The sequence below is a fragment of the Myotis myotis genome, unplaced genomic scaffold (genome assembly GCF_014108235.1).
Source record: "Myotis myotis isolate mMyoMyo1 unplaced genomic scaffold, mMyoMyo1.p scaffold_m19_p_3, whole genome shotgun sequence".
In the NCBI taxonomy this organism is placed as follows: Eukaryota; Metazoa; Chordata; class Mammalia; order Chiroptera; family Vespertilionidae; genus Myotis; species Myotis myotis.
In genome coordinates this window covers 207,268,810-207,405,118 of record NW_023416335.1, presented here as the reverse complement: position 1 = coordinate 207,405,118, position 136,309 = coordinate 207,268,810, and the positions used below count along the sequence as shown (strand labels likewise).

Here is a 136,309-nt window from a genome sequence, read left to right as displayed (position 1 = left end):
TCAGAGGCTTGAGTGGGTTTGAGTCAGAGCTTTGCTACTTCCCTGCCGTGTGGCTGTCGGCAGGTTGTCCATCTGTTCGGCCTCAGCTCATCCTCTGTAGGGCGGGGTGAGCCCTCCCACCCTCCCAGAGATGATGGACAGGAGAGCCCTGTGTGGAGTCAGCCAACCCTTTATAGCTCAGGGGCGTGGGGAGGGCCCGCTGACTGACACCCTCACACCCTCCACTTCACACGCCGGCGGGGCTGACCAAGGGGCCGCAGGCACTGGTGGGAGGGCTCTGGGAGCAGCTGGGACCCCTGGCCAGAGCCAGGCGTGGTCTCTGCCTTGCTGTGGGGTCTTGGTAAGTCCCTCCCTCCTCTGGCCTCACTTAGCCTGTGCTGTGTCACAAACCACCCCAAACCCAGACAAGGGTTTCTTCTGAAGCTTCAAGCTTTTTGGGGGGCTGGGGGGCTGCTTGTCCGGGTTCCTCGGCTCATCCAGCAGCGATGCCAGCTGGGACGCCAGCTCAGCCCTGAGGACCAGACGGCCTTGCCCACGTCGGGGCTGGGCTGGCTGTCAGCCAGGGGCCTCGGTTCTCCCCAGGGGCCTCCCCTCCGACACAGGAAGCCTCATGGTGTCTTGGGGAGCAACCTCCGAGGGTGAAGAGGTCTCTGAGCCTCGCCTAGAACTTGGGTAGCATCACCTCCACTGTGTTCTGTTGGCCAACCCAGGTCACAGGCCACCCCAGGTTCAAAGGGTGGAGCTTTGTCAAGTCCCATTGCAGAGGGCACGGCACCGCGAAGGACTGTGGCCGTAGCTTGGGAGCCTGTCCCAGAGCCTTTGGGTTGGAGGGTTACTTCCAGCTCCAACTCCCTTCTGCGTGCCCACTGTGCCCAGCGCTTGGTGCATAAGGAAGCAGAGGGCACCCTCTTCGTCTCAGGAATCTTCTATGCAAAGGTGCCCGCGACCTTCGGAAACACAGGGAACCAGCAGGCAAGCTCACCGCCGTGCCGCTCTGGGCTGCCTGGTGAGCAGCCACATTTCACCAGCACGCGGCCCGCGTGGCTGCTGGGGGGTAAACCCTGGGGCCTCCCGGGCGCTTCAGCACCTTCATAAACGAGCCTGAGGCGTCTTTCCTGGCGAAAGCCCGGGGGGGGGGGCGGGGGGGGCGGGGGGGCGGGGAGTAGGACCAGGACTAGGCCTCAGAGAAGAACATGAAGCCTAGAACTAAGGGTCTGGCTTGAACCAAGGAGACAACCGTCAGCTTCCCCTTCACTCCCATCCTCCCTCAGGCAGGGGCTAGGGAGCAGCAGGGAGCAGCCTCCTTTCCCCCTCCCCCATCCAGGTCTCCCAGCGTGCTCCTCCAAGGCCTGCAGGGGCCACTCAGCAAGACAGAAGCTCAGCTGCCCAGCTGCCCAGCTGCCGGTGCTCCCAGAAGGGCCCCTTCTGCCAGGTGCAAGCACCGTGTCTCCCAGGGACCCTGGTTATCGCCAGGGGCCTCTTCAGATGTGCCTCCCCCGCCCTGCAGGCTCTGGGAGTACCTCGCCGGGGCTCAAACTCTCCCCTCTGCTTCGTTCTCAGTGACGCTTTGGCACGGGGTGGGGGTGGGGGGGCAAGGAGCAGCAGTGACAAAGGATGGCCTCGGACCTTCTCAGAGGTCGTCCAGGGGACCCACGAGGGCAGGGGGGAAAGAGGTACACTGGTGCCCCTAAGAGGGCCTCCGTCCAGAGTGAGGCGGGGGCACCTCAAGGTCCCGCCCAAACCCTCCCTGGTCCCCAGTTGGCCACTTGCTCAGACACCGCTGGCTGCGACTCCTGCCCGAGGCCCCTCTCTCTGTGAACATGGAGTGACCTGGGGCACAGGAGAGGCTTTGACAAGAGCCCACAGCAAGGACTTCTGGGATGCCGAGCTGAGGTGCCAGTGTGGGCTCTGGGCGGGCACGGGGAAGGGGCCGCGGGGTTCGGAGAGGCAGCACCCGCTGCAGGGAGGCTGGGTTCCGCTGCAAACCCCTGCTCGGCTCTGCTCCCTCCTGGCTCCTGGCTCCTGGCTGACTCACCTCCCTGCTCCCACCTGTTCCCCTTCCACAGCCTCCCACCTGCCTCCCCACCCCTGCTCTGCCCTCCCTCCCTCACTCCAGGCTCCTGGCGGCGCCGAAAGGGGGGGATCGCGGTGTCTGGGGGTGTAAGAACCTCAGCTACCACGGCGCTTGGGACGATGGACACCGGCTGGCTGAAGGGGCCCCTTCCTCACCTCTCCCCTTCGTCCCCGCCCTGGCCTCTCTCTCCGTTCAGTCACAGCCGGGGCAGGGGTGGGAGGCAGGGAGAGAAGGAAGGGGAAGGAGGGGGGAGGAAGGGAGGAAAGGGTGGGGCAGGGAGAGGAAGAGGGTGTGGTCTAACTAAGCTGAAAACCTCGCCCTTATCTGCGTATAATCCCCATTCAGGCCCAGTGACTGTAGGTTCACCTTTGCTTCCTTTCCGCCCGCCGGCGTCTGAAGCACTTCTTTTCCTTTTGAACGCAAATTGCTTAAAGGAAAATAGGAGGCATAGCTGGTGTGGTTCAGTGGATAGAGCGGCAGCCTGAGGACTGAAGGATCCCGGGTTCGATTCTGGTCAAGGGCAAGTACCTCAGCTGCAGGCCAGGTGTGTGCAGGAGGCAACCAATTGATATGTCTCTCTCACATCGATGTTTCTCTCTCTCTGTCTCTCCCCCTCCCTTCCACTCTCTATAAAAATAGATGGAGCCCTAACCGGTGTGGCTCAGTGGATAGAGCGTAGGCCTGCGGACTGAAGGGTCCCAGGTTCGATTCCGGCCAGGGCATGTACCTTGGTTGCGGGCACATCCCCAGTGGGGGGGTGTGCAGGAGGCAGCTGATCGATGTTTCTGACTCTCTATCCCTCTCCCTTCCTCTCTGTAAAAATTCAATAAAATATATTTTAAAAAATTTGATGGAAAAATATCCTCAAGTGAAGACTAACAAGGAGAAGGAGAAGGAGAAGGAGAAGGAGAAGGAGAAGGAGAAGGAGAAGGAGAAGAAAGAAAAAGAAAAATAGGAAAGAACCTAGAAGACATTCAGCTCAGCGGTTCACTGGCCAGACGCCTCACACAGTTCATCCTTGGATCGCAGGCGTGATCCGGGCCTGCCTCTCGCTGTTCTCCCTGGGTCCTGGCTTCTCTTGGCATTGAGGATTCCACATATTTTCCACTCCCCTGGGCCCCAGCCCTGCCCACCCACCGCCCACAGAACCGGCCACGGAATTTCTGGGGTCCATTGCAGGATGAAAATATGCGTCTCTTGTTCAAAAGTTGGGAAAACTGCCATTAAAAGCACTGAAGTATAAAGCGCGTCCTTCCTTCAGATCGCCGCCTCTGCGGCTGCGCTTCGCCACGTCGCCCCCTCGGACCTCACCTGCAGAACACAAGTTCAAAGAGACCACTAGGAACTGACTCCCAACAGAGTCAATAAAAATTAGTTTTTAAAAAGGATTTCAAGACAGGCCACGGAGCGTTAAGCCAAGCCCAGGTCCCTCCCAGGAAGCTGGCCCTCTGATGAGCTGTGGGCCTATCTTCCCCTCGTGTCTCGATCCTGCCAGGGCCGTGGTTAACATACTTGTGCAGTGTTTTGGTTTTTTTTGGTCAGTTTTAAATATATATATATATTGATTTCAGAGGATGAGAGGGAGATAGAAACATCAATGATGAAAGAGAATCATTGGTCGGCTGCCTCCTGCACACCCGACACTGGGGATCGAGCCCACAACCCGGGCATGTGCCCTGACTGGGAATCGAACCGTGACCTCCTGGTTCATAGGTCGATGCTCAACCACTGAGCCACACCGGCCGGGCTGTTGTTTTACTTCTTTTCTTCTCGTGGCTGTTGGCTCGGGCTGAGTACTGACAGATTCCGGGCTACATTTGCCAGACTCTGTCCAAGTGCAGCCCCACCATCTTCCTGTGGGACAGTGTAGACTTGGGTCCAAGGGTTGGAAAGGGGAGAAGTTTCAAAACCCAGCTCCCCTCCGCGGCCTCTCAAGGGCGCCCGCTGAGGGGTGAATGCAGATGGAGAGGAGTGGCTGGCAGTGGGCACAGCGATGGCACCAGGGCACGGGGCCAAGAGCGCGGGCGTTTGTCTGCAGAGTTATACAGAGGAAAGCTCACGGGTGTGAGTCAGGGGTCCTGGGTTTGCATTCTGCTGCTACCACTGACGAACTGTGTGACTTTGGGCAGGCTGATGTGTGTCTCTGAGTCTGTTTCCTCGTCTGTTAAAAGGGCCGTTCATATCTATCTCACGTGCTTGTCCTGTGGCGTCAACTAGACTTCATATGTGATCAGGCGTGGCATGGTGTCTGTCGGCCACCTTATTGGACCCAAATGCATGTGCGTGTCCATCCAGAAAGGATTCTGACGGGCTTACCCTAGAGACACGTTTGGAAGCTGGCCTCGGAGCTCCCTGGCAGCCGTGGGAAAAGGGAAACTTGCTAGACCACCCAGCTCTCAGGGATGAGGACTGGGTTCTGACTCACTGTGTGATCCTGGGTAAGCGGTCCCTGCTCTGAACCTCATTTCCCCATCCTTAAAGCTAGACACTGAAATGTCGGACGACGATTGGGAGGATGCCCGAGTCCCTGTGGCCCCTCGTACAGTGACTGACGCCCTCCAGGGCCTCCTCCTCACTCCATGCACTCACTGCCTCGAACCTGGGATAAGATCCCTGCCCGCGCCCCAGTGGGAAGCCCCCAGCCAGAGGCATTGGCCTGGGCTGCCATCAGCTCAGCCGTTACAGATTTCACAGGGCTTCCGTGCTGTTCATTCAGCCCTCCGTTCAGTGAGTGCTAGCTGAGCACCTACGGTGAGCAAGGAGGAGGGAGAATCAGGCCCTGAACCAAACAGGGCCTCAGCCCTTCCATCGTGGGCCGTGGGTGCTGAGGCCTCTGGTGGGCCCGTGGGCAACCCCTGTCGCTCCTCGCTCCAGCTGGACAGCAGACCGGCTCCCTGGTTACAGTCACCATGGCTGTCCACTGCAGCTGCAGGTGCCATGGCAACGGGGCAGCTAGGCAAGAGCCCCTGCTGGGAGGAAGCTACTGCCGGCTTCCCAGGTGCCCAGCGGGAAGGAGGCCAACAGGGGCTCCTCGGACAGAGGACAGGCCCAGGGAGGGGGTGGCATGTCACACTGAGGGCAGGGGCAGAGCCCCATCCAGATCCAGGCTCCTGACTCCCTGCGTGTCACTAGGTCGCCTCCTCCTGGATGTGGCCCCTGGAATGAGGCTCTGGAGCCCACTCCTGCCCCTGGTGCTTCCCTGCCCAGCAGAGCGGAGGCTCCATTCACTGTCCTCCCCACTCAGCTCCAGGACCTCTGAGCCTGTCTGAGACCCTCCCTCCTCCCTGCCTGGGCCTCCCTGTCAACACCTGTCCAGGGGGCAGGAGCGGGTCGGGGAGTGGTGACGGAATGGAAGGGGATTCATACACTGATGTGGGAACAGGTGACACAGATGGGGGAGGGGAGAGACTCGGGGAGACTGAGACGGACAGTGATGGGGTTAGAGAAAGATGGAGAGAGACCGTGGCTGAGCGAGGGCGCCCACAGAACAGAGATCGCAGGCGGAGGGAGGCAGAGGGAGACAGCTCCCCAGAGAAGGGCTCTGTGGAGTTGGAGGATGTCCCTGAGGAGAGCGGGGTGTGGGGGGGGGGGGGGTTGGGGGGCGGGGAGCTCCATGGAAAAGCCAGAGGGGCCAGGACAGCCTTGGGCATGGTAGGATGGGAAGCTGGCTGAGCAGAGCAGACAGGGTGGCAGCTGGATGGACGACATTTGGCCTCCATGCAGCCTTGGGCTCCTCTGGGGCCTCTAAAGGAAGCTGGGCGGGGCAGCAGGCACAGGGGGGCAGCAGGCACAGGGGGGCAGCAGGCACGGGGGTGGCAGCAGGCACGGGGGGGGGCAGCTTTCTGGGCTCAGAAATGAGACAGGTGGGACCAGAGATGCGGCCAGCGAGCCTCAGCAGGTGTGGGAGCGGGAGGAGGGCGGGGGGGCATGGGGACCGTTCAGTGACAGGGAAGTGGCAGGCATGGCCTGGCTCCCGTGGGAAGGAGGCAGCAGAGGGCCGCCCTGGAGCCCGCAGGGGCAGCCGGGCCTGGTTGTCCTGCATGTGGCGCTTCCCTCTCCGGGCTCCACCTGTAGGAGTGACGGGGAATCACCAGGGGCCGCGAGATGGGCACCACGCCAGGCGCAGACCCTGGGCTCTCTCCTGGGAAGCAGGGCCTCACTTGCCGCCTGGAGAAGGGGTCTGCGGGAGGCGGTGGGCGGGGAAGGCAGGCCTGGAGCACGCCCTCTGTCCTCCTGGCGCCTCCTCACGCCCAGCTGTCTGTCAGCCTCGGGGAAGCAGGTCACAGGGTCACAGGCAGACCCTCTGAGACCTGACCCCTCTCCTGGAATTTATAGACGGAGACCGAGGTCTGAAAGGGGAAGGGACGTGCCCGTGGTCCTGAGGAACTCGATGCCCATTCCAGGCCGGGGCATCCCAGACCTGACCCTTCCTCACCTCGGGTCCATCTGTGCAGGGGCGGGGGGGGGAGGGGGGCACGGGGGCGCGCAGGGTTCGCCCGGCTAATGCGACAGGTCTGGGCGCAGAGCAGGTGCTCAGCAAACAGCCGCACTGGCTGCGCGTGGAGGTCCGCTCACGTGGCTGCTGTGGGAGGAGCCATTGGGTGTCAGCCTGGCTCTTCCATGGCTGCTGAGCGGCTTTGGACGAGCACCTTGGCCTCTCTGAACCTGGGTCTGTTCTTCTATAAAATGGGGAAGCCCAGCTCCCACTCACAGGGGCCTGGGAGGAGGGAGGGAGGTAACACATGCACGTCCCCCCCAGGCCCCCTCTGCAGCTGCTGTCCTCTATCTCAGCTGTGCCCCTCTGCCTCGAACCCACCGCCAGCACCCACACCGTGCCTCTCCCGCATGATGGAGGGCCTGGCCCCGAAGAGACCGAGGCCACCTCTCCAGCTGGCAGGGAAGTGACTCCCGCTCACTTCAGGCCCCCAAAATAGAATCCTATTTTCGCCTCCAGCTCCTCCGTGGAGGCCCGGCGCCGTGAGAGGGTGTGCTGGGCTGCGGAGGGCCTGCACCTGTCCCCCATTCTTCCAGGCATTGACCTTGGGCCTCTCCTGCTTCCTGGTTACCGCCTCCGGTCCTGGGCACCAGGACCTCCATCAAGGCTGGGCTGCCCGCCCCGCCCTGGCTTGGCTCCAATTCCAATGCCAGCTGCGGGTCTCACTGCCTCCTGGACATGGCTTCTCCCATGGGGCCGGCACCCTCATGTGAATCAGGGTCCCCAAATTCTTCGCCGTGTTATTCAAATGCTGTCCCCTGGACCTTCAAGCCCATTCCTATCCCCACAGCCCCGTCCCAAAGAGAACGGAAGGGGGCAGGAGGAGGGAGACAGGGCTGCTGGGTGAGGGGTGCAGCCTCCAGCTTCTTCACTCGCCCCGACAGCTGCGCACGGCTTCCCACCTCAGTGCCTTTGCGCCTGTGGACCCCCTGCCTGGCAGGCTCTCCTCCACCGCCAGCTGGGATTGGGATCCAGACGGCCTGGGTCCAGAGGGCACCCCTTAAGTGCTCTGTGGTCACTGTGGGGGGACATCCAAGTGGGGGGGGGGCAGGCATAGAGCATGGCCCTAACGAAGGAGGGGCCGAAGGTGTGGGTTTCTGGAGACACTAAGGGACTTCACTCTTTCCTGTTTTGCAGATAAGGGACAGGCACAGAGACAGGAAGTAACTTCCCAAGATGATCCGGTAGTGAGCGAGGAGGCAGGAATCCAGGCCCGGAGGCCCCCGCACCCAGGGCCACCCGGGGCCACACCTACACCCTCCCAGCTGGCCTCTGGGCAGGGACTCCAGCCCACAGCCCGCTGGTCGGCGCCGGGGCTGCCTGGGCGCTGGAGGCCGAGTCCCTCCACCACAGCAGCTGTCGCTGGACTCGATAAAGGTGGGAGTGGGGACCGTTCCCGGCTTCGTACCTCCTCCTGCCGCACTCCGCTCCCGGCGAGGTCCCGGCCAGACAAGCGGACTTCGCACTCCCCTCTGCAGGCCTGCGCGCTCCCAGGGCGCCCCGTCCCACAGCGCCGCCCCGTGGCGGCTTCGGGGACTGAAGGCTGTGGCCCCCGGCGGTTCCCTTGGCCTCGAGGCTTGAGCTCTGTTCTGCCCTCTCTCCGCGTCTACCTTGCAAATGCTCTGCCTGTACATTTGCACACATCGCATCTGTATCACGAGTGTTACTGGTCGGGGGGGACTCATTTTATTTAAAATATTTCTGGCTGGTTTGCATGTTTTTACGGTAAGTGTGTATGGCCTGGGTCATTTTAAAGACCCAGTTAAAGCAAGTGAAGCAAAACAAAACCCAAGTAACCTTCTCACGAGAAGAGGGAACATCTACAAGGGCATTCTAGGAAGCAGGGTGGTGGGAGGGAGCGCGAGTCGCGTGGTTTCCCTACGGCTCAGCGCCCTCCTCTGTAAAATGTGCCTACTGGAGCCGGCCTCCTGGGGTCCCTGGAGAGCTGGGTGGGGTGAGATGGGTGAAGGCCCTGGCGCAGCCTTGGGGGCACAGTGGGTGTTCCATGCACAGGGACACTCAAAACAAAACACGATTGTTTGGGGGAATTTAGGGGCCGGGATAGAGTGTGGGATTCAGAACAGACCTGCAGCTGGTGGGTGGGAGGCTTCTGGGAAGGGGATGTGTGTGTGCCAGGCCTCGGGGGACGAGGAGAATGTGGAGATGGGGTTAAAGAACGGCATTTGGCTGGTGGCTGGCGTGGCTCAGTGGTTGAGCACCAACCCATGAACCAGGAGGCCACGGTTCAGTTCCTGGTCAGGGCACGTGTGCCTGGGTTGTGGACGTGGTCCCCAGTGTGGAGCGTGCAGGAGGCAGCCGGTCAATAATTCTCTCTCATCATTGATGTTTCTATTTCTCTCTCCCTCTCCCTTCCTCTCTGAAATCAATAAAAATATATTTTAAAAAGAAAAGAAAGAATGGCATTTGGCTGAGAGATGTGGGTGAGGTGGATGGGGCTTGTGCAGGTCTGAGGATGAGGACAGGGCTAGGGAAGGGGTAAAAATAAAAGGAGGATAAAGGCTAACAGAGAAGTCATGCAAATATATGCAAAAGACCATGCAAATGAGCCCAGCTGGTGGCCAGTGGGAAGTGGACCCAGCTGGTGATTTTGTTCCCAGAGCGTGGTCCAGAACCACCTGTGACAGAACCACCTAGAAAGCTCATGCCGGTCCCTGCTGCTTCCATCCTCGGGGCTGCAGCCAGGAGCCCACAGGTGAGGCTCCCAGGTGGTTACCTACGTCCGCACTCAGGCACCGAGCAGGCACATGGCGATGCATTATAATTATAACACATTATAACATGCAACATAAGCATTCAAACAAAACAGTAAGGTCCCCACCCTCTCATTCTCCACTCCCCTGGACCCAGAGGCAGCCGCCAGCGACAGCTCCTGCGCATCCTTCTGGAAGCTTCTCTGCCCACTCCCAGACAATTCCCGCTGACCTCTCAGGGTTAGCGTCACGGAGTCTCAGGGTGGTGTCCCAGGGTCACTCACAAACCAAACTGTCACTCATTCGTGTCTTGTTTCACTCAAAATTCACAAGGAGCCCGCTGAATGCCAGGCCCATGCCAGGCACAGAGGACACCTGGCCCAGGCCCGGCCCCAGGAGCCATTCACAAAAGGCAGCATTTCCCAGTGGTTAGTGCCCGGCTCTGCAGTCCAGATGCCTGAGTTCAGCAAGAACCCCTCTCTCGGAGCCTCCCGGTGGCAATGGTGCCTGGTCTCAGGTAACAGTGAGAGCAGAGCAATCTCTTCAATAAAGGCTGGTTCCTTCCAGAAGCGAGGGCCTTGCCTAGTGCAGAGGGAAGGGGAGCGGGAAGATCTCTCCCACAGAGGATGGCCAGGCGCGGCCGACAGGTGTGAGCTGAGAGAGGGAACGGGGACTTGTTACTCCAGGCTGGGGTTTGGGGTTCTCTGGGCCTGGGAGGGCGGCTGAGAGTCCACACCCCTGGGCCTGGTGTTCAGGACCCCCAGGGGGTAGGAGACCCCAGCAGCAGCTCTATGCTCACTCTGGGTCTCACTGAATCGGCCTTTATGTTCAAGGCCTGCCTCCTCCAGGCAGCCTTCCGGAGTCTTCCAGCCAGAAAGGTGTTCCTGTCCCTGCCCTGAGGTGCTCAATTCATTCCCTTAACATTCGTCCAGGTTGGGTGTGTGCCCAGCCTGGGGGCACCTTGCCTGCGTTGGGCCTTGTCTCCCCACCAAAGAGGAGGCTCGGTGGGCGATGGCTCCAGCAGAGTGGGTGCCAACTGATCCCACAGAAGGAGGGCGCCGGCCTCGCCCTCGAGCCGTGGGAGGGAGACAGGGGACCTTCCAGTGCCAGCTGCCCTCATTCTCACCCTCTGGCACCTTTGTCGTCACAGCTGTGAGCCCTTAGACTGCTCGGACTTTAAAACAATTCATTCTTAAATCAACTCACTCTTTTAATTAAATGAATTTTATTCGTTTGTTTTTGTATAGCAAAGGTGGAAATCTACTGAAGAACTAGTACAGACGCCCATGTGTGTGTGTGTGTGTGGGGGGGGGGATAAGTCCCAGAATTGAATTTCTTTTAAAAGGAAACTTCTCTCCCTGCCATAACTGGAAACCAGTGGTAACTTGCCAGGTAAGAAGGCGAAGGGGGAACTCCCACAGGGAAGCCGGCAGGTGTGTCTGTCCCGCCAGGTGCAGCGGTGAGCATTGGAGGCTGTCCCCTCGCCCGCACTACATGGAGACCTTCGTCCTCGCGGGGACCATCAGCGCGGTGACCGCGCACTGAGGAGGCGAACACTGGAGGTGGGGCTTGGTGCTCTGCCCCAGGGCCTGGGGGTGGGGGGTGGGGGGGCTTCTCCTGCTCCTGGGAGGTGCACGGAGGAGAGGGAGGGAGGGAGGGAGGCCCAGCACACACACACACACACACACACACACACACACACACACACACACACACACACCCACCCGGGACCAGGGACCGGGCCTGAGCTGGGTGCCTTACCACCACCTCAGCTAATCCTCAAGACAGGTGTGTGCGCGCCAATTTCCCCCGGAGAAAAGGGGGCACCGAGAGGTCAAGGGGCAGCTGCTAAGCGCCGGGAACCCCCCTGTCGGGTTCCAAAGCCTGGCTGTTTCCAGCACATGACGCAGCCTGGCCTGGCCCCGCCAAGGCAGCGCGCTCACGTGACCCGCCTCCCAGGTGCAGGGCTCGTTTCCCGTTTTCCCGGTTCCCGATTGTAATGAATGTGTTCAGGGCACTTCTCGGGGCCATCGGCTCAGACCCGAGAGGCCCCAGCGGCCGGGATCCATCTTCTTCCTCCTCCTGCCCCCGCCTCTGCCCATCGCTTAGCACCAAGGAGCGCCCCCGCCCCGCCTGATCCCTACCGAGCGCCCCGGCCGCGACCGGTCGGCTGCAGCGCCCGCGGCGGCCACAGGGGGGCAGCAGGCGAACGCCCTCCCCGCCGCCCGCCGCCGGAGTTCTAGCCCCGCGGGCACCCGCGGAGGCGGCGGGGGGAGGGGGGACCTGTGCCTGGGTGTGGCCTGGCGCCACCCCACGCTGGGACCCCGGGTAGGTCGTCTCGCTCCTGCAGCCTCCGTTTCCCCACCTATCAGCTGAGCGAGGCCAGGCCGCCTGCCGGAGCCTTTGACCCCGGCAACCCCTGCGCGGGCTGCAGTAGCAAATGGACAGGGCCTTTTCCCTGGCGTCCCTCGCAGAGCACAGAGCGGGTCCTGACGGGTCTGACAGCCTCTCAGGCTGGAGAGGAGGTGAGTCCCCTGCAGTCACACCTGACCCCTGACCCCGTGCACAGGTATGGGACCTGAGCCCCCAAAGGGGAGGGGCTGGCCCAGCTCTCCCCCTGAGCACAGGCCCCGCTGAGCCTCTGTCCGACCAGCGGCCTTTCCAAGGGCCTCCCTCCAGGTTTAAGGACTCAGCAGCAGCGCCCCCGCTCCCCCCACCTTGATTTGGAAAATTCAGCTGAACAGGGATTGGCAGTCCGCTCTGCACAAGCCGGGAAGAGAGAGGCGCCGGAGGTCGGGTGGGAGGGCCTGGACTCAGGGAGGGTCTGCGCCAGCACAAGACCCCTCCGTCCCCTCAGGCCCCAAGAGGAGATGAAGACACCGAGAGGCAGGGCCAGGACTTGAGCCGGCCTCTCCAGGCCTGTCTGCACCACTGAGCTGTCCCTTCACATCGCTGGGCAGGAAAGGGGGCGCAGAGAGGGTATTTGCTGAGCTCCCGCTCTGGCCGGAGTGCTCGCCTCACTGGGTGCTCCAGCCACCCTGAGGCAGCACCACCAGGCGCCCCTTACGGGTGAGGATCGAGCAAGCCGACTGGGATTTGAACCCACACCTGGCCCTGAGCCTGGGGTCTGACCTACCTCCTGGGCAGGGGCCTGCAGGCTGTTTTCCCATGGGCCCCAAGGAGAGCAGGTTTCTAGGGTGGCCTGTGCCTCAGTTTCCCCTGCCCTACCCACCCAGAGCACAAAAAAGTGTTGAAGAGAGGCTCCCAGCGACTGGTGTTGGGGGAGAGCAGCGGAGGCCAGGCTTCCCGGATGCCCCAGGCTGGGGTGAGAGGGGAGGACACAACCAGGGCCACCAGGGGCTGTCGTTGTCATGGTGATGGTGCCTCCCTCCTCCTCCACCACCCTGCACTCCGACCCAGGCAGTGGCCTCCAGGGACTGCCGTAGTAGGAGAAGTATGTCAGCAGGAGGGCCAGAGATTCCTTCCCTCTTCACCATCATCATCATCATCACCATCAGCCACCTCAAAGAAGTTCAAAGCATTTCCTCCTCTGGCCCAGGTGCAGCCGGCTCTGTGGAAGCAGGAGCTGGGTGAGGAGCCCCTGGGGCCCCCTGATGGGGGACGGGGAGCAGGCGGCGCTGTGACATCGCATGAATTCTCCGAGAAGGAGGCCTCTCCTCTGAGCTTTAAGAAATAGGCGTATGGTTCCACTCCCATGGAACCTGTGGTGCCTGGAGCAGTGAAATTCGTAGAGACAGGAAGCAGAGGAGTGGCTGCCCTGGCTCGGGAGGGGAGGGTGGGAAGTTAGTGTTTAGTGGGCAGAGTTTCCATTTGGGAAGATGAGGGTGGTGACGGTTGCACAATGTGAATGTATTTTAGTGCCACAGACCGTACACTTAGAAATGGCTGGCCCTGGAGCGCTGGCCTGTGGACTGAAGGGTCCTGGGTCAAGGGCACATACCCAGGTTGCAGGCTCAATCCCAGCAGGGGGCGTGCAGGCGGCAGCCAATCAATGATTCTCGCTCATCCTTGATGTTTCTATCTCTCCCTCTCCCTTCCCCTGACTTCTTCCTCATAGTCACCCATTATCCCAACCCCTCAGCCCCTCCCCGAGACCCCAACCTCCCCACAGTCACACTGGACAAGGCACTTCAGACTCCGGGGGCCTGGTCCCAGCTGACCTCTCCCATCACCCCTGACGGTTGCTGGGCTCCTCCATGTGCCAGACCCTGGACTTGCCCCGTGGGTACCCGTGCCCACCTTCAGGAGCAGCCAGCCTTACAGGAGCCTCTGCTCCCAGAAGTCCCTGCCCTGCTCATTCCTTCCTTTGCCTTTGCCCCTTCCTCCTCCAGGCCCTTTTCCATCCTCCACAGTGACCTTGCTTCCTCCTCTGAGTGCCTCCTGTGCTCGCTGGGGCACCTTCCACAGGCAGGGTCCCCTCTCCACAAACTCCAGCCCTTCCTGGCGCCAGCACACAGTAGGGGCTCAGGTGCCAGCACACAGTAGGGGCTCAGGCGCCAGCACACAGTAGAAGCTCAGGTGCCAGCACACAGTAGAGGCTCGGGCGCCAGCACACAGTAGGGGCTCAGGCGCCAGCACACAGTAGGGGCTCAGGTGGAATCTACCTTGCTGAGAGATTGGTGTGAAGCAGCCTTCACACTGTTCTTTTCATGGCAGCCATCAACCCACCGGCATCACAGTCAGGAAGCTGAGAGAATTCCCTTCTCTTGGCTCAGCAGGAGCAAGTGGGGCTGGTGGGGAGTGACCTCAGGCCAGCGGCTCCCCTCTCTGGGCTTTGGTGACAACCTTCTAGGAAATGTGGCTCCTGGGAAGCTGGTCCCAGGGGACAGGCTCTGTCAGAGAGCAGCAAGGGCAGGAGAGGGAGTCATCAGGGGCCATGACCTGTGGGTGGGGCCGCCGGTGACAGGGCCCAGGCCATCATCCTCACAGCGGAGCTTTCTGGGCGCCCACACTCACACACGCCCAGAGCCATGCTCCTGCCGGCCTCTGGAATGTCAGGGCGGGGCCAGAGCTTCGTCACCATCACCGCCATCAGCTCCACCACCATCCTTTGGTCACACTGTTCTCTGCTGTCATCCCAGCTGCTTCATTCCGCATCACAGTCAAGGAGTTCAGAGAATTTCCTCTCTGCTGGGCACCTCTGGCCCAAGGCCCGCCTGCTCTCTGCATGCACCGGCTGGACCCTGGGAACGGGGCTGGAGGGAAGCCCCTGCTCTTTGTCCCTCTGAGCTCCTCAGGGGAGCGAGGGAGGGAAGGAACCCCACTTCACTGAGCACCTGCTGTGTATCAGGCACCGGGCTTTATCCCCCAGGCTTCAAGGCATCTTTCCCCGTCTTTAGTTGCTGTTGTTTTGTGTGTGTTTTTTGTTAATCCTCACCCGAGGATATTTTCCCATTGATTTCTAGGGAGAGTGGAAGAGAGGGAAAGACAGAGAGAAACATAGATGTGAGAGGAACACATTGATCGGTCCCTCCTGCACCAGCCCTGACCAGGGCCTGGGCCGGGGAAGAGCCTACAACTGAGGTACGTGCCCTTGACCGGAATTGAATTGGTCTGCAGGCCCACGCTCTATCCACTGAGCCAAACTGGCTAGGGCTCTTTCCCCATCTTACAAAGGGGGAAACTGAGGCCCAGAGCGGGCATGAGGGCAGCAGGTGAGACAACTCGAAGTGTTCTCACCTCCGTGTGCTCATCGCTCTGCCTCTGGGGAAACAGCGAAAAGCAACTGTCTGCGCTCTGAGCCCAGGTCCCCGTTCCCCTGCCTGGTGGGTGGGTGACCGCTGCCCGGGAGGCAGCTGCAGTGGTTAAGGGCCGATTCGGGAGCCTCCCTGCCAGCTCGGCCTCCTATCAGCCCTGTGACCTGAGCAAATCAGTGACCTCTCAATGCCAGGGTTCTCCAGCCACTGGAGGGGGTGCTGAGTACCAGCTCCCGGCTGGCATGAGGCTGACCAGGCAGGATGTGCAAAGCACTAGTACCCGGCCAGACACTCAGCAGGCGCTCCATGACTGCCAGCTAACAGGGTGAGCATTTCCTGCCGGGCCAACGCCTCCTCCTCCGTCAGTGCCTCCCGACCATCCTCCCGGGCCTCCCTGCCTCCCCTCCACCTGCCAGGGGAGGGCCAACCTCCCTGCACGCCTCACCCCAGACCACGCCCTCCTGAGAGCAGGGCCCGGGCGTCCTACCCGCCCCTCCCTGCCTCTGAGGCTGCCCAGGGCTGGCCCTGACAGGCCCTCGGGTCTGCTGATGGTTGGATGAGCCCAGTGAACATCCATTTCCTCCTCCCACTGCTGCGGCCTCACCGCCCAGGACTCCCTGGAATCTCCCCTGACCTCCTGCTGCTCCGTCTCACAGCTCAGATGTGCCCTGCCATCCGAGGTCCTCCCAGCCCTCTTCCCTCTGCCCTTCAAGCCCCCCGCCCCCACAAACCTCTTCACCACCCTGCACACCTCCTGGTCTCAGCCGTGCCCTCCGGGAGCCTGGAGTCCTGGCATCCCCTACCCACTGGCTGTGTGATGCAAGGCAAGGCCCTGCCCTCTCTGAGCCCCTGAACATCAGCTGTAAAAGGAGGAAGAGAGCCCACCCCTTAATGGATTGCTCTGAGGAGTAAAGACAGAGGGTGGGAGCTCCATAAACTGTGAACTGTGAAGGCCGGTGCACCTGGGAGAACCCATTAGCGGCAGATGCTGGCAGGAAGGGGAGTGGAGTTCGGAAGAGCTGGGGTGGGGGCGGGAGGGAGTCCCCGTGGTCGGTGAGAAACCCCTCCCCTCTCAGAACTGAGCTGAAGGTCCCAGCAAAGGGAGGGAGGCTGTCCTTTGGCCTTGGGATCAGAAGCCTGGGGTCAGCTCAGTTTAGCTCGTCCCGCCTGCCCTGAGGCCCTGCTCTGGGCTGAGACCTGCGCCAGGCACCGGGACCAGGTGCCTCTACAGTTTCCGTCCCAGACAGGTGGGAGCAAACCCTTCACCTCTGCCCAGTGTGAACCCGGAGGCAGCATGGCTGCTGGGGGGTGGGGGTGGGGGTGAGGTCCTGGGGCGCCAGAGGAAAGGGCCCAGAACTGGATAAGGGAGCAGCAGCTGCTCAGAGTAAAGCTGAAACCGGAGGCATCACTGTCTCCCCCAGAGTCTCTGCTAAGGTCTCGAAAGCTTCAGAGGCAAATCCAGTCTTGAAAGAAACTGCACAATTCAATCAGAAAACCATCCTGTGAGTTTAGTCAGAGAATCACTTCATTGAATTTCTTTCCAAATCCAGGCCTATTCTAAACGCCAGGCGTCCCACTGCCTGCTGCACTTAAAGTAAACTCCCACGTAACCCAGTGAACGGGCCGGTGAGTCAAGTCCCTGGTAAATCCCGCCGGAGTCATGCCTGCCCCATGACCGCTCATTCAGTCGGCTTATCCTTGATTTTCTTTCTTCCCTTCTTTTCTTTTCTTTTCTTCTCTTCTCTTCTCTTCTCTTCTCTTCTCTTCTCTTCTCTTCTCTTCTCTTTCTTTCTTTTCATAAAGTGTAATTCAGGCAAACATTAGTCAAATGACCAGCAAGTTCAGGAAGAATGGCTGGTGCCCATTAAATGAGAAATCTGTCCCGCCTGCTGGCCAGCGGAGGGTGGCATTGTGTGGTGACAGGGCCGGTGGGAAGGCCATGATCCATGAGTGTGACCTGGTCCTTGGCTGCCCCCTCCGCCCCAGCCTGTGCCCTCAGTGTGTCATCCTCCAGCTCTGAGCCTCAGTGTCCACATCTGGAAAATGGGTAGGCAGCTGTGATGATTAATCAGGAAACCGAGGAGGGTGCCCTTCTCGAGGACACCTCCCCCCCACCCCCACTCCCCTTCACCCTGAGCCCTGCAGGAGAGGAACCTGCAACTCTGTAATACGGACCCTTCAACTTTTAATTCAGTGTAATTTTTTGGAATAGACATAGTTTCACGAGGATCAGTATTCAAAAGTTACCAGGCTCAGGGTAGAGTCAAAGTCTCCCTCCAAGCCTTAGCCCAGCCACCCATTTCCCCTCCCGGGGGAGATGACCATCACCAGGATCTTACACGCCGGCCAGGGACACTCACAGAATAGAAATAGAAAAAGATGATGCTTTAACATAAAGAGCCACAAACTAGATACTCTCTCTGAACCTTGTTTTTTCCACTGAGCAATGGGTCTTTCCCCATTTGTACAGAAAGAGCTTCCTCATTCATTTATCCGGCTTCCCTATGGTCCATTGGATGAAATTTCTAGGATCTATTTTACCTGCCCCTATTGACGGACATAAGCACCCCCCCTCCCCCCAGTTCTCATTCTGATAGAAATGAGTATAGGCCTCCTTAGCGGAAGGTGCTGTTTCCCCAGAGCGTTGCCATTAGTGTGTTACCAAAATGTAGCATCTTTCCTAACGTGGCAGGTTGGGGGCAGAGGGGGGATCCAAGTGTAGTTTCCATTTGCATTTTTGAAATGTTGACGGAGGCTACGGTGACTGGAAAGGGGCCCAGGCCCCAGCGGGTCTGCCTAGGGTCGTGGTCGGCAAACTGCGGCTCGCGAGCCACATGCGGCTCTTTGGCCCCTCGAGTGTGGCTCTTCCACATAATACCACGTGCGGATGCGCACGTACAGGGCGATTGAAACCTCGTGGCCCATGCGCAGAAGTCGGTTTTCGGCCTGGGCGAGTCTATTTTGAAGAAGTGCTGTTGATGTTTGGCTCTGTTGAACAATGAGTTTGCCGACCACTGGCCTAGGGCCCGGGTATTTGTGGAGGTTCTTGACTTCGCTCAGGAAACATTTCACAACATGGGTCCGGGTGACTTGTAGAGGATGTTTGTGAAAGCTGGGACAGTGGAACAGGAAAGGCTGGGAAATGAGCCTCGGCCGGCCTGCCCTGGCTCACTGGGAAGTCAAAGAGAAGGGGGCCTGGGGGACAGGCTCAGGGCGTTGCCCGGGATGAGCTGCTGCTGCCCATTGCTGCCCTGGCTGCAAGCCTCCTGGGGTCCCTTAGAGGTGGGGAGATGCATGCCTGTGCGGAAGAGGAGGGGAAGGCCGGGGCTGCTCCTGGGAGAGAGTTCTAGCAGGACCTTGGCTTGGAGGGGCTTTTGAAGGCTGGGCATTTAGGGGAGGAGCTCGATAGAATACTCATGAGCTTTATTCTGTTAACTTCACATCTGTCCTTGGCTGGGTTGGCAAATGGCACTTAATAGGATTTCTGTTATCTGTCTCACTAAGTAGGGCGATTTAAGCTATTTCTTGTTACGCTATTTCTTGTTTAAGCTATTTCTTGGGTCTGGCGTTTTGTTGGTGGTGGTGGTGATTTCAGCTATTTACCCTCTGGTTGGGGAGGAGTTCAAATCATTTACTCTTAAGTGTCCCTGGTTTAGGGAAGATAGGATTTTACTAGATGGCTGCAAACTGCTATTTAACAAAATGCCTCAGGTTCCCTATTCCGTGTGTCCTGGCTTACTGGCCTGTCTCACTACCACCTTTACCTGAGTTTCAAAGACCTTTGCATATCCTTTTCTGTGAACAGTCTGTTCATATTCTCAGTCATTTCTATACTAGAGGCCTGGTGCATGACATTCATGCATGGGGGGGGGGTTCCCTCTGCCTGCCCTGTGCCCATGGGGAGCAGGCCTAAGCCGGCAGTCGGACATCCCCCAATGGGTCCTTAGTGCTGCCACAGAAGCGGGAGAGGCTCCCACCAACGCCGCGGCTCTCGCCAGCTGTAAACCTGGCTTCTGGCTGAGCAGCACTCCCCCTGTGGGAGCGCACTGACTACCAGGGAGCAGCTCCTGAGTTGAGCGTCTGCCCCCTGGTGGTCAGTGTGCGTCATAATGACTTGTCATTCTGCCGTTGGGTCGATTTGCATATTAGGGTTTTATTATATAGGACTAGAGGCCTGTTGCACAAAGAGATTCGTGCAATAGGCCTTCCTTTCCCCTGGCTGCTGGCACCAGTTTGTCTCCGGCACCCGGGGCCCAGGCCTTCTCTCTGGCTGAGTTCTGGCTGGAGCCGGCCCCGGACACGTCAGGCCTCACTGCTCTGCCAGCCCTGGGCCATCAGGCTTCGCTCCACCGCTTGGAGCCTACGTATACAAATTAACCGCCATCTTTGTTGGCGGTTATTTGCATATCATGCTGATTAGCCAATGGGAGGCATAGCGAAGGTATGGTCAATTATCATGTTTGTCTATTATTAGATAGGATTATATTGTTGGTATTTTTCTTATTGGTTTCTAGGGGCTCTTTATATATTAAAGGCATGCTTTACAAATATTGTTATTCAGAGAAATTCTATGCACATAGAAGCAAACACATATATATTATCATGGGCACTCTGAACTAGTGTTTGCTGCAGGTTCACTCAGTGGTCCAGTGTCTGAGGGGGCCCCCTCCAGTCAGGATCTGAGGGTTAGAGCTGAGGACCTGGACTGGTGGCCTCCTCCTTTCTGGGGTAGGAGCCCATGTCCTCCAGGTCTGTCTCCATCGGTTTTTCTTAGGCCTTTGAGGGCAGGGACCATACCTGGGAACAGCATCCAGGCCTCTCGGGCCCCTTGAACCCTCATCCTCAGACTCCCAGTCCAGACTCCTCATTATAATACGTCTGCATATTCTCAGCATGCGATGGGCCAGGCCACACCCTCTCTCTCTTCCTCCTTCCCCAGGGCAGACATTTGTGAGAGCCTGTCCAGGTGAGGAATGGAGTCTTTGGCTACAGCTCAAATCACACCTCAGGCCTTATTCACACGGTGGGCTCATTCCTCTGCCTTTACTCCTCGTGGCAAACTCCTACACGTACTGAAGGCCACGTTCCAGGGCTGCTCCCTCAGGGAAGACTTCTGTGCCTCCCCCCTCCTTCTCTCTGCGGTCCCGGTCACCTCGTCTGTCTCTATAGTGACCAGAGGAAGAACTAGGTTTTCCCATCTGTCTGTCCTCCAGGATCTCTGAACATGAATTACCAAGTGACTCATCAGGTCCCTACACCATCTGGGGCCTTAGCTTCCTCATTTGGAAAAGGAAGGTCAAGATGTAAAGCCAGACACAAAGGGCTGTTGAGAGGATTCGATGCAATGAGTCAGTTCATGTAAAACACTTAGCATAGTGCGGGGCACACAGCAGGGGCTGATATGCGGCAGCTATTAATTAGGACTAACCCTGTGACCTTGGGCACATCACTTTTCTCTCTCTCTCTTTATTTTAAATATATTTCTTATTGATTTCAGAGAGGAAGGGAGAGGGAGAGAGAGATAGAAACATCAACGATGAGAGACAATCATGGATTGGCTGCCTCCTGCACGCCCCACACTGGGGATCAAGCCCGAAACTCGGGCATGTGCCCTGACTGGGAATCAAACCGTGACCTCCTGGTTCATAGGTCGACGCTCAACCACTGAGCCTCGTCGGCTGGGCTACTTCTCTTCTTCTCGCCTGTTTCCTTCTTCATAAACCGAAGGGTGAAACAGACCCAGCCCACGATCATCAGTGGATGCTAAAACCACGGGGTGAAACAGGGGTGGAATGTTGATGGGGAGCTTTGAAAGAGAAGGATGAGGCTTGCCCCTAGAGCCACTGATCCCCTTGGCATCACTCAGACATGGAACAACCCATGTCTGTGGCTCCTGCTCTGAGGCCGCGGGAGCACAGCGTCATCCATGAGGGAGTCTTGATAGAATAATTTAATCCAAATCCAGCCTACCGCTTCTAGGGTCTGAGTCTAAGTGCCAGTTTCTGGGACATTTGGGGGATAATGGAGCCTGATAGAGGACACAACAGGGATGCAGTCCTACGACCGAGACTGTGGGAAACTCAGCCTGGGATAGTATCCAGCACGAAAAGGAAGGAAGCACTGATACATGCTACCACATGGCTGCATGAAGCCAGACACAGAGGACACATACTGGTATTTTATGATTCCATTTATATGAAATGTCCAGAATAGGCAAAAGGCAAAAGTGGATTAGTGGGCGCTGGGGGCTGGGGGAGGGCAGAAGTGGAGAGTAACTCCTAGTAGGAATTTATCACTCTTTTTTGGGTGATAAACGTGTTAGGGAATTAGATAGTGGTAATGGTTGTAAAACCTTGTGAATCTACGAAAAGCCCCAGAATGGTACACTTTAAAATGGTGAATTTTACTCACCACCCTCTCCTCACCCCTGACCACCCCGTCTTCCTCTCCACCACATCCCTCATCGCCCCTCACCACCCCAGCGCGTGCCCCAACACCCACTCCTCACTCTCGCACCACACACACCACTCCCCTGTAAAAACAAAAAAAGGTGAAAGAGAGAGGAATTAAAAAAATATATCAATCAGGTATAATATGTGGGCCTTATATGGGTCCTGATTTAAACAAACCAATTATAAAAAGACATTTTGGAGACAAATTAGGGAAATTTGAACATGGACTACATATGAAGTGATTTAATGAAAGAAATGATGTTACTTTTGCTATGTGTAAAAATGGTATTGTGTGTGTGTGTTTTTTTGTTTGTTAACAAAGTCCTTAGCTATTAAGAGACAATTACTGAGGTATGTATAGGTGAAATGATATGGTCTCTGGAATTTCCTTTTTAAAAATGTATGTGGGGTGATGAATAAAACAAGAATGGAAAATGTTGACGCATTTTGAAAATTAGTGATAGGTATATACTATATTTTCTTTACTTTTTACTATTATTTAAATGTCCAGCCTGGCTGGTGTGGCTCAGTTGGTTGGAGTGTCATCCTGTGTACCGGAAGGTCCAGGGTTCAATTCCTGCTCAGGGCACATACCAAGGTGGTGGATTTTATCCCTGCTCAGGGCGAGTGTGGGAGCAATTGGTCAATGTATCTTTCTCACATCGATGTTTCTCTCTTTCTCCCTTCCTCTCTAAAACCAAATTTTCAGAAACATTAAAAAATAAATAAAATGCCCATAATAAAAGATAAAGCAATAAGAGATTAACTTTATTTTCTGGCTGGCATGGCTCAGTGGTTGGGTGTTGACCTATGAACCAGGAGGTCAGGATTCAATTCCCCATCAGGGCACCTGCTGGGGTTGCAGATTCCATCCTCAGTGGGGGGCATGCAGGAGGCAGCCGATCAATGATTCTCTCTCATCATTGATGTTTCTATCTCCCTCTCCTTCTCCCTTCCTCTCTGAAATCAATAAAAATATATTTTTTGAAAATTGTACACTTGAAATCTATATTCTTTTATTAACCAATGTCACCCCAATAAATGCAATAAAAATTTCAAATAAATTGTTTTGCTTTTAAATACAACTGTAACCCTGCTGTCACCACACATTTATATCCTGCTTTTATCCTCTTAATATTTTAACAGACTTCCTCATATTATTCTAAGCTGTTTGTAAACACAGCTTTTAAAAGGTTGCATAATATTCCATTGTGTGTGCTGTTCACCACACTCCCCCACCCTCAGTCCCCTCCCATCAGATGTTGGACTCTTAGACTAATTCCCAATTTGCCATTAAGAAGACCTCCGCAATGAACACCTATTCTGAATTACTTCCTTAGGATCAATTTCCAGAAAGGGAATTCTAGGTTCCAATGGCGAGCACATTTGTAAAGCTCGTGGCTAGGTGGGACCTAACGGCCTTTTCAAAGAAGTGGTGCCCTTTATTTTATCTTATTTTAAAAATATTTTTATTGATTTCAGAGAGTAAGGGAGAGGGAGGGAGAGAGAAACATCAATGATGAGAGAGAATCATTGATGAGAGGCCTCCTGCATGTCCCCCACCGGGGATGGAGCAAGCAACCCGGGCATGTGCCCTGACCGGGAATCGAACCATTGAACCCTGATCTCCTGGTTCACGGAGCGACGCTCAACCACTTTATTGTTGCTCGCCCTTTATTTTTCCACCACCAGCAGGCTGGCTTTTTCAATGCAGAACTTGGCTAAATAGTCACAATCTCGGGTCATCCAGAGATGGAACGGGTTTCCTAACAGTAGGTGTCTGGTGCCAGGGCAACCTTCCCCACCCCCCGAGGGCTGGGACCACACCTCGGGGCTCTCACCCCCGGTTTCCTGAGCGGGAGGGGGGAGTTCAGGTCCGAGAGAAGCACCCAGAGTGAGACCCAGCCGGGACGCCACCAGGAGAATCCGAGCCCCCCGTCCCTCCATCATCACTCCTCACCCCAGGTGACCTGAGCCTGCAACTTTGCAACCTGGGGGCTGGGGGGGGGGCGGATTCTTGCTCTTTCGCGGCTCCTCGAAGGGACCCCGGCTCTGGAAGAGGGGGGCTGCCCTAGGAGGAGGTTCCCTTTGGCAGGCGCGGCTGATGGTCCGGGGCCGGCCCAGGTGGGGCGTGCGCACCGGGTAAGTGTCCCAGCACCTCACCCGGCAAGCATGAGAACCACGAACCCCCCTAGGGCCAGGAAGGCGGGGCGGGGCCTGGTCTGGGGGCGGGGCTTGCGGTGATGTCATCGCCCCGCCCCTCGGCGGGTTTCCTCCCCCAGCGCGCGGCGTCCCGGCGGAGTCCTCACCGGGAGGGACAGGTGTGCGCTTCTCGCCTCGGAGGCCGACTGCGAGTGCCAGGTGAGCATCGGCAGGAGCCCCGCTGGGGTCTGGGCGGAGGGTCCAGGGTGAGGGTCCCCCCTCCACGGAGAGCGGGGCCCTGATCCAGGCAGACTGGTCGCGGAGACGGAGCTGCGTGGGTCTGGGGGGGAGGTGCTGGTGGCTCCCCAAACTCCTACCGTGTCTCCTGGTTCTAGTCCTGAGAGCACAGGCTTTGGAGGGATTTGAAGGATGAGAAGAGAAAGAGGAAGGAAAGAGCAGGTTTACAAACATCCCAACCACACATGTGTGTATGATTTGTCCCTGACACCTTTTCGTCGTTGTAAAAGTGACGGGCACTGATGGGCTATTTGGCAAAATGGAGAAAAGCAGGAACGAGAGCATGCGGGTCCTAACACACAAAAAGGCCCGCTGTGGGTGTTCGGTGTATTCCAGCCTTTTCTCTGCACCATCATTTCAGTATACGTCGATCATACTTTATTTACAACTTTTGGGTCTTGCTTTTCCCCTCTTAATAGGGTGTCATAAGCATTATCTCGTGTTGTTCTTAGTCATTTGTGTATGTGTAATTATTATTTTTAATGGCCGCCTAATGTTAATTTGAGGGATGGGTACCATCCTAAACGCTCGGAGGAGGGACTGGGGGGTCCTAGGAAAACATGGGCTCGGGGTCACACGGGGCCCTGCCTCCGCCCTCGGGGTCTTGGGAGAGATCTTTGCTCTCTCAGCCTTGGCTTCACATCTGGGAAATGGCCCCGTGAAGCTACTTCCCCAGGTGTTGTGAGGATTAAGCGAGCTAATTTATATAGAAAGTCCTCCCCTGCCCCCCACGATTCTGGCAGGAAAAAAGCCCAAATGTTTGTGATCTCTGTCTTCTCCTTGGTTACCCTGACTTCTCACGATCGGTTCTGGGTTCGGGTCTCCTTCAGCAGACGCCCTCCACCCGGGCAGGTGCCAGGCCCCCAGCTCTGTTCCCTGTCGCCAGATTAGTGATAACTGCATCTGCATCCAGGCGCAGGGCTCTGGGCTATGGCTTTGGGGACATTATCTCTTCTCATCTCCTGAGGTGGGTGTTAGTGCCACGCCCACTTCTAAGATGAAACTGAGGTTTAGGAAGGTTCTGCAAACTCGCCGCCACAGGGCCCAGAAGTAGCGGACGGAGGGTTTGAACCCAGCAGGTTGAAGCAGTTCTCTCTGCTTCTCAAATGAGAACTCACGGCAGGGATCCTCAAACGCTAATGCAAACTTCAGCGGCGCATCCTGTCTGTAAAGAGCATTTTTGAGCATGCATTTTATAATCACATGTGTATATAGTTGTTATTGCTTAGGTAGGGATGTTTAGCTGTGCTAATATGTGCATTATAAAACATACATCAAAATGGGATATTTGGAAGGCTAAGATTAACAGCTAAATGAGAATATAAATTCTGATTTCCCCCACACCCAGTGGCTCACTCAGGGGACTTCCTGGGTACAGGTATCCGCTTTGGAGACAGCTCTGTCAGGGTCTCAGAATCCCTGGGGTGCTTCCCGAGTGAGTGAGCAGACTCACGGTGTCCTGAAGGTCCAGGGGACACACGGAGTGGGGGCCTCAGATGCCCGAGCAGGTCCCAGTTGGCACACACGGAGGGAGGCCAAGGCGGCCTGGGGCACAGTGCCCAAGGCAGGGAGCGGCTCCTGGGGGTCTGGAAGGGTGAACTGGAGCCCTCAGAGCCTTTATGAACATTAGGTCAGATTCTCTTGAACTCGCCCAGGCTCGGGTTTCCAACAGGTAAAACAGGTGGGGTGATCTCCAGCTCAGAGGATTGCTGTAGAATTGAACAGCCCCAGTGGTCAGTGCCTGGGGCGGCGCCTGGCACGCTGTCCGATAAATGCTAGTTTGCTCGTTCTCTCCCGCTTCCCTTCCACGTGAAACCTCAGAGCTGTTCTGAGCAAAACCCGTGGATCGGTCCCATGTTCAGGTGCTAGAGATGGAAACCTGCTGCCTTCTCCTTCCTCTTCAGCCTTCTCCCCCCGCCCCCACCAGGGTCCCATTCGACTGCTCTCCCCAGAGTGGCCCCTCACCCCCAAATGTCTGAGGTTCCTACCATAGAGTGTCCATTCAGGCTGTTCCTCCCCAGCCTTCCACCCTCCAAATCTGCCCACCTTCAAGCCCCGCCTCCTCCTACCCTCCTCAGGGGCAACTCCCAAATTTCTCTAAAGCAGGGGCTTGAGGGCCTGGCTGGTGTGGTTCAGTGGTTGAGCATTGACCTATGACCCAAGAGGTCTTGGTTCAATTCTGGTCAGGGTACATGCCCAGGTTACAGGCTTGATCCCCAGTGAGGGGCATGCAGGAGGCAGCCGATCCGTGATTCTCTCTCATCATTGATGTTTCTCTTTCTCTCCCTTCTTCTCTAAAATCAATAAAAATATATTTAAGAAGGGGCTTGGGGCAGTCTGGTTAGAGGCGGGCTCAGGGACCTGTCCGGATGCTGTATTTGTGTAGCGCTTCCTGTAAGGTTAAGAAGACCTTGGTTAGCCCGCCGGCATGGCTCAGTGGTTGAGCGTTGACCTATGAACCAGGAGGTCACGGTTCGATTCCTGGTCAGGGTAGATGCCTAGGCAGTGGGCTTGATCCCCAGTGTGGGGCGTGCCGATCAATGATTCTCTCTCATCATTGATATTTCTCTCTCTCTCTCCCTCACCCTTCCTCTCTGAAATCAATAATATACTTTTAAAAAAGAAGAAGACCCTGGTTATGGGCCTCATGGAATACCCAGGGGGAGGGGGAGGGGTTGGCTTGCCGCCCCTTGGTGCCTCCCTGGCCCCAGGTTACATGGATCCTCGTGGCACTCGCTGTCTGGCATGTTCTCTTTAGCATCGCTAGTCCTCTAGTCCATATGACATCACTAGTCCATCCCTGTGTGTGTACGTGCACAAGCTCAGCTTCCCCAGTGGCTCCTCACCTCCTGGCAAGCAGGGCCCTGGTGGACCGCTCAGGCCCCTGGTGGACCGCTCAGGCCCCTGGTGGACCGCCCAGGCCCCTGGTGGACTGCTCAGGCCCCTGGTGGACCGCTCAGGCCCCTGGTGGACCGCCCAGGCCCCTGGTGGACTGCTCAGGCCCCTGGTGGACCGCTCAGGCCCCTGGTGGACCGCTCAGGCCCCTAAGGAGCTGGCATCAGGAGATGTTTGTGGACAGACGCGTGATGTGGCGGGAGGTAATGGATTGCACCAGCTATGCCGCGTGGAGAAGTGTTGTGGGAATTGGGATTATTAGCCATGGCAGTCACCTTAATTCCGTGGCCCAGCTAATGAGTGGTTGTGTCCTGGGAATGGCATTCCTCGGATTCCCACAGGATGGAAGGAGCACGTTTGAGAGAGAATTGGCAGTGGTATAAACAGGGAGGCTGTGCCAGCAGCGGGCCCACTGTGAGACCCAGTGGTGGGGTGGGGAGGAGCCACAGGCCTGTCCCTGAGGGACTGAAAGTGCCAAGCCCTGACCCCACCCGCACAGTCACACACCGGAGGCAGAATTTGTTAATTGCACCATTATTGTGGGGCACCCATTGCCAATTGGACACCCACAGGAGCACTTATAGGAGGGCTTTGTGCCTTATGAAGGGCTTTCATGCCTTATGAAGGGCATGAAAATTAAAAAAACCCGCAAACCCACAACTTCGTGTTTTCAGCCTATAAGTGCTATAAAGAAAACAGGGCAGGAGCACCCAGCAGCAGGGAATAGAGGGGAAGGGAGCCCATTTAAGATTGTGTGGTCAGCCCTGGCCTGTGTAGCTCAGTGGTTGGAGCATTGGCCTGCACACTGAAGGGTCATTGGTTTGATTCCCCGTCAAGGGCACATACCTCGGTTGCAAGTTGAATCCTGGCCCTGGTCAGGGTGTGGAAGGCAACCAGTTGGTGTTTCTCTCCCTCCCTCCCTCTCTCCCTCCCATTCCCTCTCATCCTTCCACTCTCTCTAAAAATCAGTGGAAAAAATATCCTCAGGGGAGGATTAACAACAACAAAAAAAGATTATGTGGTCAGCCCTGGTCCGTAACTTAGTTGGTTAGAGCAGTGGTCAGCAAACTCATTAGTCAACAGAGCCAAATATCAACAGTACTTCTTCAAAACAGACTCGCCCAGGCCGAAAACCAGCTTCTGCGCATGGGCCACGAGGTTTCAATCGCACTGTACGTGCGCGCCCGCACGTGGTATTTTGTGGAAGAGCCACACTCAAGGGGCCAAAGAGCCGCATGTGGCTCACGAGCCGCAGTTTGCCAACCACTGGGTTAGAGCATCATCCCTGATACCACAGGGTTGGGGGTTTGATCCCCAGACAGGGCTCAGACAAGAATCAACCAATGAATTCATAGATAGGTGGGACAACAAACTGATGGTTCTCTTCTCTCTCTCTCTCTCCCTCTCTCCCTTCCTCTCTCTCAAAATAAAGGAAGGAAAGAAGGAAGGAAGGAAGATTGTGTGGTCAGGGAAGGCCTCTGAGGGGAGGTAATTCCAGGCACAAGGAGCAGCAAGTGCAAAGGCCCTGGGGTATGATGAAGTGGAAGGAGACTGGGAGGAAGCAAGGTTCGAGAGGAGGTCTGAGGGGCAGGTGGGAGCCAGACCACCGCAGGCCTGGGAAGGAACATGGACTTCACACGAAGGCGAGAGGGAGCCACTGGGGTGTTTCAGTAGCGGAGGAACTTGATCTCACCAATCAACAGACCTCTGTAGCGTCCACATGAAAGGTACACACGTGAGAGGTGGCTGGTTCGGAATACAGCTGGGAGGCAGAGCGGAGGGGAAGTGCCCATGTTCTGAACATGGGGGTGATGGGGGAGAGGACCCCTTCCCACTGAGCCCAGATGTGTGTGACCTCCGGATCTTCCTCACCGGAGTACCCCAGATGTGGAACGTATAGACGTTCCCCGGCCAGTACAGCCCTTAGTGGACAGATAGGGAGACTGACAAAAGAGCTGTAGAGGGAATGCAGTGGCTGAGCTGGCGCTCCGACTGGACCTGTGGCCCCGGTCCAGGCCTCCTGCTCCCCTGCCGCCTCTCTGCTGAAGACGGAGGACGAGGGAGGACCCCTGCCGGGGAATGGCCTTGCAGGCAGAGGCGGGTGGGACGTCAGGGAAGGGTCTGGGGGCACAGAGCTGAGGCCTCGCTGGGCAAGGCGGGTGCACAGGGCAGCGTCTTCAGGCTGGCAGGTCTGGGAGCATCTCTCAGAGCGGAGCCTGTGAGAAGAGGAAGAGGGAAGACCCCAGGGGCCTCCCAGAGCCATGAGGACGGGGAACACAGGGTGGGCGAGGCCACTGGCTCCCCCGGGCCACATAGGTCTGTATGCCTTCACCCCACCCCACCTAGAAGGGGCTGGTGGGGGCCCCTCCAGGGGAGGGTAAAGCAGGAAAGGAAGACGCTGGAGACGAAGACTGTGATGCTAGAAGGTGGAGCGGGCGGCCCAGCTTTCACTCCGTCCGCCCCTCAGATAGTGATAGTGTCAACATCTGCTCTTCCTCGGGGCTTCCTCTGGGCTAAGCAGTTAGTGGGTGACCATCTGTGTTCTCCCCATTTACAAGTGAGGCCCCGAGAGTTTAAGGAACTTTCCTAGGGTCACACAGTTAAACGTGGCAGTCAGCATTTGAAGGCAGCTTCTTTAAAAAAAGCAAAAAACAAAACATATATATATTATTGATCTCAGAGAGAAAGGGAAAAGGAGAGGGAGAGAGAGAGAGAGAGAGAAACAGCAATGATGAGAGAGAATCATTGATCGGCTGCCTCCTGATTGAGCCCGCCACCTGGGCACATGCCCCCGACCGGAATCGAACCCGGAACTCTTCCTTCCGCAGGCCAACGCTCTATCCACTGAGCCACACCGGCTAGGGCTGAAGGCAGCTTCTTAACCACTGTGGGCTCCCACCTCTGGCTCCCACTGTGACCTTGAGCAAGGCCCCCTGGCCTCAGTCTCCCTGCCTGTGAAGTGGGGGCGGTGGAGTGGAGGAGCCTCAGGGGCCCTGTAGCTCTGGGCGAGAGCCAGACTTGCTTCTCTAGTGGAGGGGCTCAGGAGTCTGATGGACGGGGGTGGGGACTGGTCTCAGAACTGTGTTCTCCTCCACGTGCTGGGTGACATGGTGAAGGGTGTGGGGTCTGCCAGGCCACTGCCTCCGCTGAGGGTGGATGTGAGGGTTGCATGAGTTAATGCAGAGGGCCTGGCACACAGTAGTTGCTCAATAAAATGATAGCTCTTAATGTCTTTTCCGAGAGAGGAGAGGATGTCCCTTCACATTTCATCCATTCACTCGCCCGGCAAATATTGGTTGAGTACCCGCTGTGTGCTAGACACTGTCTTTGATGCTGGTGACAGCGGTGCCCCCGATAGCATTAACTCCCTGCCTTCATGCAACTTATTTTCTAGAGGGAGACTCAGACCTGCCCCCCTCTCCCCCAAAAAAGTCAAATGAGTACCATATAGAACATGTTAGTGTGATAAGGGCCAGGAAAAATAAGGCAGAGAAGGGGAGAGGCAGTGCCCTTGGGGGCTTCTCCGTGAAGGTGACTGGAGAGCCAGACCTGAGGGAGATGAGGGAATGAGCAGGAGGAATCTGAGGGAAAGCACACCAGGCAGTGGGAACAGCCAGGGCTAAGGCCTGAGGCTGGAGGACAACCTCAGGGGATGGATGGTGTAGGACCAGATGTGCAGTAAGATTCTAAACGACGGTGCCCACAGTTAAGACTCGGGTTGCAGATCCCTTTGGGAGGACTGAAATCTTTCTCCCCATCACTGGCTTCATCGGTGATGTCCTTAGTATCTTATAGCGATTCCGGGGCTGTCCTCAAGGCCCCAGCCCAGTGCTCTGGGGTGCCAAGGAATCAGGTATATATTTTTATTTATTTATTTATTTTTGTTAATCCTCCCCTGAGGATATTGTTCCATTGACTTTTTTTTTATTTTTTAGAGAGAGTGGAAGGGAGAGAGAGAGAAACATTGATGTGAGAGAGACATCAATTGGTTGTCTCCTGGACGCACCCCGACCAGGGCCAGGGAACCTGCAACCAAGGTACATGTCCTTGACCGTAATCGAACCTGGGACCCTTCAGTCTGCAGGCCGATGCTCTACCCACTGAGCCAAACAGGCCAGGGCAGGGATCAGGTATAAATTTCAGATGGTAAAGGTGTGGAGGGACTGCCACTCCTGGCCCTGGGCAGAGCAGCTGAACCCCAGGGTGGGGCCCACAGTGAGCTGGGATTTCACTGGCACCTCTTGTTCCAGGCCCGCTTGCATCTGGGTGGTGGGTGGGTGTGTAGGGTGGGGGCCAGGGGGACTCAAGCTGGCTACACCCTTGGGTTGATTCCCAGAAGGAATCACTGAGAATCTAGTCTGGAGAGGAGCCAGGCACAGAGGCTGCTGGAACTCAGTAAGTGAGATTTCTTTGTCTTAATTCCTCAGCTAGCTTTTGTGTCTCCTTAGAGCTGAGCTCAAAGCTCTTTGGAAGGATCGTTGGTCTTTGAGGGAAGTAGGAAGGAGGAATAACTTGGGTTCACAACACAGCTAATTAGGGGAGGGGTTTGGGGAGGTTTAAAAAAATTTTTTTAATTTTTTACAGAGGGAGGAAGAGAGAGAGAAACATATTTTCAAGAAACATCAGTCGGTGACTGAGGATCAAACCAAACCTGCAACCTAGGTATGTGCCCTGACCACTGGGAATCAAACCCAGGACCTCCCGGTGCACAGGACTATGCACCAACCATTGGGCCACACCAGCCAGGGCGAGGAGCTTTTTCCAAGGGAGACAGTGGGTGGGGACCACAGGAGAGAGGGGAGGAGCAGGCCTTTGAGGGGGGGAGTGAGTGTTAAGACTGGTTGGCCAGGGGAACCCACCAGGATCTTCCACCCAGAGGGTGGTGGTGGTTGAGTTCTGAGCATGTGACAAGACAGGGAGCAGCCGCTGGTGGTTGATGTGTGCCCCTGGGCAAGCAGTCTAGGAGCCTCCGATTCCCTCTCCTTAAAGAAGCTCTGCTGCCTGCGAGGATTAAATGAGATAACCGCCTCTCCCTGTGCCAGGTGCTCAGCATCAGGAGGTGCCGGAGAAGGGCTAGTCCCATCCAGACAGGGAGGGCCGATTACTGGGAGGCAGGACCCCGGTGGGAAGGTTGGGGTGGTGAGGGTGGGGGTGCAGGGGTGCACTCCACCTCGGCTCAGCGTGCCAGGGTCTCTCTGCCTAGGGCCCCGGCCTGGGCACCCTGTCTCACTTTGGGAGAATGTGCAGCTGTGGGGCGGGCCGGCATCCCTGACACTGGACATGGAGGCCCAGGAGTTGGTGTCAGTGAGATTGGGGTGAGAATAGGTGACAACGGGAAGGGCCCTGGTGGCTGGCCTCCAGGACAGGGCCACACTGGACCGCCAGGGGATGAAGCGAGTCATGAATACGGGTAAAGCAAGCTGATGTGAGGAAACAAGATGGGACCCTTGGGCTGTCACCAAGGAAGGTGGCTGCTGCCCAGGCCAGCCGAGAGTGGCCAGCATCCTGGGCTGTTTGGACCCAGAGTTGCCTGTTCTCCCAGGCTTCAAGAAAAAGAGGGAACAGGGACTTGTAATATGAAATCTTTCCATTTTAAAACATTGGGAATCAATTAACAAAATGAAAGAAATAACCCAAACCACCAGGCAGGCCAAGCAAAACCCACTACCTTGGCTGGTGACCCCTGTGTCCCGCCCCACCCCCCGCCGCCCCCCGTTCTGGCAAAGGTGGCCCTGAGGGCAGGCAGGCAGGTCCCAGTTGCCTGCTGCAGACCTCTCCTGGGAGGCTCGTCCTCACTCTCCTGCTCTTGGAAATGAGCTCATAATAGACTCAGCTTCCCAGGGACCTTGGGGAGAACAGAGCCCTCCTGCTGTGCTGTGTGGTCCCAGGCAAAACCCTTCCCCTCTCTGGGCCAGCTTCCTGTTCTGCGGCAGACAGACGGGCCTGTGGGGTTCCCACAAGTCTGGACAGTGTGTGACTAAATCCCTCGGGCTCTAAGGATGCAGTTATTATGGAAGTGACTCTTCCCAGGAACCACGCTTCCGGGGTTGGCCACTGCACTCTGCATGTGGTGTGTCAGTCACAATTGTGCGTGTGCAGGGATGTGTCATCATTCGGAGCTTTGCGTGGCCCAATGTAAATACCATTATTTTAATAACTCTGCCCTGGGACCTTTCATGGCTGCCCTGGAAGCCCTAGGAAGCCTAAATAATTCTCCCAGCGACCCGGGAGAATTATTATCGGGGTCCCTCCCGATTTGCAGATATGGAAGCCTAAGCCCAAAACACAGGACCCTGACTCCAGCGACCGCGCAAAGCAGCGTGTGGGGTCCCTCCTTAAATGATGGGAAACGGAGTCTGCTGTGCCCATCACAGTTCGAGCTGCTGGGAGAGGGCAGAGGGAGAAGAACAAGGTCTTTGCCTTTGACTTTTTCTTGGAGGGGAGAGAGTAGCTGAGCCCTGGCTCCCTCTCTGGCCCTTTAGTCAGAATCCTTCTATCTCTCTTTTAAAATATGTTTTTATTGATTTCAGAGAGGAAGGGAGAGGGAGACAGAAACATCAATGATGAGGGAATCATTGATGGGCTGCCTCCTGCATCCCCCCTCCTGGGGATCCAGCCCACAACCCACGCCTGTGCCCTGACTGGGAATCGAACTGTGATCTCCTGGTTCCTAGGTCGAGGCTCAACCACTGAGCCACACCGGCCCCACTTGTTGTCCTGTCCAATCTTTCTCCCCACAATCAATCTGGCCTGTGGTCTCTGCAGCACTCAGAGCCGGAAGTCGAGTGAACCCGAACTCTCTAAGCAGTAAAGCGTGAATCCACTGGCCTTCGGAGGGGCCGGTTATGCTGTGAGAGCGCGCCCAGCGGGGGGCCGGGCAGCGGTAAGACGATGTGGGAGAACACCCCAGCTTTTTGTGCGCCCCCCTCCTCCCCAACCCACCCCACCTCGATTTTGGGGAGGTCGGTGCCTGTGTGTGCTCCCCGGTCCCACCCGGGAGACCCCGCTCCTGCAAGGTGCTCCTCGCGTGGTTGGGGGGCCGTGCTTTCCCGCTGTGGCCCCCCAGCGTCCCCGGGAGCGGAGGGCGCGGGCCCTTTAAATCCTCCGGGGCGGCGGCGGGCCGGGGATGACATCAGCGGGCGGGCCCGGGCTCAATGGGAGCCGGCGGGCGCGCGCGAGGCGGGAGCGCGAGCCGGCGGCGGGGGCGGCGGGCTGGAGCGCCCGGAGGAGGCGGCGGCGGCGGCGGCGGCGAGAGCCCGAGCCTGAGCCCGGCCAGGGCGAGCGGAGCGCGGCGGCGGGCGGAGAGGCTGGCGGAGAGGCTGGCGGCCGGGCTGCCCCGCGAATCCTCCCGCATCCGGCCCGGCGGGCCGCTCCCGCTCGCGGCAGCCCCCCGAGCAGCGGCCCGGCACCGGCGCCTTCCCGGCGGGGTAAATATTGGGGGGCCCGGGGCTCGCGGAGGGGCGCAAACCCGGGGGGAAACGGGGCTCCCTCCGCCTCTTTGTTTTTGCGCGAGCGGGAGGGGAGGGCGACACCCGCGCGTGGCGCTCGGGAACCGGGGGGAGGGGGCCGCCGGGCGCCGCCCGCTCGGCCCGCGAGGACAAAGGCGCCGCTGAGGCCGAGGGGAGGAGGAGGAGGGTGACTATTATTTTGCTGGCTCGTGGGGGGATGGGGAGAGGCCCCCCCCAGTCCAGCCCGGCCCCCCTCCCCCAGCGTGGACCCCTTCAGGTCACAGCCACCCGTCAGCGGCCACCCCAGGCTGTGATTTGGGGACTTGGAGGGAGGGGGTCCGGGTCTGGGGTGCTGGGGGCACCCGATACTGTTCATTCGAGCTTCTCCGTCAAACCCTGGGCTTCTGTCTGTCTGGCCGGACAATCAGCAGCGCCTCCCCCGTGTGCCCCGGCTCGGGGCTTCGGACCTGGGGGGTCAGCAAGGCTGCTCCCGGCGGTGGGATGGGGCGCCGGGGGCCCTGAGATGGAGGGGATGTGGTCACCCCGCCACCGAGTCTGTTCCTTTGTGGAGAGGAAGAAAGGGGTGGGGGTTATTTATCAGCTCGGATTCTCCCGTTTCTGCCTGCGAGAAGCCCGTGTTTTGCAAGTCTCTGTGGAACCTAAAACTCCGTGTGCGCCGGGGCGGCTCCCGAGAGAGGATTCCCAGGCTCCATCGCACCCGAACTCGCAGTGGGGTGGGCCCCCTCCCAACTTCGCCTTAGTTTTCCTGCGTATTTTGGCGCAGCCTCCCTGGGGGTGAAAGATCTGGGGAGAGGGGAGGGGATCAGAGTTTCCAAGTTGCACCCCCAGCCAAATGTGTGTGGGGCTCTTTTGCCGTCTGTCTAGCATGTCCCTCCAGTTTTTATTTTAATGGTCCAGAGACAAGGGCCCTGGCTGGGGGCCGGGTGGGGCGGGGGGGCGGACAGGGAGTAGGAAAACTGTCCCTGTGGTGTGGCTGGTAGTTGTCTCATTGTAACTAGCTGAAACTCTGGAGCCTTCCTGTCTGCCTTTTTTTTTTTTTTAAATACGTTTATTGCCCCCTCCCCCGCCCCCAGGGGAGAAGCAGCACAGAACTGGAGAGCCTCCCCATTCCTGACTCAATCCTTTCTCCTCTCCTGGGGAAGCTGGGGGGCGGGGGGGGGGGGGGGGGGGGCGCCGCTGGGACAGTCCAGGCTCTGGCTGGGGTCTGGGCGGCGGCACAGAGCAGGGTCGATGGTTTGCACCTTCTCGTCTCCCTTTCCCTGCCGGCAGCCCCCTGAGTGGGGAGGGTTGGGGGGTCATGTGCGTATATTTATGTAAGACACCCAGACGGAGGGCATGGGTATTTATATAACCTGGCGTGGGTATTTATGTAATATAGGATGCGGGTGTATTTATGTTCCTTTTCCGAACCTGCGGCTTTCCCGGCTGCCATGTGTGGTCTCTGAATTGGCGTTGGTGGAGCACAGACGCGGGGAGGGGGGGCCCTGTGTGTGGAGGCCCGCACCCCCTCCCCCAGCAGGGCTCCTGGCGACTGCCTGCTTTCCTTCTTTCTTGGAGCGTACACACGGGACGGTGTGGATGCGTGGCGTGTGGGTTTCCTGCAGATGTGGATGGAGCGTGTGAGCTGGCAGCCTGGCACCTCAGCTGGGACCGGCCAGGCGTGTGCACAGAGGCCCGTGGTTAAGAGCCGAGTTTGGCCAGCTCTGGGTGGAGGTGTTTCCTGTGGCCACTGGGGAAGGGCTGGTGGTGGCTCCCTGGGAGCCAGGTGCCGGGGCTGGATGTCTCCCGGGCAGGAGTTCTTGGCACCTTACCTTGCCCCTGCCGGGGGGGGGGGGGGGGGGGGGGGGGGCGCCGGCTTTGGAGAAGGCTAGCACTTGGCCTGGGGAAGGGGCAGAACCTCTGTGCCTGGCACAGCTGCCGGTCCTGGCATGAATTAAGTCCTGTTTATGGGGGTGCGAGGCCGCCAGGTGGGGAGGCAAGAGCCCTGTGTTGGTGGTGGGTGAGACGGCTGCACTAACTTGCTGCTGTGGGCTGGGTGGACAGGGCATGGCCTCTCTGGGCCTGAGTTCCTGGGCTGCAGATGAAGGCCCCTCTGTTTTGTTTTTGTTGTTTTTTTTTTTTGAGAGAGAGAGAGAGAGAGGAAGGGAGGGAGAGACAGACAAACATTGATGAGAGAGAGAACTTAGAATGGAACTCACAGCCCGGGCATGTGCCCTGACCGGGAATTGAACCAGCAACCTTTCAGTGTGCTGGACGGTGCTCAACCAGCTGGCCACAGCAGCCAGGCTGAAAGCCCCTCTTGACAGTCTTGTATGCTGGCTCTCTTGTAGACACAGCGAGATCTGGGGGTCCCCTACTCCTCTCCCAGTATCATAGTCTACCATTTCCTCTCCCCCCACAGCAGAAACCGCCTCCCAGCCGTGGGGTTTCCTCCTGCCCTGGCCAGGGCCCAAGCGCTCCAGGCCAGAGCAGGGGGTGTCCACCAGGGACCCTGAAGTCCCACAGGCTTGGACACCCGGGTTGGGACACAGGATATAGGCAAGCTGTTAATCAGTACCCCTCCCCTCTCCCAGCTGCCCCCCCCCCCCCACACACACACACACACACGCCACAGAAGCTCAGACTGGAGGCCCAAAACCTGGCTCTGGTCCCTCCACTTGTTCAGTTGCCCTCTTAGAAGACCCTCCTGAGGGTCCTGGTCCGGAAGAAGTCCAGTCCCAAACAGCCCATCCAGAGAAATGGGTGCGGAGTGGCCTGTGTGGGAGGTCCCCGGTGTTGTGAGGTGGCGAGAAGGAGACCATAGAGGAAGAGGTCCCTTCTGCGGGCACACTGCCGACTGGCAAGGTCCGGCCTCTGGGAATACCAGGCCAGCTGTGGAGGCCTGGCCTCTGGTTCTTGGCTTGGGAAGCCTGGGGTGGGGATGGGGCCAGGACAGCTGTGATTTCTGAGCCCTGCAGGGGCTGAGGAGCTTAGGGACCCTCTGTTCCACACGTCTTCCCTGGAGGTTGGAACTTGCTGGTGGTTGCCATGGTAGCACCACCTGGACGATCAGCTCCTGCATCTCCCTTCCCCTTCACCCCCTTTGTCCTTGGTTTTCCCTTTAGGGTCTTGGCTCATGACTGGCCTACCCCAGAGGGGCTCCCATTGGAGGGTCCCTGAATGAGGGTCCCCCAACGTTTGCTCCCGGGCCTTGTCTCCAATTCCACCCTTTGCCTGGCCCAGCTGACACCTCTGCCAAGCCTGCCTCCGCCATTGCCCACACCTGGAGGCTCTCGGGCCACCTGACACCTGGCTGCCCTCAGGCCAAGAGAGGCCAGATCACCTTGCTGGGCAGTGGGAGGGAGAACGCTGGCCTCCCAGTTCCTGGGGCTTGGCCTGCTCCCTGAGCCCAGTGCTTCTGCTTCCCTCCACAGTGCCAGTGAACCATGGAGCTCCGAGTGGGGAATAAGTACCGCCTGGGCCGGAAGATCGGGAGTGGGTCCTTCGGAGACATCTACCTGGGTAAGTGTCCCCGGCTCCAGCTCAGGGCTCTGGAGCCCCCGCCCCCCCTGGACAGCTGTGGGGATGAGGAGGGAAGATGCCGGGATTTCGGGCTCTGAAGTCGGAACTTGGTTCTGGGGCTGCATGTTTTAGTCATTTTTGTCCCTAGGACAGCCGTGGGCAAACTACGGCCCGCGGGCCGGATCCGGCCCGTTTGAAATGAATAAAACTAAAAAGAAAAAAGACCGTACCCTTTTATGTAATGATATTTACTTTGAATTTATATTAGTTCACACAAACACTCCATCCATGCTTTTGTTCCGGCCCTCCGGTCCAGTTTAAGAACCCATTGTGGCCCTCGAGTCAAAAAGTTTGCCCACCCCGCTAGGACCACCCCAGATGGGGTTGGCAGCAGCATGTTGGGGTGAGGCAGGGGGGTTCCCGCTGCTGCAGGCTGGGCAGAGAAGGGTACTTTTAGCTCTGCTCCCTGCTGTGGGTGCCCTGGGCCTCTAGCTGGGCCTGGGAAAGCCCAGCCTGGGTGAGCACCCCGTGCCTTGTCTCCTGGGAGTAGGATGTGGTGGACAGAGAGGCCTGGGCCGCTGCTGGCTCCGGCGAGGCCCCTCCCTGGGGTCCGGCCGCCGGGAATTCAGCGCAGGCTGGGAATGACGCAAGCTCCCCACTAATCTGAGGGGGCTGGGGAGGGCGGGGGGCAGGGGTCGTAGCTTCTAGGCTCTCGCTCTCCGGATGTGCTTCCTGCTGAAAGTCTGAGTTTTGTTGTTTTAAGCAAATCACTGACGTCTGGCCCGGTCTTGCCCGGGAGTAAAGAGGCAGAGCCGAGAGCCTTCAAAAGCCACTTCCAGCCACCCCAGGGGCCCAGTCTGGAGTCGGGGCCCTCCTGGCGGTTGCTGGCCTGCAGAGGAGGTGTTCTGTGGGGAATTGTGAACTGGAGCTGCTAGAGCAGCGGTTCTCAACCTGTGGGTCGTGACCCCTTTGGGGGTCGAACGACCCTTTCACAGGGGTCGCCTAAGACCATCGGAAAACACCTATATAATTACATATCGTTTTTGTGATTCATCACTATGCTTTAATTATGTTCAATTTGTAACAATGAAGTTGGGGGTCACCACGACATGAGGAACTGTATTAAAGGGTCGCGGCATTAGGAAGGTTGAGAACCACGGTGCTAGAGCGAGGCGGCCAGCGCCTGTCTCTCCTCACTCCCGGCGGTGTCCTTGGGAAAGGAGGAGACGGCCTGTCGGTGTGCTGGGCTCTTGGATTCAGAGCTGGGGTGAGGAGGTCCCCGCCCTCATGGGTATGAAGTCTGCTAACCAGGGAGCCACCCCTCCCTGTCAGAGGGCCGGGGAGGGGCGTGCACACGGTGTCAGCGCATGCTTCGCATGCCTCGTGCTGAACAGCGCGATCTGTCACGGCAGTTCTGGCGTGGCACTGTGCTGTCCCCATGCCCACGTGGAGAAGCAGGAGCTTCGTGGCCAAGTGGCCCCCACGGTGCCTTTATGCCCACAGCCCCCACCTGAGGATCGGAGCACGGAAGACAGAACGTGGGAGGGAGACACCAGACAGCTCGGGTGCCAGGCCTGCTTTGTGCGGCTGCTCTGGGCTTGTGTCCCCACCAGACACTGTGTGTGATGCTGCCACCTGGCTGGCCACAGGCTGTCAGGAGCAGAAATGGCACGACGAGTGGTATGGGGAAGCATCGTTACGGCAGTGTCAGCCGGGCGTACGGGAGCTCACCCTCCTCTCAGCACTGCTGGGCGCAGAGGGAGGAAGGCGCAGTGCAGCGCGCAGTTGTTGTAAAGGTTTTACTCTGACGCCAAGCTCCTCTGGGGCAGGAGGCCTTGGTCTGTTTCCACCCTCTGTCCCTAGAGCCCAGCATGTGGTTTGCCCAAAGTGGGTGTTTAGTGAAGCTTCCCGAACGGATGGAGGAGGAAGTGGCTGGCACGGGCGCAGGCACGGGAAGCGGCCTCACGTAGCCGGGGAGAAGGAGTTGGGACGTGGGGCCAGGTCCAGGTTCAGGCCCCCGGTCTCCTCCTTTGCTGTGTGACAGGATGTCACTTTTTCTCTCTGAGCCTCAGCGTTCTCACCTGTGAAAGGGGTACCCGTACCCTTACTGTTTGTGAAATTGGGCTGGGTATAAAGGACTCTTACCACCAGGCTCTGGGGCTCAGGACTGAAGCCTGGAACCGCTGGCTTGAGGGCAAAGGGCACCGAGAGGCAGCTTTTGGCACAGACGCACACCTGCTCCCAGACAGCCCCCGGTCCAGAGCCTTCTTTTTCCCAAAGGGAAACTGAGGCCCAGAGAGGGGGAGGGGCAGGCCAGGGTCACTCAGAAAGCCAGTGCCCCTGGTTCACGTGCAGGACCAACCTGGGGGCAGGACTTGCTGTTTATCTAGTAGTCACCTAGTTTGTTTTATTTCTTTTTACTTTTTTGTGCTTTATCCAGTTCATTTTAAACCCTAGGGCCAGATTTCCTCCTGCTGTACAGGCTCTGGAGTAAATCCTACCAGGGCTTGGGTGCTGGCATTTCTTTTACTAGCTGTGTGCCCTTGAGCAAGTGATGATCTCTGACAGCCTTGGCTTTCCCATCTGTAAAATGGGCGCAAGGCCTCCAAAGCGGTGAGAAGTAATGAGATAGATCACAGCGTGCGATACACCTGCGCATGCTCGGCCCAGCAGTAGTGCTTTTTTGTGTGTCCCCCAACCCTCGGTCTTAGTTGGAATTTGCTACTGTCCTCTTGGGTCTTCTTGGGCCAAGGGGGAGGGAGGGAGCCCCTTCTCCTTGGCTGTCCGGTCTTCGCTGGGTACATGGGGCCCCAGTCTGACACTGTGTTCTGCCAACTCCTTCCTGGGCCCCTGTCTTGCTGGTGTGAGGACAGTGGTGATTGTAGGGCCTCCCCGGCTGGCCTTGCTGATTCCCTTTGTTCAAAGCTCTGGCCACATTCTTGCCGCCAGGGCCTGACTCCAGATGGCCTCTGCAGGTGGGGCTGGGCGTGGCCTCCAGGCCCTGCTTCCCAGGATCCCCGAAGGCGAACGGACGCACTGTGGATGCACACACTGTGGATGCGGCTGCGAGGCCCCCAGCCCCTCTTCGGTCCGTTTCCCCCACACACGGCAACATCGTAAGGAGAACAGCGGGAGAGTGGGGCCGGCTTTGTTAGGGCCTCAAGTTGGCTGCATGGGGTCCAGAGCTGGCCAAGCCCATGCCCACTCTGCCAGCCACTGGCCATGTGCCCTTGGGAGCGCGACACCTTTTAGTCTCTGGTCCTTGGTTCTAAATGGGAGGGCTTGGTGCTCCCACCAGGTGGCTATGGAGGGACTTCGCCCTCCGCGTCTGGTCCAGTTGGCTCCTGTTTGTGTCCGCGTGTCTGTGGGTATCCGAGCTCCCCAGTGTGAGGCCAGCCCTTCCAGCTAGCACTTCCCAGACCCTCTAGCGCTGGCCAGGGCCAAGCCCTTCTCTGTGACCAAGTTTGTTTTCCAGGCCAGACTGTCCCCCCATAGGCCCCTGTTTCTAGCTGGTGGCACCTCTGTTGCCCCTCCCCGGGTGACAGTTAGCCTTGGCTCCTCCCACAGAGGTGAGCTGAGCTGCAGGCAGGACTGCCTCGCTGGTCCAGGGCTCGGTATGTGTCTGTTGCATGAATGAATGAGGTGCTAAGGAATTGGAATAGAGAACAAAGCAGGGGCTTTGGAGCTCAGTTTCATTTATTTCAGAGAGAGGAAGGGAGAGGGAGAGAGAGAGAAACATCAGTGATGAGAATCGTCAATCAGCTTCCTCCTGTAAACCCCCGTGGGGATCGAGCCTGCCACCTGGGCATGTGCCCTGACCGGGAATCCACCCCTGACCTCCTGGTTCATAGATCGACGCTCAACCACTGAGCCACACTGGCCGGGCTTGGGGCTTAGTTTCAAATCCTGGCTCTGTTGCAACCAGTTCTGTCTGACCTCGGGCCAGTTAGTTAACAGCTGTTGTGAGAGTTAAGGGAGAGAGAAAACATGGGCAGCGTCCAGATAGAACATGGAGGCAGCACACGGGTCCAGGGGCGGGACCCTTGGGGAAGCAGCTGGGACAGGTTTCCAGCACTTGGTGGGGTCGGAAGATTGCCTAACCGTTGGGCCCTGTCCCAGAGGAGTTGTGTGGCGTTTAGTCATTGACCTTTGGCATCTCTGCTTCTACAAGCAGTAGTGCTTGCAGGATGCTGTAAGAGTTCAGAGGCATAAAGAGCTCCTCTCCCCTCCACCTCCCCACCTCGGGGCAGGCACTCCCCCAGCACCTCTCCTCCCTGCTGGAGGCCCTGCCCCCGCCTGGGAGGGGCCACTGTCAGCTCTTGTCTCTACCAGGGCAGGAGCCTTGGGTCCCTCGGGCCAGCCCTCACACTCATGGGTCTCCCTGAGGGGAGAAGGGGATTTGTCCCATGGGGGACATGTGACAAGGTCTGGGGACATTCTGAAGGTTGTTCTTCAAGGAAGGGGGTACTCCTGTCCCTCGTGGGTAGAGGCCAGGGATGCTGCTGGACACCCTCCACTGCCCGGGACAGAGGCTGACGGCAGCTCGAAGGCCGAGAGACCCTGTGAGCAGGCATCTGTGCTTGGCTCCTGGAGTCTCAGGCTAAGGGCCAGGGTCTTTGCTGGGCATTGAGACCTGATTCTGCCCTGCTCTCTTTCATTGTCACCCTCAGCTGCAGTTCAGGGTTCTGCACCCCCCGCCGCCCCCCACCCTCCACCCCCGTCGGGCCTTTGCACGTGCTGTGGTCGCTGTCCAGCACAGCCCTGACCAGGCGTTGGGACCCTTGCAGCTTCTGTCCAGGGACGCTCCTTTCCCCACCAAAGGCCTGTTCCCTCTTTCCTTCCTTCCATGCCCCACACATGGTCAGGGCATCTCGGGCTCATCTCTGAAGCCCAGGGGTTGGTCCTGGTCACCAAACCCAATGTTCCTCGAGCACTTTACAGTGCGCCAGGCACAGCTAAGCCTGCTGGCACCTCAGACAGCATAATGAGCTGGGTACGGTCAACCCCAGTTTACAGGTGGGGTGCCTGGGGCGCAGAGGGGTAAAGCGACTCGCCAGGGTCCCCTGGTCAGGAGGTGGCAGAATCAGGATTTGGGCTTGGAGCCCGCACTGGTTTTGTTGTTAATCCTCACCCGACTGTATTCTTTCCACTGATTTTTTTTTTTTTTTTTAAGAGAGAGTGGAAAGGAGGGAGAAAGACAGAGAGAGAGAGAGAGAGAGGAGCACCGATGTGAGAGAAACACATCTATTGGTTGCCTCCCACAAGGGCCAGGGTCCAGGGATCAAGCCTGCAACCAAGGTACATTCCCTGGACCGTCATTGAACCTGTGACCCTTCGGCCCCAGGGCCGACGCTCTCACCACTGAGCCAAGCCGGCCGGCGCGGGAGCCCGCACTCTTAACTGCTGTGCTCTCCTGCTCTTGCGCGGGCGGGGAGAGGGCATGGCCAGCCTGGTGGACGGCACCGAGCCCAGCCCCCCTCCCTGCCGCATCCTCACGATCCCCGGAAACGTGTGCGCTCCCCCAGCGGGGAAGGTTGATGTGTCAAAAGCACTTCATAGTTTGCAAGGCACTTTCTCTCCATTGCTCATGGGCTTAGTAATCTGTGTATTTATTTTTTACTTTAACTTCATTTTATGTGGCTCAGAAGTGAAAACACACAAGCCCAAAAGCCAAGACACAGGAACATGCGAAGTGAAAGAAGCCAGTCACAAAAGACCGCATATGGTATGATTCCGTTTCTAAGAAATGTCCAGAACCGCCCATCCCCGGAGACCGAGTTAATTAGAGGTTGCCTGGAGCTGGGGGTTGGGCGGGGGGTGGGGGGGTGGGGGGGGTGCAGAGCTGACTACTCAGGGGTAAGAGTGTTTTGGGGATGATGAAAATGGTCTAAAATTGGCTGTGGGGTTGGTTGCACAATCCTGCGAACATTCTAAAAGCCACTGAATCGTACACTTCAAAGGAGTAATTGTACAGTGTGCGAGTTACATCTCAACAAAGGTGCGGGGGGGGGGGGGGGGGGGGGCGAAATGACAGCGCATAACATAGTATCCAGTGCAGTGTCTCCCCTGGCTCTCATGTTTTTTTCAGTGTTTCTTTATATAGATCCAACCAAACATAGACACATATTATTTCCGTGCCTTTTTTTTGTACTGAAAAGAGGGCATAGGATACATAGTGTTCTGTACTTGGCTTTTTCACTTCCTGTATCTCTGAGATCTTTCTACTTCTGCACAGAGAGAGCTTCCTCATTCTTTCTCCGCTGGCGTCGGGGTATATGGATGGCCCGTTCTCTACATCACCGGGCCCCAGAATGACGGGCTTTTCAGTTGTCTGCAGGCTTTTGCTGTTACAGACGGCCTGCAGTGGGCAGCCTGGCCCGGGCCTCGTATTGCACCGGGCGGGGGTGACCAGTCATCTCCAAGTGGGAGCTGGGTGGTGGCACGTCGCCCCCTGCAGGGACCTACGCTTCGCCTGGACCACCGGGGGAGGGGTGCCCACTGCCCCACAGCCTCACAACGGACATCCTGTTGTCTTCTGGGGGGGCTCTTGCCAATTGTAGTGGAAAATGGTCTTTTAGGAGCATTTTCATTTGTATTTTTCTCACAAGGAGGTAGATAGGACATCTTTTCCTATGAGTTAGCCGTTTTTACATTCACGATTTCTTTCTCTGTGGCGTGTCTGTTCAGATCCTTTACCCTATTTGCTGTTGAGTCTTTGGGCTTTTTCCTGCCGATCTCTCGGAGCTGGTTAGACTGTGTTAGCCACGTAATGTCAGCTCCTCGCCGCTGAGAAGGGTTACGAGTGTGTGTTTCTTAGGACTTTGTTTCTGGTATTTTTGCCATGGAGAAGCGATTCCTTTTTTGGAGGTGAGGAAGCCACTTTTTTATGGCTTCCGGATTTTAAGTCGGGGATAAAAAGCCCTGCCTACCCCCAAATTAAAAGACAGTTCTCCTGCCCTGGCTGGGAGGCTTAATTGGTTGAGCGTCGTCCCATGCACCAAAAGGTTGCAGGTTGGTTTCCTGGTCTGGGGACCCACCAGGTTATGAGTTCTATCCCTTCTCAGGGCGTGTATGGGGGACAACTGATTGATGTTTCTCTCCCTCTAAAAAAAAAACAAGCAATAAAAACATAGCCTCAGGTGAGGTTTAAAAAAAGAAGGCACTTCCCCCTTCTAACATCCCCCCCCATTGTTTTATTTTTTTATTAACTTTTGAGTAAATACAAAAGAACACGTATACGATGTGTGCATGGTGTCAGGCACCCTTCCCACCACCCCGTTGGAGGAGGACCCGCCTGTCCCCTTGTGCAGACCCCTGGCAGCCCTTCCTCCCTGTCCTCCCTCTCCCCTCGCAGAGGAAACTGCTGTTGATATTTTTAAAAATATTTTTTTAATTGATTTCAGAGAGGAAGGGAGAGGGAGAGAGAGATACAGACATCAGTGATGAGAGAGAATCATTAATCGGCTGCCTCCTGCACGCCCCACACTGGGGATCAAGCCCACAACACCAATGAACCTTAAACCTGGTTCCAAAGTGGCTGGGCCAGCTTACACCTGGTGGGCAGGTGCCCCACCAGGAATTGAACCATGATTTCCTGGTTTGTAGGTTGATGCTCAACTGGTGTTGCGTTTTTTTGAAATTTAGACAAAATGTGCTTGCCTCTTGTCTCTCCCTTCTTCCTTTTAAAACATAATTGAGGCGAAATTCACATGACATAAAAGTAACCTTTTAAAAAATATCCTCACAGGAGGTTATGTTTATTGATTTGAGAGGGAGGGAGGGAGGGAGGGGGAGAGAGAGAGAGAGAGAGAGAGAGAGAGAGAGAGAGAGAGAGAGAGAGAGAGAAGGAAACATTGATATAAGAGAGAAGCATCTATTGGTTGCCTCCCCTATGCACCCGGACCTAATGGACTGAGGATGGAACCTGCTGCAACCTGTGGTGTCCTGGAGGAGGCAACCGAGTCAGCGGCCAGAGCCAAAGTAACCATTTTAAAGTACACCATTCAGTGGCCATTGATACATTCCCAGTGTTGTGCAGCCGGCTCTGATACATTCCTATCGCCCCAAAAGGAACCCCTGTGCCCATTAACCAGGTGTACTCCCTGTGCCCCCTCCCCCGCCCCTGGCATCCACCCATCTACTTTCTTTCTCTAGAGACTGACCTGTTCCGGATATTTCGTGTAATGGAACCGTACAGTATTTTGTCCTCTGTGTCGGGCTTACTCACTTAACACGTTTTTAAGGTTCACTGGTGGTGTGGCATGCGTTAGGACGTCAACCCTTTACGGCTGAGTGATATTCCACTGCGTGCGTAGACAGCTGTTTTTTGTCCGCACGTCCGTCAGTGGCACTTGGGTTGTGGGCGCCTTTGGCACTGTGCACGGAGCCTCCTTGCTCTCCGGTACTCGGTGCTAAGATGCCTGCAGCGGCATCTCCTCGCCCCCGCCCGTGGCGTCCATGTATGACTGCGTCACCATCGAGCCGCTCTCCAGCTGGTGGGCGTTCGGGTCGTCCTTGCTGTGTTCATTCTTGCCACGTCCTCCCGGTGCTCGTGTTTCTGAAGGGCATGCACTTGGGGTTGGTTTGCTTGGTCATGCGTGTTTCACTTTACTAGATAAATGCCAGCTGGTTCCAGAGGGGCTGGGCCAGCTTACACCCACCTTTTAAAAATGTATGTATGTAGGTATTTATTTATCCTCATCCTAGGATATGCTTATTTTAAAAAATTAAATCTTTATTGTTGAACATATTACACATGTCCCCCCCTTTTCCTGATTGATCCCTTCTAGCCCGCTTTTATTTATATATATATATATATATGTTTTTATTGATTTCAGAGAGGAAGGGAGAGGGAGAAAGATGGAAACATCAATCATGAGAGAGAATCATTGATTGGCTGCCTCCTGCACGCCCCCTGCTGGGGGTTGAACCCAAAGCCTGGGCGTGTGCCCTTGACCTGAGTTGAACCGTGACCTCCTGGTTCATAGGTTGACACTCAACCCCTGAGCCACGCCGGCCGGGCCACCCCAACTTTTTTTTTTTTTAATAGAAACTTTTGGTCCACTCGGGATTCCTCCTGGAATGCGCCGTGAGTTGGGGTGACTCTCCCGTGGCTAGCCAGGTGTGCCGGGATGTTGATTGCAGAGCCCCATCCTGTCCCCTGCTTTGGGGTGCCAGCCGGGTCCTCCTGAATTCCCCCGGTGGCCGTGCCCGCTAGACTTCCTGCTTTGTCTGTCTGTGCTGACACCGAGCTGTGTTAGTTACAGCAGCTGTGGTCACGGCTGGCCGGACAAGGAGGCTGCCTCTCAGCCCAGCCCCCAGCCCAGGGGTGGGCAAACTTTTTGACTCGAGGGCCACAATGGGTTCTTAAACTGGACCGGAGGGCCGGAACAAAAGCATGGATGGAGTGTTTGTGTGAACTAATATAAATTCAAAGTAAACATCATTACATAAAAGGGTATGGTCTTCTATTTTTTTAGTTTTATTCATTTCAAACGGGCCGGGCCGTAGTTTGCCCACAGCTGCCCCAGCCCTTCCACAGGGCCCGCCCATCATCATCGCTGGGGAAGTGCAGCCTCGCCCACCCCATTCTCCTCCACAGCCTGATACCCCACTGGCCTTACCCTCCAGGATAAGGTTCCCCTCACGTGGTCTGTGAGCCTTTTGTAGCCCCTCCTGTCCCCCCTTGAACCCGGACTCTGCAGCACGGCCCGTGGTTCTCTGAATCGGCCCTCATTCCCCACCCCTTCCCCTGGTGCGGCTGTAGTTATGCCCCCATCCCCAAGCTGGCTTGGGTGCCCCTCTGTGCCCCACAGCTCCCTCCACTTCCCTCGGATACAGTGCTGAGCCCTCTGCCGCCCCAAGGGCACTGGGCCAGCCGCTCAGGCGCAGGCGCAGGCACAGTTGGTGCTGGTGTAGAGCCGCCCGCCCCGCCGAGGGGGACCCTGACCCTTGCTTCCCACACCCCGGCAGGTGCCAACATCGCTTCTGGTGAAGAAGTTGCCATCAAGCTCGAATGTGTGAAAACAAAGCACCCCCAGCTGCACATCGAAAGCAAGTTCTACAAGATGATGCAGGGAGGAGGTGAGGGCCGGGAGGGCGGGGAGGGCTGGGTGGGGGAGGAGAGGAGGGGCGGCTGCAGGCTGGTCTGGGGCCAGGAAGGACCTCCCTGAGAGCCCCACTTCCTGGCCCCCCAGTGGGAATCCCGTCCATCAAGTGGTGCGGGGCCGAGGGCGACTACAACGTGATGGTGATGGAGCTGCTGGGGCCCAGCCTCGAGGACCTCTTCAACTTCTGCTCCCGCAAGTTCAGCCTCAAGACGGTGCTGCTCCTGGCCGACCAGATGGTGAGTCCGCCGCCCGCCCAGCCTCTGCTTCCCCATCGTGCCAGTGGTCGCAGGGTGCCAGCCGGAGGATGCCGGAGCAGGAGGCAGGAACGGGGACGTGGCACAGGCCTGGTTCCGAGACTGGGACCTTAACCGTCGGCTGTAAAATGGGGAGGTGGTGTCTAATGCAGATGCCCGGGCTCAGCTTCAGACCTGCTCTGTTCGGCTCCAGAGTGGGGCCCGGGACTCTGCCAGCAGGCGATACAAAGCCTGTGATCTCCTAGGTCCTGTCCCAGGGAGGTGACTGCAGGTGAGCTAAGCCTCTCCAAGCCTCAGTCACCTCAGGTGAGAAGCTCCCCTCTGCTGGGTTGTCTGGGGTCAAGCAGGACGCAGTGCCAGGATCAGAGGGGGCGCCCACTGCCCAGCATCCTGAGTTCCTAAAGCCCTTTATAAACTCGAGGGGAGAAAACTTTCTCAAAATATAAAAAGAGCCGAAACCGGTTTGGCTCAGTGGATAGAGCGTCGGCTTGCAGATTGAAAGGTCCCAGGTTCGATTCCGGTCAAGGGCATGTACCTGGGTTGCGGGCACATCCCCCAGTGGGAGATGTGCAGGAGGCAGCTGATCGATGTTCCTCTCTCATCGATGTTTCTAACTCTCTATCTCTCTCCCTTTCTCTCTGTGAAAAATCAATAAAATATATTAAAAAATATATATATATAAAAAGAGCCTGGCCGGTGTGGCTCTGTGGTTCAGCATCACCTAGGAAGCAGGAAGTCACAGTTCGATTCCCGGTCCGGGCACATGCCCGGGTTGTGGGCTCGATCCCCAGTGTGGGGCGTGCAGGAGGCAGCCGATCAGTGATTCTCTCTCACCACTGATGTTTCTCTTCCTCTCCCTCCCTCTCTGAAATCAGTAAAAACATATAAAATATTACCTGCGATTTTCGGCTAAAGGTGTGTGTGCGAGGAGGGTGGCCAGTCTCTTAGGATATGAGATTCAGAGGTTTAGGAAATACTTGGCCACGCCGAGAAGGCCTTTGATGTACAGAAGGCGGAGGCCCCAGCAGGGACTGGCCTGCCAGAGGACATTCTGTGTGCATATGTGTTAAGTCAGGGTGTTGTTTTTTTTAAATAAATTGTTTAAAGAAGGGCCTGTGTGTCTGCCCAACTTTGGTGAACTTTGGAGACCAGGGGACAGAGCCTGTCCTTTGAGCGTCACCTCTGTCACCCTTGCCAAGGTCAGGCTTTATTGGAGCGCCCTCTCCCCCTCCCCTTCAGTCTGTCGCCAGAACAGCCTTCCAGATGCCTCTGACTCTGGCTCCCGGGTCCGAGGAGGGCGTAGAGCCAGGCAGGAGAGGCTTCCGTGGGGCCTGGATGCCTTTCCGGCTTCATTTCCATGTCTTGCCTTTAGCTTTCCTTCTGCCTTGCTCTCCTCTCGGGCTCGCAGCAGACTTGGTGAACAACTCCTTCAGAGCTGCTTTCTTCTTTTTTTTTTTTTTAAAATGTATTTTATTGATATTTTAGACAGGAAGGGAGAGGGATAGAGAGTCAGAAACATCGATGAGAGAGAAACATCGATCAGCTGCCTCCTGCACGCCCCCAACTGGGGATGTGCCCACAACCAAAGTACATGCCCTTGACCGGAATCGAACCTGGGACCCTTGAGTCCGCAGGCTGACGCTCCATCCACTGAGCCAAACCCGTTAGGGCCAGAGCTGCTTTCTAATGGCACTTCCCCTGGGAAGCCCTCCCAGACCTGCTTCTTGAAATCCTCTTACAAGCCTCTTTTTCCCTCGCCCAGGGCAAGGGCCATGTATGTGTTTTCCATCTGGGCAGCCCCGCCCTCGGCCCGGGCCCGCCCCCAGCACGTGGGGAAGGCCTCTCTGGGGGCTGCCTGCTGAGAGACTGCCATCCCCTCTCGTCCCCCAGATCAGCCGTATTGAGTACATCCACTCCAAGAACTTCATCCACCGGGACGTCAAGCCCGACAACTTCCTCATGGGGCTGGGCAAGAAGGGCAACCTGGTGTACATCATCGACTTCGGCCTGGCCAAGAAGTACCGGGACGCCCGCACCCACCAGCACATCCCCTACCGGGAAAACAAGAACTTAACTGGCACTGCCCGCTACGCCTCCATCAACACCCACCTGGGCATCGGTGAGTGGTCAGGGCCGGGGGCCTCGTGCACCATCGTGCACCCAGGAGCTGCTGGCCCGGATCCTGGCGCCCTGCGGCCTGGATGTTCCCCCGACTCCCACAGAGTCAGGTCCTCCCCTTTCGGAGAAGAACCGCGGCCCCCCAGCAGGTTCTCCTGCCCGACTGCGCCCCCAGCCTTTAATTTATAGGCTGGGAAACGAGGCTCACGTGACGACACGGGTTGCCTAAGGTGTTGGCTCAGCAGGTGCCAAAGCCGGATTTGACCCCAGCTGTGTCTGATGCCACAGCTTGTGCCCTGTCCACAGGGTGGGCCAGGCGAGGAGGCCCTGGTTTTCGGGTGAATGGATGCCTGCCCTGGATAAACTAGCCCCCCCACCCCCACCACCCCTCCACCACCACCAAAGAAAAGTAGGCCCAGATTGAGTTTAGAAGGCTCAGCCTCAGGTCCCTTCTCTGGAGGAGGAGCCAGAGATGGCCTGTTTGCCACAGGGTTGCAGCAAGCTGGGGCGGGGGGTGGGGCCCGGGGTGCACAGGGCAGGCTGTTCCCCCTCAGTCAAGGAGCATGTCCTGGCCCCGGCGACCAGGAGCGAGGATGTGTTAGGCGCCTGCGTACTAATGTGTCGGTGCTCCCTGCCCTCGCCTGCCCCTCTGTGCAGAGCAAAGCCGTCGGGATGACCTGGAGAGCCTGGGCTACGTGCTCATGTACTTCAACCTGGGCTCCCTGCCCTGGCAGGGCCTCAAGGCAGCCACCAAGCGCCAGAAGTACGAGCGGATCAGCGAGAAGAAGATGTCCACACCCATTGAGGTCCTCTGCAAAGGCTACCCCTGTGAGTAGCCCGGGGGACCCCTGAGGCCCTCCCAAGGGGGAGATGAGGCCACCCAGAGTCCTGTCAGGGCTGCGGTTGCCCCCGGCACCAGAACATGAACCGCGAGCTCTGTCCCGGCTCGGGCGGACGGGAGGCCTGGCTGTGAAGCACTCATCATCCCCCGACCAGCTCCTGCCTCACCTCCCAGGGCTTGAGCATTAGGGAAAAGGGGTCCCTCCCTGAACTCTCCACGCCTGACGCTTTGGTCACCAAACGTGTGGGGTTCTTCCCCCACCTCGCAGTTCTCTGGGACCCCAGTTGGGTGTCCTATCATTTACCTTGACCCTGACACTGTCTCCCTGGAGGTAGGGTCAGACCCCACGGGCCGAGGGCTCAGTCCCACAACTGTGGCCACCAACGGACACCCCCGGCCAGCCCGACTGTGCCTCTGACCCACACCCAGGCTCCCGCGACTCCCTCCCCGAGTGTGATTAACGTGCCAGCGCGGCTCCCAGGTCTCAGGGAAACACACTTAGCAGTTCATGGAAGGGTGTGATGAAGGGCAGGTGGACGGGCAGGTGAAGAGAGGCACAGGGCGAGACCTGGGCAGGTCCCGGAGGCAGGAGCTTCCCTCCCCGTGGCGTGGGGGGTGTCACCCACCTGGAAGGTCTCCAAACCCAATGAAGGCTTCCTGGTGCAGGCACCATCAGAGACCCCATTTCTAGCCCTTCCCTTCTCTGGAGAAGTTGGGAGGGGGCTGGGGCTGGAAGTTCCAAGCTCCTCACCGTGGCTTGTCTTGCTGGTGCCCAGCCCCCACCAGGAGCCCACCCAGCGTCACCTCAATGGGACAAGATGCTGCCGGTGCTCCGACCACTTAGATTTACAAGGTTTTAGGGGCCCCGTGTCAAGGACAGGGTCAAAGACCAAATGCTAGGACAGGGCTGTTCTTATCACTTGGGAAGTAACAAGGGTGTGAGGAGCTCTGCGCCAGGAACAGGGCCAGGGGCCAGTGTGTATGCTTTCTGTTCTGACAAAGGCCCCTCGCGCCCCCAGTTTCAGGGAGGACGTGGAAGTCCTCCCCCCGTGGCTCAGGTCACGCTGGGCGTCCCCCTCAGGCTCCTGGCTGTCCTTTGAGTCCGTGGCAGCTGCTGATCTGCCACCTCCTAACCCAGTGTGGGTGACAGGAGCTGTGCACGAGGCGCAGCGCCCGCTCACCGAGGGGCCACCCCTTCGTTGCGCACAGGTGCGCCATCCTCGTCCTCAGAGGCCCGCTCACGGGCAGGTTCGGGGGCCATCACCGTAGGGAGAGCCATAGTCCCTGCTGTCTTTGTCTTGCCCCTCCTAGATGGAAAGCGTAGGGACGGTGGGGGGCTAGGGTAGCTGCTGGGGCCCTGGGCGCGTGGGGCTCACCGTGGCCTCTTCTGTCCCCGTCACCCGCCAGCTGAGTTCTCCACATACCTCAACTTCTGCCGCTCCCTGCGGTTCGACGACAAGCCCGACTACTCCTACCTGCGCCAGCTCTTCCGCAACCTCTTCCACCGGCAGGGCTTCTCCTACGACTACGTCTTCGACTGGAACATGCTCAAATTCGTGAGTCACCCGGCGGCCGCGGCGGGCTCGGGGGACTGGTCGGGGAAGGCCCTGACGCACAAGGCCAAGGTGACCCTGTGGTGGGCGGGGCTCCCGGAGGACAGGAGCTATGAGCTGGACCCCGCGAGTGACGTCACCGGGGTCCTCGAGCCCCCGCGCTCCCCCCGCTCCTGTCTCGTCAATGCCGACAGCTTGGACCGCTACGGTCGGCAGGGCCCGCGCGGAGCATTGCCTCCCGCCAGACCCAGGAGGACCTGGCTGGGCCTCCGGTCCCTCCTAGGCCCCCGCGGCCGGGCGTGGATGGCGCTGGCCGGCCCCCCTACCGTCATGATTGCTGCCTACACCGTCCTGCTCTTGTTGTTCTGCACGGCCCAGGCGGCCGCCTTCACTGCAGCCCCTCTGGCCAGCCTGGACCCCTTCAGTGTGGTCTCCCTCTTCCTGGTCACGGGCCCCTGGGCCTTGCTAGGCGGCTGCTTGGTCTCCCTCTGTTGATGGCCTGGCGGGGGAGGGTGGGGAGTCGTCAGTGTGCCTGGAGCTGTGGCATCAGAAATCGTATGACTTGTTTCACGTCTCTTCTGGAAAAGGGGGCTCCCTCGAGCCAGGCTCAGCCCCGTGACAGCGAGGCTATTGCGCCGCCCTGCCCCCACCCCCCTCCCAGTGCCGGGCCCGCGTACTCACGCACATACTGGTAAGGACCCTCCGAGGCCTGGCCCTTCCAAGATTGACCACTCGGCCGGGCGAGCGCCAGAGGCTGAGCCCCTGCTGTGCTTTCTCTGTCCCTTCTAGGTGCCCGGCACCCCTGGGCACCCGGGGCCCTGCAGGTAGGCCGGTGGAGGAGGTGGAGGAGCCGCCCCCCCAAAACTACTGGCCTATGGTCTGGACTCCAGGGCCCCAGTTCTGACAGCACCAGGTGCCCAAGCCCATCGGGGCCAGGCCCGAGGAGGTGTCCCTTGGCGGGCGGGGGGGGGGGGGGGGGAGCCTGTCAGTGGGGGGCGTGGCGGAGAAGGACCTGCCCAGGGATTCTTGGGGATGACTTAGCGGCCTGATGGACAGAGCCGGGAGGAGGGTGACGCTCCCTGCCCTGGAGGGCCTGGGGCTGGGCACCAGGAGCAGCTCCGCCAGGCCCGTCAGCGGCCTCTGTACCGAACCTGAGCGCATTAAACGTCCCCACCTGCACCCTCTTCGCTCGAGTTGCCTCTCCTTTCCCCACGGCCTCAGCGGCTCTGGCAGGCGCTCGGACCAAGGCCTGTTCTGGATGGGGGGCAGCGTGTGGTCTTGTGCCTCCTCTCTGGGCCTCAGACAGGGGGGCCTGGAACTGCTCCCTAAGGTGTGGGGTGGAGGCTGAGCAGAGACCAGGGTTTCCACAGGCCCAGGGGCCCCAGGGGAGAGGTTGGAGGTGGCAGTGGGCACCTTTCACCTGGACCTTCCAGCTGGGAGTGTGGCCGAGGGCCCGGGCCAGCTCTCCTCGCCATGGCACCTCTGGGGACTCGGATGTGCGACCCTCGCTCACCATGTGGGAAGTCAGCCTAGAGCCTGGGTCTGGGAGGGGCTCGGCCCTTCTGTCAGTTCAGCTCCAAACACAGGTGTTGCATTGTCATTCAGTACGGCAGCCACTGGCTACGTTTTCATTGATTAAAATTAATCGGAGCTGAACATGTCACATGTCAGTCGCACTTGCCACATTTCAAGTTCTCGGGAGCCGCAGGTAGCTGGCTAGTAGCCGCCATGTCTGGCGAGGCCGGCGTGGACATGTCCATCACAGGAAGCTGTGGACGGTAGATGGCTCCTCAGAGCCTCCCATTGCATCGTCCACCGCCAAGATTTCGTCTCGTGGGGCTGTGAGCTCACTCCCTCCCAGGCTGGCACTCTGGCCCCTCCCGGGGTCCCCTTTGAAGAGGCCCCGGAGTCAAGCTGAACGGAGGTGCAGCAGCTTTCTCCAACACTGACCTCTGGCGTGAAGGCCAGCGACCGGAGGCGTGGGCACCTTGAGCCCCACCACTGTGCTGAGCTCACCCACTCGCCGCCCCCTGGCAGAAGCGCCTGCAGACAGGCGCCGGGGACCTATCATGCCTTTCAGCGGAAACCAGGACCCCTGGCACAGCGCCCCCTGCGGGAAGCCTGCAGCACCGGCCAGCAGATGGGTGCCATGCTGGGCACTGGGCCAGATTGGTCAGCAGGAGGATCCGCCCCTGACTGAGAGCCTCCCTCCTTGGAGCAGCCACCCCCTAGCGTCCAGTGTGAGGCCTGGAGTCTGCAGACCCGGGAGCCTGGTTGCAGCGTTCAGCCACTGTCCAAGGCCAACCGGCTGCCAGGGAGAAACTTGACCGGGCCCAGGAAGGTCCGCGCAGCGCAGGCGGTGACTGGATGTTACCTTGTCTTTTCTTGTGGGCAAATAAAAGCCAAGAGACCTCCCTGGCATGCGTTTCTCGAGGCGTAACTTGGCTCGGATGGAAACATGGAGAGGAGCTCGGCCTCGGGGCTGGCCTTGGCCCAGGCCGCTACGGCCACAAAGGCAGGGGCTGTGCGCCTCTGAGCCCATCACAGAGTCCCCACCCGGGGAGTGAGTGTCTACCTCCAGCAGGAGGTTCCTGAGTGGGTGCTGCAGCTCTCGCCGCGTGGATTTCTGTGGTTCTGGCTGAGCTGCTCTCTGCAGCCTGTAATGAGGGGGTGGGAGCCAGGGGGAGACTGGGGGACTGGAGGTCAGGAGCGGGAGCCCTGGTAGTTCCAGGCCTGCCTGCCTGGACAGGCTGTGGGGGGGAGGACAGGATGTTCGCTTCTAGAATGTCCTGCTAAGCCCTCTGGGGGTGCCGAGAGCAGAGCAGGGCTAGTTCACAGCCAGCTCTGCCGTGAGCCGTGTGGCGCCAGGCAGGTCAGGAGGCCACTCTGGGCCTCGTTCCTTACTAGGCTTCAGGGACCATTTTGATCCGCAGCCACTACCTCCCAGAGTTGCTTAAAGGCAAGGGCCTCCCCGTTTCCCAAAGACAGTAGGGCCTTCTCGGCCAGTTCCCTGAGAGACACGGGGCTTACAAGTGCCCGCACCCCGTGCCCATGAGCAGGCCCCAACTCAGCCCACAGCTCTCTCCTCCACAGATGCGGCCCCCCTCTCGCCAGCCCCCCGCCCTTCCCTGTGGACGACCCCAGGACCAACTAGGTAACGCGGCCAGATGCCGCTCCCATGGGGTGCTCCTCGCTGTGGGCTTCCCCTCTCCTCTGCACTGGGGCGGCCAGTGGCCGCACGGCAGGGCCCCTGGGGCTCACACACGCCTCTGCCTGGCCTGCCTGCTCGGTGTCTTCCTCCTCCACGGGGCATCTGGCCCCTTCCTTCTCCGGCTCCCCTGAGCGCCCATGTGAAGGCAGGCAGCATCTGTGTGGTGGTGGCCCCCTTGGCACCTGCCAGGGGTTCGAGTCCTGGCCTGGCCTCGGCAGCCTTGTAACTCCCTCTCTGGCCTCTGAGCATCTGCCCTGCTGTGCTGGGAAGCCTCGAGGAGCCGAGGGCTCTCTACATGGAGGGTCCAGGTTGGGAGGACCAGGGAGGCCCTAGGACGTTAGCCCTCCCGGCCTGACTGGCCCTCTGAGACCAGGGCAGAGTGACCCGAGGGTCCCCCCCCACCCCCCATCCAGCTTCCTCCTTCCTCTGGGCAGGTTGTGGTTCTGTTGCTCTGTGCTGTGGGATCATGGGTCGTTGCCAGGCCTCTCAGGCTTCCTGCTGTGGGGAGGAGGTTGGACCAGAGGCTTTCTGCGATGCCCCTGCCCCAAGATGCCCTGCGGGGGTGCTGGACCCCAGAGCACCCTGACCTTGCAGGGCTGACCAGGCCTCCTCTTGCCTCCCGCACAGGGTGCCGCCCGGAATCCCGAGGACGTGGACCGGGAGCGGCGAGAGCACGAGCGCGAGGAGAGGATGGGGCAGCTCCGGGGGTCTGCGACCCGGGCCCTGCCCCCAGGCCCGCCTACTGGGACCCCTGCCAACCGGCTCCGCAGTGCTGCCGAGCCTGTGGCCTCCACCCCAGCCTCCCGCATCCAGCAAGCTGGTGAGCAGGGACCTGGGGCAGTGAGCTGGGCCCAAGGTGGGGGCCAGGGCAGTCAGGCCCCTGGACACTGAAGTTGGCTTCCCCCTGCCTCGCCCTCCAGGCAATACTTCTCCCAGAGCGATCTCACGGGTCGACAGAGAGAGGAAGGTGAGCATGAGGCTACACAGGGGCGCTCCGGCCAACGTTTCGTCCTCCGACCTCACTGGGCGGCAAGAGGTCTCCCGGATTTCAGCCTCACAGGTGAGCTGCCCTCGCCCCAGTCCTGCCGTGCCGCCCAGCTGAGCCAGGGCCCCAGGTTCCTCCCTGTCCCCTAAGTCTGACAACCTTGGAGCAAGCCCCGTTTGTCAAGCAGGGACCTGGCCTCATTTAATCCTCCAACATCTGATTGGCGCCATTGAGCGAAGTCAGGATAACCTGCTGCAGCCAGCAAGTGGGAGAGCGGGGATCCAGCTCTCGCTGCCAGGGGCCCAGCCTGGGTGGGCAGCAGGGGAGCTCGCGGGGGGGCGGCTCACAGCCCCCGCATGTCCCATTTAGCACAGGATAGAGGGCTGGGATCCTGTGCGGTGGCCCCTCTTAGGGGGCATGTTTGGGCCAGGAAAGTTGGGGAAGGGGAATCCTGGTTGACCAAGGGGGGTGTCCTGGCAGAGGTGGGAGGAGACCTGCTCCGGCCCACAGTGGAGGGGTCTCAGCAGGTCAGGCCAGGAGCTGGCGTCCGGTGGCCAGGCTCGGTTGTGCATGGCCTGGAGGTCACACACCCTTCCCTCGGCTCTTGGGCCTTGGCGGGTGGGGTGCAGCTCCGTGGGGAGATGTGCCCCGAGGCCGCAGCTCATCCCTTCCCCTCTCTCTGCCTTCCCTCCCAAGACAAGCGTGCCATTTGACCACCTCGGGAAGTGAGGGGGAGCTCCACCGGACCAGTATTTGCTTAGGTGAGTTGACAGCCGGTGCAGACACAGCCCCACCCGTTCTGGAACCACCTGTCGCCGCGGGAGCAGACCAGTGTGTATTGTGGGGGGGCAGGGGAGCTGTAGATGGTACCAGGGACCCAGAACCAAGGGCCTTCGAGGGAGTTGAAAACCTCTGGGCAGGCCTGGTCCACATCCGTTAATGTCTGCTGGAAACCCCTTTCTCTGTCCTCCACACCGCCTTTGCTTTAACATAATTTGGCGTCAGCAAAGACCCTTGGCCTCCATAAGCCCAGGAGTGAGCCTCCTGGGACTCCCATGGCTGCCTGAGGCCTTGAGTGGTGGATAGCAGCTCCCACTGTGGGTCGGGCTTGGGGAAGGGGAGGTGTGGGTCTGAGCCTGGGGAGCGTGTGCACGACAGGCTGGGCCGGGCCTCACAACGAGGAAGTCATTGCACAGACTGAGCTGGGACCCAACGCCAGGGGCCAGCCTGTCCGTGGCCCGTTGTGGCTGGGGTGGCTGCTCACTAGAGGCCAGAGGGGAGAGAGTGTGTCCTTCCTGTGGAAATGGAGCACCTACTGTGTGCCCCAGACGGGGGACCGAGTGCAAAGACTCGGGACAAGGAGACAGGAGGTGAGGGGCGTCTGGCAGATGGGTGGCCAGAGGCAAATGCACCTCTAATCTTTCTCTCGTTTTTTAGTGTCTTCACTGTATTTTCTTTTAAAAAACAACGAAAAGATGGGGAAAAACCACTCAAAAGAACAAAAACAGCAAAAACCCAGCACAAAAGCGACGATGGATTTTGTTTCTTTAATTTTTTATTTAAAATTTTTTTTTTGCCAACGGCAAGAAGATGAGATGCTCTCAGCACCAAGGATTCTTGTCCCTTTGCATTTCCCGCTGCCCACCGCCATCAGGCTGCCAAAGGCTTCCCCAGACACCAGGCCACCCGTGCCAGACGCCCACTGAGGCCAGGAGAGGGACAGCTCAGCCTTGCGGGCCATGAGGAGGTGGCCCAGGAGCCTGGGGACTGGTTTGTTTGGGTGGAGACAGTCTCACCAGGTGTCCTTGAGCCTCAGAACCACAGAGGGCTCACAGCCCCGCTGCCGGGGCGATGGAGGCTGGCTTTCCGTGTGGGCTTTTCCCAGTGTCCCCCTGAGTGTTTGGACCGTCCTTTGCCTTTGCAAGGGGACTTCAGTTGTGGATGCTAAGGTGATGGGGGCCGAGCTTCCTCCTGTGCCTGTGTGTGCGTATGTGACCTGCATCTCCCAGGACAGCAGGACCTGCCCACCTGCCCGGCGGAGTTTCTGTTCTCATCCCCCAACCAGGACACGGGGTGGGTAGCGACCTGCGTGCGTCCCAAGGAGGGCACAGGGTGTCCTTGCCACCACCAGCCCCTCACCACCCTGCGGCAGCCCCGGCCCCAGCCCCTGGAGACTCCTTCCAGAAAGCACCTGGCCCCTGGGGTGTGGGTGAATTTCCTGGTCCTGACACCCCCGGGGGCCACCCCCCTGCACCCGGCCTCTCCAGCGAGGAGCCTGGGTCAGGGCTGGGCGCGGACTCACCCACCCCTCCTAGTTAACCTGTTTTTGTTTTTGTTTGTTTTCTCCATGTGTGTATTTCCTAATTTATTTACCTCTGTTTCCCTTTCTTTCTTTTTCTTTTCTTTTTTTTTTTTTAATCAAAGAGCAAAGCTTTTTATAACTTTGTAATTTAAAAAACTGAAAAAAAAAATACTGAAGAACTTTGGGGGGAATTTTGTACTTTTTTCCTGTGTAAATATTGGACTTTTTTGAGCTTTATTGTGGTTGTTAATTTGAAGTAATAAAGTAGAAAAGGATAAAGTGACCTGGGCAGCCCACAGTCCACCTCTTTGCCCCGGGGGTTTCTCCTCAGCAGACCTGGGAGCGAGTATGGGCGGGGTGGAACTAAGGCTTCGAGGACCCAATACAGACCGCCTGGGAGCAAGTTCTGACCCCCGAGAGTGGGGCTGGGGCCTGAGAGTGCATCCTAACCAGCTCCAGGGGGTGCCCAAGGCCCAGGGCGCCGAAGAGAAAGGTTCAGACAGCTCTTCCCAACATTGTCTTATCCGCACACGAGTCCTGAGTTAGGTCTGCGCATCTCCGCCTTCAGATGGGGAAGTCAGAGATGAAGTCAGCTGCCCAAGCTCACAGCTCTGGCAGCAGATCCAGGATCTGAGCCCCACCCCTGGCCAAGGAGCCCTGCCAGGGAGGGCACTGGGGTTGGGGGTCAGTGGCGACTGAACCACAGGGGACCTTGGTGGTGCCTTCATCGGAGCCTTGATAACGGGGCAGCCCTCAGCCCAGCCTGCCTTTGTCTCACCAGCTTATGAAATAATTTGTCTATCAGTCTGCATCTATCCACACGGTTTACTTTCCTACTTCTCCTTAACCCAAGAGCTGCTGTTGCACAGCCTCCATCCACGGACAAGAGCAGAGCTGCTTGACCCCTTGACCCAACGGGTCAGCCTGGGAGGTGCTGGGGGGCTCAGAGGTTCCCTGGAGCATTTTGAAGCCCTGGGCGTAGCTGGAAACCCCTAGCGTTAGGGTCCCTCCCAGTGCTGGTGATTCAGGACACTAAGGGGGTCCAGGCCGCCCGTCACTACCTGAGCCAAATTCAGCAGAGATAGGATTGAATCACATACGAGCCTTTATTCCGATAGTGCGGACAGTATGGGAGAGCAGCTTGTGCATCTTGGAGGCAACCAATCTATGTGTTTCTCTCACATGGATGTTTCTCTGTCTTTCCCTCTCTCTTCCACTCTCCCTAAAAATCAATGGAAAAATAACCTTAGGTGAGGATTAACATCAACAAAAAGCCTGAAAAAAGGTCAGCATTCCTGAGGCAAACTCCTGGAGGGGGGTCAGGGTCCAGACACAGCAACCAAATCAAAGCACTCGCTGCATTTGTTCTCAAATGTATTTTCTGAGCAATGGACCCATCTGGGCCCCAGGGCACCCCTTATCTTTCTACAGCTGTGTTTCTTCTTGCAGCACCCCTTCCAGTTCCCAGGGTCTGTAAGAAAACCTCTCACCTATAGTGAATAATCATTAAACCTCTGGGCCTCTTCCTGTTACGTCCCCTTCCCCCTTTCCCTGGCATCTGAATACGCTGCGGCCCCACACCCTGGCCCCCTGAGGACCTCTCTGGGTGGGCATCCGACATCAAACACTTAAGGGTAAAATGACCAACTATGGGCCCTTCGGGGAAGATATGAGCTAATCTTTTTAAAAATATATTTTATAGTGAAAATCTTAGTTCCTGCGTGGCTCAGTGGTTGAGCTTCAACTTATAAACCAGGAGATCATGGGTCCAGTTCCCGGCACATGCCCTGGTTATGGCTGGATGCCCAGTGTGGTGTGTGCAGGATGCAGCTGATCCATGATTCTTTCTCATCATTGATGTTTCTGTCTACCCTGTCTCTCCCGTCGTCTCTGAAATCAATAAAAAAATATTTTTAAAGAAAATCTTAGTTCCTTATAACACTACTGTGCTTATTTGCTCCATCTGACAGCATATGTAAGTTTTAATTTTAATATTACTACTAAAAAGTACTCTTACGGAGTAAAGAACATTTTTTATTAAAAAAAAAAAAAAGTTTATTTGGGCTAAACTGACAGCATTGCCAAGGAAGCAAGATCTCAAATCTTGCTCCGAAGAATCACAGTTTTGCAGTTTATTTTATACGTTTGGAATTAGGGAAGGATTATGTAAGGAAGATTACTCGAAAGTGGGAGAAAGCAAGGCAGGGATTGGATTACAGGAGGGTTATTAAGGTGACGTGATCTCTTGGGGTGGTTACGCTTCTGAGAGATCTTGTCCTGGGATAGCTGTCTACTGCTGTGGTCACCAGCTTCTCATCCTAGGGCAGCGGTTCTCAACCTGTGGGTCGCGACCCCTTTGGGGGTCGAACGACCCTTTCACAGGGGTTCGCCTAAGACCATCGGAAAACACATATATAATTACATATTGTTTTTGTGATTAATCACTATGCTTTAATTATGTTCAATTTGTAACAATGAAAATACATCCTGTATATCAGATATTTACATAACGATTCATAACAGTAGCAACATTACAGTTATGAAGCAGCAACAAAAGTAATTTTATGGTTGGGGGTCACCACAACGTGAGGAACTGCATTAAAGGGTCGCGGCATTAGGAAGGTTGAGAACCACTGTCCTAGAGGAACCTTTGATGTCCCTTGTTGGAGGAGGCAAGGGTAGGTGTCCCTTCATGGTTAGGTGCCTGGCAAAGCCCCTTCCAATGAGATGGGAGAGTGTCCCTTTAGTTGATGTCCTGATTTGAAGCGGGGAGCCAGTGGGGCCCCAAGTACCAGCACCGGGTCCGGGTCCTCGGGGTGGGTCTGCACAGGCTCTTCAAAACCCTGCCAGAAACGCCAAGGAAATGTCAATGTAAGAAACATCCAGTTTGTAGAGAATTTTTATGAGTTTATTTGAGCCAAACGGATGACATTGCCGAGAAGCAAGACCTGAAATGCTCCCTGAAGAACGTCCAGGGTTTTTGTCCGTGGGGCGGATCTCCCGGACGCTGCTGCCAGAGTGCAGTGCCCGGAGGGACTTGGAATCACCCTTTTCTTTGGTTTTCACTGATGTTAATAATGGGTTCGTGCTCCCCCTTTTTGGCTTAATTTTATTTTTTGGAGATTCCATGTATGAAAATGAAGCAATAAAGAGTTAGAATCACTGCATCCTTGCCCCCCACTGTGTCCCCACCCACCCTCCCCCCGGGTGCTGGTTTATGCTTCCTGTTTCTCACTCAGGGAGCTGATGCACATGGGAGGGTGGCAGCTGACAGCTCGGAGGAAGTAACATTTCAGCTGAGGTCAGAGGGTGACCAGGACGTGTCAACCATGCAATCAATTTATTTTTCATAACAACGCCAGGTAATCGCCAGGGAATTTTGCCCAGTCTGGAAGGGCAAACATGCCACTTAGTGAGTCATTTTCACTTCATGCAGCAAACATGGGCTGGGTTGTGTGGGTGCCGCGCCGGGCTGAGGTGGGGCAGAGTACAGCGGTGAGAACTGAGGCGCACGGGGTCGGAGACCAAAGGTCCACTTGACCCCTCTGACCTTGGGCGTTGTCTGGGTCTCCGTTTTCTCCTCTGTGCAGAGGGGTTGATCGTATCTGCTTTAGATACTTGTGGCTGAGTTCATTAAGAGCTCACTGCACCACGCCCTGGTCCCAGCCCTGAGCTCAAACTCCTGAGGCAGGTGTGTTACGATGCCCATTTTATAGATGAGGACACTGAGGCACAGAGAAGACTGCCTGGCTCCACAGCCCATGGCACGCTCAGTCGTGGTAACACATTCCTTTTTCTTTTCAATCCTCACTCAGGATAAGCTTTTATTGATTTAAGAGCGAGAGGAAGGGCCCACCCGTGTGGCTCAGTAGTTGAGCGTCAACCTATGAACCAGGAGGTCACAGTTCCATTCCCGGTCAGGGCACATGCCTGGGTTATGATGTCAATCCCCAGTGGGGGGCATGCAGGAGGCAGCCGATCAATGATTCTCTCTCATCATTGATGTTTCTCTCTGAAATCAATAAAGATATATATATATTTTTTAAAAAAGAGCGAGCCCTAACCGGTTTGGCTCAGTGGGATAGAGCATCAGCCTGCGGACTCAAGGGTCCCGGGTTCGATTCCAGTCAAGGGCATGTACCTTGTTGTGGGCACATCCTCAGTGGGGAGGGTGCAGGAGGCGGCTGATCGATGTTTCTCTCTCATCAATGTTTCTAACTCTCTATCCCTCTCCCTTCCTCTCTGTAAAAAATCAATAAAAAATATATTTTAAAAAAAGAGCGAGAGGAAGGGAGAGAGAAACATTGATATGAGAAACATCGATTGGCTGCTCCCCCCCCCACACACACACACCCTGACTTGCGGTCGAACCCACAACCTTTTGGTGTATGGGACAACACTCCAACCAGTTGAGTCACCTGGCCAGGGCTACATATTTAAAAAAATTTTTTTCAGTTACAGTTGACATTCATTATATTAGCTTCAGGTGCATAACATAGTGACTAGGCCTTTGTATGGCTTACAGTGTGATCACCGTGGTAAGTCTAGCAGACGCCTGACACCGTATAGTTACTACAGTGTTATGGACTATGTTCCCTGTGCTATCCTTCCCATCCCCAGGAAATACAAAACTGCCAATTTGTATTTCTTTACCGTTTCACCTTTTGTAACTACCTATTTCTTTTTTAAAAAATTATTTCTATTGATTTCAGAGAGGAAGAGAGAGAAACATCAATGATGAGCCCTGACCGGGAATCAAACCATGACCTGGTTCATAGGTCGACACAACCACTGAGTCACACGGGCTGGGCAGTAACTACATATTTCAAACACGTGGTGTGATCTTGGCTTCCAGGGGCTCCCAGCCTAGCCAGGGAAAACTCAGACTAGCAAATGGCTCATCCCAAACCAGAATCCAGTATGAACTGGGACAAAGGAGGGAGGGAATGTGTCAGGAGTCAGCAAGGAATGTGTTTCAAAGATCCTTGAGCCTGGCCAGGTGGCTAAGGTGGTTGAGCTCGTCCTATGAACCAGGAGGTCACAGTTTGATTCCAGGCCAGGGCACATGCCCGGGTTGCAAGCTTGATCCCCAGTGTGTGGTGTGCAGGAGGCAGCCACTCATCATTGATGATTCTATCCCTCTCCCTTCCTCTCTGAAATCAATTTTTTTAAAAATTTCTTGTTTAAAAAAAAAAAGAAGGGAGACAGAGGGAACCAATTGGCAGGGAGAGGAGGCCTGGGCTGGGCCACCTCCCTGGGGTCGGTCCGCCGGTAGGAGGAGGCTGAAGAGCCCTGGAGGAGGGGTATCAATGAGTGGACAGCGGAAGGTTCGGAGGAGGAGGGGGGGGAGACACAGGGAGAACTTGGTCCGGGACCAAAGGAGGGCTAAGCTCCCAAGGAACTTGGTTTAGTCACTTCCCCTGTGCTTCTCACTTGTCGCTGGGCTGCTCTCACCCCTCTCATTTCTACCTGTGTGTTGATGCACGCCCCCCTCCCCCGCCACCCCCTCCCCACCCAGAGGCTCCCATGGGACTTGGTCAGGCAGACCCCCAGGCCAGTGGCAATGGGACCACTGCTTTAGCGAAGGGGAGCGCCTTTTGCTCCAATATTTCCTCCCCTCCCCCCCCTTTCAGAAACAGGTATGGGAATAGCAGCTAAGAGTGCTGAGCCCCCACGTCACCCCTCTTTCCCAGACCCTGCAATACGGGCGGCCCCAGGAACACATCCAGTCGCTCGGAGGAGCGAACACACTCCGAGTTCCAGCTCCACCGCCGATCCCCAGACGCCCTCCGTTCTCCAGCCACACACGCTGGGGCCCTGTGTCCCTGCCCACACGTGGTCTGGTCGGTGAGGGAGAAGAGGTCTGGTGTGCAGGATAAATGCTGCCACGGTGACACCGAGCCACCTTCTCCTCCTCCTCTTCCTCTGGCCGGCTCCCTGCCACCCCTTTTCTCCCCCTAACCTTGAGGCACCACCAGCATCTCTGTCCTCCCACCTGTCCTGTGTGAGGCCACAGCCCATCGCCCGCAGAGGCTCAGGACGCTGCACACCCACAGCTTGGTTCCGCTGAGGCTGCGCGGCCCATGCAGGAGATGGGGTGGGAGAGCCGTCAGCCAGCAGTTCCCGGAGGGGAGCAGAGGGCCCAGCCCTGGGCGCTGCCCCTTTAAAGAGGCCCCTCTGCCCTGCTACCCTAGGGAACCCCCAGCACAGATCCCTACAGCCAGTAGCTGGGGCTCCTGCAGGCCCCTGGGAGAATCTCAGCTAATTATGCCTCCCAAGGCCTTTCATCCCAGCATCTTCAAAGCACCTGTGATTAAGGCGGGGCCCCTTTGAAGTCACCCACCAGGTTTACCAAATCACTGCAGCTGGAGCTGGGGACACCCTGGCCTTTGGCTTCCTCCTGCCCGCCCCCCCCCCCCCTCATTAAAGACTCTGAGAAAGCCCTGGCCCTGCCTCCCCAGCTCCCCAAGTGCCTCCAACCTGAGGTGGACCTGCCTTTCCGGGGGCCAGTGCTCCAGCACAGTGGCTGCAAACTGGCCGGTGTCGCCCCGTTGGTTGGGTGTCAGCCTGTGCACCAGAAGGATGCCGGTTCGATTCCCGGTCAGGCCTGGCACATGCCCAGATTGCGGGCTCAATCCCTTGATGTTTCTCTCACCTGGAAGCTTCTCTCTCTCCCTCTCATTTATCTCTAAAATTCATTACAAATAAAATAAAAGCATCTGAGACATGTTCCTAATGACTCCAAGGAAACGGGCAGTACCTAAATCCTTGTCTTTGGCCTGTTTTCATTTGCTTGCCGGTTTCGGCGAGGTAAGTTGGAAGCGGAACTCATCTCACCTGGGTTGGAGGTGCAAGTGTGTGTGCGGCTGAGACAGGCAGGAAAAGGAAGCTCCCTCTCTCTGTCTCTCCAGCTCCGGCTCCTCTACAGCAGCCTGTACACCATCGCCAGCCACATCCCAGTTCACACACGCCCCCCCCTACCCCCCCCCCCCCCCAGCGGCATCGCTGGGAAGGGCCTTGATCTGCTTGCTGAGGGCCCCTGGTGCCCGAGTGTCACCTCCCCACCGAAGGACCGTGTGAACTCAGAAGCATTTTCTCTTGCTGCCTGGTTTACCTAGTCCCTGTGGGGACTGGTGTGGGTCCTGGTTCATTTAACGAACACCCGGGAGGGTGCCCCATGTGCTGGACTGCTCAAGGTGTGACATTAGCCAAGGAATGATGCCTCTCTGTGCCTCAGTTTCCTCATCTGCCAAATGACAGCCACTGCTGCTTGCTGAAATAATAACGAGGTCAGTGCACTGCCTGCACATAGTAGGTGCTCTATAAATGGTAGAGAAGGAGAGACACTAACGCCAGCCCCTGTGTGTCAGGCTCTGGGCCTGCAAAGATGATTCGGACCTAGCCCTGTTTGCCCTGCATGAGGGCCCATCCTCCAGACAGTTTCTGTGAGTTTTAAATCACAGACACACACACACACACACACACACACACACACACACACACGCAGACTGAGAGGAAGAGTGTCCCAGTGACCACATGTGAGACCTCAAATCCAGCTCTGCCTGGCACTTCCTAATGAAGCGAGTCCTTCAATTATTTTGTTTAATGCCGTTTAAACTGGGTTTTTGTCCATTGAAACCAAAAGGGTCTAATTCAGGTAAGAAGTTAGCTGGGCCCTGAGCAGTCCATTCCATAAATAGCAGCGTGATTATCCGCTGTGTGCACAGAGCTGACATCTTTACACATATTGATGGGGGACCCGAGGCTCCGAGCGCAAAGCCACAGGCCTGAGTGTTCTGCTGGGAGGTGATGGAGCTGGGCCTCGGCTCTGCTCGCCACCCACACGCCGCCCCGGGCCCGCTCCCTCAGATCCGTGGGGACCAGGGGGAGACACAGAGGCTGCAGGGAAATGGATCTGGGGAGCTCTGGGCTCCCCGCCACGCAGCAGCTGGCACTGCTGAGGCCTCTGCTCTACCCTCTGCACTCCCCTGCCAGGTGCTGGGGTGCACTTCGGAAGCCAAGAGAATTCAACCTGGCCCCTGCCCTTGAGAGGTCCTCGGGACGGTGTGGAGACAGGCACTTCCAGATGGACTGTGATACACAAGAAGAAAACAGAAGGGAATAACAAGTCATTTCTTGCCCGGGCCAGTGTGCTCAGTGGTTAGAGTGTCGGCCCTCACACCAAAGGGTCTCAGGTTCAATCCCCAGTCAAGGCCACTTACCTGGGTTGCTGGTTTCCATCCCTGGCCCCGGTCAGAGCGCATTTGGGAGACAAGCGATGTGTCTCTCTCACATCCATGTTTCTCTTTCTCTATCTCTCCCCCTCCCTCTCTCCCCTCCACTCTCTCCAAAAATCAGTGGAAAGATACTCTCCCGTGAAGATTAACAACTACAAAAAAATCATTTTAAATAAGTTTTAAAGAAAGTTATTTTTTTTTCTATTTTGTAAAAAGAGATTATTTTTTCTTATTTCGAAAATATTGAATACTTCTGCAAACACATTTTGGAAAATACATAGAAACAAAGGGTGCTGCCCCGGCCGGTGTGGCTCAGTGGATAGAGCATCAGCCTGTGGACTGAAGGGCCCCGGGTTCCATTCCAATTAAGGGCACATGCCCAGGTTGTGGGCTTGATCCCTGGTGTGGGGCGTGCAGGAGGCGGCCGATCAATGATTCTCAACACTGATGTTTCTATCTCTGTCTCCCTTCTCCCTTGCTCTCTGAAATCAATAAAAATATATATTTTAAAAAAAGAAACAAAGGGATCAGAAATGAGATAATCAATATTCATAATCCTGTCACAAGAACCCACAGTTAACATTTTGTTACATTTCTTTCCAATTTTTCTTCTAAGCTTTTTTTTTTTTTTTAAACAGACTTCAGAACAGGCTGTCATTGCAAATTTATTACAGCTTTTTTTTTACTCACTGTTATTCTTAATCATTTCCCCATGTCATTTGAAATGTGTAAAGATGCTATTTTAATATCTACACAATATGCCATTGTGTGGACCTACCATAATTTACTTAACTATTCTTTGATGAGTTTCAGATTATTTTCCTTTCTTTTAAAAATTTTTATTAGGGAGAAACTAATTGAAACAGAGTGGGAGACAGCTGGGACAGGGTGCGTGCAGGGCAACCAATCGATGAGTCTCTCTCACCCGGATGTCTCTGTCTCTCCGTCTCCCTTCCACTCTCTCTAAAGATCAATGGAAAAATATCCTCGAGTGAGGATTAACAAAACAGTGGGATCGGTGGGGATCCGGAAGGCACCAAAAGATATCTGATTTGGTCTTTGAAGGAAGAATAGCTGTTTGCTGGAGGTGAAAAGGTGACAGTAGCCAGTGGTGGGTGTAGAGGTGGGTGGTGAGCTGGGAAAGGGTTATAATTGTCCAGAAGGAGGGGGGCCTGGACCAGGGCCGGTCCCAGGCTTGGAGGGGAGAGGGGGCCAAAGTGGGCAGCAACGTTGAGCCTGGGTGGATGTGCAGTTGCACTGGGGAGGGTGTAGAAAGAGGGGGTAGATGTTTATTTTCATTTTGGAAAGCCTGGAGGAGAGATCAGGAAAGGCAGGAGCAGCCAACCAGGAGTCCCAGTGCCACCTGTTGACCTGCCATGTCACTGGGGCCAGGTGACTGTCTTTGAGCCCATCCCTGGCAATACAAGCCTAAAAATACTCACCATCTGCCTCCGCCCCACCCGCCCGCGCCTCTGTAAGTTGAGACCCAAGAGTGCTCTAGATGAGCAGGCTCAGACCTGAATCTGGGTGCAGTTTGGCCTGACCGCTCAGGAGGGGACGGTGATGTCAGACGGACGGTGATGTCAGACTCTGCAGGCTTGTAAGCTTTCTGTGCTGAGCACAGAGTCCCAAACAGTGATACCGGAGACAAGGACTTTGCCCTGGAGGGGTTCAAGTGTAAAACAGGAGAGCTGGAAGTCATAAACAAATGGTTATCAAGCAAATGACTGTAAGATAAGCCTTGTTGGTGTTGGGGTAGCCCTGAGCAACTTCTCACCTGGGTCTGGGAAGGATCCTCCCCTCCCCTCCCCTCCCCTCCCCTCCCCTCCCCTCCCCTCCCCCCCCCCCCCCCCCCCCCCCCCCCTCCCCCCCCCTCCCCTCCCCTCCCCTTTTTTCTTTTTTTTTTTTTTTTTCTTTTCTTTTCTTTTTTTTTTTTTTTTTAATATATTTTATTTACAGAGAGGAAGGGAGAGAGATAGAGAGCTAGAAACATCGATGAGAGAGAAACATCGATCAGCTGCCTCCTGCACATCTCCCACTGGGGATGTGCCCGAAACCCAGGTACATGCCCTTGACCGGAATCGAACCTGGGACCTTTCAGTCCGCAGGCCTACGCTCTATCCACTGAGCCAAATCGGTTTTGGCTCTTTTTTTTTCTTTTCTTTCTTTCTTTCTTTCTTTCTTTCATTTCTAATTGATTTCAGAGAGGGAGAGAGAGATAGAATCATCAATGATGAGAGAGAATCATTGATTGGCTGCCTCCTGCACGCCCCCACTGGGGATCAAGCCCACAACTGGGCATGTGCCCTGACCTGGAATCGAACTGTGACCTTCTGGTTCATAGGTGGGTGCTCAACCACCTAGCCATGCAGGCTGGGCAGGAATTTTTCCGTAGGACTCTTTCTAGAGCAGCGGTTCTCAACCTGTGGGTCGCCAACCTGTGGGTCGAGACCCCTTTGGGGGTCAAACGACCCTTTCACAGGGGTCGCCTAAGACCATCGGAAAACACATATATAATTACATATTATTTTTGTGATTAATCACTACGCTTTAATTATGTTCAATTTGTAACAATGAAAATACATCCTGCATATCAGATATTTACATTACGATTCATAACAGTAGCAAAATTACAGTTATGAAGTAGCAACGAAAATAATGTTATGGTTGGGGGTCACCACAACATGAGGAACTGTATTAAAGGGTCGCGGCATTAGGAAGGTTGAGAACCGCTGATCTAGAGGGTCTTTGGGCATGCTACAAAGACTTGTTGAGCATGTTCTCTATGCCAGCTCTGTACTGGGATTATATCAGGAAACAAAAAGGACAAAAATCTTAGTCCTCATAGAATTTATGTTTGACCAGCTGAAGACAAATGAAAAACAGGCAAACTACATGTTATGGTAGAAATTAAATGATATGGGGCGGGGGGAAATAGGGCAGCTGAGGGGTTCGGCAATTTCACTACGGTGGTCAGGGCAGGCCTGAAGGAGGGGTGAACATTTGAGCAAACCCTGGAGAGGGTGAGGGAGGCACCATTTGGATATCTGAGGGAACAGCGATCCCTGCAGAGGGAACAGCCAGGGCAAAGGACTGGAGGCTGAGTGTGCCTGGTTTGTTTGAGGAACAGCAAGGGGCCAGTGTGGAGGGAAAGGAGAGGATAAATGTGGTCAGACATGCTTGGGTCGGTAGAATGTCGGATCAAGCAAGACTTTGTAGAGATGGGTGAGGACTTGGGCTTTTACTCAGAGTGAAATGGGAACCAAGAGAAGGTTTTGAGCTAAGAAGTGCCATGTGCCGACTTAGGTAAAAGAATCCCTCGGCTCCTATATTGGCGTAGATTAGGCAGGAGGCAAGGCTGGAGAAAGAGAAACGGGCTAGGAGAACAGTGCCGTGATCCTGGTCAGTTTGGGTTGCTGTAGCGGAGTACCACTGACTCGTGGTGTATGGACAACAGGAATTCACTTCTCACTGTTTTGCAGGTTGCAAGTCTGAGGTCAGCATGGTTGGGTTCTGTTGAGATTGCTCTTCTGGGTGGCAGACCGCTGACTGGTATCCTGTATGATTGAAAGAGGGGTTCTACGAAAAGCAACCTCACAAGGTGATTTGGTCATAAGTTCCTAACGGGGCAGGTCCTGGTGGGTGGTCAGGAGGCAGGCATATAACTTCTTTAGTAAAAGGTTTACCTTGGCCTAGCCGGTTTGGCTCAGTGGATAGAGCGCCGGACTGAGGACTGAAGGGTCCCGGGTTCGATTCCGGTCAAGGGCATGTACCTTGGTTGCGGGCACATCCTCGGTGGGGTGTGTGTAGGAAGCAGCTGGTCGATGTTTCTCATTGATGTTTCTGACTCTCTATCCCTCTCCCTTCCTCTCTGTAAAAAATCAATAAAATGTATTATTTTTTAAAAAAGGTTTACCTTGGCCTTAGCAAGCCCCCTCCGTTGTTTTTGTGCATCTAGGTTAACACACCTTTGAAATAAGCCTCTTGACCCTCAAGAGAACACATACTCTTAACTCTCTGGAAGTCCGATCCCTGCTTTACTCTCTCCCACCTTCATGGAATCTTCCTTACGTTCCCCCCCTTAATTTCAAATGTGTAAAAGAAATCGCAAAACTGTGACTCTTTAAAGTGTTGGAGATCTTGCTTCCTGGCAATTGTTATCAGTTTTGGCTCAAATAAACTCATAAAAATTCTCTGCCCGGTCGGTATGGCTCAGTGGTTGAGCATCAACCTATGAACCAGGAGGTCACGGTTTGATTCCCAGTCAGGGCACATGCCTGGGGTGTGGGCTCCATCCCCAGTGGGGGGCGTGCAGGAGGCAGCCGATCAATGATTCTCTCTCATCATTGATGTTTCTATCTCTCTCTCCCTCTCCCTTCCTCTCTGAAATCAATAAAAATATATTTAAAAAATTCTCTACATGTTTGGACACCTTACTTGGCAGAAAGAAGGCTAGAGGGCTCTTTGGAGTCACTTTTGTAGAGACTCTAATCCCATTCATGATGTCTCCACCTTCTGACCTAACCCCCTCTCCAAGCCCCCTCCCCCCTCCTGATACCATCACATTGTGGGTTAGGATTTCGGCATTCAAATTTTTTTGGGGGGGGGGGGACACAAACATTCAGTCTCTAGCAAGAATATTGCAATAATCCTGGGCAGAAACTGAATGAGGTTGGTAGCCGTGGAGATGGGGTGGAAGGGGTCGGAAGCTAGGGATTTAAAGATGACTCCAGGAGTTTTGGCCTGGGCCCTGGAAGGGTGGAGACCCAATGCCGGTTGTAGGGAGCCTGTGAGGGAGCAGGTTTCGGCCGTGCCTGGGAGGAGAGATGGGCTCTGTGGGCATGCTGACTTTGAGATGCCTATTGGAGCTTGGCAGGAGGTGATGAGCTAACAGTTCGGGGGAGGAGTCTGGGCTGGGGATATAAATAAATTTGCGGATCTTGAGCAACATCCACACCAGAAACAGCAATGGGCTAGGCTAGGCTCAGCGGCTTGACGAGTCTGAAAACCTTTGCTAGCGAGGCTGCCTAGAGCCAGGCGGGGCCCCTGGGCGGTGCGGGAAGAAAAAGGCTCTTTCTCTGCTTTGCAGTTTCCTGGGGCGCGACGGCACGCAGCACTTGGGTTTGCACTCATTTCAGTCCTACACGCACCCTTCACTCGACAACTAGCCATTGCAGGGTGCTTATCTCCAAAACAGGCTTAAGTGGAGGTCATGAGGGTTAAGAGAAGGGAAACACTAGACCAGTGGCTCTCAACCTCTGGCCCTTTAAATACAGTTCCTCATGCTGTGACCCCCAACCATAAAGTTTCGTTGCTACTTCATAACTGTCATGTTGCTACTGTTATAAATCGCAATGTCAGTATCTGATATGCAGGATGGTCTTAGGCGACCCCTGTGAAAGGGTCGTTCGACCACCAAAGGGGTCGTGACCCACAGGTTGAGAACCGCTGCACTAGACAGAGATGTCTGTAACAGAGCCTGGAGCCCCAAACCTGTCTGTCCTACACCCCCAGAGCCTCTGTGGCGGGCAGGGTTGGGGGGTCGGATGGAGGCGATCTCGGCTGTTTTGCTCGCTAGCCGCGGGAGAACCTGGGCTGACCCCATCCCTGGGCGGGGCGGCGAGGGGGAGGTTGGAGGCGCGGCCCCCTTAAGGCGGCGCGGTGATCTCAGCCCCGCGCTCGCCGCCCCGCCCTCCCCGGAGGCGCGCTCAGCGCGCATGCGCACCGCGGCGGCACTTCGCGGTGCCCGGGACGCTCCGGCCGCGGCGACCAGACTCCCGGGCTGCGGTGCCGCCCGCCCGCGCCCCGCCCGCGCTGTGCGTCGCCCGCCAGCCCACGCCGCTGCCGCCATGGGCTCCTGAGGTACCCGCTGGCAGGTCTCGGGCCGGAGGGCCTGAGGGGGTCGGCTGTGGGCTCCGGGGGGCGGGGGCCGCTGGGTTTGGGGGAGGCCCGTGCAGGGGGCACCCCGCGGGTCGCGTTGGTTGACCGCGGATCCTCGGCCCGAAGGCGGCGGCCTGGCCGAGAAGGCAGGAAGCTCCCGCCGCCTCGCACGTCCTGACCTGCGCCCCCTGCCCTCCCCGCGGGGTCGTGGACCGCCCGTGGGTGTGCCCTGGCCCCCTCTTCGCCAACGTGGCGGCGCCGGCGCCCGGAGTGTAATCGGACCTGCCGTGGGGGTGGCCGGGGGAGCCGGCAGGCGGATGGGCAGCCTCTTTGCCAGTGGGATTGTGTGCCCGGTGGGTGTGCTGGCGCCGGGCACCGCCTAGTGAGTGGGGGAGGCATCCGTGCTCGTCGGGGCTGTGACCCGGGAAGGTGCTTGGCCTGCAAGGCCCTTGGGGATGCTTGCATGGAGGGCGGACCGGCCTTGCATACCGGTCAGCTGCTTGGAGGGGCACCCGCGGAAACCGGGGACTCCAAGGAGATTGGCCTTGAAAGAGGCCATGGAGACTGGGTTAGGGTGTGTGTACCCGTCCTGTGGGTTGTACATTTCCTCCCTGGTGCGCTGCCTGGGTCTAGAGCTGGTGGACTCCAGGCCGTGGCAAGGCATTGAGGTTGTGGGTGAACATGAGTATCTGTTCCCAATTCACATCTCCCCTGGGGTTGTGCAAAGCCAGACACACACACCCAGGTCACCCTGTCGCAAAGCAAGTGCTTGCACGCCTAATACCTGTGTGTGAGCTGACGGCCATGCATTATTTATCTGATTGCCTGGTGCTTTATGTAAGGCAAGCAGCAGCAATCTGTGCCCTGGAGGCCCTCGGTCTGCGAGTCAGCCAGGCCAACAAGCTCACCTGCACCTGCAGAACAGGCACAGGCTCAGAGGTGAGGCGTGTTTGCAGTGCCCCTTCCCATCTCCCCTGTCTGCTTGCTCCATGGGCCCTGAGGCTCTGCACGGCAGGACATCCTGTCGAAGGGCCCTGTGTGTATCAGAATTGGGGCCGTGGGGCGGGAGGGCCCTAGCGGCCAGGCCCGAGTGCCCATTTTGTCAGGCCTTGGACGCAAACACATATTGTCCCCTGGGTACAGGTCCTCTCAGGTCAGGGAGGGAATCGAACTCAGGAACAAGGAATAACAAGGATGTGACCTATATAAAACAACAAAGGGTGTACAAAGTGATTTTTGTGCTGGGAGAGGGGCAGTGCGGCCTGCAGAAAGGACATGACTGACATAAGGGGACAGCTGAGCTGAAGCCTGAAGAGTGACTAGCATGTATTTTCATGCTTTCTACATGCATTTTCCCCGTTCATTCTCTCAGCACTTGTGTGCCTACGGAACTTGTTATAGCTATTTGGCAAGTGGGGAAACGGAGACGCAGAGGGAGTACACGACCTGCTTGTCCACGGTACGTGGCAGGCCTGGATGGAGTCATCCTTGAACCAGGACCTTTCTCTTGCTGCCAGACCTTGCTGCCTTGTAACTTACTGAGCATCTGCTAGGTGCCTGGCACAGTGCTAGGGGCACAGGGGTCTGAAGATCAAGGAGACCCGGTGCCCAGCCATTAGCAGCTCTAAGCCTGTTGGGGAGACGGACATAAATAGTGACCCCAATCCAGGCGTGAGGCCCTGGTAGGCAGCGTGGATGGAGAAGGCAGCGTGAATTCCCCGCCGAGAACCACAAGCACCCCGGGGCTCCTGTGTGCAGCCCTGGGGGTTCTGGATGTGTGGGGAGCTGCCCCCGCCTGGGGGTGGGTGGCACAGGGACCCCCTTCTGCAGCTCTCCGGGTGGCTCGGCTTCACGGCAGAGTGGGGCCCGGTGATCCTTGCCCTAGTTTACTCCTGATGGCCGAGTTCTCCGCAGCTCAGGCGTTTGTCTGGAGGCTGCTTTCTCCCCTTGGCCTTTGAGGTTTTGCTCCTGGTTTCTGGCGGGCCAGCCCAGCTCTCTCCCCAGAAGGGCTCAGTTCTATTTCAAGTCCCTGCTGTGCTCGTTTCTCCCCGTCAATTCCCCGGAGTGGAAACAGCCTTGGTGAGGCAGAGTGCGGCTCTTTATTGTTGTGCAACCCAGTTACAGTGAATGTCCTTCTGGCTCTGCGGGGCCTTGAGGCGGGATTTGCTGTGTGAGTTGTGGAAGGCCAGCAGTTGGGCCCTGGGAGAGAGCTCTGTGTGGGGTCTACGGTAGGACCTTCACAGGCAGTGAATACTCACTGAAGACCTACTGTGTGCCTGGCACGGTGCTAGGCCTGGAAGAGAGGCCTGAGGCGTGCGTCGTGCCTTCTAAAAGGCTGTGGTTGGCTAGGGGATCCAGAGTGCAACAAATATGTGCAAGACAGTGCTCTTCTTGCGGGAGAAACAGGGCCCCACAGGGACCAGAGGACAATAGGAACAACAGCTTGTTTATGAAACACTTACTGTGTGCCAGGCGCAGTTCAAAGCGCTTTCATAAAATAGCGCACTTCATCTTCCCACCCCCCAGGGAGCTGGAGCAGGTACCGTCACACTTTGCAGAGGAGGCAGCCTAGGACGTTAGGGCTGGGCTGGTTGGTGGAGCTGAGCTTCGAGCTAGAGGGTCTGACCTCAGAGCCTGTGCTCTTTCCCCACCAACCCTGGAGGGTCCCCGAAGTCTTCCTAGAAACTGGATGTCCTGTGCCTTGAGGCTCCTACAGAAAGGGGCGTTCTAGGCAGAGGAACGGAGATGTGGAGGCTGAAATACCTCGCCTCCCAGACCCGGCTGTGGGGCTCGGCATGCAGGCCTCTGAAGGCCCCGCTAAGGCGTTTGAACGTGACCCAGGTGTGGTCATCGGGAGCCCTAAACGTTCCCTGAAGGAGGTGACGGCCTCAGCCGTGTGTGACAGGACCGTGTGATCATCTCCCTCCTCCTTCCTGTGTTCCCACAGAGAACTCCAAGAAGACACGGCCTCCCTCGCTTTTGCCTTCCCTCGGCTCACTGGCATTCTTTTTCGTTTTTGCTGCCTTTTCCCTTCTCTACTGCCCTAGAACCAAGTCCTTTCTGGGCCTCACGGGTTCTCACCGACGGCTCACACTGCAGAACTGGATTGGCGTGGGCAGCGCCCTTTCCCATTTGGGAGCTGCGGTGGGCGTCCAGCGTCCCCGTGCCCACGCTCACCAGCACTCTAAATACAGGCAGAGAGTGGGGACAGAGTGGGAACTGGAGCCCACGCGGATTCGCCGAGAAGGTGCCTGCTCGACCTGCCTGCGGTGCTGGGTCTGGCTGCCTGCATTTACGCACGGCTCTAGGCGCTGTGTGTCGGGGCCGGGAGGCTGGGGGTCTTTGCACTAGGTCAGTACTGAAGCACAGTTGAGGGGTCCACATTGGGTGGTGTGTGGGAGCTGATGGGTATGGGATGAGAGGGGAGGAGTTGGGGAATTCTTCTGAATTGGGTGCCTTTGGAAGGGAGGCCAAGAATTTGGGAGGGGAACAAAAATGGTCACTGGCAGCACAGGAGAAAGGACACCCCCGGGCATTGGCAAGAGAGGGACGTAAGGAGCTGAGAATGGGAGGTGGAGTTCAAACCCTCTCGCTCTTAATATCCCCGTGGCCTAGGGCGTGTTGCTTACCAGCTTCCAATTCCCATTCATTAAAAATTGGGAGGCCCTACTGGCTAGGTGCTCAGTTGGCTCAAGTCTTGTCCCAATACACCCGGTTTGTGGGCCGATACCCCTCAGGACACATGCAAGAATCAACCAATGAACACATGGGTGGTGGGTGGCGCAAAGGATTGCTGTTTTTCTCGCTCTCTCTTCTCTCCCCCACGTCTCTCTTTAAATCAATTTTTAAAAAGATGGGAGTAATCATGGTGCAGCCGTCATGCGACTGTCATGATCCACTGTCTGCATGGAGCTCAGCACGGTTCCTGGATATAGAATGTGCTCAGTAAACACTGGCTTTTATTACTACTCTGTGGGCTATTGACTTACTCAGGAAAGAAGCATTGATGCCTGTGTGCCTGCCATGTGCAGGCAGCCGCCCTCACGGAGCGGAGTCCACCGGAGCATTTGCGTTGTCACGGATGCACTGAGAGAATGTCAGGATGGTCTCGCCTGGGCGGGCACTTCTCTAAGGAGGTGGTGTTCATTTTTTTTTTTTTAATATATTTTATTGATTTTTTTTACAGAGAGGAAGGGAGAGGGATAGAGAGTCAGAAACATCGATGAGCGAGAAACATCGATCAGCTGCCTCCTGCACATCCCCCAATGGGGAAGTGCCCGCAACCCAGGTACATGCCCTTGACCGGAATCGAACCCGGGACCCTTCAGTCCGCAGGCCGACGCTCTGTCCACTGAGCCAAACCGGTTTCGGCGAGGTGGTGTTCATTTTTATTTACTTACTTTTAAAAATATTTTTTTATTGATTTCAGAGAGGAAGAAAGAGGGAGAGAGAGAGAGAGAGAAACATCAATGATGAGAGAATCATTGATGGGCTGCCTCCTGCATGCCCCCTACTGGGGATCGGGCCCACAACCAGAGCATATGCCCTTGATGGGAATCAAACCTGGGACCCTTCAGTCCACAGGCTGATGCTCTATCCACGGAGTCAAACTGGCCAGGGCAGGAGGGGACATTTAAGCTGTCACCATGTGTAAGGGGACGAAGCGGGTTCCGGGCAGAATGAAGAGCATGTGCAAAGCAAAGGCCTGAGTTCTTGTCCACAAAATGGTTTGACACTGGGGCTCGACACCTAGTAGGCCCCCAGTAAATGTTAATTGAATGTGATCTTCTCAGCCTCAAGAAGGACAGGAAGAAGAAAGTGGGAGGGGGCCATGGAGAGAAGAATTGGATGGCCCAGCCCGAGTGGCTCAGTGGTTGAGCGTTGACCTATGAACCAGGAGGTCACAGTTCGATTCCCGGTCAGAGCACATGCCCGGGTTTTGGGCTCAATCCCCGGTGGGGGGCATGCAGGAGGCAGCAGATGGGTGATTCTCTCTCATTGTTGATGTTTGTATCTCTCTCCCTCTCCCTTCCTCTCTGAAATCAATAAAAAAATATTTTTTAAAAGAGGATTGGATTGTCGCCAAGTTTCGAGTTTTCTCAGGTTCCCTCCCCATCATCTCTGCCTCTGCGAGTGAGAAGCAGCGCAGCTCTGGGACCCTGCTTGGCCTAAGGACAGGGGAGCAGGGCCCTGTGCAGAGTCATTGAGATGCAGGAATTAGGCAGGCGTCACACCCCTGCAACATTTGTTCGCATTCCTGGTGCTGTTTTAGCGCCGCTGAAACCCTACGCTTGGGCAGAACATAGAAGGATGACATGGAGCCTCTGGGTGGTTGTTTTCTAGTCTTAGTTTAATGATGGCGCAGTGTCTGGCACAATGCCTTGCACGGAGTAGGAGCTGAAACAGTTTTTGACTAAACAAATGAAACAGTTGGATGGGTAATGTCATTGCCACTCTGGGGGAAGGTGGTAGGATTCTTGAGAAGTGACAGCTGTTAAGGCCAATCAGAATAGGATTGCTTATTAGAAATGAGTTTATATCAGGAGCCCATGGGGCACATTAAACAGCCGTGGGTCTGCCCTACGTCGGGCGCAGTCCGATAGCCTGGGAGGTCTCAGGCCTGGGCTGCGAGGCAGGAAGCCCCACAGTCACCTCCTTTTCCTCTTCTGGGCGGAAAGCGGAGAGGGAAGATCCCACCCAGAAAACCTTTGTGCCTGACGCGCGTCACTTCCAGCCCTACCGTGCTTAAAAAAGCTCGTGCGCTTACACTGAGTGAATATTTCTTGGAAAGTTTGCATTGCTGATCTTGGTGGTTCAGCCTTTGGAAAACAACAGGCTTCTCTGGTTTTGAAAATAGTACTTGTTGATTATAGTAAACTTGGAACACAGAAAAGATTGGGGATAAGACTAAAAATCATCCCGTATTTCATAACCAAGAAATAATCACTGTTGAAGTGTGGGCACGCTTTCTTTCTAGGCACACTCCTGCATTGCCTCATCGTTCACAGCGCACCAGGTCATACGCATTTGCCCATGGAACTCAGGCGTTAGCCACAGACAAAAGAGTGAGACAAGTTCTAAAATAGCGCCCAGTGCTTCATCTCAAATTTGAGGGGTGGGGAGAGCACTGAGTGGAGAGTCAGAACCAGATGATGGCCTGAGCTGAGTCACTTGCTCAGCAGTGAGTCTCTAATGGGGCTATTCGTACCCTCTCTGCCCACCTTCTGGGTGCCACAAGGTCCCAGGTTAGAAACCCCCCAAGGGGAGGGGCCTGCTTTGGAGGGAGAGGAGGTCTTCACAGTTGCATGAGATGGAAGAGGTGTGTGTGTGTGTGTGTGTGTGTGTGTGTGTGTGTGTGTGTGAAAGAAAGAGAGAGAGAGCGAGACAGACAGACAGACTTCTTTTCCGACCTGCAATCTGTTTGGTGACCCCTGAACACTCTAGTCCAGCTGTGGGCAAACTACGGCCCGCGGGCCGGATCTGGCCCGTTTGAAATGAATAAAACTAAAAAAAAAGAAGACCGTACCCTTTTATGTAATGATGTTTACTTTGAATTTATATTAGTTCACACAAACACTCCATCCATGCTTTTGTTCCGGCCCTCCGGCCCAGTTTAAGAACCCATTGTGGCCCTCGAGTCAAAAAGTTTGCCCACCCCTGCTCTAGTTGCCTTGCTGGGGAGCCTTGCTCTTGAACCTTGTGCCTGCGGCCGCGGGTGGTCCCAGGATGGCTGTTCCCCACCCCCACCCAGCAAAGGGGTGGAGTGAGAGCTCTGGCAGTTACTCTATCTGCCCCTGAAAGGGATTTTCACTTCAGAGAGCTTTCCACCCTGGGAGACATGCATGTAGTTTGACACCTTTATTTGTCTCCTGCTCCAGCCCCTGTGGACAGCCTGCACCCGGGGAGGCCCTGCCCCGCTGGCAGGTGGCTAAGAACCTTCACTCCGCTGGGCTGTGCTGGTCCCCAAAGCCCTCTGGGTCACCATTTACAGAAAAGCTTTGAGGGAAAATAACCCCAAGGCTGCTGCTGCCACTGCTGGCAGGGCCTCCGGGCGTCCGCCTCTAGCACCCGAGTTTTTTTATTCCACACAGAATGCACAGAGAATCTGGGATTCCATTGCAGTCATTTTGGGTGCCTGCAAGGCACAGTGATAGGTGTTGGTGAAGGGATATGTGTGAGGATATTAATATTAATTAATATTGATATACTAGTTAATACGAAGGTTACTATCTTCTCTAGACTGTGTAGGACTTTGCAGTTTGCACATGACAGTTCACCTATATTGTTCATTTAATTCTCCCAGCAGCCCTGGGACCTTGGAATTATTGCGCCTGTTTTGTAGATGGATAGACTGAGGCTCAGAGGGGTGAATTTGCCTGAGATCCTTTGGAAGGAAGCACTCATGTTTTCAATATCGAATCCTGTGCCCTTGCTGCTCTGAGCACCCAGCAGATGGAATTGTGGCTTAGCCGTGGAAAGCGCTATACTTAGAGGATCAGTCGAAGCTGTGGGGGCCCCAGGAGGCAGCAGTCTGCTCTGCCTGAAGGTGGGCTGAAGAGACAGGTTCCCTGGGGCAGGGCCATGGGGCTGGCTGAGGGACAGTGGAGTGGCAGGTGGAGAAGGGAAGGGCCTTCCAGGTCGTGGGCCTCCTCCAGTGCGCACAGGGACAGGAGACACAGGGCGGAGTGCGCTCTCCTGGGGTGCTTGGGGTCACAGCTTCACCTCCATGAAGAGGAGGTGCATCTCCACACGAGTTTGTCCATGATTTAAGCAAAGAGGATGTGTGGAAATCTGGATTTACCAGAACAGCACGTACTAGTATTTGCTTTACCAAGAAAGGCTGGTGTATTGTATGTGCGTTAGAAACAACTGAATAGCAATAACCTCGGTGCATTTATGTGCGATGTGACTTCCAGGAGTCCCTGGCCCTCTCAGTCGGAACATTGCAGGGCTGGGAAGCGGGGAGGTTGGCCAGGTTCTTCCTCTCCAGTGCTGCCTGTGGTCTGCCCGGAGGTATCTCGCACTCACCTGGGGGCGGACAACCATTTCTTTCATTCACAGTTGTCAGGAGTTGGGCCGGATTTGTGGACGTGGGAGGCTGCTGCGCTTATCCTGCGGTCCTCCCTCACACGGAGGTCTCTAGGTAGCCAGCGCCCCGCCTCTGTCCTTCACCAGCTGCCTCCTTGCAGACCTAGGGTGAGGCGGCCATTGCTCTCGGGCGCACCTTGTGTAACGCCCGTGATGCACGCTGAGTGTCATGCAGTGTGAGGGTGCCATGCGGGAAAGTGGCAAGAGGTGCTCAGCTCTCATTTGGTGGCCAGGCTGGAACACTTGACCCCCTGACGCTCTCTACTCCCAGCCCCTCCTGCCTGCCTTGAGTGCACACTCTGGCCTGCCTGCTGCTCCCCCGGGCGCTGGCACCTTCACCGAGGGAGACCAGTTACGGCTGGGTGTTGTGTCCATCTGCCGTGGGAGCAGGGCATCAGAGTCCCTCTGTGCTGGGAAGGCTGAGGAGCTGAGAGGGTCGGGGCTGTCACTTACTGGTGAGGAAATGCAAGTTCATGGATCAGGGTACCAGACGAGTATGGGCTGACCCAGGTTCCGAACCATCTCCTGACCCGGCGCTCTGTTTGCTGACAAAGGGTTTTTTTCTGCCATTTCTTCCTCTGGGCATCCTTAAAACTATACACTGTCAGCATTTCTCCCAATAATTTGTCTTATTTCTTAGATGAGTGATTTAAGTGCATCCTGCCTTTCTGGCGACATTTTCAAAATTACAGCTACTTGTATGCATTCACCCAGCAGCTCCCTTCTAGGAATTTATCCTACAGATGTGTTAACACATGTGCACAGTGACTTATTTGCAAGGTTTGTCATTGCTGCCTCACTTGTAGCAGCAGAAGGCAACCTAATGTCCATCAACGGGGGTCCTGTGACAAATGGTAGTCTGTCCGAACCGGGGGATACTCTGCAGCCATAAAAATAAGATGGAGCCCGGCCAGTGTTGCTCATTGGTTGAGCGTTGACCTATGAACCAGGAGGTCACTGTTTGATTCCCAGTCAGGACACATGCCTGGGTTTCGGGCTCCATCCCCAGTAGGGGGCATGCAGGAGGCAGCCGATCGATGATTCTCTCTCATCATTGATGTTCATCTCTCTCTCTCTCCCTTTCTCTCTGAAATCAATAAAAATATATTAAAAAAAATAAGATGGAGACTCCACGCACAGGTATGGGACAGCCACCAGAATAGATTGCTGTGAAAGGAGCAGGTACAGGGCCCGCGACGGGGGTGCCTCCATCTGTGTAACTGGAAAGGGCATTTGCTGATGTTGGTACACACGGTCTCGGGATTCACAAAAAGTGACTGTGGTGCCTCTGGGATGGCGGCTGGTACCGGGAGACTGCTCACTGCAGATGCTTCGTACCTTTTGAGTTCCAAATTGTGACTATGAGATGTTTTAAAAAAAAATTAAAATTATATAAACAAGAGCCATAAGAAATGTATCCTCACCTACTGCCCAGTTCAGGAAAGTCAAGGCTCAGTCAGCCTTGCTCAGGCCCCTGAGCGCCATCTAATAAAATACGTGTGCTTGGGTCTCACAAAGGGAAGGGACTGGGTGTGAGCGTTTGCACGTTTCTTGGTTGATACGACACCAGTCCCAGCCCTGGAAATGAAGCCACACCCGTCTGGCCCCTTCGAAACACTGCTGTTGGCTGGCTTGTCATTTTATTTTACTTGTTTTTGATTCCTCATCTGAGGATATGTTTTCATCGATTGGTTGACTTCCATCTGCACCCTGACCAAAGATGGAGCCTGCAACCTTTTGGTGTACAGGACGACGCTCCAACCAACTGAGCCACACCCGCCAGGGCAGCTGGCCTGTCATTTTAAAGCTCTGAAACCTCCCACTGATTGCAGAACCCAGGCCCTCTTGAGCCACACGCTCCTGGTCGCCCTTTCCTCCAAGTACCTCGACTTCCCATCCCTATGCCTTTGCTCAAATCCTATCTGCCTTTCAAGGCCCAGCTCAGTTTCCACCTCCGCATGGCCCTCTGACCTCCCCCGCCTCTTTATCTGTTCCTCTCCGCTGACACTTAAGCTGTTTTACATTGTGTCCTGGTGTCTGATTCTTCACTGGGCTGCGGGCTCCTCTAGGGCCAAGGCCAGGTCATGCTCACAGCCCCTGATTGGTTAGATGTTTGCCTAGCTGCCTTCTTCCTGGTGGGATTGGAAGCTGTGGGGGCAGGGCCTCTTCCATACCCATGAACCCCACTGGTGCCTGGCACAGGCGGGCCCAGCCTCACAGCAGGAATAACAACAGCCTCGTGGCCGAGCGCCCAGTGTGCATTCTTTCCACGCGTTCTCATGGGGACCCGTGAGGTACAGCTGCTGTGACCCCTCTTGTGGATGGAGAAGCAGGGCAAACATCTTGTCAGGTCACACAGTGAGAAGTAGGCTCTGGATAGAGGTCTGGCTGCCTCCAAAACGATGTTTCATCAGTTTACCACCTTCCTCAAATCACGAGTAACATCGATACCCTTGGCCCATTCTCATTGCCTGTCCCACCGGCCAAGGGACCCTTGTATTGTTACTCTAGTGTGTCCCCCCCCCCCCCACTAGACTGAACCCCTTAAAAGGTTAGTCATGTCTGAGATACCCTTTGGACTTAGCACAGAGAAGTTGCTTACAGGTATGTGTTTATACTTTTTAAAAAATAGATTTTAAAGAAAGGGAGAGAGAGATATCAGTGTAAGAGAACATTGATCAGTTGCTTCCCACATGCACCCCAACTGGGGACCGAACCTACAACCTGGGCATGTGCCCTGACCAGGAATCAAACCCGCCACCTTTTGGTGCACAGGATGATGCTCCAACCAACCGAGCCACACCGGCCAAGGCTGTATTTATATTTTTAAACTTTTCAAGGTTTGGCCTCGGCTGGTGTGACTCAATTGGTTGAGCATCGGTCCGTGCACCGAAGGGTTGCTGGTTAAATTCCTGGTCAGGGCACATGCCCCGGTTTCATTGAGGTCTGGCTCCCTCTCCCTCTCCCTCTTCCTCTCCCTCTCAATCAATAAAAAATCTAGCCGAAACCAGTTTGGCTCAGTGGATAGAGCGTCGGCCTGCGGACTGAAAGGTCCCGGGTTCGATTCCGGTCAGGGGCATGTGCCTGGGTTGCGGGCATATCCCCAGTAGGAGATGTGCAGGAGGCAGCTGATCAATGTTTCTCTCTCATCGATGTTTCTAACTCTCTATCTCTCTCTCCCTTCCTCTCTGTAAAAAATCAATAAAATATATTTAAAAAAAAAAAAAATCTAAAGAGAACCCCCAGCTTTTCAAGGCGTGACTTACTATGGTCTGTGGTAAAGCACACTAATCTTAGATGTACAGTGCGGTGGCTTTTTATGTCTGTGAATGCCTGTGCAAGCCACTGTCCAGATCCAGCTGCAGAACACTGGCAGCACCCGGAAGGCTCCCTGGGCCTCCACCTGGTCACCCACCCTCCCGAGGTAACACTCCTCACACCTCCTCACTGTTGGCTGGTTTGACCTTCCCGTAAATGGAATCCTAGAGAAACATTCTAGTGAGGTTCATCCGGGTGGTGGGTAGCAGTTCTTGTTCCTTTTCATGGCTGCGTAGGAGTCCACTGTTCAGTCCACTTTCCTGTGGATGGGTATTTGGGTTGTGCCCAGCCTTTTGCTGTTATAAACGGGGCTGCTATGGGATTTCTTGTTGTTGTCTGTGGGGCACATGTGGACTCAGTGGGTATACATACACTCAGGGTGGAAGGCTGGCTCCCCACTCAGTACCTACTGTGTGAGTGAAATTCAGGCTGGAATTCCTCACCGAGGTGCCCTGGGCAGCAGCCAGGCTTCTTGCTGACGGGGTCCCAGGGGTTGGGCAGGTTCAGGGGACTTTGCTTAGACGACTTGCTCCCACGGGGCAATGCGACTCTTTAGGTCTAGGGTTCGCCACCTGAAGGGGACCCATTTTGCTCAGTGCTGGATGGGTTTAGCTGGTTGGAAAGGTGGTCACACTTACAGGGGTGCAAAACCCAGCTAAAGAGGCTTGAGCGTTGGCCCATCTCCTCCCCGTCTGGGAGAAAAGTGGGGTGACCACCGTTTGGCCCGGTATATATTTTTTAAACAGACTTAATTACAAGGCTGAATGAAGTGAGCCCTCGTGGAAGTGTGCCCCAGTTGAAGGTTTTTGGATTACTTCGTTGTTCACTTTATCCTGTCGCCCCCTCTCCCCTTCCCCCAAAGAGTGAAGGATTAGATGATTTTTCATTTCTGGTTGACAGATTCATGGGAACTCGGCCCCAGGAGAAGGGGAGAGACGTGGAGTCCCAGAGTGGCTTCTGCTTGTCTGTTGATGGAAGGGGAGTGGGACTGAGAGATGGGACCCTCCCCCTCCTGAGGGCATGTGGTTCTTTCTCCAAAGGCTTACCAGGCCGAACTGGGGGTTGTTGACCTGCTCTAATGTGGATCAGCCTTCCCCCAAAGGCAGCCGCACAGAAGTTCCCAGAGGCACGCAGTCCTGGAGGCAGGAGGCGCAGGGGGCGGCTGAGGGGGCAGCAGCGTGCGGGCTCAGACTCACAGCGCCCAAGCCCCGCTCCGCCGCTGAGCTCTGTTAAGATGGACGCGTCTCCGTATCTGTTAGTTACAAGAACACTAATCCCTCTCAGGCTGTGTTAATATTCTGGAGACGTGTGTGCAAGTGTGCTGCCAGCGAAGCTCGGCCAGGGGGTGTGTGGCAACTGCCCGAGCGAGCACTTCATGGCTGGAGCTCAAAAGGGTTTGGATCTGAGGCTGATGAATGAAAATATGACCTCAGAAGGTTTAAAAAAAGAGCAGACGGCCAGACAGGGCTAGCCTGGGTCTCAGATTGTTGGGAATGTGTGCTCTCGGCCTGACAGGGATGCAGTGACTGAAACAGGAGCGTGGTCCTCCGAGGGGACAGCGTGCCCGGCCTGCTCTCAGTGCTCTCCCCCGTTCACTGTTCACTCCTTACCGCTCTCTCGGAGGCAGTGTGGCCGCAACCCCACTTCACAGCAGAGGAAGCTGAAGCGAGAGGGTTACATAACTTGCCCAAGGACACAAAGCAGCTAAGCCGCGGAGCTGAAAGTCAAGTCTAGGTGGTTTGGCCCTGAGCCCACGGCTGTGACGACCCTTGGGAATCTGTGGATTTGGCGGTACAGCAAGGGCAAAGTGACAGACCCCACTTAGCAGGGGCCTGTGGGCAAAGGACTTCCGCCCTCCAGGCCCCTGTTTCCTCATCTGTAAGTCAGTGTATTAATTCCCTCCCGCTGCTGTAACAAAGTGCAGAAACTCAGTGACGTAAAATGCAAATTTATCATCTTCCCGTTTTGAGCTCAGAAGTCAAAATGTATTTCACTGAAGTCCAGGTGTCGGCAGGCTGTGCGCTCTGGGGGCTCCGGGGGAATCTGTCTCCTGCCTTGTCCAGCTCCAAGAGGCCCCTGGTATTCTCCGGCTTGTGGCCCTCTCCTCCTACTTCAGGGCAAACAGTGTAGCCTCTTCCAGTCTCTCCTCCTGCTTCCATTGTCACACCGTCTTCTCTACACTTCACCCTCCTACCTCCTTCTTTAAAAACAGTAATTCATGTATTGGTTTTAGAGAGAGAGATTTGTTGTTTCACTTATTTGTTCATTCATTGGTTGATTCTTGTATGTGCCCTGACTGGGGACTGAACCCATAACCTTGGCTTTAATCAACTGAGCTACCCGGCCAGAGCCTGCCTCCTCCTTATAAGGACACTAGTGATTCTATTTGCCTCCCCAGATAATCCGAGATCATCTTTCTTGTAATCGCATCTGCAAAGTCCCTTTTGTCATGTAAAGTAAAAACCTCCCAGGTTGGGAGTGAGCATGTGTGGAGGCCATTATTCTGACTTCCCTACAGGAAACGGGAGGGGGTGGGGGGATGGGGGCAACAGCCAGGTGTCCCCACAACACGAAGTGAAGATGACTCAATACAGTACAGGTGAGACGGTGAGATGCTCCCTGACATACCTAAGTCCCAGGCAGGTGGCCTAGTTCAGTGAGTACTACCCGTAGCTTCGTAGCTTTTCTGGAAAAGGTAGGAATCTCAGAAGGGGAGTCCCCTCAAAGGCGTCTTTCCTGGAGGAGGATGGGGCAGGGCCTGTGTAGGGGAGCTGTTTCTGCCTCTCAGTTGTTCTCTAGGTGTCCTGGCTCATCAGGCCTTGCCAGGGCCTGGTTGAATTTTGCTCAAGGCCCCTCACTTCCCTGTCCTCCATTCTGTGCTCTCCCGTGCCCCTCTGGTGACTGGTTCAGCTCCCTGACCACCGATAGAGGACATTCATGAACTGGCACGCCTCCTTTTCTTGTGAACTGGCTTTGCCCAACCCTGATCCCCTGACCCCTGACCCCTAACCCCTGCAGCCTGGCTTTCTGGACCTGAGATGAGCTCCGTCCAGCATGTGGCTGGTGGCCTTGCAGGGCCCTGTGTCCTGCGTTCCCGTGGCTTCCAGACCCACTTGACTCGGCCATCAGGAGGGCTCCGTCACTCAGGCCGCACTGCCCTCCGTGGGGCTGGCTAACAGCACCTGGCATGCCATGCCCTGTTCGAGTGTCCGTTGACGTGTTGTCTCGTGCCTCTGTCCATGCTGTTTCCTCTGTCCCCAAACTGATCACGCAGCACATACCTTACCGCATGGCACCCGGTCCCGGCCCTCGTGGAGCCTGACTCACAGAGTGTTAATGGCTAAGTCTGCTCACAGCTGTGGTCAGTGCTACGCAAGACGGGGAGACGTGCCACGTACAAACTGTAATAGATCACAGCAGGTGATAACTGTCCAGGCAGATGCGGATACAAATGGGGGGTGGTGAGGAGAGAACGTTCCATTCCCCGAGGTGGACATGGAGGTGGTGGAGGTTCATCACAGAGGTTTAGAATGAAAAATGGAAGGAACTGCAAAGGGCGAATGTTTCCTCATCCAGTCAAAGCATATTGAGTGCTAACTCTGTCCCGGCTCTGAGCTAGGTTCTGGCCAGAGGTGCACATGAGACATGACCCCTGACCTCCGGAAGGCCGCAGGCTAGTTGGGGAGAAGACAGGGGAGAGTAAACTGCCTGCAGAGGTTCCTCCATCAGTGTTTCTGCCCCGGGGGCTTCTTGTCCTCTTTGACTGGAAGCTTCCTTTTTTTAGAAACAACCAGAAAATTGCTAGACCCTTGTTAAAAGCATCACTAGCCCTGGCTGGCTTGGCTCTGTGGATAGAGTGACGGCCTGCGGACCGAAGGGTCCCGGGTTCGATTCCGGTCAAGGGCATGTACCTCGGTTGCAGGCTCCTCCCCGGCCCAGGCCCTGGTCAGGGCACATTCAGGAGGCAACCAATGATGTGTTTCTTTCACATCAATGTTTCTCTCTGTCTTTCCCTCTCTTCCACTCTCTCTAAAAATTAATGAAAAGTACCCTCAGGTGAGGATTAACCAACCAACCAACGAAACAAACAAACAGAAAACAACCAAAAAACCCATGTCTGTCTCCTTCCTGTTGCTCCCATCAGATGGACCAGGTGTGTCCTGATGGAACACGTAGAACAAGTCCCTTTGCCCTCCTGGCGTGGCCTCCACGTTGGAAGATGTGTGTGAGATGGTGTGACTCAGCCTCCATCCTCTGCCCTCACTCAGCCCAGCCCTCCCTCCAGCCCACTGTCCACATTCTTCAGCCGAGCTCTGGAAGGGTCGGTGGGGAGGGGGCCGAGTGACGGAAGCCTGTGTGTGCAGCAGGTGGCTCCACGGCAAGCATTCCTTCACTCACTGACGGACCGATTCTTCTCTTCTAAACCCCTACTGTGTGCCTGGCACCACCCTGGTCCTAGAGATGGAAAACTCGGGCGTGGGGAGGCAGGAACCCTGTCAGAACTGACCTGTTAGTCCCAGGAGTGAGCACAATCTGCTGGGCGGGCGTGGGCCGGCCCTTGGGTGGGGCGGTGATGTTACGGTGACTCGGGAGTGAAGAGTTGGCGTTCTCCACGGGGACGGGGCAGAGGGGAGGGCACGTTGGTGCCGCGTGGGGGCTACGTGCGCAGGGACCAGTGTTGCTGTCTCAGGGAAGAGGCAGGAGGTGGGACCGAACTGCCAGGGCCCTGGGCTCTGCAGCGGAGTCTGGCCTGCAGCCCCGTCAGGTCCTCATGTTCTCAGAGGCTCTCAGGGCAGGGGAGGGGGCATGGTCACTTTTGAAAACAAGTGAAAAAACAAACCATGCTGATCCCTGCATGCTTGAGCAGCAGCCTCCCTGCGGCCCTGAGGATGGCCCGGCCCACGTCCCTTCCCCTTCACCTTCACCTTCACCTTCACCTTCACCTTCACCTTCACCTCTCTGGAATCCAGGACACTTGAAATCCCAGCGCTTCTTCCTAAGTCTGCAGCAGGCTAATTTTGTGGCAAAAATGTGACCTGAATTGATGTGAGACTAATTATGGTCTTTAAAAATATCTCACCTTTCTCTGTGGAAATACGATGTGTTTGATTTTGGGATGCTGCCCAGAACCCTGTGAGGGTGTCACCATATACACACCATATACAGCACCACGCAGTCCTTTCTAAAATCTGAAAAACTGAATTCCTAAACTCACTTGGCCCAAGGGCCCTGGCGACAGCCACCCGGTGCACCCAAGAAACACATTCAGAGACAGCCGGGTACCTGCCCGGGCCCAGTCGGGTGGCAGTGCCGATTCCGGCCCCGTGTCCCTGACTCAGCATGGGACAGAGTACAGACTGTGGCCTGGCCTCCTCACAGCCGTTGGGGTGGTGTGCACATAAGGACAAGGGTGTGGAGCGACCTGGCTGGCAGATGGGCCTCCAGGGAGAGGCCCTGCCCGTTCTGCCTGCCTGCCCCGCAGACTGGGACAGAGGCAGACATGTCGCGGAGCAGAGGGGAGCGTGCCAGCCTCCAGCTTTTCCCATGGCTGACAGCCCTGCTCTCCAAACTTGGCTCACACACCCCTACCAGTGAACAAACTTATACTGAGGTGCCTGTAACTGTCTGCACGTATTCCGTTACTGTTACATTGTGTGCGTAATAAAACCTACCCCAAAAATAGAAACCGAAGGATGAGCTGAAGATGAAATCATTAAAAACATTTTAAGTGATTTTGTTGGTGGTACAAAAAGCCTTCTGTCTTCATGTGCTTGATTATTTTTGGAAATTGTGCTTTCGTGCTCTGCGAGCGCAGTTGGCAGGTCTGGCTCTTACGTTCATTTGGGTTAGAGACTTGGTTTTAATGGCTGCCCAGCCTGGGAAAGATCCCTGCCGGGGACACGCAGCCGCACACAGGAAACGCATCACTGGCTTTCTTTCTAAATCGGGTTACTCATTTTTCCATCCTGTCCACCGCGCGTGCAGAGGATTTGTTGAAATTTGGCTGGTACATTTCCACCCTCCCTGATGCCAGATGTCTTTGTAAACTAAATGGAAGGTATTTTATTTTTATTTTAAAGTTCTTAACACAGGAGTGAGTCCCAAAACCACTCAAATGCTTTGGAAAGTTTTAAGCAGATTAGAAAATTATGTTAGGTAGGTTTATAGGACTTCAGATAGGAGAGTTTTTGTAATACTGTTTTTGGTAACAAAATCCCACTACAGTAGAAACATTCCTGAATAGCACTAGCCTGGGTTTGTTTCAAGAGCAGTGCCTTTCTCATTCATTGTGGTAAATTGTGATAACATATTAAACACGCTTAAAAATATTTTGAAAACATCACTGAGAAGCACATCTCTGACAATCAGTGGTTGTAGAAAGAAAAGGCAAATTTGGAGCAGTTTTTTTTGTAAAAGAAAGCTGTGTTAAACTCATTTATTAGGTTTGACAAGTGTTTTTTTCATTGTTTTTCTAATAAGATAACCAGTCAGTCTCCGATACAGATGATTTCCTGAGTTACTGCCCGTCCCGTCACAAGCTTTGTGGAAAACTGCTGTTCTACTGTCTGAAGTTTTTATTGTGGACATTTTCAAATGCACAAAAGTAGAGCAAATACTATAATGAATTTCTGTCAGTCACTTCATTCAAAGTTAGCAACATTTGCAATCTTTTTAAAAAAAATATTTTTATTGACTTCAGAGAAGAAGGGGGGGGAGAGAGAGAGAGAGAGAGAGAGAGAGAGAGAGAGAGAGAGAGAGACGGCGAGAGAGAGAGAAAGAAACATCAATGATGAGAGATAATCATTGATTCATTGATTAGCTGCCTCCTGCACATCCCACACTGGGGATCGAGCCCGCAACCAGGGCATGTGCCCTGCATCTATCTTTCCCCTTTTATTTATTTATTTTTATTTATTTGTTTTAATCTCTCCCCTTTTAAAGAGTAAATCCCAGACTTCGTGTTATTTTTCACCCTTAAATAGTTCAATATACATTTCTACTTTAAAAAATTTTATACGTGTGTGTGTGTGTGTGTGTGTGTATAAAATATATATATATATATATATATATATATATATATATATATATATACATATATTGATTTTAGAGATGAAGGAAGAGGGAGAGAGAGATAGAAACATCCATGATGAGAGAGAACCATTGATCCTTCATGCCCCACACTGGGGATGGAGCCCACAACCCAGGCATGTGCTCTGACCAGGAATCGAACCGTGATCTCCTTCTTCATAGGTTGACACTCAACCACTGAGCCTCGCTGGCTGGGAAAAACTTTTTTTTAGTAGTTTAATATATTTTAATAGCAAACTTACAGGAACAACAGAAGACAGACAACATTAAAAACATGTCCTTGCATGTAGGACAACTCAGAAAAGTATAGCGAATGGACGGTATCTACTACTGTGTGATAAAAATGCTACAAACACCATTTAGTTGCCATCAATAAGAAATTTATTTGTTTTTTAAAAATCCAAATGCTGGCAATGTCCAGAAAAATTTAACAGTTTTATTTTATATTGTTATGAAGTTCAACTGCTGAAACTTGTTCACCGAAACATTTGACTTGCATTTATATTTAAAAAATTCACACACAAATGAAAATGGAAAAACTGCCAATACCTGATTTCTGTCCCCTATTTTCAACTTGCAATCATATCCTTAGGTACCTTTTGACCCCACGGGGGAAAAATACTTAACATTCAGAACTACCAAGAACAGGAAGAAGAGAAATTTTATTTTAAAAGAATGAAATGTTTCCATCATAGTGGATCTTAAGCACGTTCTCCAGGTATGCGGCGTGCTGCCTGGATGTCTTGGCATCGTTGTTACATGTTTGGCATGGATAGCACACAGGTTGGTGTCTTCAGAAAAGGTCAACCAGACAGGCCCCCTGCCCCCTGCAAAGCACCATAGGCTGCTCCCTGGAAACACTGTTCTGGTTTGAAGTCCTGAGCAATTTCTCACACCAGATGCTGGGAGGGAAGTTTGCGAATCAGAAGCTCAATGTACTGATAAACTCTAATTTCACAAAGTGCCATGATGCCAGGCCTGTAACTATGAGGTTTCTTCACCCCTCCAGCAGAGGGCGCACTATCGTGAGTGGCTTCGGTAGCCAGTTGCCTCCTCGGTGCTTTACCACCGGTCCATTTGCGGACAGTCTGCTCTGTACGAGCCATGGTATAGAGACCTTTTTACTTTTCCCCTTCTTCGCTGGAGCTTGGCAAGCCGAGGTGGCACAGGCATTAGAGAGTGATGGTGGCTGCCAACACAATTCGGGCAAAACTCGTTTATTTTGAAATAGTAACTGTAGGTTCACACGAAGTTACCAAAATAGTACGTAGAGTCCCACAAAAACCCTTCTTCTCCCACACGGTGACATAATTGCTGTAGGACAGTATCAAAACCAGGAAGTGGACATTAAGACAATACTAATAGCTAGTACTCCGTCGTCACTGTTATTGCATGTGTGTGGTTCTATCTGATTCTGTCACCTGGGCCGAGCCACCACCGCCGTCAGGTACAGAGACCCACCACCTGGAGCGAGCGCCTATGTTCCCTCTTCGTATCTGTGCGCCCCTTTGCTGTTCTCTGCCAGTTAGTCATCTGTTCTCCGTCTGTAGAGGCTTGTCATTTTGGAGATGTTGCATAATGGGAACCAGGCCGTAGTGACCTTTGGGATGGGCTGTTTTCAGTAAACACCATGTCCTGAGCTCCATCTGGGTGGCTGCCTGTGTCAATAGGAGTTCCTCTTTGCTGCGGAGGGTACTCCATAGTCAGGACGCACCAGTGTCCAACCTTTCACCTGTCCAAGGACATTTCGGTTGCTTTTAGGTCTTGGCGATTGCAAGTGTAGCTGCTGTGAACATTTGTGTACAGGTTTTTGTGTGAATCTAACTTTTCCTTTCCCGAGGATAAGTGCATGTTAGTTTTATAAGAAACTGATTTTCATCAGAAACTGTTTCCCAGTATTCCCACCAGCAATGGATATGAGCTCGTTTCTCTACATCTGTGCCAGCATTTGGTGTTGTCATTGCTTTTTATTTATAAGGTGTAATGATAACTCATTGTGGTTTTAGTTTGCATTTCCCTAATGGCTAGGGATGTGAAAAGCTATTTATGTATTTACTAGAGGCCTGGTGCATGAAATTCGTGCATGCGGGAGGCGGTGGGGGGGGGGTGGTGGTCCCTCAGCCTGGCCTGCGCCCTCTCGCAGTCTGGGAGCCCTCAGGGGCGATGTCCTTCAGTTGGGCATCCTTAGCGCTGCTGTGGAGGCAGGAGAGGCTCCCGCCACACCACTGTGCTCGCCAGCCATGATCCTGGCTTCTGGCTGAGAGGCGGTCCGCTCCCCCTGTGGGAGCGCACTGACCACCAGGGGGCAGCTGCTGCATTGAGCGTCTGTCCCCTGGGGTCAGTGCACATCATAGTGACTGGTCTCGGTTTGGTTGATTTGCATATTACCCTTTTATTATATAGGAGAATTGGCCATGTATCCTTTTTTTTTAAAGATATTTTTTATTGATTTCAGAGAGGAAGGAAGAGGGAGAGAGACAGAAACATCAGTGATGAGAGAGAATCATTGATTGGCTGCCTCCTGCACTCCCCCCACTGGGGATCAAGTCTGCAACCTGGGCATGTGCCCTTGACTGGAATCAAACCTGGGACCCTTCAGTCTGCAGGCCAACGCTCTATCCACCGAGCCAAACCGGCTAGGGCGGCCATGTATCCTTCTTAAGTGAAATGTCTATTCATGCCTTTTGCCTATCTTCTAATTTGATTGATGCTTTTTTTGTTGTTGAGCTTTGACGATTCTTGCTATATGCCAGATGCTAGTCATTTGTCAGATATGTGACTTGCAAATGTTTTCTTCCACTATGCTGCTTGTCTTTTCAATCTCTTACCTGAGTCACAGTGTAAGTTTTCACTTTTTGTGAAGTTCAGTTTTTCCATTTTTATGAGTCATGCTTTGGTGTCAAGTCTAGGAACACTTTGCCTGGCCCTAGGTTTCAAAGATTTTTCTCCTATGTCTTCTACAAGTTTTATAGTCTTACATTTTACATTTAAGTTCGTGGTCCATCGTGAATTAATTTTTATATATGAGGTAAAGGTTTGGGTTAAGGTTAATTTTTTTTTTGTCTCTCATGTCCAATTCTGCCAGTATTATTTGCTGAAAAGATTATTCTTCTTCCATTGTAAGGACTTACTTTTACACACCCACCCTGTCATTATCACACCTGAGCAAACTGACACAAGTCCTGTATGTTGACTGTTTTGGGTCCTGTCTAAGCATCAGGACCCAGTAGGTCGATACATTGCATTTGGTTGTAACGTCTCTAGAGTCTCTTTTTCTGTAACAATCCCTCAACCACCTTTGTTGGTAAAACATTAACTTGTTGGAGAAACCAGGACAGTTATCCTGCCAGCGGTTCTCAACCTGTGGGTCGCGAACAATGAAAATACATCCTGCATATCAGATATTTACATTACGATTCATAACAGTAGCAAAATTACAGTTATGAAGTAGCAACGAAAATAATTTTATGGTTGGGGTTCACCACAACATGAGAACTGTATTAAAGGGTCGCGGCGTTAGGAAGGTTGAGAACCACTGCCAGTGAGTGTAGACTGTACGGTGGTCTAGATTTGGCTGATGCTTGCTCATGGAATCATTTAAAAAATATAGTTTTATTGATTTCAGAGAAGCAGGGAGAGGGAGAGAGAGATAGAAACATCAATGATGAGAGAGAATCATTGATTGGCTGCCTCCTGCACACCTCCTACTGGGGATGGAGCCCACAACCAGGAATTGAACTTGGGATCCTTCAGTCCGCAGGCCAGCGCTCTAGCCACTGAGCCAAACGGGCTAGGGCAGTGGTTCTCAACCTTCTGGCCCTTTAAATACAGTTCCTCATGTTGTGACCCCACCATAAAATTATTTTCGTTGCTACTTCATAACTGTAATGTTGCTACTGTTATGAATTGTCATGTAATTATCTGATATGCAGGATGGTCTTAGGCGACCCCTGTGAAAGGGTTGTTCAACTTCCAAAGGGGTCGCGACCCACAGGTTGAGAACCGCTGGGCTAGGGCCTCATGGTATCATTTAATCTGATCCGCTTCCTTTGGTATCTCCTGGTACTGGTGATTAGTTAGAGGCTTGTTTCAATCCCCGTTCACTTTTTGGGCAAGGGTCCTTCTTGGGAGGTGCTGTGTGCTTCCCGTGCAGGCAGTCAGGAGGCTTAAAACTCCCAGTGCCCCGTTTTAGTGACGTTGATCTTGACTGTTGGTTTGCCTCTGCGGCCCGATCCATCCCTTATCAAATTCCCCATCAGCCTTTCACTAGTGGTTTTATCATCCACTGATGACCCAGGTCTCCATCCATTATTTGTCCTAGGAATTGCAAAATGGTCATTTTTTCTTTTATTATTCTGTGTCCTTTCATTAAGGGGACTTACGTAACGTAGAACAACTCCCTTGTCGATTACGTAGTTGCCCTGAAATGTTATAGATGAAGAACTGAGGCTTCAAGCTGGCCGGTGGTGGAGGGTGGCCAGAGTCCTGCGTGGTGACTGCAAAGCGGAGGCGAGGTTGTGCCACTTACAGACTCTGCCCCAAAGTCCCACCACTTTGCAGCCTTCCCTGACCCTCCCCCAGCTGTGGCCAAGGCAGTGAGGCTGCCTGCAGCTCCCTTCCTGCTGGGCACTCCCTCTCCCGGGCAGTGGGCCAGGCCTCCAGGTCGCCCCCGTCGTGTAGAGCAAGTGAGTTCCTTGAGGCTGAGACTGGGTCTTCTAGTGCTCAGTACTGTGTCCAGCTGCCTCAGGACTTGTGTGTTGGAAAGATGATCCCAGCATCTCCCCTCAGGGCTCTCTGTCGCGTCCCTGGCGAAAGTTTCATATTTGGTCCATTAAGAAAATAGGGGACCTGCCAGAGCATCCGGGGTTCCGAGCTCCATCCTGTGCCTCTTTCCCACATCAGGGTGCCGGGACTGCATTGGAAAAGGGGAGCCTTGGAGGCCCTTCTCTGAACCCCTTTTCCCAGGAGAGTGAAGGGGCTACCTAGCCAGCATCATCCGTGCCTTCCCCAGGCCTGGGGGCTGTGCTAGGCCAGTGTCCTGCTTCCTTGTGAGACCTGGGCAGGCAAGAGATCTTTCCCAGGTAGGTGCCTGTCCTGAGTGTGAAAGGATGGGACCCTAGTGTCCATCCCCCCACCTCCCAACAGACGCACACTGTGAACATTTGGTGAGATCTGGCATGGTGTGCCATCCTGGGCCACCAAGCTGGGCCAGCTCGGAGACAGCCTCTGAGGAGCCACCATCGCCTGCCTCTCCTGGGGGCCAGGGGCCTGCGTCTGAGCCGGAATATGGCATCAGATGCCCGGCATGTGTGGCTCGGTGGGTTGAGTGTTGTCTCGTGCACCAAGAGGTCACTGATTCCATTCCCGGTCAAGACACAAGCCAGGGTTGTGGGCCCGATCCCCAGCAGGGGCGTGCAGGAGGCAGCCGATCAATGATTCTCTCTCATCCATGTTTCTATCTCTCTCTCCTTCTCCCTTCCTCTCTCTCAGAATCAATAAAAACATATTTAAAAAAAGAAACTTATAAAAACCCCCAATATTGCATCAAGTACTTCAGAGGGGTATTATGAAAACCTTCAAATCATTTCGTGCTACCCCAGGAGACTGCAAAGCCAAGTTCCACGTGATTTTTCTCATCTGTCAGTTGGAGAAAATGTTACTTACTTCAAAGTTGCTGTGAGAAAACTAGATACTGTGTTTGGGGAAATGATTTGTAAACCACAGGACATGGTGCAACAACATGGCGGGCGTGGGTCCGGGCACAGAAGCCTCCCAGCGCCGCGGCCACCCTTCCTGGCGAGGCCCTCCCCTTCCTGTGAGGACAGTGCCAGCTGCGGCAGGACAGGCGGGGCCCTGTCTGCGGGAGGCTCTGCCGTGGGGGCAGCTCCTCTGGGCCTCCAGGCCGGTGGGAGACGGCGTGTCCATGGGACCTGCGTTGAGCCCTGGCTCTGATTCGGGGCGAGTCCCCCTGAGTGGGTTTCTTCTTGTGAAGCGGGCGACCTACACGAGGGAAGCGAGAGAGCTCTGAGTGTTAGTGTCACTCTGGGGTTAAGAGAGAGGCACTAGAGTGTGAGTGACAGCCCCAGGGAGCGGCTGGCTGGAGCCTGCTGGTGTGCCCTCCTGTGGGCAGGGGCAGAGCCCAGAGTTGGCCTGGCTGGGCAGACGACACAGGGGCCTCTCAGCACTGCCTTAGAGCAGAGCGGCCTCCGACACACTCTCGCTCAGAAGGTGAGGATTTTGGCGTCTTTGTACCACCTCCTCTCATCCCCCTTCGATTCTCGTTTGTTCATTTAATTTGGGATTATAGGCAAAGATGATGATTTACAACCCAAGTCTCCTCTTTTAAAAAAAATTTTTTTAAAATACGTTTTTATTGACTTCAGAGAGGAAGGGAGAGGGAGAGAAATAGAAGCATCAATGATGAGAGAAACTCATTGATTGGCTGCCTCCTGCACGCCCCCTTTTGGGGATTGAGCAACCTGGACATGTGCCCTGACTGGGAATCAAACCACTGAGCAACTCCAGCCAGGCCCAAGTATCCTTTTTAAAGAAATATTTCTGGCACTGGTTTTCAATTTTGCAATCATTCTTACAGGAACTATTCTTAGACTTGTCACTGTGTCTCTTTTTTCAAAGCTTGTCACCAATCTTTATATAGACAATTCCATTTTTTAGTTTCTTTATATAGCTGTCTTCTCCATTTTTGGTTTCTAATCTAGATATATCTCCTGGTCGGTGTGTTAGAAGTCATTTATTTTTACAGGAAAATAGAAATGTAAAGGGCTCTCAGGGGGTGAAACTTACAGCTAAGAGCACACATGATGTAGATGGTGGCAGAGGATGCTGGCAGCATTGGACAGAATGTGGGACAGAGCCGGGAAGCGTGGGGAGACATCAGCAGATCAGGTGATAGGCCCGGGTGCACCCAGGAAGGCCCAAGGAAAGCTCCCGTTAGGCTCAGCTCTGGCTGAGAATATCAGCTTAGCCTTGGAAATTGTGAGAGGTCAGATGGGCTGCTCTCAGGGTTCAGGCTGAGATTGTTGTGGTTTTGGGGTTTGGCCATTTTCTGGGTCAGACAGCAGAGGCCGTCCGGGGCCAGTGGGACACAGGGCTGGTCGGTGGGCATCTGGGCCTTGTACTCCAGCTAGGGCTCTTCCCAATGCCCACACGCTCCGAGTCGCATCCATTTCAGCAGGGGGCAGAGGGTCCTAGGAAGAGCTGGGCAGCTGGGCAGAGAGGCGTGCGCAGGCCTGCAGCCAGGGCAGGCTGTGGCACATCCGAGGGCAGCAGGAGGCTGTGACTGGAGTAGAGGATCAGGTGGGACTTGCAGGAGATGAGAAACAACCAGAGCCACGGAGGGCAGCCGTGTAGGGCAGTCATGTGGGCCACGGGAGGGACTCAGCTTCTGCTCCGAAGGAGACGGGAGGTTTTGGAGTTCTGAGCAGAGGAGAGGCCAGTCTGGCTGACATCTTAGAAGGCTCACACAGCTGCTGTGTGGGGCTGGACAGCAGAGACAAGGGCAGAAGCAGGGAGACTGGTGAGGAGCCTGTTCCATTAATTCAGGGGGGACAAGATGAGGCTGGCTCCAGCGTGATGGCTGGGGCCAGGGTGACGCCTGGTCAGAGTCCGGGCACGTTTTGAAGGTGGACATAGAACCCTGGGAGATTCTTTCCAGTACTGGCCCTGGCTGGGAGGAGGCTAATGTTGTGATTTCCTCTCTCTAGGCCAGCTCCTCGCTCACTCCCACGGTTTCTCTCAGGGAGCCCCTGCTGCCGGGCACCATGACAGTGAGGGGGGCCGCACTGGCCCCAGATCCAGTGTCGCCCACGATGGCGGCAGCCTCGCCCAGCGTCTCCGAAGTCCCCGAGGGCAGCCCCACAGCCATGGAACAGCCCGTGTTCCTGATGACAACTGCCGCGCAGGCCATCTCCGGTTTCTTTGTCTGGACGGCACTGCTCATCACCTGCCACCAGGTACCGGCCAGTCAGGAGTCCCTGAGCCCGAAGGCTAGAAGGATCCTGCGCGGTTTCTAGTCCAAAAGGTATTAGTTAGGCGCGGGCAGGCGACGCTGCAGCGGTAAATGACCCCCATGATCTCCGGAGCTCCTCTGGGAGAAGGGGACTGCTTGCTCACATCCCAGCCCAGTGCGCTTCAGGTTCCACCTGTGGCTCCAGCATCTTGCAGCTCCAAGGCATCATCCACCTGACCACTGGGAGGAGGGTCACGTGGGAGGCACTCTGGGTATTTACCTTTCAAGATCCAGAAACGACACTCATTTCTTCTGCTCACTGTCCCTGGGCCAGAACTGGTCCCGTGTCCAGCCTGAGCTGCACGGAGCCTGGGGACTGTGCGTGAGCACCTGATGTCAGTCCCGGGTCCAGCCTGAGCTGCAGGGAGCTGGGGGACTGTGCGTGAGCACCTGATATCAGTCCCGTGTCCAGCCTGAGCTGCTGGGGGCCTGGGGACTGTGCGTGAGCACCTAGTTGTCAGTCCCGTGTCCAGCCTGAGCTGCAGGGAGCTGGGGGACTGTGCATGAGCACCTAGCTGCAGTGACCCCTTCGCAGATGAGAAAATTGGGACCCAGAGAGGGAGAAGGGAGGGGACTAGCCTATTTACTTAGTCGTTGGCAGAGCTGGGGTAGAAGTCAGTGTCCTGTCCCCCGTGCTCACAGGCACAGAGGAGCCTGGTGTGGCCTGAGACGGGCCTTGGCTGCCTGAGCAAGGAGAGGTTTGAAGGTTTCCAGCAAAGACAGAGGCTGAGCTTTGGGTCCCCTTTCAGCTCCTCTCCCGCTGCCCTGTGTTCCCCATCCTTTCTAGAACCCAGTTGCTTCATTGCAGATGGGGAATATTTTGTTCTTTTCTTTCCGAGCCCAGGGCTCGGCTGGGCCAAGTGTGAAGTCATGAAGCTGGGATGGGGGACTCGGGCTGGGACGAGGTTCCTGGCTAGAGCAGGTCTTGGCATTTGTGTGCAACTTTTATCCCCACCCCCCATTTCTAAAAACCGCATTCATTCTCCCAACTGCCCGTGCGGCAGGAGCGCTGCCTCTGTTCCAGCTGGGAAGGTCAGACAGGTGAGGACATCGCTGCAGCCACGCAGCCAGGGAGAGCATCCACCCTGCGTAGAAGTGGGGGTCCCGTCTGCCCCGTCATACGTTAGTTAGGGGATGGGGCGGGTGGGCACCCACCCCCTCGCCTGTGAGTTAGCTCCATGGCCCAGGGACCAGGTGTTTAGGGAGGTGGAGTGGGGACACACACTGAAAACCTTTGCACCACACAAACCTGGCCGTGCACGAGGGTCCCAGGGTGCTTGTTACAGCTGGATTCCCCGCTTGGATGTGGACAGTCTCGGGCATGGACTCGTGCTCCTGAGTCTGTGAGGCCGGCCTTGGCGCCACCGCTTGCACCCCCACAGGCTTTCTGCACCCCGGGGTCTGATGCTCGCAGCAGCCTCACACTCACCGTGCCCTTTTGCAGAGGAGGAGGCTGAGGCGCACGGTGGAGTCACTCGGTCACAGGTCTAGTGAGTGGCTGAGCTAGACCCCTCGCCCGCCTCCCCCCGACACTGCTCCTCTGCCCGCAGATCTACATGCACCTGCGCTGCTACAGCCGCCCCAACGAGCAGCGCTACATCGTGCGCATCCTCTTCATCGTGCCTATCTACGCCTTCGACTCCTGGCTCAGCCTCCTCTTCTTCACCAACGACCAGTACTACGTGTACTTCGGCACCGTGCGCGACTGCTACGAGGGTGAGGACGTGTGGGCGCGCACCAGGGAGGGCCGGCGTGGGCAGCGCACCCCTCCTGCCTGGCGTCTGGGAGCCACGGGCCCCTCTCCTGGTTTCTCCTCGCGGGGCCACCCCTCGCTTCTTTACCCACCATCCAGGCCTAGAGCGACAGGTGACAGCACAGGTGTGGCCAGAGTCTCACCTTCAGATGCCCTTTGCGATGGGGCTCCCAGAGCAGCATTACAGACACCTGGAAGCAGGGACTCTCCCCCCGTGTCCCCTTTCTCAGCTCTGGTGTCTCAGACGGGTGCGCAGGCAGCAAATGAGCGATCTGTCTGTAGATAGAAGCTCCAGGTGCAGATGGGTTGGGGTTTATCCAGGAGTCTGTGGGGCAGTGCGGGGCCTCCCTCCCCATGTGCCTTAAGTCTGAGGGCTTTGTCCCTGGAGGAGCTCTACTGTGCCACCCAAGAAGGTGGCTCACTGCCTTTGGGGGCCTCTGCTCTTGCATGTGATGTAGGGGCATCACCAGCTCTGGCACTGAGCTCCAGGCACACAGGCCCTGACCAGCCAGCCCTCCAGGAGTCTGTGCCACCTGCACAGTCACCGCAGGGCAGGCAGCCTCTCTCACCGGGGCCCAGTGGTCCTGGCCTGAGGCTTGGAGAGTGAGCTGGTGCCTGTCAGAGGGAGGGCGAGGAGGAGAGTCCGTTCTGGGCTGAGCGGAGAGCTAAATTGAGCAGAGGGAGGAGTCCCCGTGTGCCCAGCCAGGGTGGGGTGGCTGTGGGGGGCTGGTGGCCGGAGGAGGGATTGCACTGGGAGCCAGGGACAGGGACATACACAGCCTTGCTGGCCACACAGGGAAATTTACATCTTCTTTCTTACTGTTGATGCCTAAAAATATGATGCGAAATTGCAGGCTACAAAGCTCTCTACATGGGCTGTGGGTGACGGAGGGGCCAGAGGCCCCAGTACAGGCCACAGGCCAGCAGCTTGGGGAGGAGGGGTCCTTGGATTCAAGATCCCTTCTGATGCTCGCCCCCTCTCACGGTCGTATGTGTTCCCCGTCTCCTGTACCTGCACTGCTGGTTCCTGGTAAAGTGACCAGATGTGGTTTTCCTTGTGTTGTGACCAGGCAGCTCTGACCATGACCGCCTGTCAGCTTCTCTGACCTGGGAGGGCTTGGTTCTTGGCCCTGGGCTTCATGCTCGTCCCCCGAGAAACTGGAGTCTGTTTCTGCCCCGTTTTGAACCCGTGTGTCCCTGAGCACTCAGAGGCACAGGAAACGCCTTTGGATTTGGTGAGGAAATTCAGATGCCTAACACCCCTCCCCACCTGCCCCTTCAGCCACACCGGCCTCCCTTCTGGCCTGGCACACCGGGTGTTCACCCAGTGCCCACAAAGCTCTTCTCCGTGGGCTCCCCCTCCTCCATCTGGGCCGCGGTGTCCCCTCGGAGAGGCCTTCCCGGTGGCTCCCCTCCCAGACCCGGTCCGCAGCACACGGTGTGCAGTGAAGTGCCTGGTTGGTTCTCCCCTTCCTGAGGGCAGTGCCAGCAGAGCCGGGCACATGGTAGGTGCTCCCTCCTTCTGGCTGTTTGGAATGAATAAGGGACTTGGTGAAACACCTGCTCTGTGCCTTGCGTTCATCCACATGTAGCCTCATTAAAATCCCTGCTGGTGTCCCTGCCTCGCCCTGCCGGGTGATGGTGCTGAGGCAGGTGGGGCTCTAGTGCCTGATATTCCTGGAAGCAGCAGAGCCCCCAGCAAAACCTCTGGTACCTCGGGAGCCACAGAGGTTGGGGTTGGAGAAGGTGAGGCCAAGAATCCTTTCCATTCACCTGCCAGCCTCGCATGGCGCAGCCTCTGCTTCTGTTCATTCAGAATAAAAAAGCTCTGCCCTGCCCAGGGAGCCTCCCCTGTATGGTCGGGGGACAGGCCCTGCAGACTGGGGTGCATGGCAGAAGGGGGCACAGCCAGGGAGCCTTCGCATTGCCCTTGCTCCGGCCCCAGAGGTGGCAGCAGATGGTTGGCGGCTCCTCCCACTCCAGAAGCCTCTTTGTTCAGGCCCTGCCTGTCCAGACCTTCCTCCCAGCTACAGAAAGGTCCTTTGTAAGAAGTCTGCGTCTCCTAGCAACGCTGTTGTCCCTGGGCCCCTCCCAGGCAGTTTACAAACAGGGCCCCAGCCGCCGAAGTACAGGCCACCAGCGTCCACAAGCTCCGTGTCCGCGCGGGCGGTGTGGCCCTCGCCTCGCCCTTTGCCGCACCTCTGCTCCGTGCCTGGGACCCTCTCCCATAGTTTTTATATCTACAAGTGCTGCAGCTCCGCAGGACCTGCCCCCAGCAGGCGTGGTGGCGGCGTGTCCCTTACAGTTCAAAAAGAGGCCCCCATGCGTTCCCCTTCCTCCCAGTCTCCTGAGACGGGGAAGGGGCAGGAGTGGACGGACTGGGCCAAGGAACTCCTACTTCACAGTAGCCAGACCTCTGCTGGCCATTACGCGACATTTGCTTTTCTTTTTAACAAAATTAAAACAATGAACATTTTATTTTTATTAAAGTCATACATGCATATGGACGAAACAAGCTGCCCCAACTCCTCTGACTCCCAAGTTCACTGCACTTGCAACTCTTTTTTTATTTTTATTATTTTTTTAAAATCAGGATGATCATCTAACCAATGGAGCTACCCGGCCAGGGCCACTTTCAACTCCTTAAACTTTTTTTCCCTTGAATAACCTAAAAACGTGCGTAGACTGTTGTTTCTGGATTTTCCAGTGTCATGTAGTGTTTAGTAGCAGACTTCTTCCTCTGGGCGGCTTGTGACTCAGGCACTCACCTCCGGCTGTGCACACCCACACGCTTCGCTCCTTCATCTTTTTAAGGTGACAAGCGTTTCTAAGTCCGCATTTCGTGTGTGCGCTACTCCATGTCTATAAACATTGTTCAACGCTGAGCCTGCAGGTGCCTCGAGATGACATTTCCTTGTGCTTTTGCTCTGCTGCCACTTGTCTTGCTGTTTGGTTTACTCTGTTTGCTCTGTATCTGTCATCACTTTGTTCCCGAACGCTTCACTGAATTAGAAGCGCGCCTTCTCTAAGAGGAGGCGCATGTCCCTTCGCTCTGGGTTTTCCTCGGTGCTGTTCCTCCTGACGCCCTGCCTCCTGCTCTGGGCTGGGTCTGGCCTCCTGCTCGGCAGCTGCCCTGGGTCTTCCCTCCCAGCGTCCTGGGAACCCTGGCTCCTGTGCTGACCACCTGTCCCCTGGGGTCATTTTCCCTTGTTGGTGATTCGCCCTCTCCTGGTTAGAGCTCGGCTCCCAGGAGCTTCCTGAGAAAAGGGTGCATGGGGGTTCTGTTTTTTGAAATCTGAAAATTGTCTACAGATATGTATTATATTGTTCTGTTTGGTTAGTTGTCAATGGGAGTACAATTCTAAGACGGAAATTACTCTCCCTCTGAATTCTGAAGGCAGGTTTTTCAGTCTTTCAGCTTCCAGCATTGTTTTCGGAAAGTCTGCTGGATTCTGATTCTTTTTTTAAAAAATGGACTTGAGAGAGAAAGAGAGAGAGAGGAGAGAAACATCATTTTGTTGTTTCATTTATTTATGCATTCATTGGTTAATTGTTCTATGTGCTCTGACCAGGGATCGAACCCACAACCTTGGCATCATGGCATGACACCCTAAATAACGGAACCACAGGCCAGGGCTGGGTTCTGGCTCTTAATGTCTGTGTGTGACCTGCTTTCCCCTTTGCTTATGGTCTTTGCCCCCAGTGTTCTGAAATCTCAGAGGCGGCGGGATAGTCACTGTGCGGGGTGCCTGGGGGCCTTCACGTGGAAGCCCATGTCCTCCGTGCCGAGAATGTTCTTGCGTGTTCCTTTGCTACCCCCCCTCCCCCCCCAGTTTATTCCTCCTTTCCGGAATTCCTGTTGGAAGGATGTTGCACTTCTGGATTGACCTGTAAGTTTTCTTTATGGTTTCTTTTGTTCTATTTCCCAGGAGCTTTTAAATTTTATTTTAAATATTTACCTTTGAGCTTTCCTACGGAAGGTTTTGTTTTCTTTATCGTGTTGTAAAGCGTCAGGCGCTCTTTCCTGTTCTATTTTATAGTCCCTTGTGCTTGGTGTGGGAGAGAGTATCTCCCCTTCCCGGGACGCTAATTGCAGTTTTCTTCTGTTTCCTGCATTATCTCGGTCTCCTGACTTCCCTGTTTGTTTGTCTTGGCCTTTGACCTTTGTTTTGGAAGCGCTCCTCAAGTGTCTGGTGTCCTTGGCTATTCTTTGTATTGAAGAATGGGGCTTACACTGCCGGCCTCCCAGTTGGGTGACAGGACATGGTTTTCCTGTGCCGTTTTTACGCAGTGGTGGGGACAGGCACTCGATGAAGATTTTTTTATCCTGGGCCTGTTTCCCCAGGTCATAATGTTCTCTGGGTGGTGAAAGCTGGGCACGCTGAGTTAAGGGTGCAGTTGGGGGAAGGGACCTAGACACCTCGCGCTTCACATTCAGACCTCATCTGTTTTCTGCAAGTGTCCGCGTTGCTGCCCTCGGCTGAGCTGAGTTCTCTGAGGAAGGAGCTGTCCCCACCGGCCAGGAAAGTAAAGGCCGCACAGACTTGCAGCCATGTTTTCCACCTGCACCTTCCCCTGCAGTCCTGGGCCCTCCTGGTCGGGGGCCACGCTGACCATGCTGCATCTCAGAGCTTTTGTCAGCACTGCTGTCGGCTGCCTCCGGTGCCATCTCCTTGTCCTTGAAGGCTTGTACTTTTCCACCGATTCATTCTCATCTCAGTGGCATTCTGGGGGGAGGGGGAGGGGGAGGGGGAGAGGAAATAAACAGCTTGAGTGGGTGGTAATATTGCCATTTTCCAAGGAGAGGGCGAGTCTCAGAGAAGTAAATGGCTAGCCCAGGGTCCCTCTGACCGAGTACCTACCATCTGGTGAGGGCTGTAACTCACACCGCAGTTCACACGGCAGCGCCAGGCTGGGGTAGCCGGGAAACCAGCCCCTTCTCTGCATTTAGTGTTTGATTGTGGTCGGCGTGGGAGGTAGCTCCTAGAGATAACTCTGAGGCAGCCTGAGGAGCTGGGGAGCTGATCCAGGGGTGCAGGAGGCCAGGGTGCAGAGGAGAGGGCTTCCCGTTGCTTTACGCAGCACTGTTTTCCCAGTAACGATGGTGTGGGCTCACAGCTTTACCACCTATTTTTCATTAGGCTTAGCTCATTCTCACCTCCCAGTTACCCGGAGGAATACATATCACCCCCATTTTACAACCGTGGGAAGGAATTTGAGAGGCTAAGAAGCTGGCCCAGGATTTCCCACGTGCTTGCTGGACGCCAGGCTCGCCTGGGGCTCCCAGGCCCGGGGTTGCCCTGTGCCAGGCTTGGTGAAGGAACACAGGATGAGTTTCTCAGCGAAAAATATGAACTCTTGTCAGGGGAAGAGGTTTTACAGGCCTGGATGAAACAATTAAAGAATGACGCTTCATTCACCCAGTTTCAGATTTGGACAAGGTTCGCTTCCTGGAACCTGGCCCCAAATGAAACATCTTGGTGGAGAGAGTGTAGCCAGAATGAACCCGGCCGAGGGCCGCAAACACGCCACAGAAGGCCGGCGACGCCATGTGCTGCCAGGACTCACAGGAGCTCTGATCAGAATAAAGAGGTTTGCAGAAGGAACCAGCAGAGGTCCTGAGAGAGAGAAAGGGCATTCCAGGTGGCAGGAAGCAGGACCAGCAAAGGACAGACATGACATGGGGAGTGTGGGGGAAGGACCTGCCTGGCAGCACCCCTGGGCCTTTCGTGTCGGGCAGAGCCCGTCGCCCTGGCTGTAGTGCACTGTGCCCATTATTGTCCGCAGTGATCATCAGTCCCTGAAAAAAGGAAAGAAAGTCCTGAGGCCCTCTTTACTGAGCAGGGAAGATTTCTGTCCCAAGTGGTCAAAACTGAGTTTCCCGGGCTCACCCGTGAGTTATCTGAAAAACGAATGCCCGAGTCTTTCCAAATAACAGTGTCTGTGTAGCAAGGACAGCGAGGCCCCGGGGCTGCTTTCGGTGCGGAAGGCGCGTGGAGGAGTGAGCTGGCGATGGCCAGGTGCACCCAGGGCACAGAATGGGGCCCAGGGAGTGTCTGTGGAGCAGACGGGTGCCTCACTTACCTGTAGTGTGGGAGGGGGGGAGCCGATGAGGACGCCTGCCCCGGGGTTTGCTGGCAGAGGCTGCTGAGTGCACTTGTCAGGGAGCCCCTCGTGAAGCCTTGGGGGCCCCCAAGGCTGTGCTGTTGCAGTTGTCCGGGAGGGGGGCAGGGATGAGGGGGGCGGGGTGGAGAACAGTCTCTTGGAGGACAGCTTCCTTTCCCTGCTGCTCCGGTTGGAGAGAAAGTCAGGCAGGCGTCTCGGGGTTGGAAAGGAGGGACCTGTAAAGTGTCAGCTGCTCAGGCCCTTTATAGTTAATGCCTGTTAAGGGGCTGCCATGCCCTGGTTGTGGCCCATGTGAAAGGGCCGAGCTCTGATTGCATGCTTCCACTAGCAGAGAGCTCACTACCTTGCCCCTCTGAAGACTGCCTCTTACACTGAGCAGAGGTCGTAGGATCCACCTCTGGGATTAAGCAGGTCCTGTCTGACCTTCTGGGCAAGGTTACTGGCGCACAGATGAAGAGAGTGAGTGCCAGTGTCTTCCCTCCAGGCCTCAAGGACCCAGGACAGCCCGCATTTCATCCCCACCCTGTCCTGCTCTCCTGACTGTGTGCATTTCTCTAGGCGCACAGGATGGAGCCCAAAGTTCCAGTACCTCACTTTCCCGAGCAGGAGACGGAGACAGACAGACACCGTCCCTTCCCTCATTCTGGACGCCCTGCTTCACACGGGAGGGCCTTTTCTGTGGGATCCTTGGTCATTTCTGTGTCCCCAGGGCCCAGCACAGAGCCTAGCACAGAGGCTGTAGCAAACATTTAGGGGGCATAGAGTTACTCTGTTTCTCTGAGGCCTCCCAGGGGCCAGAACTGAAACCATGGTCAGGGGGAAGTCAGGCAACAAGGCCGCTGGCTGAGAACCTCACTGCGAATCTGCTGTGCTTTCCCGATGCCCAGGGCAGCATATCTTTGTGTTGGTTCCTGGGGTGTGTTGACTTGTCATTGTGAACACCCTGGCCGGGTGCTGGGGTGGCTCTGGAACTCTCTGGTGAGGGATTGGCTTGTCCAGATGGTCCTGGTGTGGGCTGGTTGGACCATCTGGAAGACAGTCTGTCTTGCCTCCCTTCTCTGAGAGCGCGTTATCGACTCACTCATGATTCTTTAACAGACATCGTCACCAACTTGGTGTTATACAGACTCGCTGGCCAGAGCACTGGTAAAAGGTCGAGAATCTTGAGCTGAGGGATGGATGAGATTTGACAGTTCTGACCAACTGAGCACAGAGCTTGGCTGCATGCAGACCTATGTGATACAGGAAAGGATGTGAGCTCAGGCGCCAGGCTCTTCTCCGTGGATGGCAGGAGGCCTGGCTGTGAGAGTGGTTCCGTGTGGAGGGGCTGATGAACTTCGGCCCCTGGGGGTTCCCTGGAGGGTTTTGTCTTTCCGGCCTGGAAATCTGATCACCTTGGGGAAATCTGTTCAGCATCCCGTGAGAGGGCGAACTGGAGCACAGAGCTGAGTGTGGGCATGGCTGCCTGCCCTGCTGCTCTGAGCCCCTGGAACCTGGGCCCAAATGAAACATCTTGGTGGAGAGAGTGTAGCCAGAATATGTGGCCATGTTTACAGCTCCAAGTGGTAGGACCACGCCCACACCCAGGAGGGCTGGCTCGGCGTTCATGGCTTTCCTGCCACTTCGCTGCTGCTTGTACTGGAAGTTCCAGGCGGATGGGCAGAGAGCTCACCGTGTGGGAAGTGAGCATGGCAACAGGACAGAGGAGGCCACCAAGGAGAAGGCGGCACCTCAGCGGGTCCCTCTGGGAGGCAGAGGGACCAGAATATGTGGCCTCGGGACGCGTGAGGAGCGTGCACGCCCTGGGAACGCCACAGGTGGTTTTATGTCTAGGTTCTACTTACATGGCTGTGTAGGTAACGATCCCAAACAGCCCCGTGTAAAACAACCGTCTGCTTCTGCTGACTGCCAGGCAGGCATCAGGACGCACGTGGGCATGGTGTGCCCCTGCCCGTGGTAGCGGGGTCTTGGCCGGGGCAGATTCATCTGGAATCTGACTCACTCGTGTGTCTGGCAGTGGGTGCTGGTGTCTGTTGGGCCCTCAATTCCTCCCACGTGGGGGTCAGCCTGGGCTTCCCGCACGGTGACTGGATCCAAGGGCAGGCGTCTCGGGAAAGAACAGAGGAAAGAGGCTTCTGATCCCAGTGTCAGATGCCACGAAGCATCGCTTCTGCGCCACCCGGTCCACCGTATGCAGCGGTTGTGTCAGTGTCAGAGAGTGTGGCCGTCTTTGGAAAATAACCGTCGACCACAATATGGCTGGACCCAGCCTGGGATGGACACATCCATTCCATGTGGCCTCGTGTGGGTTTGGACAAAGGCCATTAGCAGGCTGACGTCAGATTTGGCTAGATGCTCCCTCCCCGTACCCCAGAGTAGTTCTTGTCGTTGAGTGATCAGTGGGGATGCCTGCAGTCACCAGACATCCTGAGCTGCTCCTGTGCTGGGCCGGCAGCACACAGGGTCCCAGCCCATCCCGGGATGCTGGCCCCTGAGGGAGGCAGGCAGGTAGTAGCCGACACGCAGCCCTGCTGAGTGCTGCCCACTCGTCCGAACACTTTGCATACTCACTTCAACCTCGCAGCCTCCTGTGAAGGTAGGGACTCCCGTCCCCATTTAACAGATGAGGAAACTGAGGCTCACAGCTAATCCCGTGGCAGACCCAGGCGGCAACCCCTCTGCTCTGTGTCTGCTAAGGGGTAGTCCCAGCACAGTGTGGTAGGTGCTATGGGTCGTGTTCATAGAGGGTGCTCCCTGGGGCCCTCACTTCCAGGCCCGAACCAGCTGTGAGTGGCAAAAAGCACCCAGATACCTTCCTTTCCAAGTTGAAGGCCACCGTTCGCCACCGACTGTGTCGCCAGCCTTTCGTGTTGAGGTCTGCACAGCGTCTGCACGTCATCAGGGCTGTGGGTGAGAGAACTGGCTTAGGGTGGCCAGAGACTCGCAGGGTAGGTGGTGTCTGATGGGAGTGCGGAGGGAGGGGCACCCCAGGCAGTGGGAACAGCCAGTGCAAAAGCAATAACCTGCTGATGGAAAGGGGCGTCCAGCGTTGCTGGGCAGGAAGAGTGAGGGGTGGGCAGGGACCACGTCATCAGTGGGGAGACCCTGAGTGCCAAACCAGGGGCTGTGCCAGGAGCCCCGAGGCCTTCGTGCTGCAGGGGACGCAGGGTCAGAGGAGAAGGGGCCTCTCTGGCCCCATGTTGACCTTGCCCTGGCCATGCTTTTCTGGATGCCTCTCCTCGCTCCCTGCTCCGGCCCCGACCCTCCGGCCCCGTCCTTTGTGGTGTCCTCTGCCACACACTCACTCTTTCTTCCACGCTCGCCCTCCTCGCTCCTGGCACACCCCTTCGCTCTGGCACCTGCAGGCAGCAGCCTTCGCTTTGCTGACCCAGCAGACATCTCTGACCAGGAGCCATCACAGCGCATTGCTGTATTTATAGCGTAGCATTTACAACATACTTCTCTGCCGGCGGGCGGTCGCTCTCGCAGATTCTATCTTTGTGGGGATGTCCAGTCGCCTCCTGACTCAGAACGAGCTGACCCAGCTTCTCAAGACGTGTGCCTCTTTCCGCACCTCTCCTGTGTTTAGTGCAGACGCAGGTGCACTGCAGGTTGTGAGCGAACGGAGTGCTGCCGTCTCATTCTTGCTTAGAATGTTTCCTGAGAGCCCCCCGGAGAATGTTTTATTGTTGTTTTGCTGTAAATTCGTGGTCCATAACACAATAGAAAAGAGCATAGGATGAATTCTAAAGCCAGTACCTGGTTGAACCCCAGAGCGGGCACACGGCCAGCTCCCCCAAGGCCCCTCCGTGCCCACCCTAACCGCCTGTCCTCCCGTCTCCCCACACAGAGCTGACTTCTGAGGTCGCCATGTGCACGCTGTAGAGTGAGAGCAGTGCGTAGCATCCCAAGCAGTGCGACTGGTGCGGCCTGGTTTTGGTTAAAATGGAGTGTTCAGCTCACGGTGCGGCTCTCCTGTCCCTCAGGGCTCTCTGTTGCTGCTGTGACTGGTCTTTCACTTCGTTGCTGCTCAGAGTTCTGCCGTCTGTTGACCGTCCTGTTGATGGGAGTGGTTTACTGTGGACCCTCTTTTCACAGCCTTGGTCATCTACAATTTCCTGAGCCTGTGCTATGAGTACCTCGGGGGAGAAAGTTCCATCATGTCTGAGATCCGGGGGAAGCCCATCGAGTGAGTACACAGCTCCCTGCAGCCCCGCGCCCTGCTTTCCAGGCCTGCCTTCCTCCGAGCTGTCCCCGCAGCAGCTGGACATGCAGCTCCTCTGCGCCTGTGGCCTTGACCTGCTGTGTCTCCTGAGCTTCCCGAGCAAGGCCATTCATTGGGACTTTCGGAAGGGCCTCCCGGCTCTCTCTCCTCTGTCTTCCCGTCTTTTCCTGTTTCTCTCTCCCTCTTGCACTGTTTACAGTCAGTGCTTCTCAGGTGCTTTGTTCCCCGCGGGCCGCCGAGCTGCCTGCTCCCTCATGCTTTACCGCAATTGCAAATGCTCTCCGCTGGCTCCCTGTACTTGGCCTCGGGCTCAAAGCTGCCTGGGCTCTCTGCCCTGTCCCCACCCCACCCTGCTGTGCCCTGGCTTGTCTGGATGTGCGGGAGGGCGTCCCCCAGCCCCACCTTCCCCGAGTCCTAGCTCTCTGCTCACCATCTCCTCTGTGGTCTCTTCCAGGTCCAGCTGTATGTATGGCACTTGCTGCCTCTGGGGAAAGACGTACTCCATTGGGTTCCTGCGGTTCTGCAAGCAGGTGTGTGCCCCTGCACGGTCTGTGCCCTGGAGCAGCAGCTGCGGGGCTGTGCTGCCCCTGCTTGACAGGGTGGCAGAGGCCAGCTGGGTGGACCCTGCCACAGGCTGCCCTGGCTCCACCTTGGAGTTCCCATTTCCTGCAAGCCCCCCCCCCCAAAACCCAGCATCCACTCCCCACACAGTTAGGGATGCCCCTGCATTCACAGGGGTGCTCGGAGGGGCAGTGAGAGGCGTCCTGGGCATGAAGTGGTCTCAGACTCTTGCCCCTTTTGACCAAGTCTCGGTGTATGTGAGAATCGGAGGATGTGCATGGGGATTCTAGAATCTCCGTTTGAAAACTTCTCATCAGCTGGGGCTAGAGGGAAGGAGCGTTTCTGCATTAAAGATACAAGACCAGCCCTGCTGGTGTGGCTCAGTGGTTGAGCATCGACCCATGAACCAAGAGGTCAGGGCACATGCCCTGGTTGTGGGCTCGATCCCCAGTAGGTGGCGTGCAGGAGGCAGCCGAATCGATCTTTCTCAGTGTTTCTATTTCTCTATCCCTCTCCCTTCCTCTCTCTCTAAAATCAACAAAAATATATATTTAAAAAAATATCCTCAGGTGAGGATTGAAAAAAACAAGATGCATGACGAACCAGGCGTGTCCTGTCTCTAGTCCCTCCCCCATTTCCCAGTTGGCAGCAGCAGCTTTCGTTTTCCCAGTGCCTCCCTGTGGTCTGGAAGGGCTGGGCGGGGCCGTGTGGTGGTGAAGTGCATGGGCCTGTGCCTCTGACCATCTGAGTTTGATTTCCAGCTTCTCCTCTGACCGTGACCTCGGGTCATTACTTAACCTCTCTGAGCCTTAGTTCCTTCTGTCAAATGTGCGTAATGTTACTTATCCCAAGGGATGGTTTAAAGAACAGGTGAGGCGGTGGGTACAGAGCATTCGCAAGGTGCTGGCACAGAGCCCACCATCTCTTGTTTGGGGAGGGAGAGTCCGGTGCCATGCCCAGCTGCACGACCTCGACTGAGTCTCTTCTGGGGCTCCACAGGGCCTTCCGACCCCTCCAGCAACTCCAGAGTAACCTGAGGGGAAATGAACCACAGCCAGCCTCTGGCCTGCTGAAGGTCTGGCTTTTCTGTGTAGGGCCAGGCACACACTCCCACAGAGCCTGCCCGGACCTCCCGGGCCTCCAGGTCAGCTTCCACGTCTTCCTTCCTTACGGTGTTTCTAAACTCACAGTCTCCCTGAGGGACCTGCAGGGAAAGAGTTAAACTGTCCCGGGCTCAGGGTGGGGCCTTTCAGGGCCATTGTTTACCCTGGGCTGGGCGCCTGCGCCTGTGACTCATGCCTTCTTTGATGATTATATTGTGTACAAAGTTTTGATCCCAGATCACTAGCTCCAGCCGCCTTGTTATAAATTATCCCCAGGCCTGTGGGCTGGCTGTTCCGGATATTCCACCGTTGTTCCTGGCAGTGGCTGGGAGAGGTAGGAAAAGGGGAGAGAACAAAAGCCCCGCCCCCTGCCCTGGGGTGGCAGCTTTGTCCCAGGGTAGGACCTCCTGCTGGCGCTTCAGGGTCCCTGGGCCTCAGTTCCCTCCTCTGTATCAGGCTGGGGACAGTGCTTACGTCTGGGGCTCCACAGGCACGTGGGCATCAAGCGGCTGACCGGGCGCCCGCCTGTGGCCGGCTCTTAGCTCGCTCGCTCACCGGCTCACTCCAGACGAGGGGATGCTCCTCCCCTGTGGGCTGTCGGTGGGGGTCCCAGCTCCTCCAGGTGGGGTGGGGAGGCCAGGGCAGATCTGTGGGGTGTGACAGCAGTATCACCCCCCCTAGCCCCGTCACACATGCCTCTCCTGGTGGCACCCACAGCTCTGACCACTGGGCTCCCCTGCAGACCTCACTCCGGTTCCCAGAACTTTGGGTTCAACAGGCCACGTTCTCCGCTCCAGGGTCCTGGCCCTGTTTGGAGCCACACTCGCTTAGCCTTTCCAACTGCTCCTGCCTCCACAGGAGGCCCCGTGGCTTAGACGTATTTGACTTCGGCAGGAAGGTGATTCTAGTGACATTATGGGCGCCGTGGGTGCCCCGGGGCTTACCCTGTGACAGGGGCTGCTTACGTCCGTCCCCCAGAGGCTCAGTGGCCGCCGCTCGAGCTTCTGGCAGCTGGCAAGGCCAACATTCAAACTCGGGTGTCAGAACTAGACCTTTGCTCTGGGCTGCTTCCTGTTTCGTGCTCCTGTTAAGTTGTCTCCATCCCCAGCAGGACCCCAGCTCACTATAAACCCTGGGCCCAGACCCAGAGCCCGGGGCAGGGAGCCAGACCCCGGGGGTGGGCGAGGGCACGAGAGGAAGCCCTGGTCCAACCCTGCTCCCCATGTGGCCAGTCCCTGGAGCAGGGCCCCAGCTTTGCTCCCCACCCCACCCACTTCCTTGGCCACTTCACGGTGCTGCCCGTCCAGCATGAACCCGTGCCCTTGACCACTCAGCCTCTGGCCTCGGTATGAGCTGTCCCCTCTGCCTGTCCCTTGTCTCACCTTCCTGCTGCCCCTTCTCCAGGGACATCTCCTGTCTCCTCTCCTCCATTCCTCTGTCCATCGTCCTCCCTCCTCCACACCCGTCTTCTCACTCAGCTGAGTCACACTGGCATCGTCTCACTCCCTCCGCCTTCTCCAGACAGCAGTCCCCTCGGGGAGGACCCTGGGCTCCCCGGGCCTGGCATCCAGCAGGTCTGCTGGCCAGAGGGGGTGCTGTTAAGTGGTCTGTCCCATCCTGACACTTGGCTTCTCCCCGCAGGCCACCCTGCAGTTCTGCGTGGTGAAGCCCCTCATGGCTGTCAGCACCGTGGTCCTCCAGGCCTTTGGCAAGTACCGGGACGGTGACTTTGAGTAAGCAGCGGGTCCCCGCAGGGGTGTGGGGGGGGAGTGTTGGTGCCAGGGTAGATGTCCCTGCCCAGAGGCAAATGCCTGGCTTAGGGAAGGAGGCGGCCACAGACTGGGCACACGCACACCCTCAAGACCGCATCTGAGTGGAGGTCAAGCATGTTCCCAGCCTTCCTCACGCCTCCGCACCCCTGAGCTGCGAGGCTGGCCTATCAGGGGCACTCGAGGAGCCCTCAGCATCCATCCCCTTTGCATAGGGGGGTGGGGGGTGCACCCGGGGCAGAAGGAACAGTAACCATCCAGGCAGGCAGCGGGGCTGGAGCCCGAGAGGCCCGCCTTGAATCCTCGGGTAGAAAGCCTCACCTGGTGAACTGCCCAGGCCTCTCACTGGGCGTGAGGGACAGTGGCCCCATGGCCGTGTGCTGGCATGCACTTGGCAACACCACCTGGGTGGTGCACAGCAGCCCGCCAGGGCAGGTGGGCAAACGGAGGCGCAGTGGGCTGTAACTTGCTCACCTTGGAAAGAGCAGGGCTGGGCTCCCGTCACTCTGACACTCGCTGTCTGACCATCAGCTGAGCCCTCATCCCAGGCCAGGCTGGCTTCCATGCCTGTGTCATGTCCTCCACCAGGAGCGTGGGCACCAGAGCTGCGGGCAGGTGGCTAGACACCCCTGCGTGAGGCGGGGCGCTGGCCCGGCCTGTGCTGCAGGCACCCCGGCACCCGCCTCGTGTTTTGGCCCCTTTGATCACCACGTGGCTCGTGGAGCACTGCTTGGGAGCACGGCTAGAGCCATGGGGATTGGCGTAGGGGCAGGACAACGGAGGGGGGGCTCCTCGTCCCTCGGAGGGACTGTCCAAGCCAGGATGCTCCCCTTTTCTGCAGCGTCGCCAGCGGCTACCTGTACGTGACCATCATCTACAACGTCTCCGTCAGCCTGGCCCTCTACGCCCTCTTCCTCTTCTACTTCGCCACCAGGGAGCTGCTCAGCCCCTACAGCCCTGTCCTCAAGTTCTTCATGGTCAAGTCTGTTATCTTCCTCTCCTTCTGGCAAGGTGAGCCTCTGCCCAGCCCCGTGTGGCGGCCCTGTCCCCTAGACCTCGTCCCTTCCTCTTGCCTGCCCAGGCCATGGGGTTGTCCTGAGGGATCCCAGCCTGGAGCTCAAAGGGGCCTCCATCCACTGGGTGCCCACTCGGGCAGAAGTTTGGGCCCTTAGGGGCCTTAGGAGCCAGGGCAGAGCTTTAGTGAGGCTGATGCATGGGTGGGGGGACACGGGGGACCCCGCATAATCTGTGACGTCTCAGTGTTCGTGGCCAGAAAGAGTCTGGGGGCGTGGGGTTTCCAAGTGGCCTTGGCCTGTGTCAGCAACGCTGCCCACAGGAGCAACCAGGGCCCCTACTTCCATCGCCCCGGGCACCTGGGGCGCTGCATGGAGGAGGAGGGGGTGGGAAGGCGGTCCAGCCAGGGCCAGACACCCACACCTTGCCTCCCAGGCCTGCTCCTGGCCATCCTGGAGAAGTGCGGGGCCATCCCCAAGATCCACTCAGCCCGTGTGTCGGTGGGCGAGGGCACCGTGGCTGCCGGCTACCAGGACTTCATCATCTGCGTGGAGATGTTCTTCGCGGCGCTGGCCCTGCGGCACGCCTTCACCTACAAGGTCTATGCCGACAAGAGGCTGGACGCGCAAGGTGAGAGCCGGGCCCTCCTGCCCCGCGGCGTCCTGCAGGGTGGAAGGGCCAGGAGTCCTGGTCACGTGAGGGAGGTCCTGGGAGCGAGGCCCACCTGTCTCGGGCAGCCGGTCTAGAGTACCCGAAGTTGACAGGCGCAGTGCCTGTGGGACGGTCAGGACAGAGATTCTAGGACAGAAGTCCCTCAGGGTTTCGGACATGAGCCGGTTCTTCGTTTATCCCAGAATCCTCTGTCTCTCAAGTGTTTTGTTGTTTTCTTAACCTGATTACCTCTCAGAAGCAGACTTGGGTGGCAATAGCTCTGAACAGCTTTCTCTTACACTTGCTGACCTCCCTGGGTGAGAGCAGAGCCCCCTGGGGAGTCTTACAGTCGGTGCTGGCCCCACCTCAGAGGTTCCGCAGTCATTGATCTGGGCTCGGGCCTGACAGGGTGGGATTTCAGCTCTCGGGCCGGTGCCTCTGCTGCCACTGGGCCTGGAGGGATGGCCAAGGGGAAGAGGAAGAGGAGTCTGGGGCTGCTTGGATGATGGGAGGGCCTGGAGGGAAGGCCTCCTAGTCTGACACATCTACCCTGGAGCTCGGCTGCTGCCAGTTCCCTTCCCACGGGGCTGGAGGGGGAAACCCACTTCCCCAGGCGCAGCACCGATGCCCACCCCGGGCCCGGACAGCCGTGTCCTGGGAAGAGTATAGAGGACCGCCTGGCCCGCGGCCGGGCTCCTCGCCTCCCACCCCTTCCGGCCATGTTCTTTCCCTGGTGGGCGGCCGCAGGATGCCTGCGCAGCTGCTGATGCAGGGCCTGACCTGTACTCCAGGCCTCGTGACTCTGGTGGGCCCGACTGCGTTTCACCAACACGCTGGCTGGGGGCGCTTTCTCCATATTTGACCGCACACTGCCAGTGCCAGGCACTGTGCTGGCCGGCTCAGCGCAGCCGGCTGGTGGCCCACTGGCTTCCCACCAAGGCCCCAGTTGGAAGGGTCAGCTTCCCAGTATTGAGGGCGATGTCCCTGGACCTGGTCCTGACAGACCCTGTCCCTTGGGAAAGTCCCTTTGTGCCCAGAGCCTGGGAAGGTCTCAGTGTTTAAGAACCATTTCTGCATGTGGTGGCCCTGCAGACGCTCTAATGGATGCCTGGGCCGTCTTCCCTGACACATCTACCCACAGCCGTGCAGCTGTGCATGGACCCCGCCCGCCAGGGGAAGCTGCTGCTCGCTCTTGCCCCTCCGCGTGGTCCTGCCGGCCACAGGCCCGCCAACCACAGTGCCCAGCCCCTCAGCCCTCCCGTCTGGCGTGGGTGCAGAGCTGCCTCTGTCATGGGGGCTGCACAAGAAACCCCGCCCCAGCCTCGGTTTCCTGTCTGTGAAGTGGGGAGAGGTTTGTGGAGCACGAGGCACAGGCTTAGCAGTTCCAGGCAAGGCTGGAGAGGTGGGGTGTGGGGGCCCTGACTTAGGGGCGGAGGCGAACTCGGCCCCCATTCTGGTGTCCACTCTTTGTCCCCCATAGAGAGTGGGAGTGCCACAGGGGTCCTCTGTGGGTGGATAGTGCGCCCAGGCCCGAGGGGAAGCGGGCTGCTGGGGCGCCGGTGGGACAGGGTGGGGGCGGCAGGGGGCGTGGCATGCACTGGCCTCGGTGGTGGGCCCTGGTGTTCACTCAGCTGTCTCTTGTCTTCTCTATTTCTCCTGCTCTCCCCTCTCCCCCGCCCGCCCTGCTTTTGCCCCGGGTTTGGCCGTGGGCAGTGCCAACGTATGGTCCTTACGGTAGGTTCTGCTCTCTGTCTGCATGTCTGTCCTGCATGTCAGTCCTGGTCCCTGTCGCCGGCTCGCCTCTCTGCCTGGTTCTTCTGTGCCCAGTCTCCTCACCGCAGGCACCTCTGTAGACCTGCTCTGTCCGGCCTGTCGTCTGGCATATGCCCTGTTGGTCCTGGGGCACAGCACCCATTACTGGGAAGCCAGGGGCCTTTCTTATGTCCATGGCAGAGGCTATGGAGGCAGAAAGGGCAGACGTGTTTGAGTCTGAAGACCTGGCTGCGAGTGAGCTCTTCCCTTACCTCTCAGTGTGTGGCCTGGGCCTGTGGGGCCCATTCATCGGAGAGGGAATCAGAGAAGCTTATCCAGCCAGTGGCTTCCGCCCTCTCGGGGGAGCTGGTGAAGATGTCTGCTCCGCCGGGGTCCAGCCTCTGCAGCTGCCCCGATGGAACGGGTCCCTGGTCCACTCCCTCAGGAGAGGGGACAGGGCTAGCACCGGGAGCCCCGTCCTCAGCACTTCCGCCTCCACTCATGCCGGGTTGGCCTGCCTCCCTGTAACATTCTGGGCTCATTGCCTGCATCGTGCCAGTCTCCACCCCTGGTCCGTCCCACCTGCCGGACTCAGCCCCCATGGCTGCTTACCTCCATCCCTTCAGGGGTGCCCTCTGCCCTGAGCCCCAGCCAGAAGGGCCGTTTCTTTGCCTGCACCTTCTCACGTGCAGAACCCCATCCTCTGTCCCAGGAGGGGTGGTTGGATGGCATAGCCTTGGGGGTGGGTCCCAGGACTAGGGGTGGTTGGATGATAACCTGGAGGCCGAGCCCCTTGCCTCCTGCTGCGCCAGCCCCTCACCCCCCCTGCCTCCCGCCCGCAGGCCGCTGCGCCCCCATGAAGAGCATCTCCAGCAGCCTCAAGGAGACCATGAACCCGCACGACATTGTGCAGGACGCCATCCACAACTTCTCGCCCGCCTACCAGCAGTACACGCAGCAGTCCACCCTGGAGCCCGGGCCCCCCTGGCACGGCGGCGCCCACGGCCTCTCACGCTCCCACAGCCTCAGTGGCGCCCGCGACACCGAGAAGACTCTCCTGCTCAGCTCTGATGACGAGTTCTAAGCGCGGCTGCTGCTGGGGAAGGATTGGCACGTTGGCCCAGGGCAGGTGCGCCCCTCCGGCCTCAGGCCCAGGCCCGGAGGCGGCTGCCAGGGCTTTGGCATTGCCTTTAATTTATTGGACCAGAGCGCTCACATATCGCTTCCAGAGGGACCGCCAGTCGTCGTCTGCCCAGAGGACAGCCCGGGCTCACCCTGAGCCTCCAGGAGCATTTCCACACGGCCACGCTGCACGCCCGGCGAGGAGCAGGGGTCACTGGGGGCCACTCCCAGGCCTGCGCGGCTTGGCTCGTCCTGGTGGCGACGTGTTGGGACCAGCCGTGCCCCAGGCCCTGACGCTTGTGTTGCCGACCAGTGGCCACAGCCTCTCAGCTCTGTCCCCAGCTCATTGCCCTCCCCGTGAGACTCACAGCCCGTCCCCAACACTGCACTGCAGCTCTGCCCCCTCTTCCTCCGCCCCCTTGTGCTGTATTAGCTCCTCTGGGCAGGAGGAGGAGGAGGAAGAGGAGGGAGGAGGGAGGAAGCTGTCTGTGGAGCCCCTCCTGACCCGGCCTGCCTGGCCTGCTGCAAGGCTCAGCCAGACGCCAGGAGCCACAGGTCCCGCTAGGAAGGTGCTCAGGTGCCTCTGGGCCCCTCTCCTGCGGATGTGGCCTGTCCACATGAGGCCCCTGCGTCCCCCGGCTGCCCTTGCTGTGGCTGCACCTGTCACATGCCCCTTCCCCCTGGCCTGCAGAGGACAGCGGCAGCCCCCACTGCCCCTCTGCTGGGTCTGTCTTGAGAGCATTTGGGGCAGAGCCCTTACTGCCTGGCTGCTCAGAGGGTCAGGGACTCCCACCTTCCTTCCTGGCTGAGCCGTCAGACCTTTGCTGGCCCCGATCATTGCTGGGGCTTCTCCCTCCCATTTCAGGGAAAGAGTCTGAGTCCACATTTCAGAGCAGCTTCCGGAGGACAGTTCTGTGGGAGGGCGGACAAAGGCTGGGCCTGCAGGAGAGCCCCGGCCCCATGCCCACACGGCCTGGTGTCCTGCTCATCTGGCCCCAGCCCATCTCTTCTGTGCCTTAGTCACACATGAACGCTCCCCTCCCCGGGCCTCAGTCTGTCCCAGACACTCCCCGGGGGCTCCCTGCTAAGCTGCTGGCACTCAGGCCCCTGCAGTGCTGGGCCAGGTGCCCTTAGACAGGCCTCGGGTGGCCAGGACCACCAGGCCCTCCCCCTGCCCACCCCCACACCCCCACACCTGGGGCCAGAGCCCCTGTGCAGCCTGGGCTCACATCAGCCACCGTCAGGAGGAGACCTGATGGACACTGCTTGTTTGGACAGGCAGGCGTCCATCCCAAGATAGCGCATGTTTGGGCTGCAGCAGCCGGGGAAGGGCAGGGAGAAGGGCCCGCCCGTGGCTTCAGACTTCACTACGGAATCTTTCCTCTTGGCCGCTCCTGTGTGAATGGTGCCCAGGGCCGGGTGGGGGTTCCATCCCAGGTGTCTTTCTGCGCACTTGGCGCTGTGACCAAGCCAGCCCTCCCGGTGGGAGCGGGGGGCCAGGCCTGCTTGAGGGGTACTAGAGGCCAGCTTTCGGGTCCCTGTCGGGGGGGCTTGGCCAGCCAGCCCCGAGCTGCCTGGGAAGGCAGCAGGCCGTGCAGGCTGCCTGAGAACGCCCTCGGCCCCGCTCCCACCATTTCCCTGCCCTTCTGTTTCCCTGGTCCTCCTTCCAGGCCAAAGTGTGGGGCTGCTCCCTGCCCAACTGCCCTGCAGCTCCCGGTGGGGAGCCCGGCCCAGAGATGCGGGCTGGGAGCGGCCTGACCACGCCACCTACTTCCTAGGATTCGTAACCAACCTTGTCTTTTTTAAATTTTTTTCCCAATAGAGTAGCTCTTTGTATATAAAAAATACTTGAAAAATTAATTGTATGATGTATGAGAAGACAGAGTCCCTTAGTTTTATATCTCGTGTATGACTGCTGTGAGTTCCACCAGAAAGTCGCTCTATTTTGGTCTCTGTGACATTTTAAATGCGTGACAGAAGTGAGCAAATAAAGTGAGGAAGAAATATATATATATGAGATAATATAGATTGTACTGAAATCTCCTCTGCCTGTGCGTGAGGTTTTTTCCTTCCTCTTCCCACCCCCGTGTCGGGGTGGGTTTCGTGGTTGTGAGAGGGGTGTCTTAGGAAACGCTTGTCCTTCCGGTGCGAACATGGGGGGAATTCTCATTGTCAGAGGCCAGAATTGCATCCCTGCACACAGCCTCCACTGTGGGACCCTCGGGGCCGCCCCGAGGGCCAGGCCTGGAGCAGGGCCTGCTGGGCTGGGGGGCACTGCCTCTACTCACCAGGCCAGGTGTCTGCAGCCACCTCCGCATGCCTTCGCGGGGGCTGGCGGGGGGGGCGGGGGGCGGCGGGGGGGGCGCGGGGGCTGCTGACTTGGGCCCTCAGGAATGCGGTGGGGGTGGGGAAATTCCCAGCCTCAGCTTGGCTCTCGTGCAGCTTCCGGCTGCCTTTTCCTTAGGCCTGAACTCAGCATCTCAGCATCGGGTGAGGATCAAGGGCCCCCACCTGAGGGGGAGGAGGAAGGCCTGCGGATCAAGCCAACCTATGTGGTTTGGCCTTTCCCCAACTTTCCTATCCCGTGCCTTCTCCCAGCCCGCCATCTTCACACCCACAGCCGGCCTCTCCGAAACCCTCACTGCAGCGGTGCGCCTCCTGTAACATTTCTGTGTTCGAGCCTGGGCCCCTCCGGCTCCCAGTGCTGGTCACCCGTGCCCTCGGAGAACCTTCCTGGCACAGATGGGTAAGCCGAGGCTGCAAGCAGCTACATAAGCCACTAAAAGTCACACAGCTAGGAAAGCTCCCGTCTGGATTCAAACCGCGCTTTCCCTGCCCGGTACAGTGCACTCTGCCGCCTGGGCCCAGGATGACTGCGGCTGCTTTTCGGCCTGCAGGCTGGGACTGAGGAAGCCACGCCCCGCCCCTGTGCCTCCTGGAACACCAGGAAAGTGTCTTCTACTTGGCTGTAGAAGATCAGCCCTCCATGCGAAAGTGCCGGGAGATGACTCTTCAAGCTGGGAATTTTCCTCTCTGAGCGGGACTGTTTTCTCGCTGAAGGGATGCCCAGGAAAGAAACTTAACCCTACATTTCATTGTGCTCCCGGCTTTGCCTTCCCCACGGAGGGTCCCCGGCTCAGGCACCCAGAAGGAAGGTGGGTTTTGGCACCACCCATCTGGGTTTCCACTTCCAGCGCCCCCCCCCCCAGCCCCCGCGCCCCCCCCCCCCCCCCCCAACCAGCGCAGGCACAGGCAAGAGCAGCGATGGTGCTTAGCTTTTATTTGCAAACTGGAGTTAGCCCTCCCGCCCAGCAGAGGGGTCGGCCTGGGCTGGGAAAGCAGAACTCCATTTTGGGCCCCTTACTCGGAACGCCCCCCCCCCCCCAAAAAAAACAAACAAACCATAGCTCAGGACATGCACTTCTTCACTGTGGAAAAAGAGAACTTGACTTTATTCAGAAAGTCTACAAAATACAGAAGGCGGATAACTCGCTTACTGTAAGTCAGAAAATAAATAAATTCTGGAGGCCGGGGCAATTATTTTAAAAACATTTTTTGGTTGTTGTTGCCACCTGGCTTTCCCTAAATATAAGATAAAATGTGATTTATTTGCAGATATAAAATATAAAGTCCAGCTCAGGGCCCACGCCACTTTTCCCGGGGAGTGGGCGCTAGGGCTCTGGCTGGAAAGAATAACTTAGATTCGTGCAATAAATAAGAGTGGGAGGGCAGCTGTGTACAGTGTGTGGGGAGGGGGGCTGGGCTTCCCAGAACAATCAACGGCCGTGGCGGCCGCCACCCCAGGGGGGGCAGTCAGGGGAAGAGGTGGGACGTCCCTTTTGAGGACCCCCACCCCAGGCTGCAAGACGGCGGATCTATCATCTCATCTCCCCACCTGCCTCCCGTCCCCTTGCTAATTGGCTAGCCAGCCCCTTCCCTCTCTTCCATCTACATCCCCTTCTCTCTCCTTCTACTTCCCTTATCTTGTCTCACAGACAGCCGTCTCCCAGGCCACGGCAGCCCTGCCTCCCGTCTCCAGCCCCTGTCCACTGTCCCCTGGCCATGGCTGGGATCGCAGGACGGCAGTGGGAGGACCTGGCTGTAAGTTTCAGCTCAACCACTAAGCACAGGTGGCCCATCCAGGGGAGGCCCGGTTCCGTCTGCTGACGGGGCAGGAGATTTCCCCAGGCCCAAAGCAGAGGGGGGAGCCCAGCTTCCCAGCTGGGCAGCCCCACAAGACAAACGCCAAACCTAGTGCCGACTCCCAGGCCGGGCAGGGGCCACGGGCATGTCTGAGCAGTTTACAAAACGAGGGGAGGCCCTCTTCTCCTTGACGACGCTTCTCTAGTCAAATTCGCTCCGTCTCCCTCCTCCCCGTCTAGGAAGGCTCGCTTCCAGCCAAGGGAGACCTTGACCCACCCCGCCCTCTCTCACCACGGTCGCCGCTTCCCAGGGCTATTAGGTGCCAGGTTCAGGGGCTGCACCAGGAAGGGCTCCAGGGAGAGAACCTGTGTTCCCACGGGGGCTGGTGGCGGCGGAGAAAGGGCACCTGGGACAGAGGTCGTGCTGAGGCACTTGGGGAAGGGAGCCGGGGTCGGAGGGGCCGGAGGGGCGCGGTTTGGGGAACGGGGCGTGGGGGGGGGGGGCGCAGCGGCCACTAGGAGCAGGGGGCGGGCGCGGGGGCGGGCGCGGGGCCCGGGGCGGGGCCGGGGGCCGGGCTCCGAGCCGACTTGACGATGGTGATGACGCTGGCGGGCGCCACGAGCGCCGAGGGCCCGCGGGAGGCGGCGACGGAGCGCGCGAAGCCCTGCAGCGCCTCGCACTTGCCGCGCAGCGCGTCGAGCTCCAGGCGCATGGCCGCGTTCTCGCGCGCCAGCTTGTCCACCTCGCGCTCCAGCTCCGACTTCTGCTTCTGCAGCTCCTCCTTCTGGCACACGCGCTTCACGCGGCAGCTGGCGGCGTAGCCGCGGTTCTTGAGCGTGCGGCGCCGCTGCTTGAGCCGCGTCACCTCCTCGGCGGAGAGCCCGCGCAGGTGCCGGTTCAGCTCGCGCACCGACAGCCCCATCAGCGCCTCGTCCGACAGGTGCGGCGTGTTCTCGCTCAGCTCGCGCTTGATCTGCGGGCAGCGGGGGGGGGGGGGGGGGGGGGGGGATATGGGGAAACTGAGGCCCAGGTCGCCCGCTGCCTGTGGGCCTGAGCCCTGGGCCTGGCACGCATCAGGTGCTGGGGACGGCGCCCCCTCCACCGCCATAGGCACTGAGGGGCTGGACTTGTTCCGAGACCCCAAAGGGGAGCAGGAACCCAGGAAAGCACCTTCGAAGTCCCGCGGCCCAGTGGGCACTGCCCTGATGGGGAAGCCGGCTGGAGAGGAAACGGCCTGCCCCGGGGACACAGCCTATCTGACCGAGCCCACGCCTCCTGGTTCCCAGTCAAGGCCCCAGGAATGCCTCCTGCCTGCTGAGCTGCTGTGGGGGTGCCGGGTACTGAAGGGGAAGTTGGCTGGGGAGGGAGAGAGGGGTGGGACTACAGGGGCTGCCTCCTCACCTTCAGGGCTTTGCTGGATAAGGGGTCCACAGACATGTTTGCAGAAGGTGCCCTCTGGGCTGAGACCTAGGGGAGAGAGGAGGCCAACGTCACTTTTTCCCTGTCGCGTACAATCCCAACTCACTGCCTTGCCATTCAAGGCCCCTGTTGTCCTGGACTCATCTCATTCCACCTTCTTCCATCCCAGTGGTCCAGCCACAGCGGGCTCTTTGAACGGCTCATTTCAGCCCCAGGGCCTTTGCACTCGCCACTCCCTTCCCTCATTTCCTCATAGCAGCTCTTCAGCAGGTATATCTTTGCTCAGTGCCACCTCTTCAAAGAGGTCTAACTATCTGGCTACAACACCCCATTGTGTCATATCATATCACCCCATTGACCAACCCTCATAACGGTCACCTGTTCTGCAATTATTTTATGTTTGATGACTTGTTTATGGTTTGTCTCTCTCTCTCCCACCTCTCCTCCACCAAACTGTCAGTCTACAAGGGTCAAGGCCTTGCCTGCCCTACCGCTGCCTCCAGATGCCTAAGTCAGTGCCTGGCACACGGTCAGTTCTCAATGAGTATGCGCCCCGTGAACGGGCTCCCTCTTCCCCAGCAATTCTCCCACATGGAGCCCAGACAGATGCATTTTGTCTTATTCAAAAGTATTTTCATTGCTCGGCTGGCGCAGCTCAGTGGTTGAGCATCGACCTATGAACCAGGAGGTCCGGGTTCCATTCCTGATCAGGGCACAAGCCCGGGTTGTGGGCTCGATCCCCAGTGTGGTCTGTGCAGGAGGCAGCCGATCAAAGATTCTTTTTCATCACTGATGTTTCTGTCTCTCCCTTTCCCTTCCTCTCTGAAATCAATAAACATATATTTAAAAATATGTTTTCATTAAAGTACAAACTACATACAGAGAAGCTCACAGAACACATGTGTACTAGTCAGTGACATTTCACATTCGACGGCCAGTGGTCGTTGCTCTGGGCGGGGAAAGGGGCGGCCTCCCAAGTTCCCTTTAGAGCAGCGCCCTCTATCCACGGCCACTCTGCCCTACTCCCCATTCGTTCTTCGCTGGTTTTCTCATCCGAAAATCCCCGTGCGAATGGGACGGTGAGGAGCAAAGGAGAGCAGGGCGGAGGGGGGTCTGAGCCCAGCCTCCTGTCGGTTCTCACGAGTGACCCCCAGTCTGACAGAGTGAAGCGAGGGTGAGACCCGGGTCCAGCCTTGGCTCCCTGAGCTGCCTGGGGCCGAGTCTGGCCCATTCTGCGGCCCAGGTGTCTCAGACCCTGCGGAGAAGCGGCAAGTGCACGGACTTCGGCACGAGACACACGGGGCCTCGGAGGGTGTCCGACTGACTGGCCGCAGGTTCTCCCGGGTGATACAGTGGCTGTGTATTAAGTCAGATCATGTTACTCCTCTCAAGCCCCCCGTCTCGCTCCGATTATAGCCCAAATCATCACAGTGGCTCACAGGCACCACAGGATGGGGGCTCAGCAAATGCCTCTGACTTCAGCTCCCGCTCCACGCCCCTTGCCTCCCTCTGCACCCGCCTCCTTAAACCGACCACACACACCGCCCCCGGGATGAGCACAGCGGTCCCTCCGCCCAGCATCCTCTTCCCCTACATAGCCACAGACGTGGCTTCCTCACTCCTGCAGGCTGCTCTTCAAATCTCGTGCTCTCGCTCAACTTAGAATCCCCAGTCCCTGACACACACGCACACACACGCACACACACGCACACACACGCACACTCTCCCCGTCTCCCTTCCCGACCTCATGTCCCTCTACAGCACTTCTCAGACATATCATTATTGCACATGCATTTCACCTGTTTGTCCAGTGTCTGTCTCCCCATTGGAATGCCAGCGCAGGACAGCAGAGACCTTGTCTCGCCCACTGCCGTGTCCCCAGTGCCCAGAGCAGTGCCGGGCCCAGAGCAGAAGCTCGGCGGTTGCTGAGTTCTCAGCGTGACTCAGGCCGAGGTGGGGACAGTCCAGGGCTTCTCAGAAATCCCCAGCCCCTCCCGGCCCACGCAGCCAGGGGACCTGACACCCAGAGGGAAGCGAGGAGTGGGGCAGGAAAGGGAAGCGGCACTTTAAGAGATCCCCTCACAGGCAGCCACCCTGGCCCTCGGGCAAGGAGGTCTTCAGGAGCACCCAGGCTCCTTGTGGTACAACTGGGGGAAACTGAGGCCCATAACGTCCCCAGTCAGGACCCTAACCTGCCACAGACACCACCTGGAGACCCTCATAACCACCCCGACCAAAACACAGGCCTCTTAAATGTCCACCTTCCCAACACACACCTAGGGAGGTCCTGGCATGTCCGCTCGTCCTCCACGCACTATCAGCGGATCTTTCCACCTGTGAATCCGGCCTGTCATCACCCACATGCAAACCTTCCTTGGCTCCCTACTATCCTGGGGACAGGGTCCAGGCTCACTCCCCACCACTGCCCACCTCCGTTCTGCATTCCAGCCACGTGGAACTTTTGACTTCCTCTCACCCCACGCTTTCTGGCCCATGTGCCGCCCCACACCCTGTGACACTACTCCCCTCGCTTTATCTGGCAGACGCCTACTCATCGCTCGGCTCTGGGTGCAGACATCTCCTCCTCCGGGAAGCCCCCCCTGACTCCGAGGACTTGTTAGGCACTGACCACCCCAGCACTTCTCCCTTGCGTTGTAATGGTCTGTTTCCTTGTCTGCCCACCAGACAGGGAGCTCCACAGGCAGGAACCAGGCCGAGGCAGCTCTGGGTGCTGATGTCGCCAGCACGGGGCCTGGCAGGGAGCAGGCACCCACAAGGTGTGGATGGGTGCAGTCTCTGACACCGTCCGGCATCTGGCTTGTCCAGCTGAGTACCATTGAGAGAAAAACCTTCTGGCCCTGTCTCCAATTCTTCCTCCTTTTCATCTGCCTCCTGGCTTCTGCATGGCAGGGCTGGTACACAGATGCCAGGAGGAGGGGGAAGGAGGAGCAGGGGTTCTGTCATGATACTTGGCCCCAGGTCGGGCATGGGAAGCAAGGAAAGGGGCATTAGATTAAAAGTCAAGCTCCAGTTTGAGCCCCATCTCCTTTCCAGGCTGTGTGACCTTGAGCAAGCTACCCCACCTCTCTGGTCTCCACTTCCTCATCTGTAAGAACAATACCTGCTCTCGGGGTTTTGGTGGCGCCAAGGGCAGGTGTCAGTGAGCATGAGGGAGGTTATGAGAATAGCTGAGTCTGTCCAGGAGGGGTCATGCCTGCAGCAGTCACTGGGCCCTGGCTTCCACAGCATCTCCCCGCTGGCTGGGGTCGCACAGAAAAGGCTCCCTCTCCTCACTATACCCAAGGGGAGGGGGAGACCCAGAGAAGACATCTTTTGCCTGAAGTCACACAGCAGGGAAGTGGCTGCTTCTCCCCCCAAAACAGGAGGACACTGAACACTGAATCCTGGTCCCTTTCACGCTGTCATCACCCCGACCCTCCCAACAACCCTGTGAGATAATGACCAGAGAGGTCAACAGAGCAGTCCAGGGTCACACAGCTAAAAAAGGGTGGTGCCCAGGACTGAGGCCACGCCGAGCCACATGCCTCCTCCCGAGATGGCCTCACAGGGCACCTCTCTGTGTTCCCCCACCTGTCTCCACGGCCACCCTGCTCTGATGTGCCTGGGTTTGTGCAGATGAAGACAGACAGTCGGGCCACCGTGCCAGCTGCTGGGGGAGGTGGGTGTTAGGCGATGCGCAGTCTGGGCTCTACAGAGAGACCTGTGGGAGAGGGCAAGCCTCCCCTACGTAGGTAAACTGAGCCTGCTGGGTGCTGGGTGCTGAGCACTGGGTGCTAAGGCTGATGCAGAACCTTGGAGGCTGGTCCCTCAGACAAGTCATTTTTCCTCTCTGGGCCTGGGTCCCTCACTTGTAAAGTGGGGGTGATTATAATAGCATTAGAGGCCGAGACAAGATCAGCAGTGGCGAATGGTTTGCTTATCTCTCCATCGTCCCTCCCTCCATTCTCACCACAGCCATCGCCCACCGCCCACGGCACTGCTTCCCACTGAGCTTGGACACAACCTCAGAATCCTTCTCACACAGCCCTCTGAAGGAAGCCCGCGAGGTGGAAACTTGGCCAGTCCCTGTTCTGTATGACTGGAGGCCCCACCCACAGGGCTGGCTGGGATTCTGAGTCCTTGTAGGTCCCAGGAGGCTCCGAACCTGTTCTCTCCATTCCTCCTTCTCTTGTTCTAGCCTCGGCCCCCTCACCCACATCCTGGATGTCAGCTGAGGCACTCATGTTTGCCCAGGAATGTCCCTAGCTCAGCAACGCCAGGCAATCACAGAGAAAGTCACAAGAAGGGGGAACTTTCTGATAACCTCAGGCTTTCAGACTTCAGCCCAGGCCAGGGGCTGCTGGGCTGTACGCCACGGGGCTGGGCCCTCCACCGGGCTGCCTCCAGTACGGCCCTCAGACAGGGGCTGGTCCAACCCCCTTGTTCTGTCACAGACAACTGAGCAGCTTTTGGGGGGCAGTGGTGGGCTGGAACCCAGGAGTCCTGACCCCTAGCTCAGGGCTCTTTCTTCAATGTCAGCCCCTCCCCTCTCCACCCCGCTTTTTCCCTCAGAGGCCAGAGAGCAACCTCCAGGGGCTGCAGGTTCCTACCATTCTTTTGGAGGCATGGAGAATGAATTTACTCTTGGGGGATTGACGGCTGCCCTGCCCAGTCTGCAGCCACAGCCTCCTGCAGTCCCCTCCCCTCCTTTCCCCTCTCCACTCTAGGGACATCCTGCAGACGGCCTGCCCCCTGGCATGGGCTCCTCTCTGGCTGCCGAGCCATTTCGCTTCCTCTGTGAGGACAGAGGGAAAAAATGTGTTTTCCCGGGGCCTTGGCAGCCAGCACTGGTGGAGCCTCCTCCCTGCTGGAAAGGGGAGTGGAGCTGGGAGAACCCCACACCTCAGGGAAGCAGGAGCCTGGGGATCCAGTTCCAGTTCTGCCACCCACTCACACTCACTGCCGTGCCCTTTCTCTGGGCCTCAGTTTCCCAACATGCCAAACCTCCACCGAGCCTAAGGTACCTAACCTGACAGCCTTGGAGTTTAGCGTGCCAGATTCTGGCCCTGAATGGAGCTTCAGGATCACCACTAGCAGAGTGGAGGTCCTAGAGGAAGAGAAAGGAAATCAGGGAAGGCTTCCTAGAGGCAGGGGCATGAGAACACAAACTCAGAGACTTGACCATCCTTCTGCTCAGAGACCACTTCCTTTTTCAGCTGAACTGTGACCATAGCCGCTTCCTCACCGGCTTCTGGTCTTGCCATGACTATAGTCACCTCCTCACTGACTTCTAGTCTCTACCTCTAGACCCCACCACCTATCTTCTCCCAAAGGCTGTCAGAAAGATCATTACTGAGAAAACCTACAAACCTAGGTTTGGCTGGCTCATTTCAAAACCCTGCGATGCCAGCCTCCCTCCTAGCCCACAAAGTTGGCCTTCAGGCCTCCACCATGTCCTTTTCCCACTACCTCCAAGGATCCTCTTGGACCCAGTGCTCTTTCATTCAATCAGCCACCACAGAAAGCACCTACTCTGTGCCAGGCTCTGAAGGCCCTCAAGGGCTCCACAGACAATCATCACTCACTCCACCTGACAACCTGGGTCACTGGTCACCTTCCTTGATTGCCCTGGGTAAGTGGGAGCCCTGTTCCTGTCACACCTTGGAGATATTGTGGGTCCGGTTCCAGACCACTGCCATAAAGCAAGTACTGCAATTAAGCAGGAGCTTCTTGGTTCCTAGTGCATATAAGTTATGTTTACACTCTACTGTAGTCTATTAAGTGTGCAATAGCATTGTACCTAAGAAAACAATATACATATCTTAAGTAAAAAGTACTTTGTTGCTAAAAAATGCTAATCATCACCTGAGCCTGTTGGAAAGATGGTGCTGATAGATTTGCTTGACCTGCAATTTGTAAGAAACACAGTATCTCCGAAGCGCAATAAAGCGAGGCGTGCCTTCGTACTATACACTTGCAAACCACAGACTTCCCCCTCATACCACCCAGCTCCCCTGGGGTTTTTTATTTCGTTTGGTAGCTCCCCCTTTAACTTTGTCTCCTCTCATCAACTGTAAGCTCCCAGAGGGCAGGCTCTGGATCTGGTTCGGCCTCAGTCTCATCCCAGCCTCTGGCCCATGACAGGCTCATAGCTAAAAGCATCAGGCCTGAGGGAGGCACAGGGGCCATGGGAGACCTGTGGGGTCCCAGGCCCTAGTGAGGACCCGGGGGTGACCCAGCAGAAGGTTAAGCCTTTCAGTGCTAGCCATGCACCAGCCGCTGGAAGAGCCAACCAGCCGCTTCCCCTCGTCCTTGGCCCCCCAACCTACTCAGGATGTTTCCCGCCCGACTTTGCGGACGGGCCTGACTGGGAACCCCACACATTCCTGGACATGCCAGGCCTTGGCCGGGGGCCGTTGGCTCTGCTTTCTCTCCCACAGTTTCCCTGGAAAATAGGCTGTGTGTAGAGGCTGCCCTGCCTCCCCCATTTCACCCCCATCCTGCCCCTGGACGTTGCCTAGTTCCTGCTGCAGATGGGGACACTGAGGTTCCCCACTGCGGTAGCAGAGCTCACCAGGGCTCAAAGATGCAGTTAAAAGATCCTCTGGTTCCTCATCCCCCAAGCTCAGTGGATCCCCCTCCCCCATGATTCTGTAGCCCAGTGGGTGGGAAGAATGGAGGGCAGAATAGGACCAAGGAACCCCTAGCCCCCAGCCCATCCTTCAGGCTACTGGGCAGAGGGAAGCTTCCAGTAGGGCTGATACAGGGGCTTAGGGCAGGTTTGGGCCCCACCCTCACACAGCAACCCTTCACACAACAAGACCACCTCTTCCACTCCCTGTTGACCATGCCCCGCCCCCACCCCCCAGCCCCCAGGGCGAGGACTCTGGGAACTCAAGCTGGCCGGGGCCCTCAACTAGCTCCTCAGGTCCGGCAATCAGCAGGTATGTCTGACTAGTCCCACATGTAACTGAAACCACCGGCAGGACAGAAACCAACCCCACCCCTTCCTCCGGTCTCACCCTCCCAGGCCCAGCAGTACCAGCTCCAGAACCCAGGCCAGCCAGAGTCCCACCGAACAGAGGAAACCTGGATCCCTTCCTACCTCCCCACTTCGCTAGGGGTGTTCTGGCCCTTCCACTTCCTCCCGAGGCTGGAGGGATGGCTGGGGATGAAGGAGAGTGAGGGTCTGCCTGCCCCAAGTAGCAGGAAACCCGGATACGGACCTGAGTTGTGCCAGCCCACCAGGGTCCTGGAGGAAGGAGTGAGTGCCCCCCGCCCCCCCCCCCCAGCCCTGCCGGGTGGGTGTTTATACTGTGCCCCACCCTGTGGCTGCAGCCGCCAGCTCAGGGAGGGGGACAAACACCGAGATCACGTGGCCCGGCCCTGGGAAACTCCGGGGAAGAGCAGGGTCGCTGGCTGGTGGGAAGGGGACAGCAGGGCAAGAATTCCCGGACACCGTGTGACCACGATGGGGCCGCTTCCCTAGTTCAAGTCCCTATTCCGCATTTCCTCGTTCGGCACATCTTTCCCAGGTACGCACCGCGGGCACACAGGCCCCAGGGTCCTCACCGGGTGGTCTCTGTGTGTGTGTGTCTCTCTCCCCACGGCACACCCCGCGCACCAGCGGGCAGGACGCTCGGACGCGGGCCAGGGAACACACACGCACTCGCCGCCCGCCCTGGGACGTAAACAAACCGCGCACGCCCGGCTGCGGGCGCCCGTCCAGGGAATGTTCTCACCGAGTCACGTACGTGCACACGCTGCCCCCCCGCCCCTCCTGGGTGGACGCTGACGCGAGCCAGCCCCCCAGCCCCTTCCGGCCGGCGCCCCCAGGAGCCCAGCACCCCAGCACCCCGCTAAGCTCGCTTCGGCCCCGACTTGGTCCCTGGAACTCTGCCCCTCCTCCCGTCAACCGACCCGCGGTGGGGACACAGAGCACCGACAGCGCCGGCCCTGGCGCCCCGCCCCAGGCGCATTCTCGGGGTGCGCGAACCCTGCTGCCTCGGAGCCCCGCGCCCCCGTTCCCGCCCCAGACCCGCGTTCCTCACCCCTCCTCGGGCCCGCTTCGCCTGGCGCCCCTGGCACGCGCGGGTCTCGCTGCCGCCCGGGCTGCTGTCCCAGCCGGCTCCCCGGTCCGTCTCCCCTCCGGTCCTGACCGCCGGTTGCTCCGAGCCCGGCTCCTGGCTCCCGAGAGCGACGCGCCGAGTTTTGTTGTGGGGCGGGCGGCGCAGGAGGCCGCGCGAAGTTGTAAGGCGAGCTTCCCGGAATTACTCACTCACAGGATTCCTTTCATTCATAAAAACCCAGTCATGCGGTGACGTCACCTCCCTGGCCGCCCCCTCGGCCCCCTGAGCGGCCTCCGGGCCTCTCGGCCCCGCCCATTCCCCGCCCCTCCGGCCCCGCCCACACGCCGGGCCCGCCCCGGGGTTCTCAGTTCCTATTAGGCTGGATGCGTTCACGTGACACCTCGCGAGTGAAGGTGTCATTTGGCTCATTTTACAGTCGACAGTCCAGAGCGTCTTCTCCTTTCGACCTACACCTTCTGCCATGATGATCTCATCTAGTCCCGTGATTTAAAATGCCGTCTATATGCCCATGAGCTCCAAATTTGTATTTCTAGAGCGAACACATTCTCTGAGTTCCAGACTCATATCCAAGTGCCCACTGCGTGCCTCCACGTGGGTGCCAGGTGGGGACTGCAAACCCTACACAGCCCAAATCCACCTCCTGATCATCAGCCCTACCCCGGCAACCCACACCCCCAGTCTCCCCATCTCCGTTGTTCAAGCCCCATCCTAGGACCCCTGCTGCATCCCTCTTTCTCCCTTCCTCCCTACATCCCGAATCAGCCTGGTTCCACATCCAACACCCTTCTGCATCTGGCTTCTCCCCACCCCCAGTCCTACCACATGGTCCAGACACCATCAACTTCCCGGGACAATGGCAGCAGCCTACTAATAGCCTCCCCACTTTGTTCCTAAAGGTTTTCTTCACACACCAGGCAATGCTTTTCTCAAAGCAAAGATCAGATTGCTGTGTACACTCCCACCCTCTCTCTAGCCTCCTGTGCATTTAGAATATAAACTTTACTCCTCCCTTTGGCCTACAGGGCCCTAAGCCTTCTGGCCTCTCACCAACTCTCCAGCCTCACCTCCTGCCCCTCTGGCTCCCCACTACTCCTCAGCCACTGCCTTTCTTACTGTTTCTCAAACACACCCAGCTCATTCCTGCTACAGGCCCTTTGCACTTGCTGTTTCCTCTTCTATTCACTGTCCGCTCTTTCTCATCTTTCAAGTCAGCTCAGATATCACTACCTCACAGAGAATTTTCCTGACTCCCTGGCTAAAGGAGCCCCGACCTGTAAACTTCGTTTTTATGTAACTATTCTTTTCTTCTTCTTTTCTAATCCTCACCTGAGGAAATGCTTAGAGAGTTGTTAAGGTTATATAAAGCCCAGCCAGAGTGGCTCCGTTGGTTGAGTGTTGTGCTGTGCACTGAAAGATCGCAGGCTTGATTCCTGATCAGGGCACATAACCTGGGTTTGGGTTTGATCCCTTTTTGGTCAAGGTCAAGGAACATGGGTGCAATGTCATATTTGAAAGTGGGAGCTTTCTGGCTTGAAGCGGGTTTTAAATGGCCAAATCGGGGACAATTAGAGCATCAAAAGAAATTACAGTAATGATGGGTTATAACCTATTGAATAAGATGAGAAACCATGAGCCCATACTAATATAAATGACTGAATACAGATAAGGGAAAGCTACTCCTTCCAGTAGAAGGAATGATGGAGTTGGACCATGAATAAATTCTAATGAGAATGCTAATGAGAATCATCAATGGATAGGAAAATTCTGATGAGAAACATCATCTTTACATAGTTTCAAAGTATTGTCCCCCAGGCAATTATAAATTACACATGGAAAGATAGTAACGGTAGTGGAGGAACCTGGCGGATACCATCTTTAACTAAGTAAACAAAGTTAATGTCAACAGTAAGGGACGAATTGACACATCTTTCTCCTAAGTGATGCCCTGAGAAGGACAGAGCTTCACTTCTGTTGGCATTCCTGCCAACTTTCAGACAATGAATCTCATTGTAAAGAAACACCTGACAAATTTAAATTGAGAGAAGTTCTACAGAATTAGTGGACTGTATGCTAAAAAAATTGGCAACATCATGAAAGACAAGGAAAGACTAGGGAACTGTTCCAGATTAAAGGAGTTAAGGACATATGACAACCAACTGCAATGTGTGATCCAGGATTTCCTTTTGCTATAAGGATATTTTAAAGATAATTGTAAAATATGAATAAGGCCTGTAGATTAGATAATAGTATCCTGTCAATGTTAATTTCCTGACTTTGGCCCTTGTCCTGTGGTCATGTAAGACAATGTCCTTCATTTTACCCACCAGAGTATTTCTAAATAAGGGGGTATCATGTCTTCAATTTATTCTCAAATGGGTTAGAACAAAGGTAGATAGATACTAAAATGTGATAAAATATTAACAATTGGGGAATCTGGGAGAACATCGGAAATTCTCTATTATTCCTGCAATTTTTGTTTTAATAAAGTAGTTGTTTTTCCCCCCTTTAAAGTAGAGACTCTCTAGTTAGCCTGTGGGCTCAAATCCTGGCCTTACCCCTCACCAGCTGAGTGGCTTCACCGCTCCCTGCCTCAGTCTCCTCCTTCATAAACCGGCTTATTAACAGTACCCATTTCATGGATTGTGAAATGATTGAATGTGTCCATACTTATAGCACTTGGCACAATGCCTAGAATGGAATAAATGATTAATAAACACTGGGCAGCTTCTGAAAGCTTCTCCCCGCCCCCAGTGGAGAGATGAGTCTCTCAAGTCCTTCAGGACACTTCCTCTAAGAAATCTGCTTCTTCCCTGG

General features: G+C 56.5%; 4 protein-coding genes across 16 annotated transcripts; 2 read left to right on the top strand and 2 right to left on the bottom strand.

Moving 5' to 3' along the window:
- The first annotated feature begins 23,772 nt into the window (after nt 1–23,772).
- Nucleotides 23,773–59,409, top strand: LOC118650242 (casein kinase I). Of its 6 annotated transcripts, none has more exons than XM_036298455.1 (12): nt 23,773–23,810; nt 37,666–37,753; nt 47,726–47,836; nt 47,950–48,098; nt 50,007–50,235; nt 50,892–51,062; nt 52,483–52,631; nt 55,707–55,782; nt 56,467–56,659; nt 56,760–56,899; nt 57,521–57,585; nt 58,262–59,409. In XM_036298455.1, exons 2-11 carry the CDS (start codon nt 37,678–37,680, stop codon nt 57,535–57,537), a joined length of 1,311 nt encoding a protein of 436 aa, XP_036154348.1. In that variant the 5' UTR covers nt 23,773–23,810; nt 37,666–37,677; the 3' UTR covers nt 57,538–57,585; nt 58,262–59,409. The 6 variants fall into 6 exon arrangements, with proteins under 6 accessions (XP_036154348.1, XP_036154353.1, XP_036154349.1 ...); XM_036298456.1 differs by lacking the exon at nt 23,773–23,810 and adding an exon at nt 34,072–34,210 and having other exon boundaries at nt 55,722–55,782; XM_036298454.1 differs by lacking the exon at nt 23,773–23,810 and adding an exon at nt 34,072–34,210.
- A 13,670-nt stretch (nt 59,410–73,079) lies between these two features.
- On the top strand, nt 73,080–121,886 carry TMEM184B (transmembrane protein 184B). 5 transcript variants are annotated; one of them, XM_036297005.1, is made up of 10 exons: nt 98,488–98,644; nt 99,463–99,711; nt 101,318–101,483; nt 111,745–111,835; nt 112,326–112,401; nt 115,177–115,268; nt 116,146–116,315; nt 116,754–116,948; nt 118,683–118,703; nt 119,564–121,886. In XM_036297005.1, exons 1-10 carry the CDS (start codon nt 98,579–98,581, stop codon nt 119,803–119,805), a joined length of 1,368 nt encoding a protein of 455 aa, XP_036152898.1. In that variant the 5' UTR covers nt 98,488–98,578; the 3' UTR covers nt 119,806–121,886. The 5 variants fall into 5 exon arrangements, with proteins under 5 accessions (XP_036152897.1, XP_036152896.1, XP_036152898.1 ...); XM_036297004.1 differs by lacking the exons at nt 98,488–98,644; nt 118,683–118,703; nt 119,564–121,886 and adding exons at nt 73,080–73,225; nt 118,708–119,530; XM_036297003.1 differs by lacking the exons at nt 118,683–118,703; nt 119,564–121,886 and adding an exon at nt 118,708–119,530 and having other exon boundaries at nt 98,273–98,644.
- On the bottom strand, nt 103,979–112,246 carry LOC118649697. 3 transcript variants are annotated; one of them, XR_004965719.1, is made up of 3 exons: nt 110,459–112,233; nt 106,383–107,861; nt 103,979–106,247 (listed from the first exon to the last, which is right to left on the bottom strand). XR_004965719.1 is itself a non-coding variant. In XM_036297008.1 (3 exons), exons 1-3 carry the CDS (start codon nt 109,630–109,632, stop codon nt 106,937–106,939), a joined length of 783 nt encoding a protein of 260 aa, XP_036152901.1. In that variant the 5' UTR covers nt 109,633–112,246; the 3' UTR covers nt 106,256–106,936. The 3 variants fall into 3 exon arrangements, 1 of the variants encoding a protein (XP_036152901.1); XR_004965720.1 differs by having other exon boundaries at nt 103,979–104,996; nt 105,480–106,247; nt 106,383–112,220; XM_036297008.1 differs by lacking the exon at nt 103,979–106,247 and having other exon boundaries at nt 106,256–107,320; nt 107,605–107,861; nt 109,491–112,246.
- A 1,365-nt stretch (nt 121,887–123,251) lies between the features above and the next one.
- MAFF (MAF bZIP transcription factor F) lies at nt 123,252–133,693 on the bottom strand. Of its 2 annotated transcripts, none has more exons than XM_036298708.1 (3): nt 133,457–133,693; nt 125,388–125,453; nt 123,252–124,959 (listed from the first exon to the last, which is right to left on the bottom strand). In XM_036298708.1, exons 2-3 carry the CDS (start codon nt 125,421–125,423, stop codon nt 124,501–124,503), a joined length of 495 nt encoding a protein of 164 aa, XP_036154601.1. In that variant the 5' UTR covers nt 125,424–125,453; nt 133,457–133,693; the 3' UTR covers nt 123,252–124,500. The 2 variants fall into 2 exon arrangements, with proteins under 2 accessions (XP_036154601.1, XP_036154602.1); XM_036298709.1 differs by lacking the exon at nt 133,457–133,693 and adding an exon at nt 132,949–133,090.
- Nucleotides 133,694–136,309: the final 2,616 nt, after the last annotated feature.

Coding starts and splice junctions, on each gene's coding strand:
- LOC118650242 (XM_036298455.1), top strand. CDS start 37,678: ATGGAGCTCCGAGTGGGGAATAAGTACCGCCTGGGCCGGAAGATCGGG. Junction 52,632..55,706: donor ACTGGAACATGCTCAAATTC/GTGAGTCACCCG, acceptor CTCAGCCCACAG/CTCTCTCCTCCACAGATGCG. Junction 55,783..56,466: donor ACGACCCCAGGACCAACTAG/GTAACGCGGCCA, acceptor CCTCCCGCACAG/GGTGCCGCCCGGAATCCCGA.
- TMEM184B (XM_036297003.1), top strand. CDS start 98,579: ATGCTGGCAGCATTGGACAGAATGTGGGACAGAGCCGGGAAGCGTGGG. Junction 99,712..101,317: donor TGCTCATCACCTGCCACCAG/GTACCGGCCAGT, acceptor CTCTGCCCGCAG/ATCTACATGCACCTGCGCTG. Junction 115,269..116,145: donor TACCGGGACGGTGACTTTGA/GTAAGCAGCGGG, acceptor CCTTTTCTGCAG/CGTCGCCAGCGGCTACCTGT.
- LOC118649697 (XM_036297008.1), bottom strand. CDS start 109,632: ATGAATCTGCCCCGGCCAAGACCCCGCTACCACGGGCAGGGGCACACC. Junction 107,862..109,490: donor ATCGTTACCTACACAGCCAT/GTAAGTAGAACC, acceptor GACACTTTACAG/GTCCCTCCTTTCCAACCCCG. Junction 107,321..107,604: donor CCCCCCCTCCCACACTACAG/GTAAGTGAGGCA, acceptor TCCTTTTTTCAG/GGACTGATGATCACTGCGGA.
- MAFF (XM_036298708.1), bottom strand. CDS start 125,423: ATGTCTGTGGACCCCTTATCCAGCAAAGCCCTGAAG. Junction 124,960..125,387: donor TATCCAGCAAAGCCCTGAAG/GTGAGGAGGCAG, acceptor CGCTGCCCGCAG/ATCAAGCGCGAGCTGAGCGA.